This window comes from Chelonoidis abingdonii, chromosome 11 (assembly GCF_003597395.2).
Source record: "Chelonoidis abingdonii isolate Lonesome George chromosome 11, CheloAbing_2.0, whole genome shotgun sequence".
In the NCBI taxonomy this organism is placed as follows: Eukaryota; Metazoa; Chordata; order Testudines; family Testudinidae; genus Chelonoidis; species Chelonoidis abingdonii.
In genome coordinates, this window is record NC_133779.1 from 51271645 (window position 1) to 51411177 (window position 139533).

The 139533-nt window shown below is 55.1% G+C and overlaps 4 protein-coding genes across 7 annotated transcripts in view; all 4 read left to right on the forward strand.

Moving 5' to 3' along the window:
• Window positions 1-9643: 9643 nt before the first annotated feature.
• Window positions 9644-11133, forward strand: C2CD4D (C2 calcium dependent domain containing 4D). The gene has a single exon (XM_032767990.2). It carries the CDS (start codon window positions 9837-9839, stop codon window positions 10992-10994), a length of 1158 nt encoding a protein of 385 aa, XP_032623881.1. The 5' UTR covers window positions 9644-9836; the 3' UTR covers window positions 10995-11133.
• A 12402-nt stretch (window positions 11134-23535) lies between these two features.
• RORC (RAR related orphan receptor C) lies at window positions 23536-89870 on the forward strand. Of its 4 annotated transcripts, XM_032767995.2 has the most exons (11): window positions 23536-23593; window positions 45280-45309; window positions 77570-77655; window positions 78126-78267; window positions 80856-81389; window positions 82275-82396; window positions 84382-84514; window positions 85302-85409; window positions 86690-86800; window positions 88334-88443; window positions 89443-89870. In XM_032767995.2, the coding sequence occupies exons 1-11, from the start codon at window positions 23548-23550 to the stop codon at window positions 89602-89604; spliced, it is 1584 nt and encodes a 527-aa protein (XP_032623886.1). In that variant the 5' UTR covers window positions 23536-23547; the 3' UTR covers window positions 89605-89870. The 4 variants fall into 4 exon arrangements, with proteins under 4 accessions (XP_032623886.1, XP_074927210.1, XP_074927211.1 ...); XM_075071109.1 differs by lacking the exon at window positions 23536-23593 and having other exon boundaries at window positions 45222-45309; XM_075071110.1 differs by lacking the exons at window positions 23536-23593; window positions 45280-45309 and adding an exon at window positions 47896-47900.
• Window positions 89871-99086: 9216 nt separating this feature from the next.
• On the forward strand, window positions 99087-117840 carry LINGO4 (leucine rich repeat and Ig domain containing 4). Its single transcript, XM_075070480.1, has 3 exons — window positions 99087-99209; window positions 111232-111333; window positions 115214-117840. The coding sequence occupies exon 3, from the start codon at window positions 115222-115224 to the stop codon at window positions 117034-117036; it is 1815 nt and encodes a 604-aa protein (XP_074926581.1). The 5' UTR covers window positions 99087-99209; window positions 111232-111333; window positions 115214-115221; the 3' UTR covers window positions 117037-117840.
• Window positions 117841-128013: 10173 nt separating this feature from the next.
• The window catches only part of LOC116817663 (semaphorin-7A-like), a 21777-nt gene continuing 10257 nt past the window's right edge, over window positions 128014-139533 (forward strand). The window contains exons 1-9 of the mRNA XM_032768014.2: window positions 128014-128468; window positions 131117-131256; window positions 131994-132056; window positions 132662-132760; window positions 133209-133317; window positions 133936-134034; window positions 135271-135410; window positions 135782-135957; window positions 137819-137927. Coding sequence (XP_032623905.1) covers window positions 128390-128468; window positions 131117-131256; window positions 131994-132056; window positions 132662-132760; window positions 133209-133317; window positions 133936-134034; window positions 135271-135410; window positions 135782-135957; window positions 137819-137927 — 1014 coding nt within the window. The 5' untranslated portion in view covers window positions 128014-128389. The remainder of the gene's footprint in view (window positions 128469-131116; window positions 131257-131993; window positions 132057-132661; window positions 132761-133208; window positions 133318-133935; window positions 134035-135270; window positions 135411-135781; window positions 135958-137818; window positions 137928-139533) is intronic.

Sequence of the window (139533 nt, forward strand, 5' to 3'; positions counted from 1 at the left end):
ACCTGGAGGACCCAGTCAAGGATCAGCCCCCCTATTCCCCCCTGGTGCTAGGTGCTGCACAGACACACGTAAAGATGGTCCCCGCCCTTATGAACGGGCAGGAAGTATAAGATGAGAGAGCAGTAGCTACCTGGCTTTGTGTACCGCTAGCAGTGCCCTCCCTCCTGCCAAACGCCCCGGGATGTCTTCTCTAGGTAATGCATCAAAACCCTAGGGACTGCCAGGCTGGAGCAGACCCAAGGTCCATCTAGAACAATATCCTATTTTTGACAGTGGCAGCATGACATCTTCTGGGGAAGGCATCTGAACCCCCTAGTCACAGATGTGGGATAATCTGCCTCCCCTGTCAGCTCTCAGCCTGATCCCTAACAAATAGCTTCATGACCCCTGAAGCACAAGGCGTAACCTCCCTCCTATAAACTGGTAGCTTTGGCCAGTCCTGTGAGCCATATCAGTGTCCCTCTTGGAATCTACGCGATCTCTGGCCTGTGCGATGCAGACTAGACCTGACCTTACTGACACATGGGGTTGTCTGTGCTGTACCTGGAGCTCCCTCGCTGCCAATAACTGGAGGCACTTAACACAGTTGTAAAAAAACGGGAGTGAGCACACCCCCACCTTTGGTCTTCTTCCTCAGAGGCTGATCGTGAGGGGAAAGAACAAAATGTAGCCTTGATCAAACACGGGAGGGTCGGGTCTGCGCCTGCCTTTCCACGGCTGTTGAATTACTTTGAGTTAATTGGGTCTCTCTTAGGGTAAAAAGGAAGCAGAGTGAAGACAGGCCCGTGTCCAATTGTTTCCCCGCACACAGCACCACGAGCCAGGTAGTGCTGCCTAGGGGATAGAACATCCACGTGCGACAAGAGGCACTGGGGCTTATTATTACTTCATCGTTACTAGGTGCAATAAAGGCATCGTCTATACTTACCCGTTTTGCCGCATCAATTGTGCTGGTGGAATTAAAGCAGCAGCCCTGCCTGGTGTAGACACTAGGACATCTGTCTAAAAGTGCCTGTGCTGCTCTAGTTTAATCTGCTTTGGTGACGTGAGGTAAGCCACGCTGCTCTGAAATGCCCTACAACCGTGGTACTGGGTCCACGCTGAGGCGTTTATCAGTATAGCTGTGGGGGTACAATCGCAGAGCCCTTCCCAATGTAACCTAGAGCAGGCTTAAGCCTTCTGTATAAGCATGCATCCACGCGAGGAAAAAGGATGCTTCCTTTACCACGTTTACACACTAAACCCTAGCAAAGACGAGGCTGCTTGTAGTTTTCACCTGCGGTAGCAGGTCAGAGTAAGCACAGCCAGGGAGCCCTAGGGTTTATTCTCGACCAGCTCACGTGTGTCAGAATGCCAACTGCCCAGGCGGGGCTCGGATTTTGGGGAGAATGAATTCTATTATTTGCAGGTCTGTGGCGGGGAGCGGGGGGGAATAAGACAGGTCACTTGCTATGGCCTTAGATCAAAAGCAGCCGTTAGGGGAGCTGAGCAGGAAAGGTTAAACAATGGCCCTGAGAAGAGACCATCCCTATGGACACTGGAACACAATGGCCAGGATTAGAGCCATGAAGAGGTGACTCTGGCTGATGTAGATCCACCTCCAGAAGTCTCAGCGACACACCCGCGGGAGCATGGCGCCACTGAGAATACAGTCACCTAGGCAGGGCTTTGCCACATGGCTGCTGCCACCCAGGCTAGGCTAAGCCAGGTACCAATCACCAGTGATAACCCCACTGCGAAGACGTACTGTTGTTGCTGCTGGCAGTGTTGATGGTGCTGTTTAATTAAAGACACTTCCTGCATGAGAGCCAGAGAACAGAGGGTGCAAGGGGAAGCAGGAGGGAGGAAAACAGGATGCTGGGAGGATTTTATTTTAACGTATTGAGCCCCGACAGTGTGTTTTGTAGGCCAGAGCTGATGGGGAGAGGGTGGTGGCTGCTAAACGGGTCGGACGGTGCTCAGCGTGGAAATAATGTTCTCTCCTTGTCATGTGCTTTCTGGTACGGCTCCATGGTCTCCCAGGGGAGCGGTGGTCTTGTTTTGACCAAGCTGGCGATCAGGTTTGCCTTTAAACCTCTGGGACTCGAGTCAAGGGGCTGCTGGGAACAGCGGATCCCTTTCCGGAGCAGGCCAGCAGCTGGAAAGCTGCTTGGGCGTGAAGATCGCGGCGGAAGCCAGAGGCTATTGGCTGGAGATGGCGGGTTCAAAGCCGGCTCGGGTGCGTATGGACTCTCATTAAACTTCCTTCTACCATGCTGCCTATTTAAATAAACCCCTCACCTGTGGCTAGGCAGCTGCCGTGCAATGCGGCTTTCTATGCAGGCTAATATTGTCTAATTTCCAAGGGGAGTGGGGCACCTCTGAAAAATCTTCCAGTGCTCCCCCATCTGCCTGACTTTATTCACCTGCTGTCCTACACATCGAATGTAAGCCTTGTGGAGCAGGGGCTGGCTCTGTGCTGGGCTTGCACAGATCTGCCATTGGTTAGCAAGCAGTGCTTGTTGGGTTTTCACAGGGTGCCTAACTCCCATGGAATTCACAGCCCTAAGGGTTTGCACACACATGACCTATTTCACTGGGGCCCCTTTGCTGTGTACCTGGCAGCAGTCTAAGTGCGTGTGGGCCAATGGACGGGGCATGTGAAGCTGAAGCAGAGCAGGTTCGAGCTTATCCTGGGAGTGTTTCGGATGAGGACAGAGGTTTGGTGCTTTGAGAAATCCCATTATGTGGCTCTCTGTGTCTTTAGGCACATAAATACCTTTGTAACCTGGCCTTGCAATACAAATAGCCACTGAAGATTAGAAGCATAGCAGTGTTGGGCCGGAAGGGACCTCGAGGGGGCACCTAGTCCAGCCCCCTGCACTGAGCCAGGGCCAAGTAAACCTAGAGTATCCGTGACGGGGGTTTGTCCATCCTGATCTTAAAAACCTCTAGTGACGGGGATTCCACAACCTCCCTTGGACGCCGGTTCCAGAGCTGAACTAACCTCAGCACTAGAAACTTTCCTAATCTCAATCTAACCTAACTCTACCTTGCTGCAAATTAGACCCGTTACTTCTTGTCCTACTCCAGTCGACCTGGAGAACAGAGGATGGCTGTCTCTTCTTCACATATTTGAGGACTGTTATCAGGTTTCCCTCATCCGTTGTCTTTTCTTGGGACTAAACCTGCCCAGTTGTCTTTTTTTAACCTCCCTCACACGTCAGGGTTTCTAAACATTTGATCATTTTTGCTTCTCTCTTCTGGACTCTCTCCAGTTTGCCCACATCCTTCCTAAAGGGTGGCACACAGAACTGGACATGGGACTCTGGCTGAGGCCTCACCAGTGCTGTGTAGATGGGGACAAGAATCTCCCGTGTCTTGCGTGCAACACCCCTGTTAATACACCCCAGGATGATATTCGCCTTTTTTACACCTGCATCACATTGTTGACCCCGACAGTGGGCAGCTGTTCAGAGGTGAAATGTGCCTGGTCTTTTGAGCCAGAGCTCAGCAGATGGGTGTCACCCTCCCAAAAGTTCACCCAGTGACCGATCCCTTCATTGGTTGCTGCAGCAGAGATGCCTCGGATTGAATGAGTTAACCGCCCCCCCACCACTCAGTGTGCCACAGCGGTGGCTAGATTCGGGAAGCATGGGGGCAGCCTGCCCTGCACCCACTTGAGATGAACAGGGCAAGCTCAAAGGCTCTCACTCCAGCACTCCACATAAGCACTTTGGGAAATCGGTGTCGCTCCGTCGAGATCAGTGGTTGTGTGCCAGTGGAAGATCCGGCTCTATCCTCTGCTTCCCTTGTGCATTTGCCAAGGAGTTACCCAGGTTGTGCACAGTCTTCATGAGGCAAACCCCCCTTGCCGAGAGGCCTGTGCGTAATGATCACTGGAGCATTCAGCCCAGGAGGTGCCACAGAGATTCCTTGAAGATGTTTGTTTGGGTCTCCATTCTTCACCGGAGCTCAGAACCCCCACCCACCCATCTCCCTTGCTGCGTGTGCCGTTTGCCTCGTGCGCCTTTCCTGTTACATGTAGCAGAGACACGTCCCTTGGCAAAGGGATTAAGGGCTGTGTTAACAACAAAACCAGCTGCTGCTACTCTGAACAGTGCAGTTTAGAGAATAACTTCTGGGGTTGGGAGTTTCCGAGGGATATTAGCGCTCCAGTTCCCACTGATCTGTGCCTTTGTTTGCCTGCTGCACTATCTGTGCGATAGAAGGAGAGTTCAGTGGCGCAGCACTTCCAGGGTTTATTTAACCAGGCTGGCTCCGTTCCCTGCCACCAGCCTGTTCCCAACACACCCAGCATCAGCGAGGTTGGGAAGCATTTGACCTATATTCGCGAGGCGGGGACTTAAAAATGAGCCAAAGCCACAATCTAGGCAGTTTTCCTCCTCCTAAAGTCATAATTTTCTGAGCCCCTACCCATCGCATGGTGCTGCTGCAGGCTGTTTGCAATCCTTGCTTCGGGACTGAAAGGGGACACAGGGGTGGCTTATTTAGCCTCGTTCCCTGACCAGGTTGAAGTCTCCTACGAAACGTCACTTGTCTGGCCTCGTCTTAACCTCCCTCCTGTTTCAAAAGCATCTTCCCGCCCAGCCGGGGCTGGGGTGCAGGCTCCTGAATGGGGGGTACGAAGCAGAGTCACTGCACAGCTGTGCGGGAGACTGGAGCCTAATGACTCCCCTAATCATTTATGTTGACCTTTTCTGAACCTTTCTAGATCTTTTTTGAGATGGGGTGACCACCTCTGCGCGCTGTATTCAAGATGTGGGTGTATCAGGGATTTATAGAGAGGCAATATGATACTTTCTGTCTTATTATCTCAGTGATGTCTGCAGAACACTGGGGGCTCGGAGGGGAGGGAGATGCGAGATGAACTATTTTGTTTCTATTCTGTGGGGGTGCTTACACCGCACTCATCACCGCAGTATCTGAGAGAGCAGCGTGACTAATATCTGTCTCGTGTGGCTTGGTTGCTCATCCTGTCCCCTGGGGGAGACGTGTGCAGTGAAGTGTCTGGTTTTGGTAGCACACACGTGCCTCTGTGGTAGGGAAGGCAGGTCAGAGAAATGTCCCTTGTCCTTGGATGGGCCTGAGTTCCTGGTGCGGGTCGTTCCACAATCTGGGATTGGCCCCCAGAGAAAGTTCTTCTCCCGCTCAGACATCTGTACGGCAGCCCGTGTGTCAGGGGAGAGAAATTATCGCCCACCATCTTCATACTGCGAAGCCAGGCTCTGTCATCCTCCCCGGCCGTAGGCCCTGGAGCACCTTGTAGAGGAGGAGCGAGACCTTGCCTTGGATTTGGTAGCCAGTGGGAAGCCGGCGCAGCAAGCAGAGGACAGGTGCGATGAGCTTGTGACAGCCTACGTTGCTGAGGAGATGCGTGGCAATGCTACGAGCGAGGGGCAGTTTCTGGGGTGCTGATGTCTTCGTGCCCAGGTCTGCCACGTTGCTGCAGCAGAGCCAAGGGGTGACCAAGGGGGGACTAAGTGAGGCCAGGTCATTGTGCACTGGGGTGGGACGGTGTCTCCTAGTGGAGCAGAGATGGCAGAAAGTGTCATGTGCGTGATCCATCCTCATCCCCTCCCATGCTCACTCCCTTCCATCCTGGGCCAAGATTTTGACAAGGAGGCTGGAGGGCAGGCCTCCATTTCTGAGTCCAGATTCTGAGAAGGCGTCTGCAAAGGACGTTAGTCAGAGGCTAAAATCAGCAGGGACCACCTCAACATTGCATCTGACCTGCGCATTACGGGCCACCCAACCCCACCCTGTCACCCTCATATGGAGCCCAGCAGCCTGGATTAGATGCAACTCTCACAGTCCCCCAGAGACTAAGCACCTGTGGGCCACAGGAGGCAGAGGGTGATGAGGTGAGAGATGCCTGTGACCTGTGCCATATGCTGGCAGGGAAGGTGAATTTGCTGCCCCCCATGCCTGGTCCTTGCCAATCAGACCCCGGGGGAAGAGTCTGAAAGTGACAATCCATATGAGATGCCTAGCAAGTTCATCTAAAGACAGCCGGAGTGTCGTGATCAGCTGCTCTCCCCTCCTGCGTGGTCAAGATTCCTGCTCTAAACCCGGGACTTCTGGTCCAGAAACCGATCATTCCGAAGCCATCCCACCTTGCTCTCCCGGCTCCCAAAGACGGTGAATCCTCCCTGTCCACTGGTTAGTGCCCCTTCCTCTGTCAACGCTGGACTGCCTGAAAACCTCCTTCCTTTGTCACCCTCTTGCAACGCTGGGCCAATTTCAGGCCTGCCCTAAGCAGGCTGGTCTACGGTTTTTATACAGCCCTCATCACCTTCCTCTCGGAGCAGCTCCCAGTCTGTAATGGAATTATTTTCATAGAAAATAAAGCAGGGCAGTGCTCCTAGCCTCATGGGACACTTGGGGAAACTGAGGCACAGTGCAACACCAGGATTTGCCGTGGGTCATGCCAGGAGTCTGTGGCAGAGCTGGGAATTGAACCCAGGTTTCCCACAAGGCAGGTGAGCACCCTACGCCCTGTTAGCCTTCCCGTGCCGGCTGGCTCAGCCAAGAATCTCAGGGGAGGTGCTGCTAGGATCTACCAAAAGGCACAAAGATTCTGCACACGTCCCAAACGCAGCAGTGAAATCCAGCCACAAAAGCCGCTTTGTCCTGTGTTATTGGATGTGACCCAGCACATCCTGGGGCAGCACGAGGGGAACAAAGCCCGAAGAAGGAGCGGCATCACATCAGGCAAAGCCTGTCAAGCGTTCGATGAGAGGGAGGGAAGATGCAAAGTCCCAGGGATTTCTTGGTGCTGCAGGGGCTAGTGAGATGGGCCTGGGCCTGGGCCTGGGCCAGGGAAGGGCTAGCACGGGCAATAGAAGGGCAAGCTGCCTCTACGCTGATTAGTGGGGATGGCTCGTATGGGGAGGTCGGTTGTCATGGCCCATTCAGCTGCCAATGGACCCAATCGCAATGGAGGCTTTCTGATGTGGCCGCCTGCCCATGGCAGGGGGGCTGAGACCCAGCAACTTGTTTTCCTGAGCAGCCGCCGGCCAGCAGAGACTTCCCCTCGCTGCCAGCTGGGTCCGAATTCAAACCCAGCCGCCAACGGCTCGTTACTAAGCCAACAAGTTCGGTCAAGGAGCTGCACCAGCCTGTGGCGCGCTATTGTTTGGCCAGCGCCGCCCTTGGCAAGGCAGGACACGACTCCTGGTGCAGAGCCAGAAGGAGCAGGGGGGTCAGCCTCAGGTAAACAGAGAACCTGCTCTTTGCTCCTTCCCCAGAGGATTATCCTATTAGTGCAACTAACCACTGCCAGCTGAGATTCAACCCAGGACCTCCTCAGCCAAAATACTAGCTTCCCCCACTGAGCTATGTAGAGATTACAGGGATTTAGGCCCTTATGTTTGGCGGGGAGGGGGAGATATTCACCACTAACATCACAAGCTGAGACCAATTAAGTCTATCAACTTGTGGCTATAGTAGGCTCTTATCCTCTATGTGAGCGTGCCGTAACTGAGCCGTGCGCTCCATTCATAAGGGCTGTGGAGCGGATTCCTCTTGCCCTGCGGGGAGGCTCAGGAACGCCACGTTGTCCGGTGGCCTCCACCTTGCTGGAGAAGTGGCATTTCAGGGATTGGAGTCAGGAGATTTGAACCCAGGGCTGGGACAAGTGCAGCAAGCGACTCCAGCATGGGGAAGAAAACGCCCTTTGTACCGCTCCTCCCAGCCACGTTGCCCGAGGCACCCTTCCCCGCCCCCCGGTGACCTAGGCGAAACAAACTCGATAAAGTGCCCTGCCACGAACTGGAAACAAAGACATCTTGCCTGCCGTGAGTGGCGTCTGTGCGGAGCCAGGCTGCGGCCCAGGGGCTGCTTGCTTCCTTCCTTCCTCAATCCATGCGTGGTCATAAATATCCATCGCCGGGGTGGCGCTTGCTCTTTATGATGGAGCCCTCTGCTGCGAAGGGAATCTGTGAGCAGTGGGGTCCCTGTCTCCCTTCCCAGCAGCTGGCTGACACAGAGAATGACACTGGGAGCCGAGCGCTATAAACCCTGTGGCAAAGGCTGGCGGGTCCCAGCTGCTCTGGCAGAGCAGGGAGAGCGTGAAGCCGAGCTTCCTGCTGAGGAGAGCGCTAAAGGCAGGTAAGGACAAGGGCTGTTGTTCTGGGCCAAGCCTTGATCCCACTTTGAAGAGGGAGCTGTTTACACCAGAGAACTTTTCCAGCTTGGCTTCTACAGGGGCGGGAGGGAAAACCGGCCAGGATGCAGCGAGGGGCTTTGATGGCGGGTAGTTCAGGCCTGGGGTGGCAGGAGAGATGGGGGTGAGGGGTGCAGTTTCTAAGCATGGCAGTTGGTTTTTTGCCCTAGTGCCATGTTGGCTGATTACCCTTTGATGAGGCAGCGCTGGCAGCTCCCCCGGCCAAGGCGTCTGGAGGAGACACACAGCCTTTTGGAGCTCAGCAGTGCAGAGGATGGAGGACTCTCCTTGTGGGTTGGGGTTGGGGTTGGGAAATGCGACTTGGGGCCCACTGGCTCTGCAGATTGGGAGGGGCAGGATGGTGGGGTTTAAGGGCTTTTAAAAATCTCTCATTGCTACTGGCAAAAATGACTCCAGTATTTTAAAACATCAGTGCTGCTGATTAAAGCAGAGGGGGGCTGGGAGTTAGGACTCCTGGCTTCTAGTCCTAGCTGTAGGAGGAGAATGGGGCTAGCATATTAGAGTCGGTGGCACTGGGAGTCAGGACTTCTGGGTCCTATCCCCAGCTCTCAGACAAGGTGCAGTGGGGTGGAGAGGGAGCCAAGACTCCTGAGATACGGAGGCAGTGATGTTTAGTACCTACAGTCCTGCAAACCTAGGTTCTAGTCCCACTGAGTCACCTTGTGAGAATCCTTTCTCCTCTCTGCCTCAGTTACCCCATCTGTGAAATGGGCACAATGATACCTGCGTGGTTTGAGACCCTCCAACCCAAGGACTAGACAAGAGCAATGTCAGCTGGTCCTTCTTTGCCACTTGAGCGATGGGGCAGATTCTTCCATCCCACCTGAACTCTTAGCCTCTCTGGCTATTGAAACATGAGGCCGCATATCAGGGCCCTAGCGCTTCACTCCACTGCCCAGGCCCCTAGCACAGCTCTGCCCCACCCCGGGAGATTACTGCCAGCCCAGGGGCTCTGGAATTTAAGCAGCTGGATGGGTTCCTAGCCGAGGAAAACACTCGTTCGCGAGGGGCCATGGGAGATGTTTGCTGGGCCCAATGACTCCTCTGCTCTGCCATGAGATGGTGTCTGACTCCTTTCTCCAGCTGCGCTGCGTGAGTGCCACCCTTTTGGCCAGGGCATCATCTGCCCCCTTCCCCCCAGCTCCTGGCGCACAGGGCAGGAAGGCCCCGCTGCCCTTGGGTGTGAGCCATGCTCCGTTGGTAGTGGGTCCCAGGAGTCATGTGCCTCAAGGGGGCTGGGTTTGAGGGGGCTGTTGGGTGGGGGTAGCTCCCGGGAGGTGAGTCCGTAGGGGTGTGCACTGCATGAACACCAGTGCTAGCGTTTGCCTTGGCAAAGGCTCCGGGGCTGTAAGGTGCAAGAGAGGCCAGCCCCTGCCCCCGACTGCTCTGGGTCCCTCCCCCCACCCCACTTCAGAGCCAGCTCTCCAGGATGAAGAGAGGACGGGGGCCTCCAGGGCTGGCGATCCAGCCCCTTCCACCCTCCAAGGCTTTAACCTGCTGCTTCTGGTTCTTCCTAGGAGGCTTTTGACTTCAGGCCCCAGACTGGGTTTCCTCTGGAGGGGGAAGCTGCCCAGCGACCTGCTCCCTGGCAGCTGAATCTCTGCCCGGGTTGCAGCCCCCGGCTCCCTCAGCCCCCGACTCCACTGAGATGTTTCTCTCCAGACCAAGGGCCACGAACAGGAAGCCGGGCCCGCTGCCCACCTGCCCCAACGTCCTCACCCCCGACCGGATCCCCAAGTTTTTCATCCCCCCCAAACTCTCCACCCTGTATGGCAGAGCCCTGGGCGGGAGCCCAGGTTCCCAGCAGAGCCCCCAAGGGACCGGGAGCCTGGAGACACACAAGGCCCTGATCAGAGCTGCCGATCGGCATGTCACCCACGCGCAGAGCCTGCACCAGGACCCCATGGCCAGGGCAGAGGGTGAGGCTGGCCATCAGCTCCCCCCTGCCTGCTCCATGTCCCACCTTGTCAACCCAGGGGGCTTCCTCCTCTTGCCCGAGAGCCCCCACACGCGCCGAAGGGAGTCCCTCTTTCACAGCATGTGCCCACCCCACCACATCTCCCTTGACCTCTCCCCCGAGCCCGGCGCCAGGCTCCTGCCCCCAGAGCTGCGGCCCTGGCGGCCCGTCTCCCAGCCCGATGCCTTGGACAGCGACACGGCCTCCTCTGCAGGTTCCTCGCCCTTCAGCTTTCCAGTGCTGGGGCACCCGCTGGCCTGCCAGGCCCACTGGGGCCGGCCCCTATGCAGCCGCACCCTGGATGCCCAGGCGGGGGGCCGGGCCAGCTCGCTGTCTGCCGAGGAAGCCAGCTCTACGGACGACAGCCCCAGCTTCCCACGCCGACAGACCGAGCCAAGCTGGGGGGCAGTGGCCAGGTTGGCTCCCCCACCCTTCTCCCCCTTGGATTTCATCTGCCGCCCTGCACGGGTGGCCCAGGAGAACACGGTGGCGCTGAGCCGAGGCGGGTGCCTGCGCCTCTCCTCCAAGTACGTCCCGGCCAGCTGGTGCCTGCATGTCCGGCTGGTCAGCGCCGAGGGGCTCTACCCGCGGCCCTGCGACCCCCAGTGCGTTGGCTGCTGCGTGGCCCTGCAGCTGCAACCGGGCAAGGCGCAGAAGCAGCGCAGCGCCGTGGTCAAGAGGAGCCGGAGCCCCATCTTCAATGAGGACTTCTTCTTCGAGGGCCTGGCGCCCCACGAGCTGCCTGCCCGCCGCCTCCGGCTCAAGGCAGTCAACAAGGGCTGCGGCATGAGGCAGGATGCCGTGCTGGGCAAGGCCGAGGTCCCGCTGCCTGCCCTGCTGCCCCCCTAGGGCCCAGTGGCGCTTGCTCCTAGTAGGGGCCTGGGAGGAGGGAGAATCAGAGAGCCAAGTTTTGGGGTGCTGGAGGACCTATGGGTACGGCCGAGCAACTTTCCCACCCTGATCCCGAAATGACCGGGCTGCCCCAGCCCCGGATGGACAAGGGCTTAGCCCACCACCTGTGGGAGCGCTCAGCAGGGGTGAGCGCTGGCCCCCAGGCTCTCTGTGCAGGGGGCGCTGGCTGCCTGGTGCCCAGCGAACTGTTTATTTTTTGATAATAAAAAGGAGCCTGTGCTGCATGGGACCCCGGCTGTGACTGCATGTGGGGGCGCAGGCTGCAGCAGGGAGAGGGCCAGGCTTCATGGAGAGAGTGTGTAGCATGCGCCACCCTTTGCCCAGCCCCTTATCCCCTCCCATTGCCTCCCCTCCCTTGCTCTGACTCCAGCAGTTTCTCTCCACCTAGCAATGTGAGGAGGTGTCTCGCTCTGCCCGCAACATGTGCCACCTCTGGATCCGGTTCCTGCTGCAGGGACGGGGGAGGGAAGGGGAGAAGAGACTCGACAGCTGAGTTTGCAAATAGGAGAAGAGAAAGCTGACAGCCAGCCAGCCAGCCACCCCCTCCTGCCCCAGAGCTCTGAGCTGGGGGAGACCACGGCCGCTCCGGCAGGGGTCTGAACCTGTAGCCTCCAGTACTACAGTCGGGAGGCCCCTGCTGCTGGCACTAGAGGTGGAACTCTAGCAACAGCTCTCAGTAGTAGGTTCTTACCCTCTTCTGTGAATCAGCCACAAGAGGGCGACACAACCCACACTGCAGGTGCCACAAGGGTAGAAAGCAACAGCCTCCTCCCCCGTCGAGTGGCTGAGCGGGACAAGGGAAGAAAAGGGCCAACAGACTGCAGGGGGAGAGGCGGCTGCACAATGATGTCATGTCTATGACCCCCCCTCGCCCCTGCAGGATGTCAGTGTGTGCCCCACCCCCACTCGCTGGGCCCAAAGGGAATGCCATGCCGGGGATGCATGTGCACCCCAATAGGCCCGGCTGGCATGAAAGGGCCAGCCCCCCTCGCCCTCGCATGGGGCCTGAGCAAGGTAAATGGAAGGGCTTCAGCAGGCTTTGGCTCAGGCACCGAGGGGCCTGTGCCACAGCTGGGGCAGGCCAGGGACCCCCTGCTCCTCACTGGCTCAGGGCTCCCTGGGGTGCTGGCATGGGCACCATGGCATGGTTGGGAAGCCATCTAACTCTGTGGCAGGCACAGAACCTTGAGGACATGGACGGGAAACCCACTGGTGGCCATTCTGGGGGAGCCCCACTCCAGTCCCTGCCCCGTGGCCAATTCCTCACAGGGGAGGGGGGATGGCAGCATGGGTGGGCGTCGGGCCCTGAAGGCAGGGGGGCAGACCTGCAGAGGGAGACAGGAGGGCTTGCAATGGGGCGGCCGTAATGCCCCCCAGAGGTGGGGCGGATGGTAATGGGACATTCAACACTTCTGCCACCCCAGAGTGGGCACCGTCAGGGGCTTTGTGGCATTGTTCTTGAGAGAGAGCAAACACCTGGCACTGCAGCAACCAGAATGCGCCCGGCGCTGCACGAGCAGCTTCACCAGCCAGCCTGCGCCTCGGCCCCTCGGAACACAGGGAAGAGCGAATGTTTCTGGAGAAGTCACCCCCGTCGATCAGAATGAGGCCCTGGGGGAGCAGGCACAGAGCCCCCCACTGCCATTGGACCTGAGCATCTCACACCACTTTCATCCTGATGGCTCCCACCCCCGCCTCAAGAAGGCAGGAAACCCTGCAGCAAGCAGTGCACTGGGGTGTGGAAGGGGGCATTGGCACAGGGCAGGGGGCTCAGTGCCAGCAGAGAGCAGGCCCTGGCACATGCCGGGGGGGCGGGAGGCTTAGCTCATGGCAGGCACTCAGGCCTCATGGAGGGAGGGAGCCCAGCCAGCAAACCCCTCTGCGTCTCACCCCCCCCGGTCTCGCTGCTGCGCCCCATGGCTCTTCCCCACTCTGACCCAGCTCCCTCCCCCCAAGTCCCTTGTGCTCCCCACCTCCATGGATTCCCCTCCCAACCATTCAGCTCTGTTGGTCTTTGCAGCTGGCAGGGGAAGGTTTGTTTGCCAAGGCCCTGCTCTGCAAACAGCAGGATGTCACCACTGCCCCCCTAGCCACCCCCTCCTCTATTCCCATCAGCGGGTGTGTGGGGGATGGCGTGCAGGGCTGCTGGGCTGGGGGGATCAGAACCAGGGCGGGGGAGGCATGGCCGGTTTTGTCCCATCCTTTCTAGCGCGAGATCCTAGTGCTTCCCCCAAGCAGGGTGCGACTGTGACATTCGGGTGGGTCTATAGGGGCAAGCGACATCGACAAGGCCCCTAAATCCCCCTTCGGTGGGGCAGGGTGTTGAATGGGCAAGATGCTGACAGGCTGGGAAGGATGGAGAGGCTCAAACCCCCAGAGTACGTGCAGCGTGGGAGAAGCCAGCCCACGGGCCTGGTCTGGCCTGGCCGCAGGAGGGCTGCTGGCCTTGGGGAGGTGGCTGTCTGGTGTGCCAAGCCCCAGTGAAACAACAGCAAAAGCAGCCTTCAATGGGATGCCCAGCAGAGGGCACTGCTGGGCAAAGGATCAGCCCGGCTGCAGCCCCATTCTCTGCAGTTTGCCTCGGCCCAGCAGAGGGGAATCAGCTGTGGGGGCTCTTCCTTAATCTGGGGGACAAGCGTGTCTGGTGGTTAGAAGAGTGGGGCATGGGGAGTTAGGACTCCTGGCTTCCATTCCCAGCTCTGTCACTGGTTTGCTGTGTAGTACTGGCAGGGGAGAGGGGCGGATGACTCTCCGTGCCTCAGTTTCCCCTCATAGGCATTTAGGAGCCAGGACAGGTTTCTATTCCTTGTTCTGGGTGGGGAGAGGGGTCTAGTGGTTAGTGGAGGTGACATGGAATCAAGACTCCCATTCCCACTGACTCACTGTGACCTTGGACAAATTGCTTCCCTTCTCTGTGCCTCAGTTTCCCCATCTGTAGAAAGGCATCCTCCTATTGGGGTGATGAGGCTGAATTAATGAATGAAACCCTCCAGTGGAAGACACTAACAAAGACATTCTCTTTCGAAACCTGCTGAACTGGAAGGAACTGGGCCAAGGGGATTCTTGGAATAAACACAGGTAAAGCTTGGGGAATCTTCCTTAACAACGGAGCTAGATCTATTGTGCAAATACGGAAGACGAAATCCAGGGAAAGAATTTTTAATACCCACTTGTTGCCTCTTGTCTTAGCTTGTCTGTGACCTCTTTGGGGCAGGGACTCTCTCTGTCTGTGCAGCGCCCAGCACGACGGGCCCTGATGTCGGTTACTCTGTGTCTGGGCAGCATCCGGCACGACGGGGCCCTGATCTCAATTACTCTGTGTCTGGGCAGCACCTGGCACGAGGGGGCTCTGATCTCAGTTACTTTGTGTCTGGGCAAGGCCTGGCACAACCGGGCCCTGATCTCGCTTACTTTGTGTCTGGGCAGCACTTGGCATGATGAGGCCCTGATCTCACTTACTTTGTTTCTGGGCAGCGCCCGGCAGGGCAGGGCCCTGATCTCAGTTACTCTGTGTCTGGGCAGCATCCAGCACTACGGAGCCCTGATCTCAGTTACTCTGTGTCTGGGCAGCATCCAGCACTATGGAGCCCTGATCTCAATTACTCTGTGTCTGGGCAGCATCCGGCATGATAGGGCCCTGATCTCAGTTACTCTGTGTCTGGGCAGCACCTGGCACGAGGGGGCTCTGATCTCAGTTACTTTGTGTCTGGGCAAGGCCTGGCACGACAGGGCCCTGATCTCGCTTACTTTGTGTCTGGGCAGCACCCGGCAGGATGGGGCCCCAATCTCAGTTACTCTGTGTCTGGGCAGCACCTGGCACGATGGGGCCCCGATCTCAGTTACTCTGTGTCTGGTAAGCGCCTGTCAGAAGGGGGGCCCTGATCTCAGTTGGGGCGTCTCAGCACTCCCATAATACAAAGAAATAACAGTGGAGGGTTGGCAGAAAAGCACTTGCTTGCAATGGTGCCCGGGAGGCCTACACCTTGCCCCTACCGCTGGCTCAGAGGGGAGGGAAGGGGATATGGGTCCACCCAGCCCTGCAGCATGATCAGCGCCCGGCTCTGCCGCCTGTTCTGCTGGGTTAGGCTCCAGGCTCTTGGGAGTTCCCACGGGATATGGATGGGAAGACACCCAAGGGGGTGATGGGAAGGAAACGGGGCTGCCCTGACAGGTCAAATCCATCAACGCAGGGATTGGGAAGGCTCCTCCCTGCTGGATGGCCCCAGGGAGCCCTGCTATCTCCCCATCGCTATGGCAGAGCCTGAAGGACACAAGCACCGAAGGTTGCGCCAGGTCAGGAGCCGGTTTCCAAGAAACGCCGATCTCCAGCGCAGCACATTAACACAGGCCCTGCGCTCCGGGAAGGGAAGGCTGCAGCCTGCTGAGCCCAGGAGCAGACCAGCGAGATTGCTGTTACGTGCAGTGGGCAGCACCTGGCGGCTCTGGCTGAGAACAGGGCTCCGCATGGTGTCGGGCGCTACCTGGACCCTGGCCCAGATCAGGGTCGCCCACTGGTTTGTAAATCGGACCCACCCATTTCACCTTCTCTTGTTTAGTTGCCCCATGGCTGGTTGTCGTCCGACTACAACTGGCCTTTTAATATCTGGTACTAGGATGGCAGCTGTAGGGGCTCTGGGGCCAGGTAAGCTGCCTAGACGGGGGGAACCCACGCCAGCACCTGGTTAGCCACTGGCCCCTAAGATCATCTGGCAACAGGGCCGGCGCTTCCATTTAGGCGGCCTAGGCCATTGCCTAAGGTGCCAGGATTATTGGTGGGCAGCATTTTGCCGGAGGGGGCGGCAGGCGGCTCCGGTGGAGCTGCTGCAGTCGTGCCTGCGGAGGGTCCGCTGGTCCGCGGCTCCGGTGGAGCTGCTGCAGTTGTGCCTGCGGACAGTCGGCTGCTCGCGCGGCTCCAGTGGACCTCCCGCAGGCACAACTGTGGCAGCTCCACCGGAGCTGCGGACCAGCAGACCCTCCGCAGGCATTACTGCGGCAGCTCCACCGGAGCCGCGGGACCAGCGTGCGGGGTGGCGAAATTGCCGTGCGCCTAGGGTGCTAAAAGCCCTAGCGCCGGTCCTGTCTGGCAGTGAGGAGGCCCAGTGCAGGGCACGGAGGGGAGTGGGAGTTCTGGCAGGGCTGGAAGCCAGGTTGCTGGATTCAGTTGCCTTGAAACACAAATGGGAGCTGGTTTCTAAAGGAGGGTCTAGCCAGCCCACTGTGACCCAGCACCCATGCTCACAGAGGTAATGGAAGAGATCTGCTAAGCAAGTACAGCTGTGCACATCTGGCTCACACACGCCTCTCCATTTCTAGAATGCTGGCCACAGCTGGAACACACATGGTCACGCACTGCTGGCCTCTGGGCACAGCTGGGATGCCCGTGCCACATCTGGCACATGGGGTGGAGCCTGTAGCCTGGCCAGGGCTAATCTGGTGGGTGAGCAGGGAAGCCTGTTGCCACAGAGGAGGAGAGATGCCTTGAGACTGGCTGCAGGAGCTGCCCTGGGCTGGGCCAGGCAGGAGCTGGGACATTTGGTGATGCCCCTAGGGTCACATCAAGATCCTATGGCCACTATGGGAACAGAACCCAGAGTTCCTGGAGCCCAGCCCTGGGCCTGACTCACAACCCCACCCTTTCTCCCTGGGCAGGGGGAGTCAGCTCCCACCCACTCCAGTGCCACTGCATTAAGCTAGAGAGAGGGAGCAGGGGACCCAGCGCCCCAGGGAGTTGGGAAAGGGGCGTTTGGCTGCATCTGACTTCAAGTGGCGGCTGTGGTTTCCCGCAAGCCGGGCACATGAGCCAGACAGGAGTGGCCGGGCCGAGATGCCAGGGGCAGATAAGGGTCCAGAGCTGTTCCTGTAACCCTGTGCATACCTAGCAGCGTGTGGGCAGCACTTACCGCCAACCCTTATCGCAGCCCTCCCATGACGCGCGGAGTGTGGTGCAAAGCATGCACGTGAGATCGCTGCGTGGCTCTACTCTGGACCAGAGGGTATGGCGATGCCCCTCAATCCTCACCCACACTCCCCTGCTGTTCTGGCCCTTAAGGTGGGGAGCTGTGGGTCAGGATAAGGGGTGTCAGGGGATCTGTGAGAGTGTGGGGGGGAGAGGGGACCCAGGGCTGGGATGGCAGGGGGCTGTGGGTCGGGATTGAGGGACACATCCCTCTGTACATGCCCCCCCCCCAGAGCAGAGCTGGTTTGCGTGTTACTGCGTAGCAAAGGAGGGGACGGGGGTTAGCACGTCCCTGCCCCCGCGGGCTGGAATCTCTGATTCACGTCCGACCACAGGTTCTCAGCCCCTCTTGGAAGCGTAACCGTCAACACGTGACTTCTTCCACAGCCCCCACCACATCGATCAGCCCCAGACCTTTTTGTTTGCAAGCTGCCCTCAGCCTGCCCCCAAACTCAGCCCCGTGCCTGAGCCAGTCTGGCAGCTGCAATGCCCCGGGGAGGGCACTGGAGTAAATAGTAAATCAAGCACCCATTGCCCTACCGACACATCTCGTTCCCTGCCCCTTCTAGGCAAGGCTCTGGGGATCACGCTGCCCTTAGCCTCTTTGCAGGCAGCACCAGTCACGGACAGTCACTGCCAGTGTTAGCAGCCGCATAATGCTGCACAGGGACAGCTCCCCCTGTGCTGAATTGCAGCCACTTCTTGGGGGGAGCCTGGCAGCTGGTTCAAACCCACAGAGCACTGCAGCACAGGAGAGTAGGGGAGTGGCAGGGGCTGGGCCTAGCTGCCAGCTGCACAGGGCCAGGGGCTTGCAAGCTGCTAGGATCCCCGGCCACAGGCCCATCGCTGAACTCAGCCAGGTAACACCCCTGTGATACAGTGGCCAGGGCTCAGCAGCTGAGCCCCCAAGTTCCCTGCTGAGGGCAGGGCCACCGGCAAGGGGTAGAGACAGGGGCCCTGCAATAGCACCCCAGTAACAAGGAGTGGGGGCCAGGTGTGGGGTCCTGGGGGATTCTGGGTAACAGAGGATGGGGCACTGGAGCTATGCAGAGGCCCCAAGGCCCTGCAGGGGGTGATGTCTTTTCTCTACTATATCCCACTGCCCTCGCAGAGCCAGCCCCATCTGCTACCCTCTCTGTGGCACATGCAGCACCCAACCTCCTGGGGCTGCTCCATGCCAGCACCCAAACCAGTTCACCCACTGCTGACAGCACATTACCAGAGACATGAACCTCCACGCAGCACCCCACGAGGATATGCCACAAACCCACCCCAGCCACACCTACCCATCACAGCCCTCACACACACACCCCCCAGCCACACCTACCAATCACCCCCCCCCACTGCCACACCACCAATACAGCCCCCGCACAAACCCACCCAGCCCACACCTACCCATCGCTCACACCTCCCCCCAGCCAACCTACATCACCCCCCACACACACACCTGGCCAACACCACACCAATACAGCCCCACAACCCACCACCAGCAACCCCACCATCACAGCCCACACAAACTGCAATCCCTGACCACACCACCAATCACACTCCCACAACCAACACCCCACATACCTACCACAATTCCCCACACCACCCCAGCCAGCAACCTACCAATCAACATCCCTCAAAACTCATCACCCAACCACACCTGGCCTACCCGACCCCCCCACCCCATCCCTTCCCCCCCACAAACCCACCACAGCCACACCCACCAATTACAGCCCTCAGAAACGCACCCTCGGACACACCTGCCAATCACACCCCCACTCCATGCCACTCCCTGCCCCACAGCAGTACCCACCAATCACATCCTGCACAAACCCAGCCGGCCACGCACATCCACATAGTGATGCCTGGGGAACAGCTTGTAGCCAGAACTGGTACAGCTCCAAGGCCCAGAAGGGGACCTGTTTTGCACACTTCCCAGTGGGTGTGGGTGACATCCACACACCCCTGTGCAACACAGCTCACCACAAGGGGACACACACACACACACCCCCTAGCCACAGAAACAGCCCCTCTGCCACACCTCCATATCCCCTAGTCCCCACAACACAGCCAACCCATGTCCTGCAACCTGGTGCTTGCAGCCACCCCACAGACACCCCCTAGTTCCCAGTGAGAGACACCCCTCCACAGCCCACACCCTTTCCCTCCTGCTCTGTGCAGCCCTGCCCTGCCTTCTCTCCCTGGCTGGGTGGCTCAGGGCCAAGATCTCGCAGCACCACCCGGCTGGGTGCCAGCTGCGTCTCTTGGTGGGCGTAGCTCTGGTGAGCGACTCACCTGATGAGAACTGGAAGGTTTGCCCTGACGCCACCTGGCTGGCCTGTCCTGTCCCTGGCTGACTTGACCCCAGGGCAGGATGCATGGAGGGGTCCAATTCAGATCCTGCTTAGCCAAACCATGGGGGCATGCAAGGGTGTGGGGGACTGGGCAAGGAGCATCGACCATAGGAAGGTTCCTGGGAGACCCCCTTTTCCACTCCAGATGGAAACAGCAGTGCTTTGGGCGAGCCTGGGCTCAGACACCAGCAGCAGCAGGGTGCCAGAGAGAACGACAGGGTCCATCTGCATCCAGCAGCCTCACTCCAGAATCCTCCTTCGGATCCAGCCCTTCCCTGGCTGTTCAACAGTGTGAGGGATGTTTACATGCTGCAGACAGAGGCAAATTGGGATTGAGGAGCATCACAGAGCGGTAGAGAAGCCAACCACAAGAATAGTGGGGGAGCGAGTACTGCAGGTTGGGACTGAGGGATACTGGCAGAGCTGGGGGCTGTGGCTGGGTGGGAGAGAGTCCAGGGCTGGGATAGCAGGAGGCTGGCTAAGACAACAGGACGGGGTGGAGGGGTGGATTGAATCTCATGACCAGACAGGTGATCCTGATTATTCCAGGCAGCCTGGTAGAGTAGGGCCTGCCCCTGCCCCAGTACTCACCTGCTGCCCCATGTTACACTGGTTGCTCTTTGGGGCTGAGACAGGGCAAAGAGCCACGTGTGCTTTACTGGGACATCTAATTACCTGGGGCTGGGTGCTACCATGTCTGTGAAGGGGTGGGGCAGTGCAGGACTCCTAAGTTCTACTCCCAGCCCTGCCCAACCTGGGGCAAATGGCTCAAGTTACATGTCTGTCTGGGAGGGTGGGTCCAGGGGCCTTTCCCCTGCCGTTTCAACCCAAATTTTACCCCAAGGAAAAGACAATTAAAATCAAAACAGTAGCGCTAACATGGGTTAACGTCTGTGGCCTTTTGTGTCACTCCTAGGGTCCAAATCCTGTTCTCAGTTACCCTAAACAGAGTATAACTTGCTGGAAGTGAAGTGAAGGACATGGTGTAAATCAAGAGTAGCTCCCTGAAAATGAATGGGTAGCTCCATGAAAGTCAATGGAGGGATGTGGTGTAAATCTGGAGTAGCTCATGGCAGGCAATGGGGAGGCAGTGTAAATCCAGAGTAGCCCATAGAAGGCATAGGGGACATGGTGTAAATCTAGAGTTGCCCACGGCAAGCAATAGGGGATGTGGAGTAAATCCAGATTAGCCCATGGCAGTCAATGGGGAGGCAATGTACATGGGGGATGTGGTGCAAATCCGGAGTAGCCCATTGGTAGGCAGTGGGGAAGGAGGCAGCATAAATCCAGAGTAGCCCTTGGAAGGCAATGGGGAGGCAATGTAACTGGGGAATGTGGTGTAAATCCGGAGTAGCCCATGGAAGGCATTGGGGAGGTGGTGTAAATCTAGAGTTGCTCATGGCAAGCAATGGGGAGGCAATGTAAATGGGGATGTGGTGTAAATCCGGAGTAGCCCATTGGCAGGCAGTGGGGAAGGAGGCAGTATAAATCCGGAGTAGCCCCTGGAAAGCAATGGGGGAGGCAATGTAAATGGGGGATGTGGTGTAAATCCGGAGTAGCCCACGGCAAGCAATGCGGGAGGCAGTGTAAATCCGGAGTAGCCCTTGCCCACGCTGCCCGCACGTGCCGCCCGGGGGCGGGTCCCGGCTGGCCGAGGCCCGTCACGCGGCGGCGGCGTGGCGCGCGGGGGGAGGAGCAGGCAGCTCGCGGGCCGGTCCAGCCTCTTGCACCGGCGCTGGTTGTGTAACAGGGGCGCCCAGGCCCGGCTAATCGAGCACTGCTCCCGGGAGCCACGCGTGGAAAACACTCAAGGAGCCTGGTCCCTGGGGAGGATCCCGGGGTGCAGGGGCAGGGGCAGGGGCAGGGGAGGGCGTGGGTGCTCAGCCCCTCTGGAAATCAAGGGTGCTGCGGGCTGCTCCGGTCATGGGGGCTGGGAAGGAGAACGGGCAGGCAGAGACATTAGCGGCCCCAGGCCCTCCTCTAGCCAAGGATCTCAAAGCACTTTGTAAATACCCTCCCCGTGCAGGGTGATCCTGCCCCCCCCTTCACATCTGGGAAACTGAGGCATGGCCAAAAGCCGGGAAGGGAACCCAGCTGGCCTTCCAGAGCCCCTCTCTCCCAGTGGCATGGGGAGTTTGCGGTGGACAGGCCATGAGTGGGGGCCCTGCAGGGACGGGGAGTCCTCTGGGGATGACCTTTAGGCCTCTTCCCTTAGGTCTGCTCCCTGCTCGGTTGCACGGGGGGCGGGGGGGAGAGTCCCTAGGCCCTCTGTGCACTGGTGTCTATCAAGGCCCTGATGAACCTTGCCACCCCCTTCCCCTAGTTAGGGGGCTTCTGCTGTTTTGTCCCCCTTCTTTAAGGGGGCCTGGGCTCCCTCCCTGCCGTGTTCCGAGCTGGGTGCTGCCGTGCACAGCGTGGGGGTGACCTCTGAACCCCACCCTCCAACACCATGGGGAGGGGGGTGGGAGGGAATCCCTAGGGGAGAGCTATGGAGGGAAAGCAGCAGAGGGGAAGGAGGAAGTGGAGTCAGGGTGAAGCCTCTCAGGGCATTTACACATGGGTCTCTCCATGCCTTTGAGAGGTGATTGCAGAGGGCAGGGGCAGCCATATGGGAGACACTGAGTCGTAGCCCCCATTGCTGCCAGGCACTCAGAGGACTCCGGCAGTTTCCCTCCTGTCCCCTCTGCAGGGAGGGGCAGGTTGGGCTGGGGGCGGGTGAGGGCTTTCCACCGTTTTGTCCCACCTCTCAGGGCCATGAGTCAGGGCTCTGAAGCACAGGTGCCCAGGCCTGGAAGCTGGGGCAGGGGCTGACTGGCACGGGAAGATGGCGAAGTCTGTCAGTGCTTTGCCATTCCCTAGCCCCTCCACAAGAGGCTGTAAGCAGCAGGGGAGGGAAACTGAGGCACAGAGCCAGGATTTCCCCCAAGGTCACATGGAGAGGAAGAAATAGAAGTCCTGACTGCCCTCCTCGCTTTAACCACTAGACTTTATTCTCCTTCCAGAGCTTGGACTAAAACCCAGGAGTTCTGACCCCAACCCTCACCCCCTTCGGTGACCATGAAACCCCAGCTTCCCTAGGAAGCTCACGGAAACCACATTCCCAGCATGGGCAGCGCTTGCAGCTTTATATCCAGGGAGCAGAGAATTGGGGTGGGGGGAAGAAAGGGGCCTCCCATACAAAAAATCTGAGTTGGGGCAGCAGGAGGGCCATGCTCCCCCTCAGCCCCAGGTTCTGCGCTGGACCCACTGACGCAGCCCCAGGGTGCCTTGGTACCAACTATGGGGGATGCGATGGGAGGATGCAGGGCTGGGCTAGAAGGAAGCAGGCTGGGGGGTGCAAGGGGCAAGAGGAGGGATAGGAGGTTGCAAGGGTCATGCAGGGCTGGGGAGATGCTGGGGTGTATGCAGGGATGCAGTGAGAGGGATGCTGGGGTGGTGGGTGCAGGGCTGGGCTGGGGATGCTGGGATGGGGGGAAGGGATGCAGCGAGGAGATGCTGGGGTGGAGGATGCAGAGCTGGGGATAGTGCTGGAAGGGAAGGTCAGGGGACAGGGCAGGGCTGGAGACACGGGTGGGAGGATGCTGGGGTGGGAGGGAGCTGTGGGGGTGCCAGGGATGCAGTGGGGAGATGCAGGGGTGGGAGTGGTGTAGGGCAGTGCTGAGCTGGGGGGCTGGGCTATGGAGATGCTGAGCTTGGCGGGTGCTGGAGAGTACGGGGCGGGGGGGGGCAGGGTATGCAGCAGGGAAATGTTGGGACTGGGGTGCCAGCAGCGGCTGGCGAGAACAGGGCGGGGCTGGGTGCATGGGGGATGCTGGGGTGCAGGGCTGGGGTGCTGAAGAGTTGGGGCGGGAGCAGGGATGCAGTGGGGGAAGCTGGGGGAGTACGGGGTGGGGGGGCAGAGGACGGCAGGGAGGATGACTGGGCTGGGGGTGCACGGTGGAGGACAGGGCGGCGCTGGGGGAGACGCTGGAATGGGAGGTGTGCAGGGGCGTAGCATGGCGGCGCCGGGCTGGGCGCCCCTGCCGCCCGCCCCCGCTATTGCAGCCAGCGGTCCTGCGGGGAGCGACCTTCTCCCCTGCCCGGGCGCGGTCCCTTTCAGCTCCTCCCTGCCCAGCCGGCCGCTGACTGGCTGCTGCGCTCGGCTGCCCGGGCAGAGGCCGCCGAGGTCCGGCCCCAGCGCGCAGCGGAGCCCATGGAGCCCGGCGGCGGCAAGCGGCAGCGGGACGGAGCAGGCAGAGGTGGGGCTGGGGGGAGCTTGGCACAGCGGCCGGGAGCGCACGGGGAGAGCGGCGGGTATCGGGGCAGCTGGCGAGGGGGCGATGGGGGGTATCGGGGCAGCTGGCGAGGGGGCGATGGGGGGTATCGGGGCAGTTGGTGTTTGGTGAAGGGGAGTGGAGGGGTATTGGGGCAACTGACGAGGGCGAAGCGGGGGGGTATCGGGGCAGCTGTCAGAAAGGAGCGGGGGGTATCGGGGCAGTTGGTGTTTGAAGGGGAGTAGGGGAGTATTGGGGCAACTGGCAAGGGGGTAACGGGGGGTGTATTGGGGCAACTGGCGAGGGGGTGAAGGAGGGAGTATCGGAGGGTATCGGGGCAGCTGTCAGGGGGGAGTGGGAGGGGTATTGGTGCAGTTGGTGTTTGGTGAAGGGGAGTGGGGGTATCGGGGCAGCTGGCGAGTGGGTGACGCGGGGTATCGGGGCAGCTGTCAGGAGGAGGAGGGGGTATCAGGGCAGCTGGCGAGAAGATAACGGGGGGGTATCGGGGCAGCTGTCAGGAGGAGGCGGGTGTCAGGGCAGCTGTCAGGAGGAGCAGGGGGTGTCGGGGGGTATCAGGGCAGCTGGCGAGGAGATAACGGGGGGTATCGGGGCAGCTGTCAGGAGGAGGGGGGTGTTGGGGCAGCTGTCAGGAGGAAGCGACGTGGTGGTAGGGGGTATGACTGGGGGGGGCAGTCAGTGGTGAGGGGCAGTTAGCAAGGGGGAGCAGAGGGGGCCAGTGGGCATCATGATGGCTGGCAGGGCAGTAGGAGAAGCTGGAGAACAGCGGGCGTCCCTGGCAGGGTAGAGGCTTCTGGGCATCATGGCACCCAGCGGGTGTCAGCAGGACACCGTGGGCATCGGTGGCAGCTGCCAGGGGAGGTGGGCTGAGCAACGCTGCAGGCGTCATGCTGGTGGTTGCATGGGAGTAGGGGGGGGGGGGCGCTGGAAGGAGACTGAGACCAAATCTGGCCATGATGGATGGCTGAAAGGGATCGCCCTGCCTGCGCTTCCCAGCATGTCCAGGGTTCCGGGAACAGGCTGACCCCTCTGCCGAGGGCACCTAGATGGGTGGGGGAAGTTTTTACCTTCTTTCCCCACTTCCTCTTGTCCCATTTTGTTGACTTGGCAACCCGGTGTCTGCTTGCCGGGGCTTGGTTTTGCTTTGTAGACATGCCCCTCTGCTATCCTGCCTGGTGCATTGTCAGTGGAGCTGTGCCAGCCAGGAATGTTCCCTGGACGCTGCAGTGTACATGTTTGTATGCAACACTGCCCTCTGCCAACAGGGATCAGAACTGTGCAACTGTGTGTCATGCACCCTATACTGCTCAGCCAGAAGGGAGAGTCTCCTTTAGATGGGTGGTAGCGGGGCTCTGTGTCGTACCCGTTTGCTTAGGAAGGGAGGTTGGCCTAATGGCTAAGACACTCTCCTATAGCAGGAGAGCTTAGTTCCATTCCTTCCCTTCTCCGGGCCTCAGTTTCCCCATCTGCACAGTGGGGACTACGACTCTTCCTTTGTCTGGCCTGTTTACCTGTGATCTCTTTGGGACAGGGATGGTCTCTCAAAGAGGACCTGATCCCAGCTGGGACCCTCCTAGGTGCTGCCATAATCCATCTAATAAAGTTTCCCTTTGCCGTGAGGTGCCGAGAGGTGTAAAGTCCCTGCGGATTTTTTTTTTTAACAGTTCAGATCTCTCTAGTTTGTGAGGTTCCCCCCCCCTTCTTTTCGTCCTGAGTTGTAAACAAAATCAGCTGCTTCTGTCCAGAACCTTCAGTAAGTGATTTCCACAGTAGCTGCGTTAAATCAGGGAGCTTCTAACCATAGACTCTTTTCTGCGCAGTGAATACAGATCTCGTGGCAGCCTGTCCGGTTTCCGAGTTACTGTTCCTGGCTCCTCTGCCTCCCCTGGAGGGAAGCTTCTTAAACGCCTTCCGCATGACTAGCCCCACCACTTGGTGTCCTCAGGGGGCTTAGAATCCAGCAGGCTGCGGGGCCAGGGACGCCGGGTGGGGGGAACAGCTTGCAGAACTTTGCCTGATGCTTGCGAACTCCCTGCTGCCTGGCACCTGTGACAACAGATGCTTCCCCCGTGCAGAGGGCAGAGTGGGGCCTGGGATAGGCAAGGGCCCTGCGGGGCGTTTTCCTTGGTGGCCTGTGGCTTGACTCCGTGGTGCCTTTAGAAGGACCTGTGAGGAGGGACCACAGGCCCCAGGCAGGTTTTACAGGCAGCCCCCCCCCCCGCCCCCAATCCCAGAAACCTGCTCCTGAGCTGGGGACGGTCGGGGTGGAGGGATATTGCTGCAGTTGTTCATTGCCAGCTGGGAGGTAACCAGACTTTGGCTGGGCTCTGAGTGAAACCCTGGATAGGTAGGATGGTCTAGTGGTATGGCCATTGTCATTTGGGTGACCTGGGTTCACTTAGCCTCTGTATCTCAGTTTCCCCACTGAGTCAGTGCTCACAAGGCTAAAGTCAGTGCCTCTTCTCCCTCCTGCATCCACTTATGGACCTGCTTTAAGTGCTGGCAGCAGTGTTGTCTAGTGGTTAGATGCAGGAACACAGCCCTATAGCTGTGGGACCCCCTTCCCAGAGCTGAGATGGGGGAATGTGGTCGGGGCAGTGCGTTGGGACTCCTGGGCACTGGGCTCCTTTCCCAGCCTGGGATGGGAGTGCAGTCTAGCGGTTGGAGTAGTGGATTGGGTTTTAGGAATCCTCGGTTCTGTTCCGTGCACTGGGTTGGGGAGTGAGTTCTGGTGGTTGGATGTTAGGGCTTCTAGGTTCTGTGTTGCTTCTGGGCGGGAAGGAGGGGCTCCAGTGGATAGAAGGGGGCAGAGACTGGAAGTCAGGACTCCTGGGTTCTATCCCTGGCCCTGTGAGAAAGAGTGATCTTATGGATAGAGCAAAGGGGGAGCTGGGGGGTCAGGACTCCTGGGTTCTTTTCCCCCAACTCTTCCACTCTCTGTGGGGCTTGAGCAAGTTCTCTCTCTGTGCCTCAGTTTACTGCTTCCCTTTGTCACTGTCCGGGAGGGTAGAGGCGTATGTCATGAGGCTAAGTGAATGCTGGTGAAGTGCCCAGGGATCTCGGTACATGTGCTTGGCCCCAGGGCATTGGCTAATGCCGCCATGCAGGAGCAGCAGGTGGGTAGTGGTGGATGCGCTGGGAGGTGCCAGGGTTACTGGCAGTGGCTGGCGTTGCCTAATGCTGGCTGAGTTGCTGTCATGCAGATGAGGCTGTTGTTTTCACTTTGGGGGGGGCTGTCTCCTTGGAAAGGGCCAGCGCTGGCAGTGTAGGTGCCTGCACACTGGGGAGGACTGGGGTGGAGGGATATTGCCATAGTTGTTCGGTGCCCAGCTGGGGGACTGAGCCCCAACTGGGACATTAACATGTTACTGGAGGGGCAGGATGGTCCAGTGGTTAGCACACTAGGCTAGGACTTGGTTTGAGTCCAAAGACTTCCTGTGGGACCTGGGACTCCTCACTTAGTCGCTCTGTGCCTTGGTTTCCCCATCTGTACAATGAGGATAATACTCCAGCCAAATACTATGTAATGGGAGACAGGTACCTGACACCAGATAGCTTCCGGCCGATGGGAGATTCAAGTAACCGTGAAGTCTGAGCCTAACGCCTCCCTTGTCCTCTCCCTCTGCAGGGCCCGGACCTCTCCTGGGGGCAGTGGAAAAGCCTGCCTCGCATCCCGCTCTGGTGTCTGGTCTGCTAATGCATAATAGCCTACTGCTGCCAGGGGATGGAGTTCCTCCTGCAGCCCCAGTGACAGAGGGGCCTGGGTGGCTGTGTTGGAGACCCTGGGTTCAAGCCGGGGTGGGGTGAGGTGGGGTGATGGAGGGACGAAGCCCCTTTCCCATTGGGAGAACGGAGCGTCCAGGGCGTGCAGATCTCAGGGCAGAGGCTTTGGCATATGAATGCCCTGAGCCCTTGGGGGTTCCAGCAGACACCTGCGGAGTAAGGTTCTGGCTGCCCAGCAATACAAAACCAAACCTTGGCAAGAGGCTCCCTTAAGATAGGTCCCAAAGGATCCTAGTTACTTTTCTGGGGTAGTGTCTGCAGAGCGAGAGGAATTAGCGTTAGCTGCTCTTGGATCCTAGGCTGGTTGCATATACACAGAGAAGGCAAAGTGGTTAGAGCAGGGAGGATTTGGAGTCAGATCATATTCTCGGCTTGGGGAGAGGAGTGGGGTCTAGTGGTTAGAGCAGGGTGGGGTTTGGGAGTAAAGAGTCCTGGGTTCTGTTCCCAGCTCTACTGTTGGCTTGCTCTGAGACAGTGGGGCCATGCCTCAGTTTCCCCATCTGTAGGCAGAGCATAACACTGGCCAAGCATTCTTTACAAGCAGCATGACGCATCCTGGATGGGAGGCACTGTAGCAATGTATTAAGAACGCCGTGTTATATAAGAGCTAATTGATGTTGTGAGTAGCAGCGAGGACTGGTCAGCTGGCCGAGAGCATGGGCCAAGTGTGGTTGCTGGCGAGGGCGTCTGTAACCACCTCTGGGATGCACAGTGGCACATACCGCTAGGGAGGTGCCTGTGTTTTTCATCCCATGCAATGCTCAGGGTGGGGTTGTGACGAATTGGGACTGTTCTTAATGTTTGCTCTGAACACCGTGTTGGTGCCTCAGTGTCCCCTATGCAGTTCTTAAGTATCTAGGTGGTGGGATAAGGGTGTGTGATTGCTGCAGAGCAAAGGGCCAGTGCACCTAAATGCCTGGCACTCTGTCTCCTAGCAACTGATGGCCTGGCCTCTCTGCAAAGGTGCCAACTGAAAGTGTTGGCGAACAAGGATCAGGTGACCTCCTGGCCGGGAAAGTGCTAGAGCAGAGAGGAGGGCTGGAGGGGAGTATTCTGGAGCTTGCTGGGACGAGGAGTGAAGGGCAGACCTAGGGGTCTGGCTCACTGCCCCAGAATGGGACCCGGCCGAGGGTCTGGTCACTGTATCTACAAGCTCTGTTTTAGACTCTGTCCTGTCATCGAATAACTCTGTTTTGCTGGCTGAGAGTCACGTCTGACTGCAAAGTGGGGGTGCAGAACCCTGTGGCTTCCCCAGGCCCCACCGGGTGTGGCTCGCCTGTGGGAAGCACACGGAGGGGCAGAGGATGCTGAAGCTCCAAGGAGAGACCCCAGTGAGGTGAAGACGTGTGAGCTTCTTGCCCTGAACAAGTCTGCTCCAAGGGAGAGGAGGCTCCCCAAAGTCCTGACTGGCTTTGTGGGGAGCAGTTCCAGAGCATCGCCCGGGGACTCTGTGACAGGGGTCAGCCCAGCACAGAAGCCTGGGCATTGCCCTCCCCTGGGATCACCATTTTCCCATGGCTTCATTTCAGCTGGGATCCCCTGCGTTTCCTAAGCCCCAGTGACTGATCCGTGCCCCCATCCCTCATCTCTGTAGCTCAGCTCCCAGCGTCGCCCTTGGGAGGGACGGAGGACCCTGCTTTGGGCCGTGCTGCAAAATTTGCAGCCAAGAAAGAGCCAACGTGGCTGATGCCAGCACGACCGAGTGGCTGGGGCACTGATGTGGGGGACCTGGGTTCTGTTCCCCGCTTAGGCAAGTTACACCCCTCTGTTCCTCAGTTTCCCCTCTCTGTTTAGACTGTCAGCTCTTCGGGACTGTCGCTTGCTCTGTGTCTGTACAACGCCTGGTGCAGTGGGCCACGTGGGTGCTACCATAATGCACCTAATAATGCTCCGGTGGAAACCGAGGGGTACACCCAGCTCCGCTCAAGGCTGGTTTTATGGCTCGCTTCACAAACAGGGCCAGTGAGAGCGGCACCATCCCCTGCAAACTGCATGTGCTCCCCTCCCTCCCCCCCACTTTTATTTTTAACCAGAGAGATGTAAGCTAATTATGTTAATGCACTGGCTGTGGCGCGGGGGCAAAGCTGGCTCATGGCGCTCGACACTGCCTGCTGTGTAATCCCGTGGTAATCCCCACCCAGGGGTCACCCCCGTTTCAGCAGCTGGGGCCTGGCTGAGGTGGGAGACCCAGGCAGCACCAGGGACTCGATCCTGCCAAGTGCGGCGCTCCCCCAATTGATGGGGGGCATTTGGCAGGATTGGGCCCATCTGCACGGCTCCCCCTTTGCCAAGAGAGAGCCGCCCACAGGGCGAGATGGGCCAGGGCCGCCCAGAGGACTCAGGGGGCTGGAGCAAAGCAATTTCAGGGGCTCCTTCCATAAAAAAAAGTTGCAATATTGTAGAATACTATATTATTGTGGGGACCCCTGCGGGGCCTGGGGCCTGGGGCAGATGGGCCTCTGCTCCTCTCCAGCCATGCTGGTCCTACTTCAGCCTGCAGCTGCTGCGGGTCTGCACCCCTCTCTCCATCCCTTCTAGTTAATCCAGATTCGGGGAGTGTCGCTAGCGATGACCAGCCCCATCGGGGCTCCGCCAGCCTTGCTCAGACAGATGCCTTGTCCGAGGCGCCCCGGGCTAGCGAACGTGGGGTGAGCTGCTTCCCCAGCCTGCTGCTGCGGCACGGCCCGTGTCGCCTTTGCGACGCCTCTTCCACCTTTCTAGGCTTCGCGCCTTCTTTAATTGATGTGAAACTGCGCCTGAGTGGCCCACACCCACTGGGCAGCCTGTTCCAATCAGCATGTGGGCGCCTCTGGCAGATGGAGCTCTTCGTTTTCCTTCGTGCGAGGGGCACATCCTCCCCTGGCCTTACCAGCCCCCCAGCTGCGCTTCTTCATTAGCCCAGCACCAGACTCAGGACACCTGGAAAGGGCGGAGACCAGCTCCTTCCATCTTTCAGGCCCAAGAAGCCCGTGGTGCCTTCGGCTCACAGAGAAGGGAGCTGCAGATAACCTGGCACCGCTGGGGGCTGAGATGTAGAGAGGGCACCCCCTCGTGTGTGTGGGTGCAGGTCACAGTGGAGAACTCCAGGGGGCACTTGGGAGAGGCGGTAGTAGTGGGGTAGCGGCTCATAAATTATCAGAGCGAGTTAAAATAAAGAATCTGGTGCAATCAAAGAGGTTCTTCGCACGGGGAGGGGTTGCTAAAGGTGGCAGGGGACCACCCGGCCTGGGGGACCCGGCATGGAAGGAGGTCGAGCGCCTATTGGCGTCGTGCCCAGAGGTCTCGCTGCACTGGTACGACAGGCCGCGATCTGACCTTCTGTGCTTTGTCCGCTTCTAGTATGGGATGCCGATGCTTTGCTTCTCGCTCCCTTTAGCCTCATCTTGCTCAGTTATCTGGGACTCCACTCGTGCTAGGGGCTGTACAAGCCTGGGACAAAGGGCTGGTCCCTGCCACAAGGAATGAAGGGTCCCTCCATCAGATCTAGGCCCCCATGTGAGCCAGTGGAAGCCCTTCTATCCATTCCCATGGGAGTCACTCTTGTCGCAGCTGAATTAGATGGATTTGTGCCCCCTCCATTGCTGGGTAGTCTCTGTCCTGCCCCTACAGTCTCTTCCCCACACCTGCCCCCCGGCCCCTTGCCTGTAGGGCTAGTGAATAGCAGCCAAGGGGGAGAATTCACAAGTCACAGGCTGGCAAGGACAGAGGTGCCTTCAGCCAAGTCTCAGAGTGACATGGGGTTTTGGAGAGGGGAGTTGGTTGTGGAGAAGAAGGCTCTCACGCCCCACAGCGACGGGCTGGCAAAAGTGGCTGGCGTTGGGGTGGGGAGCAGGGAGGAGAGGCTGGCTGGGTGCTTGGGAGCTGGATCCCGCAATGATGGAGGGGCAGCGGGTGGGTGCGTGCTGTGCTTGGCACAGGAGTGTGGAGTTGTTGGCGGGTGCTATCCTTGGTGAGGGCTTCTGGGGACATGCTGGGCATGGCATGGGCTTGGCATAGAGGCATGGTGAATGCCACGTGGGGCAAAAGCCAGCAGGCGGGTGCTGAGGTTGCTGGGCGTGGGCTGATGGGCAGGTGCAGTGGGGGCACAGGCACTAGCAGGAAGGCAAGCTGGCAAGTGGGAGCCACCGGTGGGTGCTGTCCGTGGCACGGGTGCTGCATGGCGGCAGGGTGTGTAGTTGCTGCATGGGGTGTGGGTTGCTGCTGCGTGGGGTGCAGGCTGGCAGGCGGGTGCTGGGGGGAGGGGCTTGCAGACAGTTGCTATATGAGGTGCACGCTGTTGAACATGAGAACGGCCACAACATGAGAATAATGGTCCATCTAGCCCAGCGTCCTGTCTTCTGACCATGGCCAATGCCAGGTGCTTCAGAGGGAATAAACAGAGCGGGGCAATTATTGGGTGATCCACCCCTGTTGTCCAGTCCCAGCTTCTGGCATTCAGAGGTTTAGGGACAACCAGAGCTTACAGTTGCGTCCCTCACCATCTTGGCTAATAGCCATTGAAGGACCTCCCCTCCAGGAACTTGTCAAATTCCTTTTTGAACCTAGTTACACTTTTGGCCTTCACAACATCCCCTGACAGTGAGTTCCCCAGGCTGACTGTGCCTTCCATGAAAAAGTGCTTCCTTATGTTAGTTTAAAACCTGCTGCCTGTTAATTTCATTGTCTGACCCCTGGTTCTTGTGTTAGGGGAAGGGGGAAATAACACGTCCCTAGTCACTTTCTCTGCCCCAGTCGTGATTTTATAGACCTCTTGTATCCCCCCTTAATTGTCTCTTTCCTAAGTCAAAAAGCCCCAGTCGATTTAATCTCTCCTCCTATGGAAGCTGTTCCATCCCCCTAATCATTCTCGTTGCCATTCTCTGCACCTTTTCCAATTCTAATAAATCTTTTTTAGGGGAGTGGGGGTGACCAGAACTGCCCACATTATTGCAGGTGTGGGCAGACCAACACATGCTCTTCTGTGTTGGTGCTGTGTTGTGTGGGGGATCGGCTGGGGGATGGGCGCTGCATGGGTTCACTTGCTGCGCTGGCGCTGAGTGGAAGGCAAACGCTGCGTGGTGAGCGGTGCAGGCCGATGGGCAGGGACTGCTGATGGGCGTGGTTCTGGCAAGCAGAGGGGCTCGTGTGGTGCCAGGGAACCCGCAGAGATCCGCTGGGGTCAGGGTCTTCCTGCTGCCTGCTGGGATCCCGTCTCCATTGGTGCTGGCCCGCGGGAGGAGCCCGGTGCCCAAGCTGCCCCGGCCGGGCTGTGTCGCCAGGAGGCTGCTGGGGAGCGGGGCGGAATGCGGCTGCCAGCTGGGGATTAGCACTCCAGAGGCTGAGCTCTGTACCATCAGCATCAGCAGCTGGGTATGCTCTCCTCCCCTGCTGCACAGACACTGCTTGCCCCTCAGCTCTACCCCGCTTCCCCCATCCCACCCTCGCCTGATCCCACAATGTCCTTTGCTACCCCTGAGCCACCTTCCTTGGGTCCCCTCCCCTGGGGGCTTGTCCACTCCCCACCCTAAAATCCAGCTGTGCTGGGCCAAACGTCTCCCTGGAGATTTCAATTGCAGTGCCTCAGAGTCGGGTTTGGCATGGCATCCAAGCAGGGGAGTGGAGTCTAGTGGTTTGACAGGGGTGAGGGTCCTGGGAGTCAGGACTCCTGGGTCCTATTCTCAGCACTAGGGGGGGATTAGGGTCTAATGGGTTAAAGGAGGGAGAGTGAGGGGTTTGAACTCCTGGGTCCCATTCTCACCTCTCGGAGAATATATGGTCTAGGGGTTAGAGCAGAGGGAATGGGAGCCAGGACTCCTGCATCCTAGTCCCAGCTCTGCCACTGATTTGCAGTGTAATTCAGGGGAAATCATGTCTCTCTGTGCCTCAGTTTCCCCTTCTGTAGAACAGAACAGCGCTTAGTTTAGATTCATAAATTTCAAGGCCAGGAGGGACCTGGAGCTGTGACCATCTCATCTGACTTCCTGAATGATAACCGGCCCGAGGCCTGCCCTGAATTAATTCCTCTTTGAACTAGAGCAGAGCTTTTAGAAAAGCAGCCAGTTTCGATCTAAAGCCAGAGGACCCTGGCAGGCTAATTTCTCTTTGTAAAGGATTTGTTAAACTCTTGGCTGTGTAACTACTGGGCATTTCCACCTGGGGAGCAGATAAATGTGTGTATGAGCATGTGGGGAGAGAGGCCCTTGTTTGCCAGCTCATAACCCGCCGTGCGGGGCCATTCCAGCCCTGTTTGTGTTGCACTGAGAGGCTCTTTGTGCCAGGGGCCTGTCGCTTCATCCAGCTGAAATAACAGCCAGCTCTGGGGTGGGACCCGGTCGCTCCTTAACAGCCCACAGCAACAGGCCAGGGAAGCAAAGATCCAGTCAGACCAGCAGGGGCAGCTTGGGGAATGAGGGTGTGCTGGCTTTGGAGAGTCACCCGGCGCGGTGTCCTGGCGGGGCGCTGGCCGTTTGGAGAACAGGGAGGCTGGGCTGTTCCACATCGGGAGCCGCTGAGTCAGCACCATGGAACGCTGGGAAGGCTGCCTTGGAAATGTTGGCTGTCAAAGCGCCAGCAGGCCGTGGCAGCACCTAATAGCGCCTCTTTCCTCCTGAGAGAAGTGCAGGAGTTACTGGCAGGTGCCGTACGGGTGGCAAGCAAAGCAGGGGCTGTTTGGGGGAAGGGAAAGCCCCTGCATCTGTCCCACTCCACCCTCCCCGGGGCACCTCCCCTTAGGAATTTACAGCGCTGGGTAAGGTTAGGGATTGCGGCCTCATGGGTCCATACTTTAATGCCCATTGCACAGAAAAGGAAACTGAGAAATGGGGGGGGGGCAGGGGGAGGCTGAGAATAGAACCCGGGAGTCCTGTCTCCCAGTCCCCTGCTGTAACCACTAGACCTCACTCCCCTCCCCAATCTGAGAAGAGAAGCCAGGAGTCCTGATACGTAGTCCCTTCCATAGCTGGGATCTGGGAGTCCTGCCTCCCTCTGGGTCCTGTCTGCAGTCCAGGGATGGAGCATGCCCAGGTCACGGGCACAGGGGCCAGGAGTCAAGGCACAGGTGTTCTAGTTCTGCCTCTGCCACTAAAGTCACTCTATTATTCCGTGCCTCAGCTTCCCCATCGGTGACCAGACAGGGGCTGTTTTCCCATATTCCTGGGGGGGATTGTGAGATTCACAGAGTTCCTGTCTGTCAAACTCTGGTTCATTCTCCATCAAATGACGGGGTAGGAGGGCAGAATGCCGTTGTCAGACCTGTCCCATTGCGGGTGAGTTTGTGGGGGGGGGGGCGGGATGGGCTCCAAGAGGGAATGTTGTGGGTGCAAGATTTCACCCCAGGAAGGGATCGGTGCTGAGTGCAATCCCGTGCAGGGAGTTCAAGGCATCATGTGTTGCTTGAGCATTTCAAAGTGGGGGCTCCCCTGCGTGGGGGATCGGAACAGTGTGTCACCGCTGCAGAGCTGCTCTGCGTTGTTCCTGTCAGTTTCCCTGCGGAGACCAGCCCTTTGCCCTCAGCAGGGAGTGTCTCCTGCCCTGGCTGGGTGCGCTGGAAACCTGCACTTTCCTTGCATTGTAAATCAAACCAGAGGTCTCCCCCTGTCCCTTTTGCAACCAGGGCTCCAGGATCCGTTGCCTTTAGCCGCTTCCCTCTCACCAGCTTGGTGGCCCTGAGCCACCCGGCTTGGGGAGAAAGGGAGGCTGTTTGTAAAGGGATTTTTGCCACGAGCTGCTTTGTGACGCCTGACAAAAACCTTTCTGCTTTCGTCCCTCTTGCTTGGCAGCAGGGAATTAGCCCGGAGAAGGGAAAGGAGTTTACTGGGTGGATAAGTGTTCTCCGCTCCCCACCTCCCCTGACCCTCATCCGCTCCTGCAGGTGGGAGATTATTACATTGACATAACGAAGGCAGGTGGTTAGTGATGGCTAAGCAGTATCCTTTCCCAGGTTGCCTGCCTCTCTCCGGAGCCCCGATCGAAGAGCATCGGAGCCACGCTCACGTCCTCGGAGGCAGCAGAACTGGCTGCCGAAGGATCAGCCTTTACGCTAATGCCCAGAGCATCCGGTGGGGTCATTTCCCCTGGGGGAGCCCCGTCGCCTGAGACGTTGGCTGCTAGACGGGCTTGGGGAGGGGCCCCATGCTGTTCCCCAGGGGACATGGTCATGCCTAGATGGGAGGCCCTGCCTTGAAGAGCTCACCATCCAAGCAGAAGGGTCACGATCCCCCTGTTACAGATGGGGAAACTGAGGCTCGGGGGGATGAAGCGATTGGCCAAAGGGAGTGCAGAGCCAGGAATTGATGCTGAATCTACCCCTAGCTGTAACCCCAACACCCCACATCCCTTTCTGCCGGCAATATGCCTGGGTCCCTGGGGAGCCGGGCCTCCGTCCCAGCATCCCCTTCTCAAATCAGGCGGGACCTGGGGTGGGTCATTTATCCCTGGCTGTAATTTCACCATCTGCAGCCTAATCCTGCTCCTAATACCCCTGAGCTCCGGGGCGCTGAGCTGGTGACCGGGACCTTGTATTGACCAGTGTGGTTGCTTGGCCTTCCCAGAAGCCCTTAGCAACGCAGCTGCTGCACAGCTGGGCTGTGTCATTGCAAACATCTGGGCCGTGTGACCGCACCACCCCAGCCCCACCCTACTCTGAGCAGCCCAGACGCAGCAGCCAGCCCTAGGAAGCCAGAATCCAGCCTGTGGCAGTGGGGTGGGGAGTGGTGGGGGGGGCAGGGTGTTGTCATGCCGACTGGCACGAGTGTTAGCAGCTCCCCAGTAATTTCACTACAGGGCTGTTAGTTAGTTAGTTATTTTCCCCTCCTTAATGCTGGCATGAATTTGCAGCAGAGCCCGGGGAAGGGTTGGGCTGGAGGAGGCTGCATCTGGCCTGGCAGAGCCGTGCCGGGGGCTCAGTAGGGGGTCAGATTTACACCCCACTGCGCACGGTGAACAGCAGGCTTCAGCCTGGAGTCCCTCGGCCCGCTATCCTAGCTCAGGGTTCCCCACGCAGCTCAGCCGGTGTCCCTCAATCCTGCTCCCCAGTCCTGGGACCCCACTCCCCTGCTCTGCCGGTGCCCCTCAGTTATGACCCACAGCCCCCTGCTATTCCAGACCAGCCTGTGCACCCCAATCTGACCCACAATCTCCTCTGCTGTTCCTGCCCTAATCTCAGTTCAGGTCCTGATGTGCTATAGGAGAGAAGCAGCTGCTAGTGGGTAGAGCAGAGCGGGGTTGGAGGCAGGACTCCTGGGTTTCCACTCCACTACTGACTCCATACAAATATACGATACCGGGCAAGTCACTCCCTCTCTCTGCCCAGCTATGATGTGGGGTGAGGTTCACATTTGAAAAGTTCCCAGTTATTCTTCCCGGCAGGTTTCTCAGCTCACTGGCAATCACCCTGGTGCGAGTGACAACTGTTCAATGGATGGCGTCTGAATGCACTTCTCGGCTGTGTGAAATCTCCGCCATCCACCCCAATTTACCCTCCTGCGTTGCAGCTAACACTACATCTGGGCTTAGGTCTCCAGGGTTGAAAACTGTGATCTTCCTGTTGTCTATCTTATCAGTTTAGGCTGTGAGGCAGGGAATGTGTCTCGCTGTGCGTCTGTGCAGCGCCCAGCACAACAGGGCCCTGATCTCAGCTGGGGCAGGGCCTGTCTTTCTGTGTGTCTGTGCAGTTCTCTGCACAACGAGGTGCTGATCTCAGCTGGGGCAGGGACTCTCTCTTGCTGTGTATCTGTGCAGTTCCCGGCACAACGAGGTGCTGATCTCAGCTGGGGCAGGGACTCTCTCTCGCTGTGTATCTGTGCAGCGCCAGGCACAATGGAGCCCTGATCTCAGCTGGGGCAGGTCCTGTCTCTCGCTGTGTGTCTGGGCAGCGCCTGACAGAATGGGGCCCTGATCCCAGCTGGGGCAGGGCCTGCCTCTCGCTGTGCGTCTGTGCAGCACCCCTGTGTGTTGATGGGAGCTGTTTGGAAATTTTTTCAACAAAATGTTTTTTTTGTTGGCAAAAAATGCTAATTTGTTTAAAGTGAAGTTGGCTGAAACGTACCGGGTTCGATGAAACTTTTGCCAGGCAGGTTTCTCAGGTCTGGGGTGGAATTTCTGGAGGGGGTGACCCCAGAATAGCCATCCGGGGCGTACAAGACGCAGATTCAAATCCCTTCTCTGCCTGATTCAGAGCAGGGATTTGAACCTGGGCCTTCTGCACCCCATACCACTAGGGCACAGGGTATTCTGGGGTTCTGTAGAAGATTCTCTGTGCCCACCCCTCCCGATGTGGAATCAAATCGAATGCGATTCATTATGAGGTTTTGACGAAATGGAATTCTCGGTTTCCAGCCCACCCCCGGCCCTGATCTCGGCTGCGGTGTTTCTATGCCTCCATCGCACAACCAGGTGCAACCAATAATAGTTCAGATGCTGAAACAGCCCATCTGGATCTGAACTGAGGAGCGTCTTGGTCGCTGTCCAACAAGCTGCTCTCAGCTGAGGGACCAGCAAAGCAGCCTTGGGTCTGCATCCCATCCCCCTCTTCCAGCCGTCAGCTGCTGCAGCATCTTGCACAGCAACAATTGGCACATTCCCGACAGCCCCGCTCCTACGGGATCCTCCCCCTGCCTGGGAAGAGGTCTGATCCCTGTGCCAGTGAAGTCCTGGGAGCCAGCAGGGTGTGTGTGTGTTGGTCGTTATGTAATAGCTGCCTACCAAGGGTGTGTTGTTTGCCTAGGTGTGAGATTATACATGAGCTATGGGTTCTGGATACTCCCTGTGCAGATTGCAGGAGCCAGAGTCCTGAGTGCCGACCATTACGCCATGGGAGCAGCTCTCCTGGGCAGAGAGAGGGTAGCTGGCCGCTGGCCTGGGGTTCTAGAGAGATGGGTTTGAGTCCTGACTCTGACACTGACTTCTTGTACGAGCCCTGGCAAGTCCCTTCCTCTCACTGGCGTCGGTTCCCTGATCTGTAAAATGTGTAGTAGATTGTGAGCTCTGTGGAGCAGGGACTGTCTTGACTTGTGTCTGTGCAGCACCCAGTGCACCGGGGCCCTGATCCCAGCTGGGGCAGGTACCGTCTCTCACTGTGTATCTGTGCAGCGCCTGGCACAACGGGGCCCTGATCTCAGGTGGAACAAGGACTGTCTCTCGCTTTGTGTATCTGCAGTGCCTGGTATGACTCTTCCAAGCACTGCTGTAATATAAATTATAGTGACCTGGGATATGGTTCTCTGTGGGCTTTTGAAGGGGCCTCAGATCATGAATTTTGGCTATTTTTTCCCCTCTGCCATGTGGGCAGGGCTTTGAGCTCCCAGTGGTGAGCTACCGGCAGGGTATGAACCTGGAACCTTCTGTGCTACTAGCACCATCTTCTACCCCTGGAACTAAAGGAGCAACACCATTGGCTGGTAGCTATAGTAGACTCTTATCCTTTTAGACAAACCAGCTACTAGGAGGGGGACAGAACCCCACACTCCCCTAGCGAGGTGTTGTTATTACTGACTGCACTGAGCTCCAGGCATGGACCAGAACCCAGGGCACTAGGAGCTGACAGTCTGAATTGGGGCATCTGTGCTTTGTTGGTTCTTGGGACTGAGGATGCGGGGAGAGGGAAGACAGATCCTTTAATCCCTAGATTGCGATTTCACCCCTGGCCCACCTTGTAGGGACTAGGTGACTCAAGGACTGGAGCGGCTGTCAAGAGTGAGCACCCCAGGTGTGTGTGGGGGTCCCTCCAGGTTGGCAGGGGAGTGGCAGGAAGCTCGCCTGTTGTCTGCAGACCTGCCAGTCCAGCATGTAAAAGGCCAGGCCAGGGCTGGGGGGAGCGGGCAGCAGTTCTCAGTGGTGCCCGGCGGCTGGCAGAGCCCTCACTGCAGCATGTGGTAGGGGGGCTGCAGAGGGCTGTGGAGCAGGAATTGCACCCAGGCCAGTCCCCCATCAGCAGCCCTGGCACGGCTCCAGAGACCACAGGCAGCTCCAGCCCAGGCCCGCGAGCTCCCGGCAGCACTGCCGGCCGATGCGAGGCTGCTTGTGTCAGGAGCAAAAACCCTCTGGCGCTCCCTTGGAAGAGCTGGTGCGGCCAGTCAGCTCCCGGAGGACAGCAGGGCCACTCGGCGAGCAAACAGGGCACCAGCCCACGCATCAGCCCCAGCCAATAGCCGCGACTACCCGGAGGGGGCAGGCTGGGAGCTGGCGAGCCAAGGGGCACCGCAGGGGCTGTCTGGGCCCGGCAACCTCCAGAGCGTCACTCTCTGGGCTCCTGCAGCGCAGGCTGGGTTGGCGTCCCTGTCGCTCAGCTGGAGGGGAGCCCAGTACTGCCCCTTCCCCCGTCCCCTGAGCTTCTGTGCAGCGTTGCTGTGAGACTGCTGTAAAGCCCCTTTTCCTTACCCCCGAGGTGGCTGCATCTCAGCGCCAGACGAGGGATCCCTGTCTGAACAGCCCTGGCACCCCACCCCGAGGCAGCTGCATCTCAGCGCCAGGCGAGGGATCCCTGTCTGAACAGCCCCTGTTCCTCACCCCAGAGGTGGCTGCATCTCAGCATGTGGCTCCAGACTGGGATAAAAAGCTCTAGGGAGGCAGTGTGGCTGCTGGGTGTGCAGGCGATGGCTGCAAAGGGTCCCAGGCGCCATGTCTATTCAGGTGCCTCCCTCTGCTGTGACTCAGACACGTGTGGCTGGCAGGTGGCCAAGGCCCAGGAGCTGGGTTATGTAAGCAGGGAGTTCAGGTGAGGCCAGTGTGGGGGTTGGGCCATGCTCCCCCACCCTGCCCTGCTTCCCCTTATTGGAACCCTGCCCAGCAGGGGGCAGCAGGCAGCTGAGTGGGCACAGGATGGCACAGAGGGTCGGACACTGGGTGGGTCTGACATTACAGGCGTGCCTAGGGGCCCCGACCAGGATCAGGGTGCTGAGTGCTGCACCCTGACCTAGAGCGGGGTCCCTGTTATGTTAGGTGCTGCATAGATCTCCCCCCACTCTGAGATCGGGGTCCCCCTTGTGCCAGGCGCTGCCCAAACCCGGACCAAATCAGGCTCCCCACAGGGACCCAGAGGTTGTACGGGCTTAAGTTCCGAGATCAGGGGAGCCAGGGGCCATACAGGACCCAGGACTGGGCTGTACAGGCCCAAGGACTGAGATCAGGCCCCCCACGGTCCAGAGTGAGACAGCCGCTGTCCTGCAGAGCCCCCTGCCATGGGGGTACCAAGACTGGGGGGGGGGGGGAAATCTCATCTCTTTTGGCCTGAGATTTTTCTCCAGATCTTCACTATCTTGTGCCACTAACTCGCGGCCCCGCATGTGGCTGGTGCGTGAGCCCTTCTGATTGGAGGCGGGGGCCGCCTGCCACTGGCTGCGCTGCCTGATTGGACGAGAGCACCGTGATCCCTGCCACAAATTCAAAAACGCCTCCCCACACACACACATTGTGAAAGGCCCACGGGCACTGGCTTAAACTGGGCCAGCTCCGCTTCGGTCTGTGAGAGTGGGAGGGGGGCTTGGAAAAGGGAAATAAACTAAAATCTGCAGGAGTAGACTCTGGGATTCTCTGCCCATCAGATGTCCGGTGCCACGGCTCACCCGCCTCAAGGGGGATCAGTGCCCCTGTTACCCTCCCTCCCCCCCAAGGGGGATCAGACCCCTTGATAGTTCCGGCTGCTGTGAAATGTCTTTGCCCTTGAGTGGGGAGCACCTCCCGGATGGGGAGAGGTCTGTGAATAAGGGGGCGGATGTGAGGGATGTCCCCACTTCCAGCTTTGGCAAAGTGAGCCAGGACGGTCTCAGCTCCTAGTAAGTCAGCCCCCCCTTGCAGTCCCCCAAACTCCCATCTGTTTGGAGGAGAAAGGGCCAGGCCTGAGGCCCGACCCACTTCCCCTGCAGACAGGGCTGGACTCTCCTGGCCGCAGCGGAGGACACACAGGGCCCTGAGTGCACCTTGCAGCCCCAACTGCCCATCCTGGGTGGGTCCCTCTGTGGGGAGCTCTGCCCGCTCAGCCAGCCCCATGCTGGGGAACCAGCTCCAGCCTGGCGCAGAAATGGCCCGGAACCATGGGGGTTAAGACGAGGAGCGAAAATAGCAAAGCTGCTTAGGAGGGTGGCGTGGCGAACGTGCGGCTTTCTCCAGGCTGCAGTGCTCAGCAGGCTAATTAGATTGATTTTCCCTTTCGGGGATGGAGGTGGAGGCGCAATTAACCCTTTGTTATAGTCGGGTGGCCACTGACTAGAGCTGGAGGGGCAGGGCTGGGATAGGAGGGGGGCTGTGGTTTGGGGATGAAGGTGGCCCTGACAGAGGCTGGGGGGTGGCGGCTGGAATGGAGGGGCTGTGGGTTGGGATTGAGGGGCCCTGACAGAGCTGGGGGGCAGGTTGGGATAGGAGGGCGGCGGTGGGTTGGGATGAGGGGCAACTGACAGGAGCTGGGCTGAGATAGGAGGGGGCCTGTGGTTGTGGGATTGAGGGGACACAGGCAGAGCTGGGGGCAGGGCTGAGATAGGAGCGGCTGTGGTTTGGGATTTGAGGGGCACTGACAGGAAGCTGTGGTGGCGGAGTTGTGGTGGAGGGGCTGGTGGGTTGGGTAAAGAGGGGCACTGACAGGAGCTGGGGGGACTGAGATAGGAGGGCGTGTGGTTGAATGAGGCATGACAGAGCTGGGGTGGGGCTGTGAATAGGAGGGGGCTGTTGGGTTGGGAGTTGAGGGGCACTATGACCAAGGCCTGGTGAGGGGTTGGAGTTGGGATAGGAGGGGGCGTGCGGGTTGGGATTGAGGGGCATGGGCAGAGTGGGGGCGGGCTGGGATAAGGGGGGGCTGCTGGGTTGGGATTGAGGGGCATGGGCAAGTGGGCAGGGCTGGGTTAGCAGGGGGCTATGTGTCAGGATTGAGGGGCATGGACAGAGCTGGGGGGCAGGGCTGGGATAGGAAGGGGCTGCGGGTTGGGATTGAGGGGCACGGGCAGAGCCGGGGGGCAGGGGTGGGATAGGAGGGGGCTGTGGCCCAGGATTGAGATATTTCTCTCACTATCCCAGATGTGGGCTCCCTAGGTCTGCCGATGCCCCCTCAATCCCAGCCCCCACCTGCTATCCCAGTCCTACCCCCGTCCCCCAGCTCTGGGGTGTACCTTGGTTCCTGGAGGGGGAGGGGAAGGGGAAGTGGAAACTCTCTAAGTAAATTACAAAGTGCAGAGGAGGGGAAGGGGGTTGGTGCTGGGGGAGGCTGAGGGGGAGGATGCTGCGTCTCTGTGGCTCAGTCCGAGGGGGCACGAGGTTTCGTGCTGCCTGGGTCCAGGTGCTGTGGGGCACAGGCAGGCTGGGCTGGGCTGTGGTCTGCCCCACATGCTCCCTAGTAGAACTGACCCCGCAGGGTCCTAGAGCATAGCAGGCTTGGGCAAATTCTGCAGAGGGAGGGAGTGGAATCCAGTGGTTAGAGCAGTGGGACTGGGAGTCAGGACTCCTGGGTTCCATTCTCAGCTTTGCCACAGACTCGCGACCTTGGGCATGTCGGGGGGCTGATCCTGCCCCATGTTTTGTAGCGTGCTTGGAGCCCCTCCAGGGAGATGTGCAATTCCAGGGGGTATCGATGCTGATGCCTCTCTCACCATCTCTCAGGTGCCCCCAGAACCCATCCAGTCCCACGCAGGCAGGCAGCAGGATTTCTGCCCCGCACAGAGCCCTCAATGCCCTCTGCTGGCTGGGAGCACAAGGCCTTTCTGTGCGGTTTTAGCATCTCTCCAGTGTCCGCGGAAGCTGGACGACCAAGCAGGTTGTCCCTGCCTGGTTATGTCCTCCTCCGCCCTGCCCTAAAGAGAAAATGAGCCGTCCATCCCCATCCACCCCCTCTGTCCATCCTGATGCAGCTCGCTCTGTCTGACTGTCTACCCAAACAGGTTCATCTCTCCATCCCCATGCAGTCCCTCCATCTATACTCCTAGCCCCACCTGTCAGTCCATCCATCCCCACACACCCCATCTATATCTATAACCCTATCGATCTGTCTATCCATCTCCAGACACCACCATCTGTCTTTCCATCCGCTCCTGTGCACCCCCATCTATCTAAGGTACTTAGCTGGCCCCGCTTATCTTAGTAACCAAGTGCTTCATCCCCCCCCCCCCGCCACCCTTGGGAGGCAAGACAGTGTGATTAGTCTCATTGCCCAGGAGGAAATTGAGGCACAGAGAAGCTAAATGAGTTGCAGGAAGTCTGTGGAAGAGCAGGGACTTGAACCCGGGTCTCCCGATTCCCAAGCTTGCCCCCTAACGACTGTGTGAGTGCAGGGGGTTTCTGAGCTCCGCTACCATCCCATCTGGAACAGTGCGGCATAGCTTATTCCTGAGTTAATTATTAATCCGTCTGATAATGCCCACCCAGTCACTGAGTTATTAATCACGGTAGTGAGCATGGGCTTATTGGAAGAGATCAGTCAGTAAGTGATGGCTCCCACTGAATAATGAGAAGCTCTGGTCTTTCCTCTCAGCTCGCCCCGGCCCTCGGTGTCTTGCGGCACCACCCTGCCCCGCTCCTCTCCGGCCTCCGAGCCTGGGGCATTCCCATCTCACCCCCCTCTCCGCCTCCCTCTGGCTGCCCCATCCACCACAAACTGCTTAGTGCCCTTCCAGGCCCTTGGCAGCCTGTCCCCTCCCTCCCTGCCATCCTGCATTCACTCCCCACTCCGTTCAGCCCATGGTCCCAACCTCTAGCACCCACCTGGTCCGTTCTCACACCAGCCCCTTGGTGCTCTCTCCCTTGCTGCCCCGTGCGCCTGGGAGGAACTCACCACAAATGTCCGCGAAACGAGCTCATCTCCTCTCGCCTGGCCCTCCTTACACCTTCAGAACTCCTCCGCTGGCTCTGGCTTGTGGCCAGACTGCGAGCCCGGCCTCCCAGCCTGAGCAGGGGGGTGCCCACTGTGCTTCCCCAGCTGGCTGGGTCCGGCTGATCTTGCATTTAGATTGTCAACTTGTTGGAGTGGGGGCCGTCTTTTTGTTCTACGTTTGTACAGCGCCTGGCGCCGGGGGGCCTGGTTTGTGACTGGGGCTCCTGAGTGCTACCATAATACACCTAATCAATAATGTACAGCCCCTGGTACCCAGGAGGCCTGGTTTGTGACTGGGGCTCCTGGGTGCTACTGTAATACATCTAATCAATAATGTACAGCGCCTGGTGCCAGGGGGGCCTGATTTGTGACTGGGACTCCTGGGTGCTACCGTAATAGACCTAGTCAATAATGTACAGCGCCTGGCACCAGGGGGGTCTGGTTTGTGACTGGGGCTCCTGGGTGCTACCGTAATATACCTAGTCAATAATGTACAGCGCCTGGCACCAGGGGGGTCTGGTTTGTGACGGGCTCCTGGGTGCTACCGTAATACACCTAATCAATAATGTACAGCACCTAGCACCATGGGGACCTGGTTCACAAATGAGACACCTCGGCGCTACCCCAGTGCAAACAGCGATAATAATATTGTTTCGACACACTGAGCACTGTGTGTGGGTCGTTCCCCAAAGCTCTGGCTAGTCTCTGCTGTAAGGTCTGCAGTGAGGCCTGGCTCCTGGGGCATTTGCACTCAAAGCAGGAGGTGCTGGATAAATTAGGGTGGGGAATGAGTTGCAGAGCATTTCTCCTGGAGGGTCTAGTGGTTAGAGCAGGAGGGGCACTGAGACCCAGGACTCCTGGGTTCTATTCCCAGCTCTGGGACGGGAGTGGGGGCTAGCGGGTTAGTTGAGGGGAGATGGAGGCTGGGAGGACTGGTAATCAATCCCTTGGGTTCTATTCTAAGGAGCTGGTGGGCCCTCTTGGTGCCTCAATTTCCCCATGCAGCTTCAGTAACCATTTGGGAGAGGTGGCAGGCTTGTGGGGGGGATGCCTGCAGAGGTCCTGCTGCTGCTGCCGTCTCACTCCGTCTCTGTCTTGGTTGCAGGCTCGATCGCTGTGAGGAAGACGCACACATGTAAGTACAATTCCCGCCAATGAGCCTCTCCCCCTTTGCACTGTCCCAGGCATCCTGCCCCAATGGGGGTCTTGGGCCCTGCCCCTAACTGAGGCACAAAGAAGATCTGCAAAGCCCAGCACAGCCTAGACCCTCTTGGCTCATGTGGGGATGTGCTGTAGCAGAGGCAGCATGGCCTAGTGAGCTGAGCACAGGGGACTAGGACTCCTGATATTGTTGAAATCAAGCCAGGCATCCGCACCGTGCCTCAGTTTCCCTCTTGTACAGTGTGGGCAGTGATACCTGGCTGACTCTCGGGAGTTGGGAAGTTCCTTGCTCATGACTATGGTTCTGTTTATAAAGGGCTAATAAGCAAGGGAGAGGTTGATTAATTAATTATAGAGTCTTGTAATACCCAGGAGCTCAGTAGCTGGTTGATATTAGTCTGTGGCCCCTTCTCGCAATGTAGATGCAGCCAGCTCACGCCTGAAATGGGCTTATGTCATCTGGTCACCCTGTGTGACAGCAGGGTAAAGTTACCATTGAAACTCGCTTACCACTTAGCAGCCGGCTTTGTCTCAGGGCTGTAAAACCCACCTGCTGGGTCTCCCCGGGGTGGGATGGGGCTGGGGGACAGGGCTGCTGGTCCAAAATGGGAGTTATTTGAGCCAGGGGTTCCCGAGATACAGCCCCCCTGAACAGTCATGTGACAGCCAAATGTTAGGGAGCCTTAAGGGGAAGGGGGTGATGGGGGACAAAGATCCCTTGGCATGGGAGGGAAGAGGGCACTCAGAGCCCCTGGTATGAGCGAGTAGGGAAGGTTGGGGGTTGACATGGAGGGGAGAGTGGCACCTTGGGAGTGGGTGTTGAAAATGGAGGGGGTCCAATGAGCTCGGCCAACGCATGCTACTCAAAGCGGAAGTGGGACATTGGTCAAGAGTGCCCCAGGTTCCTCCCTACGCAGGGGGTGCCAGAGCTGAGCGTGTGTCTTTAGGAACTGCCCCACCCGGGAGGGGCAAGAACCCAGACACCGCCCCTCCTCGCTCCCAAGAGGAGCTGATAGATCTTGCATATATTACACCCAGCTCCTCCTGTACTTGCTGTTCCAACTTCTCTTTGGCTGGGCCGACGAAAACGGGGACAACGCTGAGGATATTTCCAAATAGGGCTGGGTAAATACTATCCTTGCAATATCGGCTTCGCAAGTCTCTTGCATGCCAGATTTCTCTGGTATCTGTGCCTGCCAAACCCCACAGCAGCAGCCAGCGCTTGGTGCCGCACAGAAAGGCCACGTGTCCAGCCCTGTGATGCCGCCCAGCAATTCCTTCCTGACCCTGAAGGCCTGAAGCATGGGAGTTGCCATCATTAGAGTATTGTCTGGTGCGTTCTGTCTCCTTCTGGTGGCTGGATTATGCAAAGAGGTTGAGTTGGCCGCTGCCTCTGGGCTAACAGACGAGCTGCAGCCTAGGCTTGGGCATTCGGAACAAGGGGGCTGTGAGTTCGGTGCCTGCTCAAGGGCATTGTGGTGTTAGGTGGCAGATGGAGGATCTCAACCCATCTGGGAAGGGAGATTAAGGGCGCAGCCAGCTGTGAGGTCTTAACGCACACCCAGCTACAGGGTCTTAGTGCCAATGGTTGTTTCACCCCCTAGTGGCAGAACCTGGTGACTGCAACAACCTGCCCCTGAAGATCAAAGCCTCCATCCTGCACCCACTCCTGGCCTTGCCACTGGCTTAGACTGGGCACTCGGGGCAAGCTGTGGCTACCCAGCCCTGAGATGCGAAGAGCCAGCCCTGCCTTGGCAAGCTCCAGGTCTGGGTGCCCGCCTGTCTGCAGCAGGGCGTCCCAGAGGTGCACTGCCCCTGCCTTTCCTTTTCTCGGCGGGCTGCCCTGTTTAACCCCCTGCTGCTGGAGCTGGCTGGGCTTCGCTGTTTCTGGCAGCAGGAGGGGAGAGGGGCCCATTTCTCCCTGACTCTGCCTGGGGGCTCCCTCAGCCAGAGCCCCTGCCGTGCGCGGTGGGGGAGGGGCCAAGGCAAAGGCAGGCGCTGCGGTGAGCGGCAGGTTTGGTTTTCACAGCGCTGCGGTTAACTTGTCCCGAGGTGTGAATGCTCCTGAGGCCGGGGGTGAGGGGGAAGGAAGTCTGGAGGGGGGTGCTCTCTCCCCAGCCCACCTGCTGCAGAGGCTGATCTCCTTCCCCCCACCTCGCCACAGGGAGGGAACCAAAGCACAGCTGCCCCGGGGCTGAGCTGGGTGCGGGGCCAGGGGGTGCAGGCCACTTCCTCAGGAGGGTCCCAGGGTAGGGGTGGGGATGTGGCTGGGGGGCTGGGGACCATACCAAGGCAGTGGACGTTGTATCAGCTGAGCCCTTCCCAGCGGGCTGCGCGTCTCCGTTGGTGTCTGCATTGTTCCTGGAAGGGGGTGGGTGAGGGCGGGCGTTAGCAGGGCCCTGGCTGGCGCAGGGGGTTGTTGTGGGGCTGGAGAACCTGCTGCCTCTTCGGTTCGAGCCCTGCTTTCATGAGCTGAGGGGGGCCAGGTCCCATCTGGCTCCTAGGGGACCCCTCCTTGCACCTCCCCCAGGACGAGGACCCTGAGCTGAGAAACCAAAGGACTTGGTGAGCCATGGGCACCCATCTCTCCCCCTGCAGGGCCTAGGCATTTCAGGAGGCCTGTATTGTTGTGGGGTGCCCTTCGGCCAGGGCCTGCTTTGCTGCTCTTCAGAGACAGCAGGCTTCTGTGCCCCCAGGAGCTGTGTGCCCTGCCGATGCATCGGGCCCCTGGTGCCGTGGTTGGGAACTGGCCGGAAATCTTTCTGTGCAGGTGCAGGGCAAACCACAAGGGTTTCCACGGCAGGTGTGCGAGTGCCCTCCTTCCGCTCAACCCTTCCCCTGCAGCCAGGCACATGGCGGGTGTCTACTGAGCTTCGCCATGCACACCATCAGGGAGACAGCGCTGCCTAGGGGTCAGCTGAAGGGGCTGGGCGGCAGGAATCCTGGGTTCTAGTCCTGGTTGTAGGAAGGGAGTGTGGTCTAGTGGTTATCGCAGAGGGTACTATGAGTCAGGACTCCTGGGTTCTAGTCCCTGTTGTAGGAAGGGTGTGCAATCTAGTGGTTGTCGCAGAGGGTACTGAGAAGCAGGACTCCTGGGTTCTGTTCCCAGCTCTGCCTGGGACTTGCTGTGTTACCTTGGCCAAATCCCTTTCCTGGACTCTGAAGCTCCATCTCCCCACCTGTAAAACAGGGTGACATGGGCCTCCCAGCAGCTGAATGCACTTATGCTTCTCCTTGGCCAGACCTGGTTAGAGCAGAGCAGAGACGGTTGCCATTGCTTAGTCTGTTGTCTGTCATCTCCCTGCCGCCCCCTGATGGCGACTCTGGTGCCTTGCAGAGTCTCTGCTCGCCCTGAGCTTGCCATGGAAGCGGCTGTGCCTGGGTCTGTTGATCTGGGTCTGCGGTGTTTCCCGTATCGCTGGCGCTCCAGGGTTAGACGTGCTGACTTGATTCCCGCACCGTGCCACGGCCCGGCCAGGATCAGTGTGCTGTGTTTGCCAGGCGGCGACCCTGGGGGAGCATGAGCAGCACAGGGAGGATCGGTATATAAAGAGCCGTGGCCCTGGAACTCAGTGGAATTCGCTAGGAGAGAACTGGAGGGATTTTAAAGGGCTGGGATTGTATTTAGTATTTTTTCAGCTACTCCATTTGGACCAATAGTGGTGTAGATTTGCCTTGCACCCAGTAAAACCCATGTTAACCTCTGACACCTCCCCCCCATCTATAAAACCCTAGTTCATTCCATTCGGCCTCGCTAATATTCCCTTGCATACAAAATTCTTCTGGGTTCCCTTGACCCACCCTGTTGTGTTGAACAGCTGCCACATTCCACACCAGAGGTGGCCGCACTGCAGCGCTGTCACACGCCCAGAGTTCTTGAAGTGTGCTGGGCTGCAGGGTGCTGTGGACAGGGTGGATGTGGTGCTGCCGTTCACGTTGGGGCGGGTGGTTTTCCCTGTGTCACTGAGGCTCCGGGATGCAGAGCTGTGGCCCTGTTGTGTCTCGCGCCTTGGGCTTGATCTGCACGTGGGTTACCTTTTCCTCTACTGGTGGAGGAAAGATGACACAAACTGCACGACTGCTCACCGTGGCCCCACCGGCCTCCACGTCCTCCCATCCTGCCAATCGGTGTAGCGGCTTCAAGCCTGACACCGCTAACAACTCACCACATGGCCAAGCCGGGGCCTGGGAGCGAAGTTGATGATTCTGCCCTCTGGGCTGTGGCTGGAGGGAAAGCAGGTCACAAAATGACACCAGAAGTTGCCGGGGGGGGGGGGGGAGGGGAAGATGTGTGTACCTATATAAACACACGATTTAGTTGGAGTTGGTCCTGCTTTGAGCAGGGGGTTGGACTGGAACCTCCTGAGGTCTCTTCCAACCCTGATATTCTATTATATAAAAGAAGACTTGGTTAAATTCACTGAGGGATTGAGGCGCCTGTGTTCTGCTGCTGACTCTGGGAGGGGAGTGCTTCCTAGTGGTTAGAGCAGCTGCCAGGAGCCAGAACTCCTGGCTTCTCTTCTCAGCCCTGGAAGGGAAATGATTAAAATAGGGCAGCTGGGAACCAGAACTCCTGGATTTGTCTCTTGCCAGCTCTGGGAGGAGAGTGGGGTCTAGTGGGTAGCGCCAGGGACATCGAGTCAGGACTCCTGCACTCTTTTCCCTGCTCTGTACAAACAATGGAGTCTAGAGAGGTTTGAGAGGGGAAAGCTGGAAGATGACCAGAGGCTAGGTATTCTGATCGTAGCTTGACCTCATATGTTACAGGGCAAGTCACCCCCCCACACACACACTTTGTGCAGTGCCTCAGTTTCCCTAGTTTTGAAATGAGGACCCTGGTGCCCAGTGCTTAATTTGTGCCAGAGTTTGCCAGGGCTGAGCCCTGGCTCCTCTGGGCCTGGCAGTTCAAAGCCCAGCACATCTGGGCTTGGCAGTTCAGTTATGAAGGTAAAATATTTGCTTGAGCCCTGTAGGGTGACCAGACGTCCTGATAAAATTGCGACCGTCCTGATATTCAGTCATTTGTCCCGCATCCCGATGGATGTATGGTCAGGACACCATTTGTCCCAATATTCTGGCTCAGGGCTTCCCCCCCCTCCCCCTCCGGCGGCGTTCTGGACCTGCCCCCCATGTGTCTTGATATTTTGCTCATGTCATTGGGTCACCCTAGAGCCCCGGCACCTCTTCCATTACAAATCAAGCATTGCTGGCGCCAACCCACCACCTGGGGGTCTGTGAGTGTGTTGGGAAGAGCCCTATGCTGGAGAAGGGGGCACAGGTTTTAAAGCAGGAGAGAGTCACGGGCTCTCCCTGGAGAAGCACAGGCTGGCCGGGCCCAGGGCTCGAACCCCCGGCCGTGCCACCCCCCTCTCCCTTAGCCCTTCACACTCAGCAATGGAAACTCGGCCTCTTGTGGCTTGTGGCTTTGGAACTTTCCAGTCAGCTGCCATTGGTTAGCCCTAGTGCATGGCGGGGGCCCTGATTGGCCGGGGGGGACGCCTGTCAACCAGTCTTGCAAAGCCACCTGTGCTGGCGAGGCTGCTTTCTAATGCAAGCAGCCCTGGGCAGAGCATGGCATCCCAGGCCCCGCGCTGAGCTCCCCAGCTGGCAGCCAGAGGCAGGTGCTGCCGGTGCCCTCCGAAGCCGCCCCGCAGAGCCGCTCGCGCCGCTGGCACCATGAGAGGTGAGTGGTTTTGGGGGGAGATGGGAGATAAAGGGCCACCTGGAGCAGTGAGCTGGCGGGCTCTGAGCTGAACAGCCCTGGTGTGTGGCATGGACGCAACTCTGTCTGCCTGCCTGTGGCGGCGAGGGGGGGTTATGGCCCAGGGCTGGCAGGCGAGACGCCTGGCCTCTTGTGCCCTGCTCTAGCGGAGAGCGGGGTCTAGTGGTTAGAGCAGGGGAGATTGGTGGTCAGGGAGCAGGGTCTAGCACTGAGAGCTGGAGTGTGAGAATCAAGGCTCCAGGTTTCTCTTGCCCCTCTCTAGGAAGGTGTGGGATTTGGTATGTAGCAGACAGGTGACAGTCAAGTATCCTGCCAAGATTGTCAAAGGGGGCTAGTGATTGTGGGAGCCTGACCTGACACACTGTGACGGAGCTGGACTCAGACCATTCAGGAAAGCTGCCCCATGTAGATCAGGCTCCTTTAAGGGGCTCCCCGAATCAGTAATTCCTTCTGGAAATCTTGGCCCCTTGTTCCTTGCTCTGGGAGGGCAATAGGATCTAGCAGGTAGTGAGTTAGACAGTGGAGGCTGGGAGTTAGGACACCTGGGTTCTGTCCTTGGTTCTGGGAGGGGAGTAGGGGTTAGTGGTTGGAGCAGAGTGGAGCCAGGGAGTCAGGACACCTGGGTTCTGTCCCTGGTTCTGCCACTCATTCACTGTGGGACCGTGAACAAAGCACAACCCCTCTCCGCACCTCAGTTTTCCCATCTGTAAAATGGTGATAAAAGTCCAACCGGCTCGCTGCAGGGTTATTGTGAGGCTGAGTTGATTTGCATTGGCAGGCTGTTTCCTGCCTCTCAGACGGAAGGTGCTATGTACGATTCCCATCCAAAATCTTCCTTCAGGTGGCGAAGACCTGGCTCAGTGGTGAAGTGAGGGCTTCTACCAGCCACAACCCATCTGAATGCAGCTTTTCAGAGCAGCTCAGGGTGTCGGGTGCGTGTGGGTGCCGAGTCTGTTTGCCGACATGTATGCTAGGGAATGGTGCTCTAACTGGGTGGCAGGGCTCTGGCCAGATGTCCAGGGGCTTCTGGGTCATTAGCATCCCGGAGGGGTCATGGTCCAAATGGACCATGAAGATAGAGCTCTCCCATCTCACTAGGGCTGAGGCATGAACGGCAGGCTTGGCGTCTACAGATTCTGTGCCTTTCCGCACCACCCAGCTGGCTGTTTGTCAAGCCCCTGGTCTGACACTGCAACCACGTCCCTCATGGCAGTTTCCCCCTGCAAACCGGATCCAGATCTCAGTCACCCCCGCTGTGTAAATGTTCTGGCCATCAGTGGGGTGACTCCGCATTGATGCAGAGAACAGAATCCGGCCTGTTGGGTTCTGAAGCTGGCGTTTGGAAGGCGGAATGTAAATGGTTTCCCTAACCAGGACGTCCTCGCCTCTCGGTTCTGAAAGAGCCACCCCAGCATTGTAGCCCACGCGGGTTCCCGAGGAATTCCCATAGCAGGGAACTATGGACCGTCCCTGAGGTCTGCAGGGTTGGAACAGCTGATCTGTGAGGTTGGAGCTGCACATTATCTGTGTGAGATAATGTGTCTTGTGTGTGTGTGTCTGTCTTTTTGTCTTTTTTATGTGTGTGTTTGTGTTTTATGTGTGTGTCTTAGTGTGTGTGTGTGTGTCTAGATTAACAATGTGTGTACTTGTGTGTGTGTGTCTGGATTAATTGTGTGTGTATTTGTGTGTGTGTGTGTGTCTTTGCTTTTGTGCGTACGTGTCTGTGTTTTGATATATAACATGCCTGTGTGGGTCTGTCTGCCTGTCTGTGCCTTTTTTAATGTGTGTGGGGACCTTGTCTATATGTGTGTGTGTGTGTGTGTGTGTTGTATATATGTGTGTGTCTAGGTTTCAATAGATAATGTCTTTGGTTTCGTGTGTGTGTGTCTCTGGATTTATTGTGTGTGTATTTTGGGGAGTAGGGGGGTCAGGGCGCATCGCAGCAGCTGGACCCATCTAAAGCTGCCCCATACAGCGGAGCTCCTATTGCATCGATACACCTTTTTCTTTTCAACGTGGATTGGCTTCCGGTCCTGTCCCCCTGCAGCCCCCGTTCAGAAGGGATACGTGTCAGTTACATGCATGTCACCCCCAGCTGTGGAACAGTGGAGTGCCAGGGTGTAGATCAGCCTGCAGAAGTATTGAGGGCGAGGCGGGGAGCCCAGCTGTAAACTGGCTTCTGCAGGCCTCACAGCTTTAGCCTGGCTCCGAGCAGTGACAAACAAGTCCCCGGACACCCTCAGCCCCATGCGCTGTGGCACAGCTACTTGTTGGCTAACGAACAGGCCGAAAGGCCCGGAGAAAGTAGACAGAACTAGTGCGATTGCTGCCCTGGCAGGAGTGCAGCACCATAGGCTAGAGCCGCTGTGCTTGTGCCCCTAGCCGATGCCCGGTGCTGAGCAGAGCTGAGCCGGCATCCCACAGCTGGGAGCAGGGCTAGATTTTAGAGAGACTGGGGTGGGTGAGGGGGCACAAGCAGCTGGGGGGAGCCGTGAGGGGAGCTGTGGGGGGGAGCAGGCATGAGGACCCAGTGTCCAATGGGTGCGAGGGCACATGGGAAGCCGCGGGGTGGTACAGGCACTGGGAACTGGTGTCAGGGGGAGGATCTGAGGGGGGCGTGAGGAAATGGGCTTGTGAGAAGCAGAGGGGGCACAGGCATGAGGACCTGGAAAGAGGGGTGGGTAGCCTGGGGGGGCCACAAAGGTGTGAGGACCCAGTGTCGGGGGATCGGAAGCTGGGGAGTGAGGAGCTGGGTCTGGAAGAATGCTGTGGGAAGCTGAGGGGGTGGGTGCAGGCACCTGGGGAGGTGAGAAACCTGAGGGAGGGGTGTGAGGACCTAGTGTCGGAGGAGGGGAGTTGGAAAGCGTGGGGCGGGGGCAGGTGCGAGGAACCAGTGTCTCAGTGGGGCATGTGGGAAGCTGGGTGGGGGGCACAGACATGGGGACCTGGTGTGTGTGTGGGGAATGTATAGGAAGCCGGGGGTGTGTGTGTGCAAATGTGAGGACCTGGCAGGGACAGGCTGTGTGGGAAACTGGGGGGTGCATAGACACGAGGACCTGGTGTGGGGGGGGCGTGTGGAAAGCCTGGGGGGGCACAGACATGAGGACTTGGTGTGGGGGGGCCGTGTGGAAAGCCTGGGGGGGCACAGACATGAGGACCTGGTGTGGGGGGGCCATATGGGAAGCTGGGGGGGTGCGCAGATGTGAGGACCTGGTGGGGGGAGCAGTGTGGGAAGCTGTGGGGGGCTCAGACGCGAGGACCTGGTGTGGTGAGGACGTGTGGGAAGCTGGGGAGATGCAGATGTGAGGACCTGGCCACGGGGAGGGTGTGTGGGAAGCTGGAGGGGGGTTGCAGATGCGAGGAGCTGGTGTGGGGTGGGCTGTGTGGGAAGCGGCGGGGGGCACAGACGCGAGGACCTGGCCGGCGGGGGACTGCACAGATGCAAGGACGTGGTGTGGGAGGTGGAAAGCCTGGGGGGTGGGGGCGAGACCGAGGCCAAAGTTTTCAGCATTTGGGTACCTGACTTTGCAGGCCTCAAAGGGCGCTGATTTCCAGGGGGGCGGGAGCTCAGCACTCTCTGAAAATCAGCCCCCTTTAGAGTGTCTCAAGTGGGGCCCAGAAAACGAGGAACCGCCTTTGAAAACCTCGACGTAGCGACCTGACCACACGGTCGCCCAGGGAGACTCTGGGAGAGCCAGGAATTGAGCCCAGCTCCCTCAAGTCCCAGAGCAGCACCCTAGCCGCTGGGCTGTCCTGCCTCTCCGTTGAATTTCCCAAGGATTTAGGCAGCTGATTTTGGCAGCTGATTTTGCAAATCCGAGCTTAGGATCCTCGAGCCAGATAATTCCCTCTCACTCTGGTAACTCCAGTGACCTCATCCCGGAAGGAAGTAACCGACAGATAACAGAGACATGGCGAGGCCCTATCAGGGCACTGATTCCATTTCCCTGCTGTGCATGCTAGCCTCCAGCTACCGGGGATCCTGCTTCTCCTCCCTTCGTTCTGTGGTTCGGCATGCCACCCTGTGTGAACCGGGACCCCCCCATAGTTCAGAGGGGCACTTCCAGCTTCATGCCCTGATGCTGAGTCTAGGCCCAGGACTGGAGATCTCACCCTCCGACCACCCGCCCTGAAAGGATCGGGCCTTTGGCCCCAGGGGAACAAATATCTCCTCACCCACAGAACCTTTGAATTCCCACTCAGGCTCCCAGCCTGTTCTTCTGTCACTGACTCTTCAGGGACATTTTAGACTCACTAGGCCAGATGCTGGGCTGATGTGAACCGGCGTCACTCCGTCTCAGTCACATTAGCTGGGAGGGATCTGCCCCATTCGTGTCAATGGGGCGATGCGGATTGACGCCAGTTAGGCGGCTGGCCCATTGACGTCAATGGAGCGGGGCTGTTTTACTCAGGTTGAGGATCTGTTCCATTGACTCAGTGGAACTAGCCGAGGATGTGGCCCATTGACATCAAAGGAACTACGTACATTTACGCCAGCTGGGGTTCTGGCCCAGCACGTTCCATTTTCACCCCTGTGCGAGTGGAACAAATGGTCTAATTTAAGACCCCAGTGAAACTGTATTAAGTGTCCGATGTCACGCCCCTCTCACAGGCTTTTAGCAGACCCTAAAATCGGGTAAAATTAAAATATCCAAAAAGAAATTAACAAAGCTAAAATAGATAAAGGAATGGCCCACACAGAGCAAGTGTAGATTATTGAGAATGCAATCCTGTTCCTTCAGCCCTCGTCTGAGCTCAAAAACGCTCCGACACGACAGTCCCTTGGCAGCGACCTTAAGCCGGAGTTCAGCCCATAGGTACTTGAAGTTCCAGTCCTACAGCAAGATCTGTGCAGGGAGACCCTGTACCCAGGCGGGTCTGGCCAATGTTTGTGATCTTGCTAGTTTGGCAATTTGTCACATCCATCCCCTGGCCCTGAAAACTCTTTCTTGCGCATGACAGAGGGAAATCTGATGGTTTGTGTTTCTAAATGTTGGGGTTTTTTTGTTTTTTTTTAAGACGATTTAGGGGTTTGAAACAATTTAACTGCTCTGGGGAGGGTGGATATCTTTGTTCCTCTTTGCCCCACGTACACAGGGCTGACCACTCCTCGGGGTGCAAATACTCTGTAGAGCACGTTGGTCCTGAGAAACCTGTAACCTCGTCCCACTTCGCCACCTATGATTATGATGCATCTGACCAAATGGGTATTCACCCACGAAAGCTCATACTCCAAAATGTCTGTTAGTCTGTAGGGTGCCACAGGATGCTCTGCTCGTTTTACAGATCCAGACTAACACAGCTACCCCTCTGCTACTATGATTTATTTATATTTCAATAGCATCTCACGGCCCCAGTGAAGATCTGGGCCAAATTGTGGTAGGTGCTCCACGAACACACAGAGAGAGAGACAGACCTTGCTCGAAGAGCTCAAGGTCTTTAAATAGACAAAATAGTCAAAAGGTGGAAGGGGAAACTGAGGCACTGATCGGGGAAGTGACTTGCCCAAGGTTTCATAGGAAGTCGGGGGCAAAGTAGGGAGTAGAACCCAGGAGTCCTGGCTTCCAGTCTGGCTCTAAGAACAAAGACCAGGCAGCCTCTCAGAGCCTGGAATAAACCCCACGAGTCCCTTTCTAGCTCCTGTTGCTCAGAGACAGGAATGGACCCCAGGAATCCTTTCAAAAGAGCCCACCCCAGCCAGCCACCAGCAGCTTCCCGGCCCCTTGCAGAAGTCAAGGTGGGGCTGGGTTTTCTCTCAGCTCTGAGTTCAGCCAGATGCCCCAGTTCTGACTCGGCTCAGCCCACCTGAGCTAGAGACCCTTTGTCCTTCACCCTCTTGCAGCCACTGCCCGTGGAGGGCCCTGGCAGCAGGCGAAACGGAACCTTGGGGCGGGAGGGGAAGGTTGTGGGTTTTCTGTATTTGATGCCACACGTACAGGTTAATGCTGAAGAGGTGGAGGGAAAGTTGCTGATTAAGGTTTTTTTTGATCTGCGGAGGGACTCTGTGGTCTGGCTCTGTGTTCACCTCCTCTTTGCTCAGTTCATGCGCTGCTCCCAGGCTGGGGCGGTCACATGTGTCAGCGCCTTTAACTGCACTGGCCAGAAAAGGCAAAGCAAGAGCTGCAGAAATCTCTGATTATCAGCCCAATGGGCTCCTTCCTTCCTTGGTTTGTGGCTAGCGATGCTCAGCAGTCAGTAGCCAGATTCTCCTTTGCAGGAAGGGGCATTGTCTTTTGAGGCAGTGGAGCTCTGTGGATTTGAACCTCCTCCCCCTGCAAACAGCGGCAAAACTACGGCCAGATTCCCCCATCTCCATTGCTTGCTTAAATTCGTTTGAACTGCCCCTGTTTACGCCAGATGAGGATCGGGCCTGGGCTGGTTTCGCTAGCGTGGGATCAGAGCCCTATTCACCAACGCAGTCTTTCTCCCCACCCGTCTGCCTGCCCGGCTGTTGTGGGAATCTCTTGCTTCCCTCTGCCACTTGCCGTCAAAACCGATTCCAGGTCCACCCTCGCCTGTTGCCGTTCCTTTGATGACATAACTCGCCTCACTCCACCGTGTGTGTCTGTGGGTGGCAGGAGATGGTTTCCTGAAGCTGTCTGAGGGCGTGGGAGCAGCAACCCCGAGCAGAGAGGGCCCTAATAACAACTCTGGGCTGCTTTTCAGATCCTGCTCTCCCGGGACCAGGACACCTGGGTTCTATTCCTGGGCCCTGGGGGAGGTTGCCCCTGCATGCGTCCATGTCTCCACAAAGATGACACCCAGCTTCCCAGGGAAAAGCTGTGGAGAATCACCCAGTATTGTTCGTTGTCCTTGCCTCCAAATTCAGTCTGGATTCCGGTCCCCGTGGGGCAGTGAGTGATGGAAAGGGTCAGATACCCCCAGCTTAGCCCATACCCTTCCATCTATTTGGGCACTTAAACAGCTGCTGCCTCACCTGATTCTCTCACGCCTCTCCCCTGAGCAGCCACCTGTCGAGTGGGCTCCAAGGGCAATAAGCAGCCCGAAGCTAGAGATTCCTAGACGCCAAAGGCAGGGAGACCCCACTGAACCTCCAGCAGTCCACCCTCTCCAGGGCTTTGGCCACTGCTTCCGTCAGGCTCCTGGACTGTTAGATGTTCCCAGCAATTTCCAACTGCTCAGCCCCCAGCAGCATCCCAGGAGAATAACACTGTACTGCGGAGAGGGAGACCCTTACAAAACACTAAACCAGATTTTCTTCTTGTTTTCTTCCTCCTAATCTTCTGGTGTGTGTTGTAAACACCTGGGCAGAGCGAATGCGCTACTGTCGGAACCACAGAGCTGAAATCAACCCACCAAGCAAAGGGATTAAAATGTTTATTCTGTGTCTGTGGCTGGGACTGCTAGTGCTACCGTAATACACCTAATAAATAATAATGTACAGCACCCAGCACAACTGGGTCCTGGTCTATAACTGGGGCTCCTGAGTATAGATAGAGTATGAGAAAAACTAGCTTATCAGTTTCTGCTCCCTTACATTTACTCACCCGATATCTCTGCTGGGCTCTCGCCCACTTCATGCCTCTCTTAAAAACCGTTCCAATTAATAATTGTCTGCTCCAGTAATTTGTGTGTTTAGAGTTGACGAATTTAAAAATAAAAGACCTCAAATCCCACTCCCCCAGATACAGACCTGACCTTGGCTTTCCCTAGAGGCAGTGACTTACAGGATCTCTGTAAATTTCAGACCCCTTTTTCCTTTCCAAGAGCCTTTTGAGAAACAACGAGCCAGGTCCTTAGCTGGTGTGGATCAGTGTTGTTCCGCTGAAATCAAGGTAACAACCTGCTTTATACACTCTGAGGATCTGACCCAAATCCTTTGCTTCAAGATGTGTTGGGAGTTTTTTCAATTCATATTTTGTGTTACCAGAAAGAAAAATATTGCAACTCATAATAATGTTTCTAAGTGTGTCCCAGGTACTCATATAGTTTCAATAGAATCACTTTAAGATGTTGCTTGTTGCGTGTGTAGAAAATGGGGAGACATCAGGGTAGATTGATTTAAATAGAACTGATTTAAATCACCACTTTTAATCATAGGTTTCAGAGTCGCAGCCATGTTAGTCTGTATCGGCAAAAAGAACAGGAGGACTTGTGGCACCTTAGCAACTAACAAATTTATTTGAGCATGGTTTAAATCAGCAAAGAGGAAACCTTAATTTAAATAATCAAGTTTAATTGTGCTTTGTGTTTGTCCCTTTCAGTTATCTTCCTAAAGATTCTCTTTGGTTAGTAACCATTAAAGCATGTTGCTTTGCAACTGAATATGAATTTTACACTAAATTTGGTGCTGTTTTAGCTAACCAGGAGGCTACACTATATCTACACATATTTATTTAAGCAATTTATTTATAGCACTTAACCTAGTTTTATACAAATTTTTAATTTTTTATGATAGAAAATGGTGACTGATGCCTTTCTCATTTACTATATGTGTTGAATTTCTTATTCATTATTTGAATCAAGCTGGATGGAAATTGCAATTCAAACAAAACTGCATAAAAGCAGCGTTTTCCATTTTTTAAGTTAGTTAAATAAAAATACCTCTAATGTGCTGGATTCATAAGAAACAAAATAAGTGAATCAAAACATGTTTTGTATTTCAAACTAACTGATTTTCCTGGAAGATTTTAGAACTAATAGAGTTTGTCCTCTCACATCTTAGCTTTTATTCATAGACTGGAAAAGGGAAAAACAAGCTTTCTTGCTTTGTCAGGTCTCAGTTGGTTTCTTAACTTTGAATGAACTAGCCATTGAATTAGCTGAATAAACTGAAATGATGGAAGTGTTCTCTCTGCCTGTGCTCAAGAGGTTTCTGCTATCAAAAGCTGATTTAAAAGTACTTCAAACTCTGGTTGCAGACGCTTAGCCGGTAACTTAACACGAGTTCAGTGATTTGACTTTCTTTAAAATTTGGCATCTGTTTACTGCTTAATATTATTTTCTGCATTTCACTGAAATGATTTTAATCGATTATAATGAGCGTAGATCTTAACATAGGCGCAAATTTATTTTTAAATAGTTCACTTAAAAAATGTACCTGTCTTTACTTTAAATTTAAAAATATGATTTTTAAAGGGTTTTTTAAAGTCATTGATTTTTGTCCAGCCTGGGAGGCAGGTAGAACTGAAACTCTGATGTTAGGGCCCAGTTCTGCATAGCGCTGAGTGCCTTCAACTTCCATTGAAGATTTTTGCAATCTTTATAATTATGTGTATTGTGGTTGCACCCAGGAGCCCCAGTCATCATGGTACTAGGTGCGGTGCTGAGACAGAACACAAAGATGATCTGAGTTTTGAGGAACCCATCATGATGAGGCCACGCCACACGTTTTCTGCCTGGGGATTGTAGTGTTTGTGGTGTGGTTTAGCGCGTGTGTAACCCAAGAAGTAGATACTGCTGAATTCTGCCTTAGCTTTGGTAGAATTTCCACTGATCTAAGAATTCAAAGCTCTTAGGATAACTGGTTCCCAGACTACATCTTCTTTGTTGTGTGGTTTTCTCTTAATGTTGTGAATCCCAATAACCATTGTAGTTTCCTAAAGGCAATATATAGAAGTGACTAAACTAGCTAGCCGTGCCCCGAATCAGGGTATTTGAAATGTTGTTCTGTAGTGAAAGCAATTGTAATAACGTAGTTTGAACTGATTTGCGAAAGTGATTTCATCTCCTGTGATCAGTTAACACAAATATATTTAACTCTTGGGCAAAATGTAGTTTCCTTGTCAGTGATATTCAAGCCTCTTATCTGAGGCACTGAGAATATAATGAAAGTGTATTCATCGGCAGAGAGTTTTGCTTTGAAGGGAGGTGATAAACAGATACAGACAGAGAGAAGAATAAAGGACGGTAGCAAGAGCTGAGGTTTCAGAGACTATATTGATGCGTTGGGTTCTTCAACCTGAAACTGCTTTTTAAAATACATCTCTCTTCCTTTCCCACATTTCAATTAGTGATGCCATATTCAAATAAAAACTCAATGTTTTTTTTTTCCAAAGCCTGTCAGTTGTCAGGGTGGGACAGAGAGGAGTGGGGTTCGTAGGAGTAAGTGAAATTTCATGGTTGTCTCTTTAATGGAAGCGCATATTTTGTCAAATTTCATCTCCAACTACATATATATTTCCAGCTACAGCTCTTACAGTAGAAGCCATGTTCAAATCAGACACGGTATGATTTGGATGAATATGGGCTGCAAAAGATTTGCAAGGAATAGTTCTGCAAGCCGTTCGTTCGTTCTTTCTTAGAAATGGTAGCGATTTGGGGCCTGATTCTACCTCCTGGCTAGACCTGTAGCCCCACCAGAATCCAAATGTGCTGGCAGACACATTTATTTCTGATGGACGATTTTACCTCTGCAAACAGGAAATAATTATATTCTCCCCTCCAATATAAAATGCATTGAGGTCTATGGATGAAAATTGCTAGGTAAGAGCTAGGGGTGGTTGTTATTATTTCTTTATATTACACACAGAGGACGTGATGATGTGACTTCTAGAATCAGAGTCCCCTGGGATCTAGTGAAATTATTTAAGGTCTGGTGACCAAATGACTTAGTGGATTGATTCGATCTGGTGATTGAGAAGGGGGAAATGAAATAGCAGAGTTATAGTGTAAGAGTAAGGAGTAGATCTACAAGAATGGGTTGAACTCTGGAAAACGTGCCTGAGAGAGAAAGATAGACTGAAGAAGCTCAATCTACAGGTATTTCATTTATCCAAGAGAAGATTAAGAGGTATCTTGATTATGGACAACCTGGGGAAGAGATTTTTGATCATAGGTGATTGGTTAATCTAGCAGAAAAAAGCAGAATTAAATCCAGTGTCTGGAAACTGAAGCTAGATGAATTCAGACTAGAAATAAGTGCACATTTTTAGCAGGGAGGGTAACTAACCACTGGATCAGTTTACCCAGGACTGTGGTGCATTCTCTGTCTCATGGAAATTCTCGGATCAAGACTGGGTGCCTTTCTAAAAGATAAGATTGAGTCTTTAAGATGCCACCGGACTCCTCGTTGTTTCTAAAAGGTAAGGTCCTACTCAATCAGAAGTTACGCAAAAGGTCAAACTAGAATAGAGGATCATAATGGTCCTTTCTGACCTGTAAAAGCAGCAAAGAGTCCTGTGGCACCTTATAGACTTACAGACTTATTGGAGCATGAGCTTTCGTGGGTGAATACCCACTTCATTGGATGCATGTAGTGGCCTGAACTCTATGCAAACTTTAGCTACCACAGCCCGATCCTGTGACTGGGGGAGTCAGCCTGGCTAGGATCTGTGGCACAGTTATAGTTTTCCGTGAGTGTGGAGCTGGGAGGGCGGGGGGGAAATGCGTTTGCAGTAAGGAGTTTGAGCATAGAGTGATTGTTGATGCTTTGGCATGGTTCTGAATTCTTTTCAGCAAATTGGGGACCTGATCCTATGGAGGGCTGAGCTTCCTGATCTCAGAATGATAGGCGCTCAGATACTTTTGTGATTGATCACTCCAAGTCACTAGAGAAAGAAAGCGAAGCAAGTCAGTCAGTAATAAAAGAAACAAATTAACTAACTTTTTTGGAGACGGGTCCTAGAGATTGCTGCATTCTCAACCTGAATTCTCTCTCTAGGGGACCTAGCGTGTGTGTCTTGCCGGACCATTGGTAACTTACCTATTTTGAAATTGACTAAGGTCAGGATTTTCCAAAAGACCCCAGCACCCATTTAACTATTATCATTTATTTCAATTGAAACCACAATTTAAAAAAATGCCCGTGCAAAATGGCTCTAAAATTAATTAGAGTCACAGCCACAAATGGTTACTACCCAGAGGCAAAATAAAACAAACTTCGGGCACCAAAAATATTTAGACAGCAAACTAAGTGGCTATATATCTTCAATCAAGGTCACAGTGTCGGGAGCTGAGCCCATGAAAATCTGGTTTTGTATGTCATAACTTTTTGGGTTTCTTTTTTTAGCGTCTGATTCAATCTGTTACTGAAATAAACCTCTGATCTCGGTCAATTCATCTCTCGCCTTAACTGACTGAAGATGTTTATACATGTTCAAAATCCCAAAATTAATAAGATGGAACAAATAAGACTTAAAATCTTTTCGCTTCTTTCCAAGAAGTATTTCAAATCGGCATCAGTCGGAAACATTGGGACAACACAATTAGGTTTTGGACAGTACAAGAATATCCTGAATGTATATCTCAGCCTGTTGCTATTTAATAACACAGCAGAATGCAAAAAGCTGACTTTGTTAACTTTCTATGTTGTGAATAAATTTCATTTTCACAGAATATTTGAGGATCTGTTAGTGGGGAGAACTATCCCAATGGTCCTTTTCATTCAATTATAAAGACTAATTAAGTCCTACTCAAATCCAGCAGGTATCAATGCTAAACATCTTTCTAATTAGTGTAGTGCTTAATGTAAATTTTAAAAAAATGTTTGAGATGCAAAATAAAAAGAAATACTCAGAGGGAAGATGAGATTCCTAAATATGCAGTCAATTTCACAGTAGTGAAGCAGTGTTGTATTAATTAGAATATGCTGATTATTAAAACACTTTATTTAAGAATTAAGCAGATCCATATCTTGTGCACAGTTATACAGTTGCTTTTGTTTTAGCATAAATGAGTTTGACTTTATAGAATAATTATCATGTGTTAATTAAACACCACATTACGGTGGTTTAGCAAGATATACATCTGTCAGCTCTTCAATCCTCCATTGTGTTCAAACATCGGTTTGCTTAACATCAGTTCCTTTTTGATGATAAGAGATTGTGAACTGTTTGATAGTGAAGTTTCACAGTCAAACCGAAGCGACTCTTAGACCCTCTGAGCAACGGCTGTGGAAAAAGAACACGATCTAGCAATTATTATGAGCTATGTACATCTTTCTTGTGTATAGTGGGTGTTTAAAAATTCTTTGGGCCTGATCCTCAGCTGATGTGATGTCAGCCTCGCTTTATGGGCTCTGGGATCTGGCTCTTAATTTCTAATTTGTGTGGAATTTAAAGCCAGATTTTCAATACAGTTGAGCTCCTATAGGTGCTGAATTCTGGAAAATTGAGTCTTTATTTTGGTGCCTAAATAAAAGCTGAGGTCTTTTGGGGAAATCTCTCCCCTATTGTGGGTGCAGACCACTTGAAAATCTGCCCCAAAATAAATGCATGATCCTGCAGCGTTGAAACTTGAATTTAGTAAGAGAAACAGCATCATTCTACAATGTTTTTATTTTAAAACAGTAAAACATCTTCAGCTGCAAAGGCACAACCAAGACTTTTGTCAAAGGGTAATAACTGTGCCGCTCCCTTTGCATGGAAAAGGAACGGAAAGCAAGGGTTGAACTTTAGAGCAAGATTCTGGATTAATCAGACACACGTCCTAGATAAATGAAAATATCTCTATGTCAAATACACAATGGAAAGTAGACACCGCTGAGCGCAGTATCTCTCTGCCTATGTTAACAGCAGAAGCTTAAGAAATGTGCAATCTAATTAGCATGCTGCTGCTCTCTTAACCCAGATCTACGCTTCAAAATTGTCCCAGTATCATTTACATTGGTTTGGAATGTGATTGACTGATTTGCTTGCTTGCAGATATAATTACATCCGTACAACCCCTAGTGTGGATGCAGTTATACTGGTATAAGGGTACCTTTGGGATAGCTTCTTCCCCCAAATGGTACAACTTTCTAGTGCGGCCAAGTCTCATCATTTTTTATGTGCAAAATTTTCTTGGAAGTTTGTTCACTGTCAGCTTATTTCAGCTGTTTCCTGTTGTGAATTTTAAAAAAGTTTTCGATTGGTTTGTTAATTTTATGTATATTAAATCTTGCATTGCCTAAGCAGGGACAAAACTGAAACAGGCGACAAAAGTCCTGTAGATAGTATTTAGTTGATGAATGAGGATTATTTTGGGTAACAAATGACCTGATTTTTTTTCAACACCAGCCCAGTGTATAGAGCCAGGTAATCGACTCCTTAGTGAATATTAATGTTGTGTCATTTTTCAACTGTAATATGATGCCCAAGCTCCCCTTTATTTGTAATTTATCTGGATTCAACATACCTCTAAGTTTTATTTTAAACTCTGTCTAATCTAGTTTTATTTTAAACTCAGTCGATCTGCCCACCTGCCTGTCTAGCCTGTTTTATCTTCGTATCCCCCTTTGCCATGGTATCCGGGTGCCTTTCACATAACACCAATAGCGTATAGCTGGGTCTCAGTAGACTTTCCCCATTTTTCGTCGTCAACATCCTGCTTGTGGCTCGGTTTTGGGGGCTGATTTTTTTTTTAATTTAATTTCAACTTTTGGCTTTGCTGCAATTTTATTTCATAACTGTCAGTAACAAAGACTTGCGAGAAATAATTATGGTGTTGAGTGACCCACCTGGGGGCCAGATATTTAAAACCAGCTTGGCACCCACTTAGAGACCAAAATAACAGGCCGGATTTTCAGATGTGCTCAGTAGATTGGATTTGGAAAATCAGCTGCTCGGAAAACCTGGCTGTAAGCAGGTCAGTGGGAACTGGGGACTTCAGAGTCTGAGTATGACAGTGAAGGAGGTTGCGTACAGCCAGGGCTATCAATAAACACGGGCCCTAAACTTGTGGTTTTTTGCACAGCCGACCCGTGGGAGGTTCCTTACCCTGTAAAGTGGAGAGGGGAGGTGGCTATTTGACTTTTTTCTGCAGCCCGTCTTGTCTGCCCTGACTGGTTTGGCACCCCCAGAACAACACCTGTCTGAGGCACTGTCTCAATCTCCAAACCTAAACTAAAAAAAACCCCAATCTTTTTAAGTTGAGGGGACTAGGGGGGGAAACCCAGCCCGAGATACCGCCTCCACGTCTAGACCCTGTGGGCTTGTTTTCGAAGCTGTGGGTCTCACGGGGCCCCCAGATCTCGGGATCTGCTTTGTTCTGCAGACACCCAGAAAGCTGAGTAACTAGTTGGGGGTGTGGAATGTGCCTTGACATCGTCATGAGTTCGTAATCGGGTGTTTTCAGTTTGATTAATGTGGGGAAAGTGTTAACGAGTCACCCCGCCTTTGTGGATGCTCAAACCCATTCCAATAAGTCACTTTTACTCAAACAGCCCGTCCCAGGCCCCGCACCGAGTTATTGTGTGCCGAGCAAGAGAAGTAAAAAAAACCACCTCGTGAGACTTCCTCGCAGGTGTCCCGATCGAAGTGTGCAAGGGAGAGCATTTTGCCTGTCTCTCCAGCTTGGTGACACTGAGAGCACATGGGTGTCAGCGGGGCGGCTACACCACTGGAGAGATCTGCCGGAAGGTATCGCAGGCTGCTTTCTAAGGCCAGTCCAGGTGGCAGAGTTGCAAACGGTGCCTCGTTAGGTCACAGCCTGTCGTCTTTGCTGATTTCAGGGAGAAAACAGTAAAGACTCCTCCCCATGCTCTTATCTAGATAACAAAGCTCTTCACTAGTACATCTCAAAGCCCTTTCCAAAGGAGGTCAGGATCATTAGCTCCATTTTGGGGAAACCGAGGCACGGGGAGGGGAAATTGCTTGCCCGAGGTCACCCAGCAGTAGTGCTGTGAATAGACCCCAGATCTCTTGAGTCTGAGAGTCTGTCCATGCTGCAGTCCGAGGCATGACTGCAGCACGTGTAGGCATATCCCTGCTAGCTTTGATCTAGCCGGCTCCATTGCCAACAGCAGGGAAGCAGCACAGGCTGTATGAGGGTGCTGGGAATCCTGGGTACGTCCTCGAGCGGTGAGCCCATGCATCCAGGGCTTCGTCGCTGCTGGTATTCGAACTGCTGAGATCAAAGCGAACCCAGGGGTTTTCTCTGCATGCTGCGGTCAGAGCTGTGTATGCAGGGTAGGGGGATCCCCGCTCCAGGACTCTATCCATTAGGCCATGCTGCCTTCCTGCTACAGCCTCTGTGCCCACACTGCAGAATGGACTCAAGTCACCTCACATTAGCCTCGGCCTCTGAGAGTTAAATTCCCCTGAGGAGTCTGTCGGGAGGCCAGGAAGGCGGCGCGTGTCAGGCTGTGAGTTCCCTGTGGCAGTAGGGAGTCCCAGGCCTGACCCTCCCTGTGTCGCCTGGCTCCAGGTAGGCCATCTCCTCCAGCCTCACAGCCAGCCGGCATGAGCACCACAGCTAAGCTCCAGCCGCAGCCTCCCTTTGCAGGTCTGACTTGGGCCCCTCCGTGGCGAGCAGACGGGATGGCAGAAGGTGCACCGACGTGGGCAGTGGGAGATGGGGCTATCAGCCTGCCCTGGTTCCATGCCACGCGGGCAGCAAGCAGGGAGCTGGCCACAACAGCAGGCGGGCACCTGCCCTCTCTGAACTGGTCTGGGCTCTGCATTCGAGGAGGCAGCCAACCCCGCCAGAGTCACTCAGCCCTCAGATTGTCAGCTCTTTAGCGCTGGATGGGGAACGGGGGACACAGATTGGACAGGCCTGTTGGGGCTAACTGGGAAAGAGGAGAGTGTACGGGGTGGGGCTGAGAGAGCCAAGAGTTCTGGGTTCGGTTCCAGGCTCTGGAAGGAAGTTTGGTCCAGGCTGGTGATGAGAGCCAAGGGTCAGGACTCCTGGGTTCTATTCCTGACTCTGCCAGTGGCTGCTTTCTATCAACAAACCAGCAGGGATGCCCCAGCCTGTGAAGAGCCTGCAACTCAGCTTGGCAAGGAAGCCAGCCCCTGTTGGTGCCAGGTGAGGGGAGGGGCACCTGCTTGCACAGGGGATAACCCTCCTCCACCCTGCCCTGCCCCTGGCTTTCCTCCAGGGCTGCTGAGTTGCTCAGTTCTGTTTTACGAGTCTGCCTTGGCCCCGGTGCTGTAACGTTTTGTTAGGACACATCAGTCAGCTGGTATTAACCAAGCCTCATGTAACACACACACACACACCCCGCACCCACGCATCCCTGGCAGCCAGGCACCCTCCCTGCAACGACGAGATTCCGCTCCCAGACCTGTGGAAGGAACCCAGGAGTCCTGGCCCTGCCCCCTTCTGACAGATTCTGCTCGGGTGCTGAGGTTGACATTTCCATCCCTCACGTTAGGCTCCCGCATTTCATAACGAGCCATCTCTGTGCAAGGGACCCAGTTTGCAAAGGCGCTGAGCTGTGCGGTTTGTGGCTCCTCAGCAAAGCAGGTCACATTGGACACCAAAATCTGAGGTCTAGGGGTTTAATTTTGGCCTTTGAGTGTGAAGGTAAATCTTAATTTTCCGCAACTAAAGCAATCAACACCATCAAGTAAACATTAAACAGGAGGGTTTACTAGAGCAGCTGTCTGGAAGTCAGGACTCCTGGGTTCTCTTCCCTGCTCGGGGTGGGGGGTGGGGTCTAGTGACTAGAGGAGGGGCAGGGGGCTGGGAGTCAGGACTCCTGGGTTCTCTTCCCAGCTGTGGGAAGGGAGTTGTGCCTAGTGGTTGGAGCAGGAGGGGGCAGGGCGTCTGGACTCGGGTTCTATATCCAATATGCGTGACCTTGGGCAAGACTCTTCCATGCTCCGTGCCTCAGTTTCCCCATCTGAGGCATTCCCTCCTTATGCAGAGTGCAGTGAGATCTAAGGGCCAGGGAGCTAGGATTATTTTGCTGGCTATGGCTTTGCTGGTAGGTCACGAATGCCCCATAGGTTCTGCCCATGGTCCGGAGGAGTGGGGAAGGGAAACACACTGAACTTCAAAGCAACCTGTGATCTGATCAGCCCCTCCCCATGGTGGCTGCTGCACGGACGTTTTTCTGTTTTCTATTAATATGTAAATATGCTGATCTTTCCTGGAACTCAGGGCAGGGGTCACCGCTAAACAGCCCTGGGCGCCCCACGGCCAGAACCACAACCTCCACAGCCTCATGCTTTTGAAAAGTGGGGCGGGGGGAGGTGTTAAACCACCAGTTAAAGTATGGATCCACCAGGTTCTTGTGCAGCTCATCTAAAAGGCTCAACTTCTGACTGGGAGGAGGGCAAGGAAACCAGTGACTGCTCAGCATTGTAGAGGCCAGGAGTGACCTTCAGCTGAGGCTCTCAAAGTACCCTGTAACCCGTACGAGCTCCATTTTACAGGCGGGGAAGCTGAGGCACAGGGAAGTGGGGAGCGGCTTGCCCAGTAATTTAGCGGGCAATGCAGCCAAGGTGTCCTGATTCCCTCTCACCCCTACTCTAGCTACTCAACCCACTACCTCCCAGAGCTGAGAAAAGAACCCAGATGTCCTGATTACCAGTCTTCTGATCTAACCACTAGATCCCACTGCCCCTGACAGCTGGGAGACGAACCCTGGAGTCCCCTGCTCTCACCACTAGTCCCCCCACTCTCCAATTAGTGTGAACACCTGCGTAAGCTTTGAGAGTTTTGCAAGGGATCCTCAGAGTTTAGGCTGTGTACTGAAATAGCACCAAGGGGCTCCAGCGTGAGACCAGGGCCCCTTGGGGGCCGGGGCTGCCCTCATGCGTCCCGTCGCTCTCCAAGCCGTGGAGCAGAGGTGACTGGGTGCTGAAAGGGTCGTGACCAACTGAGTAGCTTATAAGAGAGGAGGAAGAATAGAGAGAAATCCCTCTACCTGGGCCCATCCCCATAGCATCTGGGCTTGGGCTCTAGGGTGACCAGACGTCCCGATTTTTGGTTCTTTTTCTTATATAGGCTCCTTTTACCTCCCCAACCCGCATCCCTATTTTTCACACTTGCTGTCAGGTCACCCTGTTGGGCTCCCTCCCCTCTTGAGTGTAAACACGGCACATTGCACAACACCGCTGGGCAGCAGGCTATTGCCTCGCACAGACAGGGAACCGAGCCACAGAGAAGGTCGCCCAGGGAGCCTGTGGTCAAGCTAGGCCCACGGCTGGCCTACTTGCCTAACCACTGGGCCATCCTTCTTCTCCTGCGGGCTGGGGCAGCAGCGGTTGAGCCATTTCTGGCCCTGCTACCTCTGTGCCTCTCCAGTGCACCCACTCTGCAGGGCATATGCCCCTCAGCTCCATAGCAGCACTGAGCATGTCCGGCTTTCCCTTCTCCCAGGCCAGGTCCTGGCCGGCCCCAGCTTGGCGTATGCCCCTTGGGCGAACGAAGCCAGCATAAGGCGCAGCATGCACAGGTTTAAGTAGGCCGTGCCATCCCCGATGGGCCAGCAAAGCCTGAGGGGGCAGGAGCGGGTTAAATAGCAACATGGCAGATGGGGAGGATGTGGACCTGGATTCTCAATGGTCTGTGGGCTCCTCACTTTCACTGGCAAGGAGCCTGCGTCCCTTTGAGGACGTGGGGCTTGGAGACTCAGCTAACCAGCCATGCTAAAGCTGGGAGCCCCAGCTGGCACCGAGCTTTGTCCACATGGGAGCCGCTGGCCTGTGCATGGTCCATGGCCCCCTTAGGATGTGTATCTGGCTCTTTAGCTGGAGCTGCCTTTGGTTTTGGAGGTCCCTGGAGGTGACGGGAGCAGCCGTTAATTAACACGCTGATTTCGGCCGATGGGTGGCTTGAATCTGCTCCTAATTGATGCAACGTAGGCCGGTTTAAACGAGACTGAGAGCAGCCCCTCCCGGGCTGTTGCGCTGGTTTAGTTTGAGCGGGTTGAACGCCACACTCTGCATTAAACTGCAGTCGCCCGTGTGTCTGGACAAGGCCGCAGAGGGGAGAATTGGCCTCCCGGAGCCCTGCTTTCCTGTCCCACGCTGCATCCACTTCCCCACTCCGTTACTCGCATCTCATGACTTAGCATGTTTTCCCACGTGACCCCCATATCAGTAAGTTCCATTTGCCCTACCCCACCCCCACCGCGGGCGCGTGGAACTTCCCATGACGCCACGGGAAGCGTGACACGGACCCGCCCGCTGATGCCCCTCGGTGGTTAAAATCAGGAACATTGGCCGGGGCTGGTTCCCGGCCAGGTTACGCTGCACTTTTTTGGTATCAAAGGATTTTTTTTTTTTTTTTTGGTGGAGGGGCCCGTTGTTGCTTCCTTCCCTCCGAAGTCTTGGCTTCATCATCTTACTCAGACACCCGCGGGCATCACACGTCAATTATGGGGTTGCTGTGGGGGATTTCGCCTGAGACCTCGCTGACCTTTCTCAGGTCGAATTTACTGGCATCAGCCATCACCTGAAAATGTGAGTTACTGGCAGCTTGCTCTCTGGCTTTTGAGTTTTTTGACTAAGTCAGGCACTGGGTTCCTGTTTCTGAGTCAAACCCGGAGCCCATTCCCACCGATTTAATTTGCTATAGATAGATTGAAAAGACCAAAAAAAGAAAAAAATTACAATCATTCTGTTGTGAGGTTAGAGGCGAATCAATTGAAGCTTGTGGTTTTTTCTTCTCGTTGGGTCTGAGCAGTGGGTGGTTGCAGAGAGGAAATGGAATGCGTAGGATAGAGGATGATTGTTATCAGACAAACTTACTAGCCCCCGTGTTGTTTAAGGAAATACAGGAATGTATCAGCATGCAAAAGCTGGCCCCGGCTGCGTTAGGGCAACCTGAAAGAATTCCCTTCCTGATCCCAGGCTTAGCTGTTGCCCTGATGCAGGAGAGTCGACATCCCTTCCCTCGCTTGCTATTGTAACTCTGGCTATTCTCGTTAGCCCCATAAGAGTCCAGCCCCTTCTACTGTGCTGCGAAGCTCTTGGCTTCGGGGAGATCTTGTCTCGGCGAGTTCCGCAGGCTAATTCTGTGCTGGGGGAAGAAGTGGGTCGAGGGGAGTTGAGAGTGTGCAGGTGTGTGCGCACCAATTGTACACACGCAGTGTGTGATGTAAGCACAGAGCAGCGGTACTGAGCCCAAAGGAACCCCTGGTGTAACGGCACAGAAGTCCCTGCATTTGGGCTAATTCTCTGCTCCTTTTTAATGGTCTGCAGAGCCCTGTTTTCTCCGGGGTGCCTGGATCGTCTGAGTGTACTTGGTCCTGGTGAATGACACCCGCAGCTTGTCCACAGCTCCCACAGGCAGCATCAGGGTGAGGGCCAGACACATGGTACCCTCTACCCACCTGGAGAGGGGAAGTCAGTCTCCATTATGACTCCACCAATGGGAGTTAGGCCCCTAAATCCCTTCAAGGATCAGGGCCTTAGTATCTCAGGTCAGGGCCAACTGCAGATGTTCTCACACATGCTCCTTTTTGCATCAGTCTCCTTGCAGCCGCAGTCTGGGTCGCTCCTTGCTAATTTAGTTAATAAATCCATCCTGGATGGGGTAACCTATGAATACTGCTGTTTCTCTAACGAGCCACGGCCCAGCGGGGGATGTGGCTTATAGAACGGCAACAGGGGTGGGGAGGGCCTTCAGGGTGAAAAAGGCTTCTGGGTGCCTCCGTGGTTGCAGCGGGCTAGGAGCTCTGGTGTTGCTGCGTGTGTCAAGCCAAGGGGAAGGGCCTGGGTCAAGCGAGATTCAGCCCATCTCGCCGCAGCCACGCCAGGGCATCTCAGCGCTCCATCCCGCCTGCTCTCTCAGCTCCCCACGGCAGCAGATCAGACCATGGACCCACCTTGCCCTGACCCCCTTGTGACGTTGCACACTGTATGATTTTCTGGAAGTATGCTGATGAGTGTGAATATAATGTAACTAAAATATGCTTCATACAAAAGATCTCTTGTGAGGTATCATTACAAAGCTAACATTCTACTGAGTTGGTCATCCTATTTGTATAAATGTATCTGAAACTAGAAATATGAAATATAGCTCTGAGCGCCTATTGTAATTATCCAAAGTGTGGACCATTGATGGTGCTCTGGAATCTTGATGGCTCCCATCAACCAGGACAATTGACTGTGGATGGCTCTGTTTGCAGGCAGGCCTTCCTGTGAGCCAGGCTGGGGGGAATGAAGGCTTGGGGGTCTTACAGTGACATGTGAACATCTTTAACATGGTGTTTTTCCACTGAGAAAGAGGGGTGGGAACCCAGAGGGACAAAGGATTCCCGCCTTATGCAAAAGATATGTAAGTGGGTTGGACAGAATAAAGGGGGCAGCCACCATGAGAAATCGTTCCAGCTCAGGTGGTAGCTAGGCAAGGGCTGTACTAGGGGAAAGGATTGTGCCCAGACTAGAAGGCGTCCAGTCTGTGAAAGAATCATAGACTATCTGGGTGGGAAGGGACCTTAGAAGGTCATCAAGTCCAACCCCCTGCTCAAAGCAGAAACATTGAGCATTGGCCTGCTAAACCCAGGGTTGAGAGTTCAATCCTTGAGGGGACCACCTAGGGCAGGAGTTCTCAAACTAGGGGTCGGGGGGTCACGAGGTTATTACATGCGAGGTCGCGAGCTGTCAACCTCCACCCCAAAACCCCGCTTTGCCTCCAGCATTTCTGATGGTGTTAAATATATAAAAAGTGTTTTTAATTTATAAGGGAGGGTCGCACTCAGAGGCTTGCTACGTGAAAGGGGTCACTAGTAAAAAAGTTTGAGAGCCACTGACCTAGGGATCTGGGGCAAAATCAGTACTTGGTCCTGCTAGTGAAGGCAGGGGGCTGGACTCGAGGACCTTTTGGGGTCCCTTCCAGTTCTATGAGATAGGTAGATCTCCAGATATTACTATATCTCTGAGGGTGAGATTGTATCTGTATTCAGTTTTATTACTCTACTAGGCTTAGACTTGAGTGTTTTGTTTTATTTTGCTCAGTAGTTTCACTTTGCTCTGTCTGTCACCACTTGGAACCACTTAAATCCTACTTTTTGTATTTAATAAAATCACTTTTTACTTATTAACTAACCCAGAGTACGTATTAATACCTGGAGGTGAGGGGGCAAACAGCTGTGCATATCTCTCTATCAGTGTGATAGAGGGCGAACAGTTTGAGTTTACCCTGCATAAGCTTTATTTGGGTTTAGACCCCATTGGGAGTTGGGCATCTGAGCGTTAAAGACAGGAACACTTCATAAGCTGCTTTCAGTTAAGTCTGCAGCTTTGGGGCACGTGGTTCAGACCCTGGGTCTGTGTTGGAGCAGAGGGGCATGTCTGGCTCAACAAGACAGGGTGCTCGAGTCCCAAGCTGGCAGGGAAAGCAGTGGCAGAAGTAGTCTTGGCACATGAGTTGGCAGCCCCCAGTGGGGTTCTGTGATCCAACCCATCAAACCCCTCCCCCCGGCTGAATCACACCTCAAAAGGCCGAAGGGAGTGGACTAGACAGGGCAGATCAAACATTTGTGATTCATCGAAGCCAGGATCTGGCCCCACTTGCAACCCTGCCGATTCCATCTAGTCCCATGTCCTGCTTTGGCTGGAGGCTAGGAGAGAAGCAACTCCCTTCCTGACCCCTGCCCATGCAATAGCCCTGGAGCCTGTGATTTACTAGCCTCTCTCCCTTAGCTTCATGGGGCCTGTAAAGCCCTGTATCAGCGTGTTTGTGCCGATGGAAAGTTATGGTGCTTCCCCCGCCCCGTGGCCCCATTAGCTCGCTCCTGCCGGGGGGTGATGGGGAGTTGTTTACTGGTACCTGCCTGCAAGCAGCAGGTAGGGGTTTTCACCTGTTGTTGTGTGGTGAGCAGTGGAGGGGAGGCTGTGAGATTTCTCTGCCCTGGAGAAGTTTCTGCCTTCCTGCGTGGTAGGAGGTGCGTCCCAGTTGTGGGTTAGCGTCAGGCAATCTGCTGCCTGCTGAGGTTTCGAAGACGATAGGGGGACGAGTTCTCGGTCCTTATTTAGGGCGCCGATCGCCTGGTTCATTACACAGTGGGGGGGGGGGGGAGGGAGACATCGATAAGGGAAGCTCTAGAGAGGAAGAACAAACCAAATGGGCGCCTGGCGTATCGCAGAGCAAACTAGCGCAGGAGCTGGGCCTGTGCCAGGCGGCTGCCTGCGGGGGGCGGGGAGGAGACGCTCGGGAAAGCAGCCGTTGGGCCTGGAAGGTGTGAGCTGTGGTTATACATGGCCCTTTGCAAGGGGCTTTCATCTGAAGGACTCAGAGCTCTTTGATACTCACAGCTCCCCATGACCAGAGGCCCAGGGGGGTTAGGAAGACGCAGAAGCTGCTGTCCTGCTTCTCATCCCTGTTGGATCAGCCCCTCCCATAGCTCGGCATGGATCCCAGGAGTCCTGATGCCCCATCACCCCGCTCTAACCACTAGACCCCACTCCCCACCCAGAGCTGATGATAGAACCCAGAAGTCCTGGCTCTCAGCCCCCCTTCTCTAACCACTAGACCCCACTCCCTTCTCAGAGCTGGGGATAGAACCCAGGACCCAGATTCCCAGTCATCTGCCTCACATACCATCTCTCTCCCCCTTTCCAGCTTAATTTTTGGCATCACGTTCTTGCCACAAAGCAGCAGGGAACTCAGTGCATCAGTCCCCACAAACACTTTTCTGTCAGCAGAGCTCCCAACCCATGGGCCTCGACCCTCGGATACTCGGAGCCAAAGACTCTAAGCCCCAGTGACACTGGTCGGACCCTGGGTGTGTACGCACGAGCCGGGCGCGATTCCTTGGTTTGCTCCAGGCTGTTTATTCAAAGTCCCGACCCTCCTTTAAAATTGTGCGCCAACCCCCACTCCCTAGCAGTGACAGGCCTGGGGGATTTGCAGGAGTTATTTCGGTGGTAGATTTTCTTGCCCTTCTGGGAAAAGTTTACCCCGCACCGGATTCCCTGAACGGCAGTCTAGGGCCTGACACATGCACAGCCATAGCCCCACCCCAAACGGCAGCCCCGCCCCTCTTCGGGCCAGCAGCAGGTTTGACTCCCCCGGAAATGAGGCTGTTCACACCTCTCCGAGCTGTTGGTGTAGGCTGTCTGCAGATTCGGGCAGGCATTGGTTGTACTCGGGGCCCGTTTTCAAGCTTTTCTGTACGTCCTTGAGGAGTAACTTTTCTTTTTTAAATGAAAGCTGAATTTCAGCGCTCATCCCCTAATTCCAGCAGCTGGGGCCTTAGGACAGACTACGGGGTCTATGCCTTTATCCAGCCTTTATCCCCACAATACACCCCTGCTTATTACCGCAAGATCCTAGGCGTCTCAGTATCTTCTGAGAGGATTTGTGTCTGTCTCAGGTATTTCTCACCAGTGGTTACAGCAGGGTGTGCCGGGGAGGCTGGGAGCCAGGACTCCTGGGTTCTGTTCCTAGCACTCAAAGGGGAGTGCCAGGGCTGCCTATCCAGCTCCCTAAGGAAAACCCCCTGGCGAGCAGAATGCCCAGGCAGCAGTTGCCTGCGAAGGGGTTAAGGGCAGGCCTGGCTGGCCGATTATGAGATGATCTCCAGGTTATGTAACCGGCCATCATGTGACGATAATCTCCGGGGGGAGGGGGCAGGATGCTTAGGGCTATTGCCAGTCTGCGACTTGCCGGTTTTTCCCAGCACCCAAGACGATCTGCTGCCCTCCCGGATGGGCCCTCAGCCCCATGGCCCTCCCTGCCCTCCAGGAAACTTGTGCCCTGGCCCATCCAGAGCTCCAGCTGCGTGTTGTTCTCTCCACAGTCCCGCCGAAGGGTGGAGATGGGGACCCTAGTTAGGTGGCTCTTGGGTGATTGTCTGGGGTCGCCTTCCTGCCCTGGCTCCCTCTTGTGGCCTCCCTTTCTCCCTGGCTTTCCCCACCCTGCGCCCTTGGCTAGATCAGCCAGCACCAGCCCTACACCACGGCCTGGCTCGGAGAAAGCTTCGTCATGCAGAGGGATGTGCTACGGAGCCACGCTGCCTAGTGGTTAGAACAGTGGGCTGGGTGTCAGGACTCCTGGGTTCTGTGCTCTGCCTTCAGAGGGAGAGTGGGATGGGGTGTATGAGGTGTTAGGATATCAGGATCCTGGCAGGTTTCTGTTGCTGATTCTCAGCGGGCTGGGAGCCAGGACTCCTGGGTTCCATTCCCAGCTCTGCCCCTGCCTTGCTCTGTGCTTGAGCAAGTCCTTGCTGCTCCCTGTGCCTCAGTTTCCCAATCAGTGAAATCGACCCCTCTCCCTCCCTCCCGAGGCCACTGGGAGTGTGGCTGGGCTCTGCCCCTCTCTCCCTGCTGAGTTTGGCAGCTGGCTGGAAGGCAGGGGTGGGATTAGCAGAGGTATGCTGTCTGAGTGACAGCCCCAGCAGCCAGTTGCTGGTCGGGTTACCCCAGCGCACTGCAATCCCTACAAATTGGTATCCAGCCGGGCAAGCGCCCCTGCGCCCTGGCCAGTCCGTGGAATCCGGGCATGGGAGGAAATGTGAGACGAGGGTGCCCCAGTGTGGGCAAACTCTGCGTAACACGCAGCACTTTCCTGGGGAGTTGGCAAGGTAAATCCTTCCTCTCTGTGGGCACCAGCTTCCAGCCAAGCTAGTTTATTCACATAAAGGCTCCACCCGCAATCCTGGTGGCTGATTTAGCCATTTAAGGACCCCAGCTCTGCTCTCTCTTAAATGGGGTCACCCCTCGGGGTTCATTGAGAGGGTATGTTTAACAGAACCCAGGAGTCCTGGCTCCCAGCCTCCCTCCCCAGCTCTAAGCCACTAGGCCCCGCTCCCCTCCCAAAGCTGGGAATGGAACCCAGGAGTCCTGACTCTCAGCACCCCCACCCCACTGCTCTAAGGAGCATTAGACGACAGTGCCAAAGAGCCAAGCAAGGACAGCACTCATGATCCCTCTCTCTCTCTCAATCCTAGCGCAAATAGAAGTGATCCCGTGTAAGATCTGCGGGGACAAATCGTCAGGGATTCACTACGGGGTCATCACCTGTGAAGGCTGCAAGGTGAACAACACCCCAAATCCCCACTCCCACTGCGCCATCCTGCCCCCGCTTGCCTGATCTCTGCCACCAGGGGGCGCCCCGGGTGTGGGATTCCTTTCCAATTCCCTTAGTGGTGCCAAATACACAGAGCCCTGGAACAGCGCCAGCCCCTGCAAGGGGCCGTGGGCCAGCTGTGGAGCAGATGCTGCCCAGGGTCTGCGGGACCACTGGAGTTCTGGCTCTGCTTTGCACCCGCCCAGCAGCTAAGCAAGCATGCCCTGGCCCCTGGGCCCATTACCGCCACACCCGGGCAGAGATCGGTCCATCATGGCTTGTTCAGCCCTGAGACCAGTCAGCACGAGCCACTGTGTTGATTTTATGCCGCAGATGCTCCTCCCCGGGCGTTGGCATCCCCAGTTGGCTTCACACGCAAGCCGCTGAGCCGCCGTGGTCAGTTTGTGTGTCTCTCTCTCCCCAACCTGTTGTTTCAGGGGTTTTTCCGCAGAAGCCAGCAGGGCAACGTGACGTACTCCTGCACACGCCAGCAGAACTGCCAGATCGACCGGACCAGCCGCAACCGCTGCCAGCACTGCCGGCTGCAGAAATGCCTCAGCTTGGGGATGTCCCGAGATGGTAAGATGTTTGAAACAGCTGCCACGCTCCAACCCAGAGGTGGCTGCATTTCAGTGCTGAGTGAAGGATCCCTGTTTAAACAGCTGCCAGGCCCCACCCCAGAAGTGGATGCATTTCAGTGCTGAGTGAAGGATCTCTTAAAACAGCTGCTGCCTCCCTCCCCACAGGTCCCTGCATTTGACTCATTTCTTGTGCCCTGAAGTTAAAAATACCTGGCTCTGACTGTAAAAATATGGAGATTTCTTTTGCTTCTGCCGTTTAGTCCATCTAACCCAGTCTCTCATCTCTGACAGTGGCTGGTATCAGCTGCATTTGGAGTTTTTCAACAAAAAACTAAAAACGGTTTTTGGGTGGGGTGTGTTAAATGTGGTTTTCAGTAAAAAAAACAAACAAAAAAACAAAAAAACCCCAATTTTTTGTTGAAAGTAAAACATTTTAACCAAAAATGTTCAGTTCTTGACCAAAAATTGATCAGTTTTTGGTTTAAAAAACTGAAAAATGTCATAGAGAAAGAGATTTTTTTTCTGTAGAAATGTTTCTCTTTGACCACAAGTCATTTATCACCATGCTGCTAGACAAACAGCAGCCGGCTTCTGTCACAATCCCAAATTCTCCAGTTTAAGAGGCTCCATGGGTGAGAGTTTAAGCTGCACCCCCTGCAGGTGCTGGTGAGAACCTGCCGCCCAGGTGCCCACCCTCTTCCTTCTACACTGTTCTTAGGGTTGAAAGCACCTCCCAGTGTAACCTGGAGCAGCCTAGCTGGCCTCTATGTCTGTGCTATTATCCCTATTGTGCAGATGGGGAAACTGAGGCACAGAGAGACCAAGCACCTGAACCAGTGGGCCAAACTCTCTCTAAGTTATGGCAGCTTCTGCAGAGTTACCTGTGGCTTGTGGCACAGGGCAACTTAGCCATTAGCTGCATGTGCTCTGGCCCTGCCCCCAGCATGCCCCCTACACCAAGGCTTGACGTGGGAGCGGGGTCTGCGGAAGGCAGCGCCAGAGCCAGCAGAATCCCCCCTCAGCCCTTTTGCGGACTGCAAAGGCCTCTGAACGCCAGCAGAGCGGCACACAGGAGCTGGAACAAGAGCATGGGATCCATCTTCCTTTCCAGCCCAGAGAGGGGTCAAACATTCATTCTCTTCCGCCCCCTGGGCATAAAAAGGTTCGACACCAGACTTCTTAGCAGAGGAGGAGTCCTCGGGCTGGGGATTATTAAAGGTGCTAAAAAAGCTGACAAGCGGAGGCCGAAGGAAGTGAAAGAGAAGTGTAGATAGCGAGAGTTCGGGCTGGTTAGGTAGCACTGTCAGCGCACAGCCCGGAGCCAGGCAGCGGGGGAGGCAGGGGGGTTAAACCAACCAGGAGGAGAGTGAAAGTCACACAAACACACACACCCCACCAACCCAATCCAAGGAGGATGGAAAAAGTAGCTCAAGCCTTTAGCTGAGTGTCTCTCGGTGGTGAGTATGTAGGTCGCTCGAGAGAGCCAAAGAGCCCTACCACGTGGCACATGCGATCAGCCTCTCGCTGCGACCACGGTTCCTCTCTGCAGCTGGGTAGATGAGGCTTCTGCTCAGGCATGCGACCACATACAGACCCACGCGACCACACGCAGAGCACGCACCGTTGTCCCCGCTCCCAAGTGAGTGCCCCAAGATCCTGAGATAGCCGTCCCCCGCCCTAGATCCTGGGCGCTTCCCTAGTGCGAAGGATCTCAGGCTGGGAGTCGCTCCCCTGGCTTTTCCCAGATTGCTGGAGAGGAGGGAGCAGCTGCCAAGCTGGGAGCTTCTGGGGGCAGAAAGTCTGCGAATTGCCGCTCTGGGGCCTTTCATCCCCAAGGATCCCAAAGCATTTTATATCCCTGGTGATCAGCCACCTCTGAAATGCAGCCACCTCTGGGGTGGGTCGTGGTTGAGGTGGCTGCATTTCAGAGGTGGCTGATCACCGGGGATATAAAATGCTTTGGGATCCTTGGGGATGAAAGGCCCCAGAGCGGCGATTGGTGGTTCAAGCAGCCACAGAGCAATGTTGTCCTGGGGCGAGAAGTGAAAGGGATTGGAACCGTGGGGCAGAATGTAAATGACCTGAATTGCAGCCCTGCTCCAGGGAAAACGCCCAGGGCTCGCTAGTGATCCAGCTTGCATCCTGTCCGCTTGGTGTGGTTTGCTGCTGGAGGGGAGCGATGGGGGTTCAATACTGACTTGGGGGGAAAGCACCCCTGCTAGGTAGTCACCCCCCTGCTGCACCACCATTGGTGTCCCCCCATCCCATCCAAGTGCTGCCTGGGCCCCTCGCTTAACAGGACAAACTTGGTGGGTCTTGATAGACACAAGGAGCCAGACTCTGCCATTGTCAATGAGAGAGGCTCCTCTGCCCTTTCCGTCCCTGGCAGCTCTCTGCAGGCTCCTTATGGGACCCGCTGCCCTGTTATGGCTCCTGGATTTCCCAGGAGATGGAGGCCGCTGCTCAGGATCTCTGGGGAAGCGGCTGGGAGGGAGGGAGCCCAGGGCCCCTCCCAACGGCTCCGGCCGTGAACACAGGGTCGGTCTGAGCCCCGACTCGACTCGTCCCTGCCCTTTCGTTCTCCAGCCGTCAAGTTCGGCCGCATGTCCAAGAAGCAGCGCGACAGCCTCCACGCCGAGGTGCAGAAGCAGCTGCAGCAGCAGCAACAGCAGCAGCAGCAAGGCAGCGAAGCGGTGGCCCCGGCCTACTCCCTGGGCCTGGCTAACGGGCAACTCAAGCTGGCCTCCTCCCCAGACCTGCTGGAGTCCTCAGGTTGCTCCACGGCCCTCCTGAACGGACAGGCGCGGCTGAGCCAGTCTCCGGACGAGACGGTGGCTCTGGCCTACCCCAACGGACTGGCCAAGGGCCACAGCCGGCTGAGCGACAATCTGCGCGGCCCCTTTGCCAGGGACTACAGCCCCGAGCGGATCAAGATGGAGAGCAGGGCCAGCGTCTTCTACGCCCTGGAGATGCAGGCATCACCGGACCTCTCCCGGCTGGACATCGGCGGGGGCAAGCGGGGCCAGGCCGGGGGCGACGTCGGGGAGACCGTTGACTTCTACACGAGTCCCAACTTCACCAGCATTCTGGAGTCGCCCGATTCCTCGGTGACTGAGATCGGTGAGTCTCCTGGGGCGGGAACGCCCAGTGCGGCAGCCTCGGCCTTCTAGGGATACCCACTCAGGCTGTATTACTGGGGGACGGGGGTGGGGTTCACCATCCACACGGGGATTACGGGTCTTCTCCAGCTGTAAGCAGCAAACTCAGTCTCTTAGCTTCAGCTGCTCTTTGTTCTCTTGGCCTTGGATTCGATCCCCGGTGAAAACTCAGATGATGGTTCTTACACTCATCTCCCATTGTTCCATAGAATCAGAGAATCAGAGAATATCAGGGTTGGAAGGGACCTCAGGAGGTATCTAGTCCAATCCCCTGCTCAAAGCAGGACCAATTCCCAACTAAATCATCCCAGCCAGGGCTTTGTCAAGCCGGGCCTTAAAAACCCTTAAGGAAGGAGATTCCACCACTTCCCTAGGGAACCCATTCCAGTGCTTCACCGCCCTCCTAGTGAAAAAGTTTTTCCTAATATCCAACCTAAAGCTCCCCCACTGCAACTTAAGACCATTACTCCTTGTTCTATCATCTGGTACCACTGAGAACAGTCTAGATCCATCCTCTTTGGAACCCCCTTTCAGTCCATGGGAACATCCTGCTCCATATCAGAGGATAACAGCCTACTGCAGCAACCAGCTAGTGGAGTTACTCCCTCACTGACAAAGGAGAGGCCCATGTTTTTAACATTGCAGATTCAAACCCTGCTAAGTGCCGGGCTAGGGGGAGCGGGCAGATCGTTACACACAGGGGCCTGCGTGCCAAGGCTGGCAGTGCAGAGCGATAGACTCAGGAAACCACAGAAAAAACTGAAGGGAGAATCAGGGCTGTGGCCCAGGGACAGGCCCAGCCGTTCCCCGCGCTCCCCCTCTGAGCCTCGCCGCCTGCTGTCCACAGAGCACCTGACCCAGAATGTCCTCAAGTCCTACCGGGAGACCTGCCAGCTGCGCCTGGAAGATCTGCAACTCCTGAGGCTGGAGACATTCTCATGGGAGGAAGTCAGGAGCTACCAGAAGAAGGTGAGATGGGGGGTTGGGGATGGGGCTGGGAGCTGGTGGAGACTCCTGCCAGGGGTAAGTGCAGTGACTTCTATGCTCAACTGACGCTCAGCATGGGATAAGCTGGTGGCCAGATAACCTGGGAACCCAGCCTGCCGGGGTATGAAGCTAGGATAAATACCTCTCTTCCAGCTCGCTAAGGGATCAGTGGGGAATGTAGGCAGCGCAGCAGGAAGGCTTCCCAACCACAAGATCCATTACGTGGCCCGGTTAAGGCTGGGCCGGTGACTGGACAGGAGGCAGCGTATCTAAGGGTTTTGCTGAGAGAAGCGACTGATATTCTGCTCTTGGCTCTGATTGAGTCTCTGGCCTTTGGGCAAGTCCCTTATGGCCCAACTTGTTCCAAACTGAATCAGTTTTCCCAGGAGCAGAATCAGACTGTCCACCTGGAAATAGCCCAGGGGGATTTAAACAGAGAAGGGAGGGATGCTTCTTTTACAGACATTCTAGACCAGCCTGCAGGATTTTCTAGCAAGGATATTAAATTCTATAAGGTTGGCTTAAAAATTCTCTCCAGAGGGTGATCTCCTCTGTTCAGGTCTATGGAACCTTACTAAATTTTTGGAGGACTTTTCCATAGGGGCTGCCTGAAAATTGTCTTCCTAAATTATACCAGTTCCTCTGCTGGTGTTTCCTCTTGTACTGCGGTGGAAGAGCCTATAGCAAAGAGTTCTTAGCTGGCACGAAGCCCGAGCAAGTTTGTGGTCAGGGCCTGCTCAGCACTGGCTGCAAGAGGGGACTCGGCTGAGTGACCCGGCGTGCGGTGTCTCTGACCTTCGTGGCACTTTGGGATTTAACATCTGCCACGTAGGGCTGATGTTCCCCTTTATTGTTTATCGAGACTTCATTCAGCGTGCAGGGTTTTGTGTGAGTCACTGCTCGCTCAGCTGGGTTCAGCTGAGGACTTCACAATAAAATCAAGGGATGAGACAGAGGGAAGAAAATGAGTTTGTTTGATTCAGCAGCTAATTAAGATCCATTAACTAAATAGGAACTTCTGTCTGGTTCGCGAAATGCTTCATCAGCTTTCCAGACTTGGCCAAGTCGTTTCAGAGCAATTCATAATGGCCCTGGCACAGGAACATTGGGATCAGTACAGACTCCAGCTTTGGGCCCGGTGGGGAGAGGAAAGGAAAATGGCTAATGAATGAGCAGCCACTGGGCTTCTGTCTCTGTGGAGGAGACTAAAGGGTTAACTGCCCCGGCAGGACTCCTGAGGTCACAGGTGCAAAGTGCAGTAAAGAGGCTGGTTGAAAATATTCCGTTGTAAATGGTTTGGGGCAGAAACTTGCGGTTTTGACTCAGTGACATTTTGCGTGGAAAATGCCCCCTTCTCACGGGAAATTTCAGTTTTTCATCAAAAAAACGAATGCCCCCAAAATGGAAAATTTCGGTTGAGAAATGCCCCCGTGGCGACTCATGCCTCTGTTCTCCTCTCTGGTCTGGGCTCTCCGGCCAGACTTCATCCCCCACATTCCACCAGGGCCAGGGACACCCATGATGCACCGCCTCCCCTCGCCAAGAGGGGAGACCACAGTGCGTCATGGGAGATGTAGTCTAACCAGGGAGCCCGGCCTCTCGAGGGGAACAGGTGTCTGAGGCACCCAGACTACAACTCCCATGAGGCACAGCGGCTTTATTACCAAATTGAAATATTTCATTTATTTGATTGTTCGCCAACAAGTGGGCTTACGGGGCGCTTGCTCCACATGGGGTGGGGCACATGGGATGGATGCACCGGGCATGGCACACGGTTATGGGGCAGCCATGCCATGTGGCATGGGACATTTGGGGTTTTGGGGCAGCCACACCAGGCATGGTGGGTGGGGTAAGGAGCAGCTGTGCTCTACAGGGCGTGGAGGAGCCAAGTGTCATGGGACTTGGCCCACAGGCCGAGGGGTTGCCAGCCGTACAATGTGGTGCAGCTGTGGCCTTCTCTCTTCCAGTCCATGGAGGAAATGTGGGAACGCTGTGCCTGCCGCATCACGGAAGCAATCCAGTACGTGGTGGAGTTTGCCAAGCGGATGGGCGGCTTCATGGAGCTGTGCCAAAACGACCAGATCGTGCTTCTGAAAGCAGGTACGCATCCGGAACTGCAGCAGCCAGGCCCCCGGCATGGATGCCCCCTTTCCCTGGCTGGGTCAATAAAGAGGCCATCCCTTGAGCTCTCCGTGAGAACAGCTTCCCTGGGAAGCAGACCCCACAGGCTTTGTATTCGGAGGCACAGCGCCCGGCCCGCAGGGGCTGTTTGCACCTGGATTTGTGCTCTGACTTTCAGCCCCATCTCCTGCTGCAAGACCCCGTCATGCAACCAGTGCTGCCGTGCTGGGCTCCGAACCAGAAGCATCCTTGGGTGGGAGCCACAGGCTCGGCCCACATCCTGCACGGATGCCGTCTCCAATTGCACCTCCAGGGTGGACCATACCCTGAAAATTTCCCTGCTGCTCTGAACGGGACAGCATGACTCAGGCCACGTCTGCGCTGAAGTCTGCAGGGAGATGGGGTGACTGCGTCCCTGCACCAGCTTTAATCTAGCTAGCAGGGCTAAACATCAGCAAAGCCGCAGCAGCATGCGGGGGGTCCCTGGATATGTGTTTGCATTGCCAGCCCAGGCCCATGCTGCCACATCATGTCACTGCTATTTTCAGCCATGCCCATCCGGGCAGCGGGCACCAATTTGATAGCAGTGTAGATGTAACCTCAGCCTCTACCCCCTAAACGGGCGGGAGATACCATGCCTGGGGCTAGCTTACTTCCCTGGACCTCCCTGCTTTCATGCATAAAGGCAGAGGTGTTGGGACCTCCGCTAAGTCTGTTTAGTTTTGCAACTTCTTCACTGCCCCCCGCCCCGGCTCTGTTTTTGCAGGCGCCATGGAAGTGGTTCTGGTGCGAATGTGCCGTGCCTTTAATTCGGAGAACAGGACAGTCTTCTTCGAGGGCAAATATGCAGGCCCAGAGCTCTTCAAATCGCTTGGTATGATTTCTGCGGTATTACGCTAAAGCCCAGAGGCCCCACTTTGTCCAGACACAGAGCAAGAGATGGTCTCTGCCCTGGAGAGCTCCCAGACTAACACGACACAGTCATCTTCCTTTTACAGATGGGGAAACTGAGGCCCAGAGAGGCAGACCAAGATGGCACTTTTTCCCATTTCGGTAGTGAAATGAAGCAGCCAGGTTTTCAGCACTGCCCGGCTCCTCCCTTTGTTCCCAAGCTGGGTTGCTGAGCGTATTTGAAAACGCCTTGCCCAGGGTGTCAGCAGCCAAGCCAGGACTCGAACCCACATCCCCTGAGTTCCCGTCCGGTGCCTTAACCACAAGGCCGCCTTCGATCTCTCGCTCTTGGGACCCCCTCCCCACTTTATTACCCCAGCTGTTGGGAAGCCTCCTCTCCATTGTAAAGGGATTTTCACTGTTCTGCTTCTCTTCGAACCCTGGGTGAGAAATTTCTCTCAAGGAAAAGAGGCTCCACTAAGGAGTAACCACAATTCAAATGCGGCAGGCCGTGCCCAGCACCCCACCAGTACATGAGTCTGCTTGGCAACACAGGTGTCTCTCTGCCAGCTGCCAATATTAATATCTCTGCAGAGATAATCTTGGGGTGGGGGGGTGATGGGCCCTTCCCAGCCAGAGCAGCCAGTGCTGCCTGCTGAGGCCCCAAAGAAGATGCCTGCATTGGGTCACATCCAGTATGATGCTCTGCTGTGTTCAATCCGGAGCGGTGGCTTTGATTTTTGCCCGGCTGATATCTGAGGGGCTGGTTGGCAACAAGCTGTGGAGGTGTTTGCTTTCTAGGTCCCTGGTTCAAATCTAGCTCGTGGCGCTATGGCCCAACCAATGGCTGCTTAGGCTCCTTGGGTCAGTGGGCATCAGTTACTGTGTGTCTGGGCAGCGTCTAGTGAAATGGGGTCTGACTGGGCTGAAGCCTCTGGGAATATTAATATCTTCGGTAGCCTCTGACCAGTTCCCGGTGCCCAGGCGTTCACAGCGCAGCAAACCCCCGTTGTTGCCAATCTCAGAAGAGAAGCAGAGGATTATATGAGCCCTAGAGATTGGACTTCCATCCCAGCCCCAGCAGGTGGAGGAGGCTTGTCCTGTGATCCCAGGAGGGACAATGCGTCCTCAGCAATGCCTGTAGACCCTGTGGGAGGCTGGTTAGAAAGGAAGGCTAATCCCACCTCTGGGTGGTGCTGGAGAGGGGGCAGGGCTGCCCAAGAGGAAGCTGCAGGCGACTGACTGCTCTGCTCCGTTTCCCAGGGTGCAACGAGCTGATCAGCTCCATCTTCGACTTCGCTCACAGCCTGTGCTTGCTGCACTTCTCCGAGAACGAGATTGCCCTCTTCACCGCCTTGGTGCTCATCAACTCAAGTGAGCATCTGCTGCTGGCCTTCAGTTCTAGGGCCGCAGCCCCCATCGTGGGTGGGGGATACCTGATGTTAATTGCCAAACAGCCACATAAGTAGAGCTGGTCAGAAAATGGTGGGGGGTGGGTGTCCCTGGGAAATGTTGACTTTTTGACCCCTCCCCCATTTCACTCCCCCGGAAATATTTCACTTCATAATGGCACCGAGTAGGGATGTAAAGAGTGGTTTAAAAAGTTCACCAGTTAAACGATTAAAATTATATCATTTAACCAGTTAACCATTAACCGAGGTAGCTCCGATGGGCCTGGCACAGTGGGGGCTGGAGCTGGGGCTCACTCTGGCTCTGGGGTCCCACCAGCCCCGCTAGTACGATGTGAACAGGGCTGGGGTCCTGCTGGCGCAACCAGGGCTTGGGTCTCTCCTGCCAGTGCAGGGCTGCTTGGCTTAACAGCTAAGGTTGGTTAACCTTTTACATCCCTAGCACTGAGGTGCCCCCTGGGATTTGTAGCTCAAGTGCCTTATGCTCCCATTCTCCTCTATAGGCCTTATTCTCTGGCTGGACTACAGCTCCCATGATGCACCATGCTCTCATTTGCTGAAGGGAAGCATCATGGGAAATGTAGTCTTCCCAGAGAACCCGGTCCAGAGAGGAGACCAGGCAGATGAGGCACCGAAACCACTGCTCCCATGAGGAACCGTGGCACCCCTATAAATTGAATTATTTCAGTTTTTGGCCAAAAAATGTTTGCTTTTTGAGCAGTCAGTTTGACTGATGAAATATCACAATTTCAATGACAAAATTCCTGCAATCAAAACCCCCATTCTCCATCAAAAAATGATGGAACATTTTCAATCAGCCCCTCCCCCCAAAACTTTTCCTTTCTGAATCCAGTGTCCTCTGCTCTCCTGTCAGCACAGGTGGCCAAGCGTTTGGGTTTCACCCTGAGGTGCCCATTTCCAAGTCAGCGCCGAGAGTGCCACCCCTCTCCTTCCCCATCTGGTCATGCGAATGGAACCAGAGAGAGACTGATGGGGCTTTAGAGTCACCACTTCGCAGCCTACTGCATCCTGCAGGCCATGCAACCTCGAGCCACCGTCCTCAGGGACCAGGGCTCAGATCCTGAAAGGGAGCTAGACAGGGTTATTGTGGAGGGTGAGATGTCACTCCAGTCCCATTAGGAGGCCACTGACTAGCATTTGGCCAGGACCCCAGGGCTGAAACTGCAGAAAAGTTCGGCGGGAATCTCTGTTGCCACTATGAGGTGTTTGTGGCTGGCCAGACGCTGTTGCAGTCCTCAGCGCATAGATAACCCCAAGCGCTCAGCCAGCCTGGTCTGGCCACAGGGGACTGAGATCCATCCATCCTGCCCTTAAACTGTCATGCAGCAGAACTCCGGGCTCTAGGGAGGCAGTGCTCTCCCTCCGTCGTTCAGGTAGCATTGGCCCATGAAGAGAGGAGGGCGTGGGCCGAGAGAGACCCCGGCCGCCGGGCGGGCATGGGAAATACTCATCGGTGCCTTCTCCTGTCTCGGTGCAGATCGGCCATGGCTGCAGGAGAAGGGCAAGGTGGAGAGGCTACAGAATAACCTGGAACTGGCCTTTAAACACATGTTACGGAAAACCCACCGGGAAGGCATCCTGGCCAAGGTAGGGGCATGGTCCCACGGTCTTACCTGCCTCCTCTGTCACAAGCCACATGCCCTGCAGCGTAGGGCACTTCTCGAATGCTGCTGGTGGTATGAAGCCTGCTTCTGAGTCCCTTTACTGTGCTAGTGGGCCTCCAGCACTCCCATGCTGGAAGGAGCCAGAAGGGGAGGGAAGCTTGGGCTGCTGGACCTGTACCTGGTTACACGTGTCCAATGTGGATCGGGGACTGGGTGGCTGAGGGGAGAGATCTGCGCTGAGCAGACGATACACTCAGATTGGACATTAGGGACTCTCACTAGAGGATTCTGGGTATTATGCAAATATTCAGTAGAGGCGGAGGGTTCCAAAAATGGGCTTATGCTCACAGACCGGCAGCAGGCAGCAGAGCACAAACACGCACATGCACACACACACACTCACACACTCTGTCACACACATGGGAGCACATGCATACACTTGCACGTGCCTGCACACACACCCATGCGCGCACACACACTGTCACACGCACATACTCACATGCATATGTGTACCATGCATGCATACACACACGCATTTCCACATGCACACACACACAGTCTTGCACATACACACATGTGCTCTCACTCTGTCACACTCGCACACTCAAATGCACACATGCACCATGCACACATTCACACGCACACACTTTCACATGCATGCACACTGATGCACACATGCACATGCGCTCACACTGCCATACATATACTCTTGCACACTCACATGCACACATGCACACACATGTTCACATGTATGCACGCACATGGCGCACACACACTTGCATGCATGCACATGAGCTCACAGTGCCACACGCATACACTGCACACTCACATGCAATGTGCACCATGCACGCACACACACTTTCACAGATGCATGCACAGAGGCCCCATTGCCAACGGACTGCCATGTTGGTCTGTGAGTGCTCAGCAGAGGGGCGGAGGCCTGGAGATCCATGTTTATGCCGCATGCCTCTCTCCCCTGTAGCTGCCACCCAAAGGGAAGCTGCGCAGTCTGTGTTACCAGCATGTGGAGAAGCTGCGGTCCTTCCGGCAGATGTACCCCATCATCGTCCACGCCGTGTTCCCCCCACTCTACAAAGAGCTGTTCAGCTCCGAGTGCGAGCTTCAGGGAGCGGCGGCAGAATGATCCCCGTGGGAGGCCGGTGCCCAGAGACCAACTCCCATCTCGCACCGGTCTGTTGCCCCCCACCACCCCGGAATGGGAGGTAGCGGGGAGTGGGGAGGGTTGGACCAACTTAGAACCTGCTCCCTCCCATCCCCTCCCAAACAGCACAGCAGAGGGGTGCGGTGCAGGAGAGGGTGTGGCCAAGTGATCAGAGTAGACAGCTGGGAGCCAGGACTCCTGGGTTCCATGCCCGCCTCTGCCACCAACCTGAGCAAGTCACTGCCCCTTTCTCTTTAATGCAGGGGGTAGGGAGACCCCCTCCCACACACTCCATGGAGGTGGTGGAGCGACGCTTAAACAACCTCGTGAAGCTCTTTGAGGGTCTCAGCTGGCAGGTGCTACTGAGGCACAAAGTATTACTGGGAAGACGCCCTGAGCCGAGACCCCAGAGGGGCTGAGATCAAGGCGCTCGCTAGCTTTTCAGGGCCAAGGAAAATACACTGCCCACCATATTACTCCAGTGACTAGAATCTAGAGACCGGCCCGGGTAGTTCAAATACCTCATTTTTTATTTTTTATTTTTATTTGTTTTGATCTCCTTACAGATTTGTGGCAGGAGAATTTTTAACCAAGCTGTTTTAAGATGATAATTGTACATAACATAGAGATCTATTTTTAAACGTTTGCAGCACCAGGGGACCAGCCCCCACCCGCCCAAGCTCTTGTATTTCTGATAGCTTGGTAGAAAGTTTGCTGCATATTCTGCTGCCCCCTGCTGGAAAGAATCCCCATCCTCATGAAATTCTCAGGGTTTCAAACCCAACGATATGTTTTTACTCATAGTAAAAAAAAATATATATATATATATATAGATACTGTATAAAGTTAATATAATGAAAGGCTGGTTTTTAATGTTAAGGCTATTTTTGGAAAGCAACAGATTCTAATTTTCTTAAGTACGGGGCTTTACTGAGCGGGAGCTGATGGTTGTTTACAAGGAGAGTGATTTTCAAAATCGCCTTTTTCTAAAACAGCTTTTGCAATCCAGTAAAACGATTCCGACTGAAAATTGCTGGGGGGTTGTACCGCTGGGATTTGGAAGTACAGCCACTGCGACGGGAGGCCGTCCATGGACCTCAACCGACTCTGGATCAAGCCAGTAGATCATTCAGGCACACGCCTAACCTCAAGGCCGCAGTTGGTCCTACTGATTTCACAGGCCATTGTCCCATAGATGCGTGACATGGCTGTGAGGGGACGGCACTGCTGAGGGTTTGCAGAATCAAGCTCCACATTCCTTGTCTAGGCTCTTCCATTGCGCACGAGCACCGTGGAGCAAACCCCAAGGAAGGGGTGTTTGGCCCCCGCCCATTAATGCTCACCCCGCTCGCACATGCCTCTGACGACAGGACACGACCCCCGGGGGCTGCAACGTAGAATCCAGCAGCCAACGCGTTTCACTGAGAGGGCTGCAGTGAGGTCAGGGCCAGTCTGCGCTGCAAGGATGGGGGGGTGATTGCAGATTTAACCTTGCTAGCTTGGGTACCTATAGCACCCAAGGCAGAGCAGCATAAGCAGTGACCCACAGTTCTGGACGGGCTTGTACAGCCTGCACTGCCGTGGCGTCACTGCCCCGGTACGCCAGCCAGCTAGAGCCGTCACACCCTGGGATTGCAGGGCAGACCCACCCAAAGGGTCTGAGTTCCAGATGCCTAGCTGTGGCTAGGGGGGTAAAGGGCATCCCTGGGGAGAGGCATCAGCACAGACCAGTGTACTGCCCTCCATTTAGTCTCTGCATACTTGCCTCTACCTTCGTGTCCTGTTTGCTGCCTCAACCTCTGTCCTGCCCATGCTAATCCTTCGTCCTGGTTAAGCACTTTGCCCATGTAGCAGGAAAGCTAAATACAGGGAAAGATTTGCTGGGTCCCATCTTTATCTGCTGCAGAGCCGTGCCCTTAAATCTCTGTACGACCAGCGTTAATGCCAGGCCTATCTCTGTCCCTCCCGAGAGCTAGATATTTGTGAGTCTGCGGGAGCCTGGCAGCTCAGCAGCCTGTGTTCTGTAGCTCAGACAATGCAGGGACTGGCTTTTAGATCCAGAGATGCTACGTTCACCCCCCCAGCCTCCACTAATCCATCTGTGTGTCTCATGTAACAAGTCCCAAATCTTTGTTCAACCGAGATCTGAGCAGCCCAAGCAATATTTCTCCTCCCACAGCCCAACAGTTCTGCCTTGGCTTTTTCTCCACCTTTTCTCCTTCCTTTCATCTCATCTCCTGACTCCTGGACATCATCTGGCTCTTTCCATTTACCTGCCCAGTGTTTGCTGCTGTTTGAGCTGATGCGGTCCCATCTTGCATGGAAATCCAGGGGCGAGGACACGAGATAGCTGGCAAGGGAGCAGAATTCTTTGCCGGTCTCCAGTCCCAAATGAGCCATCTCCTCTCAACTTGCACTTTTAAGATTATTCAGCAGGAGCTTTACAAAAAGGAAGGTTGCACTTCGTTTGTCACCAGAGTCTAAGAAAGGCCTAACTAACGATGAGAAACATGCCTGGACTCCGGGCTGGTTGTCTTGCTGGGTGGGTGCTGGACTCGGAATTCATGGAGGAGCTGCTGATGCTCGCTAGCATTTCTTGGGTCCACTGGGCCAAGCTAACGATTCGGTAATGGGAAAACTAGAGCCACCTGGAAAATGCCCGTTATTTATTGTAGGAAATTTGTGGCTGTGGCGAGGAATCATTCCCCCCCGCCCCACATCCTGAAGTTTCTGATCAAAATGTTTCAGTTTTCTATAGAAAAACCAGCCCCCGCCCCAACTTAGAACCAAACTCACAGAGATATTCTTGTTAAAAATGGTCAGCAACATGAAAAGGGGAAATTTTGACTTTTTAGACAAAAACACTTGAATTTTTTGACCAAAATCGTGGTCAAAAGCAGAGGTGGGTTTGCCGGTTCCCTGTTGCTGCTGGCAGGTTCTTTGTTGCTGGATTGGACCCAAGGTGTAGCCATGCTGCAGAAGTCAATGGAAGGGGAAAGGGCTCCAATGTCCCTGGAAATCAGGCTGGGACACAGGTCTACGCGCATGGACACACACAGGGAATATTTACAAGTGCCCAAGGGCCTGATTTTTAAAGGTGTGTGGGTGCCTAACTCCCTTTGAAACCAACAGGTGTTAGGTGCCTAAATACCTTTAAAAATCAGGTTCTCAGTGACTTGGAAGCTAAGTCCCATTTTCAAAAGGGACTTGGGTACTTAGGCCCAGCACTTCAAAGAGAGCTGGGTGCCTAAACACCATTGGGGTACTGGGCAAACATCCTCCTGCCCACTGGTGTGAATCAGGAGTAAGTTCTGTTGAAATCCCTGGAGGAACCCCTATGCAAAACTGGGGCAAGGGAGATCAGAATCTTGGTCATTAATGGCAGTTCACCCCAGATTTGTAACAAACACCCAACTTCCTAAGCACCTTTGAACCTTGCACTGTCTGAATTCCAGAGGAATTAAATTGATCGACCCTCGAAACCATCTGCCTCCTTAAGAGCGTCACTCAGGACAGTCCTGTTTCCAGCACAGTAATAGACAATCAGACCCTCTCTGGCCTTAGGTCCTTTCTGAACATCTTCTAGCTTGATCCATAGCCATCTCTTAACCTAGCAACCCAGGGTATGTGCTTCACCGAGCCGCTAACCACTTTGCATTCATGTCTCGTTTATCATTGCTTTTTGGTTGCATTCTTTTAGTGTAAAATACCCAGTAATAATCCAATACATCTAACCCGCAATACTGTCATTCTGTAAAATTGTTTTAAATATTTAAATATGTCGTCATACCAGGTTTGTAAATATTTGAAAGTTGTAATTTTTTTTTAATAGAGCGATCATTCTTTAAAAAAAAGAAGAGGTTTTAGATTTTGTTTAATTTAATTCAACTGATGGTGCATTTTATTTTGTCTGTTTATTTGTCGCCCAGGGTTATATATTTACTTGCAACGGTTTAAAAAAATATATTATTCAGAATGCACATTGTAATGAAAACATTATTGAAAAGTGTCCAGTTTTCTCTGCTATTTTCAATAAACTAGGTTGCCAAGACATGGAGTCTGGCTGCTTATTTATGGCTCTGCGGATATTCATAGGGTTGCAAACTCTTGTGGTTTTATCGCGAGTCTAGGGCTGTTTTCTTATTTACTAATTTTCACCGTCCTCTGGGGCATGGAGCTTGGTTTGCCTGCTGGGCGTATCTCACCAAGCCAGTTCCCTGCCACCGCCAGGGCCTTGGGCATGGTCCGGATGGCACTTTGCTCCCTTCCTGGTCTCTGCCTGTGCTGCACGAGGACCAAAATGCTTTAGTGTAACTAGAATTTTGGGGCTTATATGAGGCTGTTTGAAGGGACATTTATTGGCCTGTGATACACAAAGAGCCAGGCTAATGGTCCTGTCTGGCCTTAAACTCTTATGAAATCTCCAAGAACCTAGGAGTCCCGGTCACAGATCAGAGCCCCACTGTGCTAGGCACTGTACAGACATGGCCATGATCATCAAAGTGTTTTATTAAAGCCCCAGCTTCTAGAGTCATGGGATGACAGGAGAGTTCATTTTTTAACAAAGCTGCTTGCCCTTGTGTGTGCGCAGAGGAAGGCTTGAAAGGCTCAGGAACAGCCCCCCAAATGGTTACTTTTAAAATTCTCAGGATTATTAAGCCGCACCCGGGATTTTCCAAATGCTTGGAGCTGGTGACAGTGGGGGCTCCCCAGACGGGCTCGGGGCCCCTTTGCACCAGGTACCTGCCCCAGAGAGCTCCCAATCAAGGTTTATGACAAGGCGGAACAGCTGGACAGAAAGAGAGCGGTGGGGCGGAGGGGAAGACAGTGGTTTGCCCCTTAGGCTGGGGGGCCTGGGCTAAGCCAGCCTCATCTCAGAATGAGCCGCACCTGAGGGGAACCAGGGACTTGCCCATAAAGAGCCCAGGCTAAAGCCCTGATGCAGGGCAGCTGGGGACAGAGCTGGACGGCAAGTTAGGGCAGGAAAGGCATCTGAGAGCAGCGACAGGGGGCTTGGGACTGGAGAGACCCTGACTAAACGGGAGAGACGGGGAGACCCAGAGGGGCAGCAGGAAGCCCCATAGCCCGGGTCAAACTGTAGCTGTCCAGGGCAGGGCCACAGAGCCCAGCAGTGAGGGGAGAGCTGGGTTTCCCTACCGGCCCCAGCAAAGGAGGCTGCAGGCTGAATCTTGAAGACGACAGCCCCAGAGGGGGCAGACGGGTCTGGTTTGCGTTCAGACATTTCTAGTTGGTGACCCCCAAAGAAACAGACTTAGGATGGTGGGAAACCAGCACAGCGCCTCAGCGGCCATCTGCAGGGGGCGCCCCACGGCGACAGGACTCAGTGACCGGGGCAAAAGGGGATGGGCTTTTGCGTGACGTTTGTGGTGCTGTAGCATGTGGCGGCCCAGAGTGGGGCCCCGCTGCGCCAGGCGCTGCACATGCAGACGACGCCCAGACACCGAGGAACTAACAACTAATAGTCTGGCAAGTTACAGTCTGCTCACGCATCGGCAGGGCAGGGGCTGGGGAGCACTGGCCCATCAGACCCAGCTGTCAGCCTGGTCCCACTGCCCTGGCTGCAGGCTGCACTCTATGGAGCTGTCTAGTCATGTTGCGGAAGCCAGAGTCTTTGCTACAGTAGGGGAACCCCCCCCACACCTTTGTGTCAGGCTGTTCCACCATCAAGTTGGCCACAGGCTTCCCCCCGACCCAACCTGCCCTCCCACAAGTTCCTCGCTACAGATCTTCCTCGGTTGCCACCATAGGGGGTTCAAACAGGCCCAGGGCAGGGATCCCACCAGGGCAAGAGGCAGCCAGTGATCTGTGAGCAACACCCAGGTGGGGAGGCAGATGGCATAGGCAGGAGAGTCCCTCGCTGGAATCCAGTGGAGGAACTAAGAGCTCATGCAGTGTCACCGAGCAGTGAGGCCTCTTGACTAATGGTGAGTCTGTCTTAGCCCTGCCAGGCCTGGACTCTGCCCCTGCAGTGTGGGTGAGAGCAGCCCGAGGGTTCCTCGCAGCACTGCCTAGGGGCATGATATTGCTAGATCCCACCAGCAAAGGTTTGGCCAGTTCAAAGTGTTGGCATCCTACTGAAGAAGGGGGCATCTTTCCTCCCAAATCTGCCTTAAATCAAGCCAGAGTGTGCTGGGGTGGTAGGAGGTGTTGCATTTCTGATAAGGAAGGATGGTCCAGTGGTTAGAGGACTTGCCTTGTGCTTAGGGGAGCTGGGGTCACGTGCTAGATGTGGAGAAGATGTTTACCAGGGAGGCTGGCCTGCTTCCTGCCCCATGTGGTGACCCCGGAGAAGGTCATGCTGCAGCTCCCAGGAGTTCTCAGTACCGCGTGAGCCTGGCTTGATAATGTTCAGTTACTTTGCTAGGCTGCCAACTTTTCCCTGGCCTGAGGGCATTCACCCTGCTGAGTAGCAAAGGTGTATTGCAAACAGTGGAGATATATCAGCTTCTCAAAGAAAACATAGCAAGAAACCATTATAATGGAAAACGTTAGACAATGTAACTAAAGAGTGCACTCCTAACTCCCCCTATGGGTATGTATGGAACACAGGTGAATGCAATAGAACCAACTTAATGCACCATCCTGGTTGAGAATTTAAACACCTGCCATTTGGAAAATTCAAATCCCAAGACTAAAACCTTGCTTGCGCGCCAAGAACAATGAACTTGGAAACCATCCATCACAGCGCCACCTGGTGGCGCCTGCCACAGCACCATCATCCCAGCAGCCTTAGACCCACATGTCCAGCCCTCCAGCTACATACTCAGTTCTGCACTTTGGTACACTGCAGACTTCTTGGTAGGAAACGTAGCCCAAGGGTTTCAAATCAGCTTTGTGAGCTCTGCACTGAGCATCTTCGGCTCTGTCCAAGGCCCTTGTCCTCTTTAAGGAATGAAGGGCTGGGATATATTCTACGAGGAAAATGCATCCCTGAGATATCAAAGATTAAGGAGGAAAACAACAGTCCCAAAGTGTCCTATGGGGAGAAAAGCACCATTTTACTCCTATATTTGTATTGCTATTCCCCGCGGGTTCTTATACTGTGCCTATCATGAGGTATCCAAGCAGCTTCTGGTGTCATTTAGTCTCCACTGAGATCAGGGCGCTTTACATACACATATGGTAGGAGACCGTTTCCAAAGCTTGCAATCAACAGTGCACGAAACGTACATGATCCCCATTTTACAGATGGGGAATTGCGGCGCACTGAGATGCAGCGGCTTCCCCAGCATCATCCGGTGAGTCGACGGCAGAGCAAAGGGCTGAAGCCAGGTCTTCTGCGCCCTACTCCCCTGGCTTAACCCCGAGACCGTCTTTTCCCTCGCCGCGTGCAGGAACTCAAATGGAAATCAGTATTTGCCACACACACCCACTTTGGAGTGAGAACAGCCTAGAGGGTGTTTTTAATTATAATGTTTTAAAGGTTTACAGTTGGGAGTCCCTTCTCGTTCATAGCGTCAGTCCCTAGCATGAAGCTGCTATGCACCGAGGCACTTGTCTTGCTCTGTCCTGAAGTTTGGCACAGCATTGTTTTGCGCTGCTAACTGCTGCGTTCCACCCCGAGGTGGCTGCAGCCCGGTGGAAGTGATTCCTGACCGGAAAGGCCCTACAGAATCATGATCCCATTAGTCACATCTTTTTAACGCCACTCTTTCTATTGGGCACCAACTCCCAGTCTGGTAGATTTTGACCCTTCCAATCCCTCCCTTCATACCCTGGCAGATGCAATGAGTCAATGCAATGTTCATAGGCTTTTGCTGCTCTGATATTCAGTGCTTAATTGGTGATGAAAGAGGTGCCTGGGCTCAAGCAATTTTTTTACATTCATCACTGATGCAGCCAACCCAGAGGTGCCAGGGCTATGAACTGCCGAGCCTAGAAGTGCTGGGGCTCGGGCCTGGCACTGCTGACATTTCATGCCAGGCCAGCAACACCAGAGCTTCAGCGGGAACAAGGAAAATGGGACAGTCCCATTCTCTTTTGTTACAAGGGAATCTCCCTGGCTGACGATCGGGCGGCTTAGGGTTTAAAAAAAAAATTGCTGGCTCACTGGGGCCCGATCCTGTGAGATGCTGAGGACCACAGATCTCAGGGAAGACTTGGTAAAGGGACCACTAAGGAGGGTTGCCAGGTGGCCGTTTTTTGACCAGAATGCCCAGTCGAAAAGGGACTCTGATGGCTCTGCTCAGTATTGCTGACCGAACTGTTAAAAGTCTGGTTGGTGCAGGGATGGCAGGCTCCCTACCCAGCTCCATGTGGCTCCTGGAAGCCACTGGCATAAACGCCGGCATGTCTCTCCGGCTCCTAGGTCGAGGTGCAGCCGGGGGCTCCGTGCATGCTGCCCCCACCCCGAGTGCCGCTTCCGCATCTCCCATTGGCCAGGAACCACAGCCAATGGGAGTTGTAGGGGCGGCGCCTGTGGATGGGGGCAGGGCTCTCAGAGCTGCCTGGCAGCGCTTTCACAAGTCGAAGGGACACATTGCTGCTTCCGGGAGCTGCCTGGAGCCCACACCCCCTCCCACACTCCAACCCCCCACCGCAGCCCTGAGCTCCCTCCTGCACCCAAACTTCCTCCTGGAGCCCACACCCTGCACCCCAATTTCCTGCCCCAGCCCTGAGCCCCCTCTCGCACCCAAACTCCTTCCCACGCCCTAACCCCCTGCCTCAGCTCAGAATCCCCTCCCGTGCTCCAAACCCCTTGGCTCCAGCCCGGAGCATCCTCCTGCATCCCAAAATCCTCGTCCCCAGCCCCACCCCATAGCCCGCACCTCCAGCCAGAGCCCCCACCTCCCCCTGGCACCCCAACCCTCTGCCCCAGCCCCCTGAAAATGAGCAAGTGAGAGTGGGGGAGAGAGAACAACCAAGGGAGGGGGGAATGGAGTGAGCAGGGGTGGGGGTTTGGGGAAGGGGCGGGACAGGGGGCAGGGCAAGGGTGTTGGGTTTTGTGCGAGTAGAAAGTTGGCAGCCCTACCACTAAGTGCAAAAAAAGGAAAAAAATAAGTCTACTCCCAGGACTGCAGGCAGGGAACTTGCTGCTTTATTTAACTGCATCACAGCAGAGAGTTGGCGGCGGGGGGTGGGGGGAGAATCTTTAACCAAACAGGAACTAAGGGTGGGGGAGGGGTGTGGAGCATGCCTCCAACCCATAATACTCTGCAAAACCCAGTGAACCCTTGATGACCCCCTTAGCTGCAGAAGTCAAGGAGAGTGGCCCTTTCAAGGTGATTAACTGTACGCATGCTGCAGCCAAGCCCCAGAGCAGCAGGCAAGGTGCAACCTACCTCCCTGTCCCTCCTCCTATATTTTGGCAACCTTTCCATTTATATAGGGAATGGGCGCGGGGGGGGGGGGGGGGCCTGATTTCTGAGTGAGATTCAGTATGAAGAAATCTTTCCTGCAGGAAAACAGGAGACAAGCGAGCTCGCCTGGGGTGGCACATTGCCTGGGAAAAGTGAGAGCCACGTGGTTGAAAGACAGCAGCAGAGCAAAGCAGGGATAAAAGAGAGACACACTGTCATCATGCAACCCAGAAGCATCCTCGCTCCCACAGGCACCAGATGCTCCAGGTAAGAGGCTGCCGGGCGCCCGCTGCTACCTGTTAGCAATGGACAGAGGCTCAAAGGCACTGCGTTCTGAGCCACATACAGCTGCAGCCTTGACCCTGCTAGCAGTGGGAAGTAGGCAACTGCTTTGTAAAATGGTTCTTTTGCCTCCTGGTCGGGTTTTGGCTTGGGAATAGGGGCAGGAGCATGTCGCTGTGAAGGCTGTTGTGACGGGCCGTAGGGGTGGGTTTGGGGGTGTCCTCCTCTCTAGAAAAGCCCAGGCTTTGGGGAGATTGGTGCTTGGAGCTGATGGGTCAGGGGAAGTGCGGGGGGTACTTGCATTGCAAGAGCCTTTGCAGAGCTCCATTGAGAACCAAAAAAGACTCTGGTATCAGTCAGAGCATCACTGAAAATTATGGAGAGGGTTAGTAAACACAGAACCCAACTTGTTCCATGACCCAGGACCCAGCTGTCACCGGCATGTCAGGCTCAGTAATCACAGCTATCCCTTCTGGAAAAAAAATCAGTGAGTGGAACTCCAGTGGCTTAGGAGAGGCATGCCGGCCGGGTCAATATTTTGTAGCAATGGAGATCCGGAAATGGGGCAGATTGCCATGAGGAAAAGCTATGCAACCTTGTTCCCTAAATGCAGCTGGTTCATTGCACTCGTGCAGCCCGACTTTTTCTGCCCTTTCCAACACAAAAAGGCTTACCTTAAAACAGAGGGGAGATGTTGGGTCCAGTTGCCTGTCGCCAAACTGCGGGCTGGCTAAATTCTCCTGGGAGGTTGGTCGATGTTTTTGTCTGGCTGTTGGCAGACTGATCACTTTTTCAATATGTTTTTAATATCCAGGGCAAGGCTGTGATCGAGTTCAACCTGGGTTAAAATGCTTAGCAGCAGCTCTGCAAATAAGGGGTTGGTTTGTATGCTACAGTATAGCACAGAGACTTCACAAACACACCCGTGGGCTGCCGCTTTTAGTCAAATGCCATCCAGAATGAGAAGCGGTGTGATTTTGATTTAGCCTCTTGTTAACCAATCTTCTTCTTTTTTTGTCATGGCACACGCCTGAGACCGTGTGTGAATATCCTAATTTCCAATGCACGATTCTTAGCTTGGCATTGCTGGCAGGAGGAATATATAAGTCTTTAGTGTTAATTCAGAGGATGATAAACCTAACACGTTGGGCGAGAGCCTCAATGTTTGCAAACCGGCAGGGCTCCCCTCGCTTCGGAGTTTGACTTGCCAGTGTACATCAGCTGAGGGTCTGGCTCGGCGGGTTTTAAAAATAACTGGCATTTACATTTTGATCAGCCACGAATTCAGCTGTGCAGAAGGAAAGGCGGGTGCACTGAGTTAAGATATTCAGCTCTGATGCGTTAAATAAACCCAATTATCTCCTACAGCCTCATCCAGTTGTTTCGAACCAGACTATTTGTGGAGTAACGTGTGAGTATGGATGGGTAGGGCCATCTAGTCCAGGGCCCTGTCTCTGACACTGGCCAGCACAGCTGCTATCAGACGTGCCTTAGAGATTGGCTTAAGCCCTGAGGCACCTGGGGTAATATCTCTGCCAAAGAGATTGTTAGCAATAACTACGCTAACTCTGGATCTTCTACTTATCCGTATCAATGTCCAGTCTCTCTTTGAATCTTGCTAAGTTCTTGGTTTCAGCCATATCCTGTGGCGGTGAGTTCCACAGGCTTGTCGTACATTGGGTGAAAAGGTCTTTCCTTTTCATTTCATTGAGTATCCCATTGTCCTGGCATTGGGACACCGGGAGACACAAACCTGGGCAGCTGGAGGGTAACTACTGTCCGGAAATCTTCAACAGGGCGGAGATCTGCTGGAGGCTGCAAGTCTTCGGCCACGGGGCCCTTTAAAGGAGTTCAGCCAGTTCCTCCGGGCACTGCTGCAGCTTCCTGAGGGCTGAGTGCAAATACCAAGGTGTTCGCTGGTTTCCAGGCAAAGCCAGGAACTGTCATATGGAGAGCGGCATCATGAAAAAGCAGCAAACTTGCTTCGCTTGGGCTATAATTAGCACTGATCAAACTTCATGATGTAAATGCAGCATCGTGCCAAGGGTGGCTATTTAAAGCAGTCGGTAATGTGCAATCCCGTCTCGGTCAATGATCCTTGGTGGCTCTGTGCTGCCCCTGGATTTCTGGGAGAAACACGTCTCTCTTGTGCACTGCCCTAGACTGCAGGTCGCCACTTCCAGGGAGTCATTTTCTGGCTGGCTCCTTCTGCTGGGATCTGGGCCCCTCACCCCGCTCCCAGAGATGAAAAGGATGGTTTAGTGGTTAGGGCGCTAACTAAGGGCTTTGGAGAACCAGGTACAATTCCTAGCTCTGCCACAGGCTTCCAGGGTAACCTTGAGCAAGTCACTTTGGGCGAGATTCACACAGGGGACTTCCGTCTCCGTGCATTGCATGGGGAGAGGTAGGCGCCTAGAAAAGGCAGCCCCAGGTGCTGCAGAACTGCATAAGCTAGGAAGCAGAGCAGAGGTACCGGTGGGGGAGGGTGCAAGCATACCCAACAGCCCCATGGGTAGGGGTTCACCTTTAGCATGTAAGAGATTCTGGGCCCAAGCCCCTGCTCCGAATCAGACTGCGCGGAGATTTGAAGCTGAGTTCCTCCGTTGGCTCGGGGGAGACACACGTATCATTGTCTGATTGCCCCTTGGTGGCTTGTGTCCGGGTGAGGGGTGCGCAGCACTCGCCTACTGGATCACGCCCCGTAGGGGAGACAAGTGGGGAATTGCCTCATTTGAAAATCACTCTGGGGGCTGAGCAGCTCAATAGCTGTGGGGGCGAGGTCAGGACTTGGCTTTGCACAGGCTTGACCGCAGAAATCTTGAGTGTGGGGGGACAGGGGGACCCTCGCTCTGGCAATGAATGGGTTAATGGGGGCCTGGGAGGCCGGCTCTGCTCCCTGGCTGCACCCGGAGGCGGGGGAAGGGGCTGAGTGGGGAAGAAGCTGCAGGGAAGGAATTCTGCAATCTCTCTCTCCGCCTTGGAGGGCACAGAGACTGGCAGGGGAGCTGGCCGGGCCCTCCAGGATCTGGGCTTCCAGGGGGCTTGATGGAGGGTCAGATCGAAGATAGGGCGGCCAGACAGCATGTGTGAAAAATTGAGACAGGGTGGGGGGTAATAGGAGCCTATATAAGAAAAAGATCCAAAAATCGGGACATCTGGTCACCCTAGTTGAAGGTGAAGCCCCAGGAGGGCAGTAGCTGGATTAAGTTTTGTACTTTGGGGGGTTCCCAGGGGGAGCCCTGTGGGTTCTGACCCAGAGAGAAGGGTGAACCTAGAGAGACTGTCGGAGAAGCCCAGCTGACGGAGGCTACAGGACAGACCTCAGCTGCCGGTTACAGGGTCCCTAGCTTGGAACCCAGCATAGAGGCTGGTCCGGGCTTCCCACACCAGCTGCTGGGGAAGGTGGTGTGAGGCCCATGAGAAGCGGAGAAGGATGGTGGAAAACCCAGAGAGAAGGGCTGTGAGGCCAGTGGGACCCAGGCGCAGACTTCAGGTTGTTTCATCTTTCTCTTGGGCGTCCTGGTCCCCCAGAAGGGGTGGCACCAAACTGCGACCTGGCCGGCGGGCTGAGTCATGAGATGGGGCCTCTGCAGTGCTGGAGCAACCATTGCCAGGGAGTGCTAGAGAGGAAGGAGATGTTATGCTATTCCCAGCCACGAGGGCGCGCACCAGTCAAATCTTCTACAGGCACGTATTGCGTTAGGACCATACCAATGACACCTAAATGTTGAACTTAGGTTCCTAAATCCCTTTGTGTATCTAGCCCTTCTGTGCCTCAGTTTCCCCATCTGTACAGTGGGGATAATAGTACTGCCCGACCGCACAGGGGTGCGTGAGGATAAATACAGTAAAGACGGCGAGACGCTCAGATACTACAGTGATGGGGGGCCAGATCATGGCCTTTGACTAGCCTCCACGGGAATTAATGGATCAAGTAATTCTCGCTCCTGCTTAATGAGTGAACATCTTGGAACTGTAGTGCCAGGGTCGGTCAGAGGAGGCACCAGACCAGGCGTCTACTTGGTTGGGACAAGGCGGTGGCTGCTAAGGGCTGGCTCGGGTGGTGGTAAAGGGGAGGTGACGGTGCAGAGGGTTAGGCTAGGGGAGACTGGGGTGTGTCCGGAGCACAGAACTGTTCCGCAGCCTGCACCTGCTGAAATCAAGTGGGAGAAACTCTGGGTGACGTCGATGGAGCAGCACTGGGCCCTGAACCCCTCGGACGGCAGTAGCTGTAAGTCGGAGTGGAACAGAATTCCTTGCAAAGGGGGCGGACGACAGACATTGGGCCCATCCCCTGCCAGTGGAGATCAGCTCGTACAGGTTACCCTGGTGTAACTGAGTGGAGGAATTGGCCCTTTGGAAAACAGCCCCCAGGTGAATTTTAGACAGGCGGGTGCCCTGAACGAAAAGCAGGCTGCAGCCCGCCCTGAGTTACCTGCCTCTCAGCCTTTCAAACCCTGGAGTTAGGCACTTGTTTCATCTGATCTACCAAGTCAACTGCTACCCCTCTAGAGCCTATGCCCAGGCGGACAATTTGGGGACCTGTTAGCAAGTGCGAATGCAGCAACCCTCACGTTAAACCAATGTCCCAGCCAGGATCGCGAGACCCTTACTGGGGCAGGTATCATCTGGTTTGGTTCTGTTTGTACAGCCCCGAGCGCGGGGCGGTCCTGGACCATGACTGCTGCAATACTGATGCTAAATTAGAAAACCCTATTCACAGTGCATGGGCCACCCCCGAGCAGCCGATTGGCCAGATTCGGAAGCCCAGCCAGCCCGGGGCAGCTTTCCAACCCTGCAGCTGGACCGACCATTCAGAAAACGTTACGTTATGGCAGGAGGATTATAGAGCCCGGGGGAGCTGCTGGCGTGGATGCAGTGCGTCAGATCCTCTCATGTGAGACACAGGTGGGTATCTGAGGGGTGGCCAAAGTTTTGGGAAATGGAAGAACGTTAATAACCTTCCCAAACTTGTGAAGTCACTATTGGCCACTTAGTGACTGGCAGAGAGGTGCTAATTATAAGACACAGGTGCTCACACGTACAGCCGAGCTGTCCTCCAGTGATGTCATGTAGCTTATGGTATTTTAACAAGGCCAGCAAGGTTGAAGGGTCAGGATTCCTGGGTTCTTTTCCCCAGCTTTGCTCTTCAGTCGAGGTCAAGTTGCTCTTACTGGATAAGTGGGGCAGATGAGACCCACTGTTCAGGGGGGATCCATGAGGGCCTGAGGATCTCCAGTTGTAAGGTTAGACCCTTGGACGTTAACGAGGTGATTGGGTGAGGGGTAGGAGAGTCTGGGATATGGAGTTTAGATCCTCACTCTAGCCTCGTTCCGTCACTAATTCTAATCAATTCAAGCTTATCTAATTAATTGACCAGTTCCGTCATTAAACAGTCACCCCTGTTTCCGAGTGAACGTGTTGCAGGGGACTGTCGGTGGAGAGGGGGTAAAGCTGTAAGAACGCTACTGGCTTGATGGGAATCACCCTGAATTGACATCTGAGCAGGACTGACCCTTCCCTGGCTTCTTGCTTATTTTCCCATTCAAATACCCCTAGTGACAAAAAACTAGTTCACTGGGGAAGGCCGTACCTTCTGGCTCCTCCGGAAAACACCCCCCGCGTCAAGGAGTGTATTAGCCACGCCTTTAAGATACAGGCTGCAGCTTGGAGCCAAAACAGGTTGGACTGGGCTACACCAACAAGCAGCTGAACAAGAGAGAGGATTGTAGGACCTGTGCTGACGTCAGTGGCTGGGCTGTGTCTCAGACCACACACACAGAGACTTGGAGGACTTCAGCTTGGGAGCTCTGCACCAGAATCCTGAGTGAAGGGCCTTCTGAGCCGCCCCTTCCCCAAGATCCTAAAGAGGATGGACTCATCTTGTTAGTTCGTTCTGGCTTCTCCTTGCCTGGATCCTTACTGAGGACGCAGGTGGCAGGAATAATGTGCAGTACCTCACCTGGCCACAAGGGGGGTGGGGGTGGAGGGTGTAGTTAGCACATGGCTTTTTAACTCCTGTGAGTTGCACAATGTTCTGATGTTTCGTAGCCCCAGTTCCTGAAGCTGTGATTTTTGGGAGCTTTTATTTAAACCTTTTTTAAAAAGCAAGTGTCCAGCCCCATGACTAGGGAGAAAAACTTGAACACCTGCCCCCAAAAGGCTCACGAAGCAGACAGCAGATCAAAAGCATTCGACATCCCTTCTGACCTTAAAGCTTTTGAGTCTATGAGACATTTCTTTAAAAAAAAACCCTCCCAACAACTCATGCTTTTTAAGCCACTCTTCTGATTTTGTTCAAGGGCCTGATTCAGGCTTTCTGAACACTGGGGGTGGCAATGGTGGGGTTTTCAGTGGGACCCCAACGTCTCCATCCATCAGCTTCTCTGGTATTGTAGTATCGTGATTCTCATGGGGCTGACTGGGTTATTCAGAGAATTATGGGTTGGTGCCACATTCACAAATCCCCAACACTTCTAAGGAATACATGGGATCAGACTAGGGTCACCAGATAGCAAGTGGGAAAAATCAGGACCGGGGAGAAGGCTATAATGCAGGGGGTGGGGGTTAATAGTGTCCTATATAAGACAAAGCCCCTAATAATCGGGACAGTTTTGATGACATCGGGACATCTGCTCAGCCTAGATCAGACAGGGAGTAGTTATTTGATAGAGGAGGGGTATGTTTCTACTAGGCGATGATCAGGAGTTGAATTAGATGACTGGAGCTTCTGTGGAAAATCAGGTGGGTGGGGGCGGTACTCTTTCCAGGCTTCACCCACTTAATAGGCTCCACCCACACGAGTCACCAAAATGAGACCCCGCTCATAACAGAGTCTATGCAGATATTCAAAATATGCTTGTGTTGCTGCTGGCCATGCTTGGTGGGGCTTGATAGTGTCTCACTAAGCTCCTTGGGCTCAGCTTCTCCCAAGTTGTGGAGAAAAGTAAGTGGTGGCCCCTCCTGCACATTACCCACTTGGGGCACAAAACGAGACGCCACTCACACTAGATGGTCCTGATCTGTGTCCCTCCCTCTGCTCTCACACCAGGAACGGAAGGGCTAACTGGGCTGATGTTTAAATTCTCGTCCTTGGGCATCACAGTTCACTCCTCACCAAGGTGACCGGGGCAGTTCACACCTCCCCGAGGGATTGTCCCAAGTTCTCCTCTGACCATCGGTGAACCTCCAAAAAAGCGAACAAAGTGTTTCTTCCCAGCCGTGCCTGACCTCTTAAAAAAGGAAAGCGGAGACTCTGGAGAGCAAGGCTGTGGGCTCAGAGCAGTGGTGGGAGGGTGAATGGGTGCATGCCAGCAGTTCCTGAGCACTGGCTAAGGTGCCTGAAAACTAAAGGTTATCTTGATTGAGCGCAGGAGGTCTTTACACAGCTCTCGTTACTCAAGATGACATCCAAGGTGTAGCACCACTCTGGACATGCTGCTGCCCACAAATAGGACCACAGCATTGCAGGGCCTTCGTCACAGAGATGAATTCCACCCTTCTCTCGAAGAAGGCTCCTTGCCTGGGTAAGGCAAACGGAGTTTCACCATAGATCCCTGCAGTGTTATCCTGGGTCTGAGCACTTGGGATAGCCTAGCCCGGGCATGAGCAGCCTCACAGCAAAGGCCTGCCCAAGTTAAGGTGTCCCCACTGGTGCTGAGTTTCTCAGTGGACTTCTGGGGGTGCATCCCATGGTGCTTTGTGGTGTCCTGAGTGGAGCCGCTCTGTGATTTTTACCTGGTTCGTTGGGGGAGAACTTGTCTGGCCTTCTAGGCACACGGAGGGGAATTGTTGGAAGGTTTTGGAGATCTGTCAGCACTTGAGGGGTTTAACCTGCGTCCTCACTGCCAAGTGAGCAGGGTCCCAGCCCAAGTGAAAGGGGGACCCGAACTCTAATTTATAGCCCCAGCCAGGCCAGCTAGCACCAGACTTGAGGGAGAGGGTTTTGTGTGTGGACAGGAGAGGGGGGAAGGGCAACGCCCAACTTAGCCCTCCAGTGAAGATGTATCATGAATGTCTCCCGCACCCCTCCCCAGCCAGACTCTCACCCTGCAGGCGTTCCTCTGCTGAGCCAATAGAGAGGGAGCAGCTCTCTAGCCTTTATTTATGGTTTTAAACACTAGCGGCGAACGGGCTTCACCTGGCAGGTAATTGATACTTAGGGTGCCGCTTAAACCCACTACTGGGCAAACTCTCTCTGTTCCCAACTCAGCTCAGTGACATGGGTGCAAATCCTAATGGAGGTCAGAATCGGGCCCGTCGCAGAATCCCAGGGCAGGATCGGGCCGCTGGGTCTAAGCCAGTACCAAGTTCTCATTTCTTCCTGTGCACTGCAGTCGCTGTCCCCATCCGCCCCCACCCCCTTTTCTCTTTGGCCAACACACCTGCATTAGCCTGATTAAATCTTCCCTCTGCTCAGATCTCTGAATCTAATCAACATTCATCTGCCTCCTGGGGCTACTTAGGAGTTGGCAGCTCTAAGCCTGGACACTCGGGCTGTGTTTTTACTGAAAAGGGCCTTTTAAAAAAATAATCATTAAAACTGTGTTGCCAGCACACAATGGTCCCGGGGCCAGATTGGTTGTTCTCAACCCGTCAGCATTGGCCTTCCTTGGCAAAACGAGTAGGCGAGAAATTGACGGTTTCTCTTGGGGGGTTTTGATTGGAAAATGCCGCAACATAACTGTGTCGGGCAGGGATATGAAAAAATCAGCCCCGCCCAGCGACACAGCTATGGTGACACCCCGTCCTGGTGTAGACACAACCATACCCACAGAAAACTGCTTCGGTCGGCCTAGTTAATGTCGTTCAGGGAGGTCATGTTCCTACACTGGCGGAAAAATTCCCTCTGTCGGTGCACACTGCATTTATACACTGGGAGGCTATGTCGGCATGCGCTGTGTAGGACAGATGTAGCTTTAGCTTCATTCCTCCAGGGTGAGGTGGGTTTGTCGTACCCTGGGAATTAATTGCTAAGAAAAGATGCAGGATCTCTCTCACTTAGCCTTCATCCCCTCCTGTTTCTCAATCGCCCGTTTCCTCTGCGCCACCACAGTTAGCTGCCATAGGGATAATGATTCCCCGTGGTTTCTTTCACCCTGAAGGATCCTAAAGAGCTTTGCAAACGATGACCAAATCCTGCAGTCCTTACTCAGGCAACTTTACAATTCAAGTCAGCGGGAGTTTTGTCCAAGAATAAAAATGCACTTTGCCTGGCACCAAAATGCAGTCTGTTCTGGGGTGGAACACGGCAGCGCACAACAATGCTACATACTTTGTCATGTATATATATATATATTTCTTTATCCTAAAAGCAAGGGGAGAGACAGTCCAGTTCCTGCCATATGTACAGTCTAAACACGACTTGACACCGCAACAAGTGAGGCCTGGAAAGATTCTATCGGAATAAAGCCCCAGCAAGCATTCTCAGTAGACAGAATGGGTGAGAACTGGGCCACGGCATCAGGAGAGAGACCCTTTCTCTTCCAGCAGCTGCAGTTCGAGGGCGTTGTCATTGCTCCTTGGCTGGAAGACTTCACCCACATTGAGTGGAACTTGGATCCCGTTGCAAAGTGGATTCTGTATGGCGACATTGTATTGGGGGAGTATTATTGAGCCCTGGGAATCTGAATGTACAATGTTTTTTAAAGGGAGGCTGCCTCTGCTCTCTGAGAACAGATTGCAGAGGGACGCTAAACTCCAGCCAAGCTGCACTGGGGATTTACTGTCCTTGCTCCTCTGTGAAAACAGGACAAAACTGACACCTTTCAATTATTCCTACAGCCCAGTCTTGCTCCTCCGGTGTGCCAGGATCTACCCGGAGTAGCCCTGCCAGAGTGACGCTGAATTTACGCCAGTGCTGTGGAGATCAGGGTCTGTCCCTGTCCTCTAGCCGGTAAAGAAACACAACATTTGGAAGCACCAGGCGTGCCAGGCCTTATTTCACCAATGACATCCTAGTCGAGTAGGGAAAGCCGACGGCTCCCATTCCAATGAATTCTTGTCTTCCCACCCCTCCCAACCCCCCCACACCTCGATGAATGTTCTCCCCCTTTTCAATCATCCCTCGCTTTGATGTCTGCGTTTTAATGCATGTTCTGGCGAGATGCCACAGGGGCACTCAAAGGAGATTGCGTTCCTTGGCCTGACTTGCGAGCCACAGCGTCCTGGCCTCTGCAAACAGAGAACTGCCAGCCGGCTGGCTAGGAGGAAGCCAGGCCTCTGGGTTGGAGATGCGACCATCTCTGTGTTTGCACAAGTGCGGGCACATAACAACCATCTCCACATTGCCCTGGCCACAGTCACCGGTGTTAGACAAGGAGCACTACAAGCCAGCATCCAGCGTGACTAATAGTGCCCTGCGTACAGAGCAGAGGTTCTCAAACTGTGGGGCGCGCTACCCTAGGGTGGCATGGAGGAATGTTCGGGGGGGCATGGCAGGACCTGGGCCAGCCCCATGGGAGGTGGGGAGGGAGCGCCAGCCAGCCCTGTTCTGCTCCCAGCTCTTCTCACAAGCCACGGCTCCCAGCCCCGTGCCCGTATCCACCCTCTGCCCCTGACTGTGGCCCAGCTGCAGCTTCGCTCTTGGCCCCACCCCTGCTCCCAGCCTCAGCCCCATTACCCCTGTCCACATTCCCCCCCTTCCTTCTGGAGCTGAGGCCCCACTCCCAGCCCTGGCTTCAGGGGATGGGGGGCTGACAGAGGTAAGGGGGGCAACCCTGAAAAGTTTGGGGACCACTGCAATAGGCGGTCTCCATCTCTTGCCTGCCAGACTGTTACTGCGTGCTGTTAAAGGCTGCCGTACCCCACCCCAGAAGAGGCTGCTTGTCAGCAGCTCTAGGTACACTTCTAATGTGCTTTGGGGTGGAAGGCGCTAGTGGAGGGCAAAGTGGCTGAGAAGTATCGGCGGAGGGGGAGGCGGTTGGTTGGAACGGCCCAGGGGGAGGAAGGAGGAAGAGTAATGGGATGAAGTTAGGGAGAGGTAAATCTAAGCTGAATAGCCAGGAAGATGAAGATACGGGTTGGGGGGGCAATCATCTCCTGGGGGCCAGTGGTAGATACAGCTGGTGAATATACCATGGGGCAGAGAATGGGCACGAGGCACCATGACCTGGCATTAGAGCAAACTCCGGGTCTTGTCTCTGACCAGCCAAGAGATTTGAGTTCAGTTCCCAGCTCCGCTACAGATTCCAGGTGTGACCTTGGCCAAGTCACTTAGTCTCTGTGGGGGCTCAACTTTTCGTTTTCTTACAGTCACCCCCATTTCCTTTGCCCTTGGCCTGTCTTGTCTGTTCAGACAGCGAGTGCCAGGGGCAGGGACTGTCCCTCCCGGTGGCAGTGCAGCACCTGGCACAATGGGGTCTAGATCTCTGTTGGATTCTCTGATCACAGGAGAAGACAGGGTGTTTCTGGGGATAGGGCACTGGAATGGGACTCAGGAGACTTGCGTTTGAGTCTCAGTTCTGCCACTTGGGGACCGTAGGCAAGTCCCTTACCATCTCTGTGCCTCAGTTTCCCTATCTGTACAATGGGGATAATGATCCTGACCTCCTTTGTAACACGCTTGGAGATCTAGGGGGAAAGAGCTAGGCTGTACAGTTATTCCCATGTACAGAGGGGCTCACAGAGGCTAAGTGACTTGTGCAAGGTCACACAGGAAGTCTGTGACAGAGCAGAGAGATGAACCCATGTCTCCACAGTCCTAGGCTTGGCCCCTAACCACTGGGCCATGCTGCCGCTCTAGTAGCTGTGGTTCTGCAATGCACCCTCCTGCTTGCGGCTATGGTAGCAGCCCTTAAAGCCTGGGGGGGTTTAAGGCTGCAGCGTCAGATCCCTCCCCTCTTTGTTTCCAGGAGCTCAGTCTCATAGGGCACAAGTGACAAGCACTCACAGGGACCCGAGCGTATCAGTGCCCCCGTCCTACAGAACCAGCCTGTTCCCTTGCAGCTGGTTCTTACTGCCGGGCATCTCCAACGAGTCACAAACTATTTTTGTTCTCTCTCTGCAGCGGGAGCCCTGGGGAAATGGGGGAGTCGAACTGGAATCTCTTTGCTGCCATCTGAGCTGGCCGTGCACACAGACACCCCGCCAGGGTCATGATTACAGGCAAGTATGTCTTCCTGGAGCGCACCAGATGGTGGGTGGAAAGGCGGGTTGGAATGAAACGACGAAAGCCGCCTATCTCTGGGAAATCACATGCAACGTGGCAGGGGCGTGTCTGACATGCCGGGCTGGCGCGGGAGAGGCCAGGGTTTGATGCTGTGCTCTCGCACAGGTTCCCGGTGGCACCTAACCCTGCAGCTGGGATCATGCCAGCTACCGGCTGGAGAAGCCCCTTTGTGCGCTCCGAACCAAACCCCCTGCCATGGAAGTGGGGCGTGTGCACTGGGATAGAGCATCCCTCTCAATGCTGAGGATAGAAACCCCTTGTTCAGGGCTTAATGCCAACCCTTTGTTGGGGAAGGGGCGGGGGCAGGCTACCCTGGTACTACAGGGTTTCTTGCACCTCCATGTGGCAGACACTAGATGGGGCACTGGTCCGCTTGAGGGGCTATTTCTGCATTCCCGCACGAGCAGCAGTGCCCTGGGTCAAGGGCCACACGACCGCTGCCGCCTGGGTGCAGCCACGTCCGAGCGCGGAAAGCACGTTTCATTCCCACCAGATCCAGGGCTCCAGGCACAGACTAGCGACGACTTTAACCCTGGGGGCCTCTCCGTGGCAGCAGCAGGGGTAACTTCCAGCTTGGGCAAACTTTTTTTTCATAGACTCATAGACTTAAGGTCAGAAGGGACCATTATGATCATCTAGTCTGACCTCCTGCACAACGCCACAGAATCTCACCCACCCACTCCTGTAACAAACCCCTAACCTATGTCTGAGTTACTGAAGTCCTCAAATCGTGGTTTAAAGACCTCAAGGTGCAGAGAATCCTCCAGCAAGTGACCCATGCCCCATGCTGCAGAGGAAGGCGAAAAACCTCCAGGGCCTCTGCCAATCTGCCCTGGAGGAAAATTCCTTCCCGACCCCAAATATGGCGATCAGCCAGGGCCGGCGCAACCATTTAGGCAAACTAGGCGGTTGCCTAGGGCGCCAAGATTTGGGGGCGCCAAAAAGCGGCGCCCCCCCCAAATTTTTTAAATGGTTGCAGCGGCCGCTGTGTAGTCTGAGCTGCCTGCAGCCCAGCAGCTTAGGGCGCTCCCGGGGTCAGCGCGCAGCCGCAGCAGCCCAGGGCGCCCCGGGTCAGGGAGCCGCGGAGGCGGTCCGGCAGCCCGGGGCGCCGCGTCCCGGGTCCAGGGAGCGCGCGTGCGTCCGGCACCCGGGGCCCCCCCCCCCCGGGTCAGGACGCGCGACCCGCACGGGGGGGGGGGGCGGAGCGAAATGTCCTCGGGCCGTAGGGCGTCAGAAATCCTAGCGCCGGCCCTGCGATCAGCTAAACCCTGGCAGTGGGCAAGACCACAGCCAGCACCCAGGAAAGAAATTCCCTGTAGTAACTCAGATCCTTCACCCCATCTAACATCCCATCACATGACATGGACTTATTTACCTTGCTGTGATGGCGGCAAAGGCCAGACGCTTACAGTAAAGTATGAGAAACAGGTCATGTTAGACCCAGGCTAACAAACCTGGCACCATGGCAACCAAATGGCAGTTGCTCCAGGTTAATCAGGCACTGGAGCCACTTACAGACCTTTCTAGTAGGAGTGGAATAGCTACTTAATTAGAACACCTGCAGCCAATCGGCAGGCTAATCAGGGCACCTGGTTTAAAAAGGAGCTCACACCGTCAAGGCGAGGGAGGACTGTGTGAGGGAGCTGGGAGCAAGAAGGCAAGGACGAGAGTGAGATGCTGTCGGCTGGAGAATTGGGGAGGACAACGCGTATCAGAACCAGGAGGAAGGTCCTGTGGTGAGGATAAAGAAGGTGTTTGGAGGAGGCCATGGGGAAGTAGCCCAGGGAGTTGTAGCTGTCATGCAGCTGTTACAGGAGGCACTATAGACAGCTGCGATCCACAGGGCCCTGGGCTGGAACCCGGAGTAGAGAGTGGGCCCGGGTTCCCCCCAAACCTCCCAACTCCTGATCAGACACAGAAGGAACTGACCCAAACTGTGGGTTCCGCAAGAGGGGAAGATCACTGAGGTGAAAAAAATCCACCAATAAGCTCAGGACCTACCAAGGTAGAGGAGGAACTTTGTCACACTGTTAATAATCAAAGATTAAATAATTGCCAAAAGTAGGCTATCCCATCATACCATCCCCTCCATAAACTTATCAAGCTTAGTCTTGAAGCCAGATATGTCTTTTGCCCCCACTACTCCCCATGGAAGGCTGTTCCAGAACTTCTTGCCTTTAATGGTTAGAAACCTTCGTCTAATTTCAAGTCTAAACTTCCTAGTGTCCAGTTTATATCCATTTGTTCTTGTGTCCACATTCCCCGGCCCTCCCCACTGAGATTCAGTCTCAGGTCACTCACTTGCCCGACAAGATCCCATGTAGCCTTGGCCAAAAATGAAAGAAGCTGCATCACCGCTCCCTCTCTGGGATCAAACTGATACAGCTCCGTACCATCAAAAGGCATCTTGCAGCAAGTGCCGAGGATGGATGACGATGACCTCTTTACCAACGCCGGGTCCCGTTAGTGTCACTTTCCAGATGCATGGTGCCACACGACAGTGGATAAAACCCCTCGGTAAGGCTAAGATTTTGTCATGGATATTTTTAGTAAAAGTCACGGACGGGTCACAGGCAAGAAAGAAAAATTCACGGAAGCCTGTGACCTGCCCTGTGACTTTTACTAAAAATATGCATGACAAAATGGGGAACTGCTGGATCCCCACGCTGTTCCCGGTGGCTGGACAGCTGCGGGGGCCCTGGCTCGGAGCTCCAGGATCCTCCACCGCCTGGACTCAGAGTTGCAGGCCCGCCCCCCCTGTAGAAGCTGGGAGCTGCAGGGTACCCCCACCGCCCGCTGTGGCTCGGAGCTCCGGTGGGTCCCCACCACCAGGGGCAGTGAGGACCCTGCAACTCCTGATTGTCATGGGCTGAAGTCACAGAAGTCTCTGGAAGTCACGGATTCTGTGACTTCCGCGACCTCTGCGACGAAATCATAGCCTCACCCATCAGTGCTGCAGGAATTTATGCCTGAAGCCTTCCAAACTTGTCAAACGGCCGCTGCGGAGAACATGGTTTTCTACTCCTTGAGCGTTCGTTAGAGGAGGGCTTGCATTTTAATGAATCAATCGATGCTGGAAAAGTTCCTGGCATCGTCCTCTGCTTTCAAAATAATGCATCATATCCCAGGGCCACTGAATTTCAGTGCTGAGCGAGATCCATTGTCCTTCACCTGAAATGCCAACATGAAGAGGGTGAAAATAAAATACAGCCTTGGGCGTGCGTGTCAGTCACAGAGAGACATTTAAATCCCATGGGTAGTGCCAGCTCTGCTGCTGGTTAGCTGACGTTCTCCAGAAGGCAAAGGTTTGATCAGCCGTGGTGTGGTCCAGCAGGTGGAAGACTGGACAGCGACTCAGGAACCCGGGTTCTAGTCCTGGCTCTGCTACTGATGTGCTGCGTGACCTCAGACAAGTTCCTTTCTCGTCCGGGGCCCACGGGGGACTGTCGTCCTTAAATGTTCTGAGGTCAACGGATTGCAACCATATCAGGTGCTGTGGAGGAATTGTGACTTTAGGAGCACCCCTGCAGGGAGAGAGAGTCAAACGCTGACCCTCTCCCAGATGGGGAGGCAAATTGGGGCACAGATTTGGTCCTTGGGAAATAGCACAGTGACTTGCCCTGGCCAGACGCTATGGTGGTGGGTACCAAAGGAAAGAACAAAGAGCCAGCCCCCCACTGGTATTAGGTTTGTGAAGCTGTGCTGTCTGGCCCTTAGGGTCTGCTGCATGGTTCTCCCGAGGCACCCGTGGGCCAGGTGCTGTCTAGGGGCAGATCTGCTTTGGTTCTCTAACTGAGGGAAGTTCTTGTTTTGCAGGAAGCAGGTAAGATGGTGGCTGGGCCTTTCCTAGACTCCCCCTTCTCTTGGGCTTGTTGGCATCCCCTGTTCTTCCTCACCCTGGAGGCCCTCCTGACGGGATCCAGCTGGAGCTGCCCTTCCAGCTGCCACTGCTCCTCCCAGGACAGGTCTGTCTTTTGCAACCGCCGGCGCCTGACCACCGTGCCGGGCGGGATCCCCCCGGAGTCTGAGCTCCTGGACCTGAGCAAGAACCGCATCAGGACCTTGCACCAGGGCATGTTCTCCCGCCTGCAGCCCTTGAAGGAGCTGGACCTGAGCGAAAACATCATCTCCAACATTGAGCCCGGAGCCTTTAACAGCCTGCAGAAGCTGATGACCCTGAGGCTGAAGAGTAACCAGCTGAAAATTGTCCCACCTGGAATCTTCACTGGCCTCCCTAACCTCACCATCCTTGACATCAGCAAGAACAAGATCGTCATCTTCCTGGACCACTCCTTCAAAGACTTGTTCAACCTTAGGAAGCTGGAGGCCGGGGACAACCACCTGGTCTTCATCTCGCCGCAAGCCTTCAGCGGGCTCCTCCGCCTGCAGCAGCTCACCCTGGAGAAGTGCAACTTGACAGGCGTGCCCCAGCTTGCCCTCTCTCAGCTTCACCACCTGGTCGAGCTCCGGTTTAAGGTGCTCAACATCAGTGTCCTCCACAACTACTCCTTCCGGAGGCTGCACCGCTTGAACGTGCTGGAGATCGACCGCTGGCCTTTCCTGATGATGCTGGAGCCCCGCAGCCTCTTGGGACTGAACTTGACCTCCTTATCCATCACCAAGTGCAACCTCAGCACTGTCCCTTACGAGGCGTTCAGGCATTTGGTTTATCTCCAGTACCTGGATCTCTCCCACAATCCCATCTCGGTGATCCATGGCAAGAGGCTGAGCGACCTTTCACGCCTTCAGGAATTCCACCTCTCTGGAGGCAGGCTGGCCACCATCGCCACCAGTGCCTTCCAAGGACTCAACTACTTCCGGCTGCTCAATGTCTCGGGTAATGCCTTGAGGACCTTGGAAGAAGGGGTCTTCCACTCGGTGGGGAACCTGGAGATCCTACGGTTAGACAGGAACCCCCTGGCCTGTGACTGCCGGCTCTTATGGATTATCCGAAGGCGACGCAGGCTTAACTTTGGAGGGCAGCAGCCCGCCTGCGCGAGCCCCATGACAGTCAAAGGGAAAGTCTTCAAGGACTTCTCCGATGTCCTCCTACCCAATCACTTCACCTGCAGGAAGTCTAAGATCCTGGACAAGACGCCTCAGCAGGTGAGTGTGGAAGAGGGGGGCAAGGCAACCCTGAGCTGCAAGAGCGAAGGGGATCCACACCCAACTGTCTACTGGGTGTCACCTCATAACATCCGCCTGGACTCCAACCACAAGGGGCGGATAAGGGTCTTCGCAGATGGCACGTTGGAGATTGAGTACGCCCTAACCCAGGACAGTGGCACCTACCACTGCGTTGCCAGCAACGTAGCAGGGAACGACACTTTGCTGGCACACCTTCGTGTGAGCAAGCCCTCTTCCCAGTTGGGCAACGACTCCTTCCTGTTCTCCAACAGCTCGGAGGCCTTCCAACCGTCCCTCATTGATGTGGGCACACTGGTGGGAGTCTTGGCCATGGGCATCCTGCCGTTCCTCAGCTCGGTCGCCATCTGCTTCATCTTCATCTTCTTCTGGAGCAAGAGCAAAGGGAAGGTCAAGCATCACGCCACCTTCGAGTTCATCCCTCACTATCCCCACGCGGCCTGGAACAAGCCACGCAGCGGCGGTGGCGGCAGCAAGTTTGCCATGAAACTCATGTGATGGGGAGGCCATTTTCTCGCCTCAGGCCCCCATAGCTTTGTAAACCTGGAAATGAAAAATGCAGCGACTTACAAAAGTGGTTCATCTTTGTGAGCTGCCGATGCCAGTACCACGCTCCACCTGTGTAGCAGCGTGGGGGGCCAGGGAGACTTGTGGTCAGCATGAAGCAGAGGTCGTCTATAGTGAACCTTTTTGGCCGACTCTCAGGGACCTGGGGATGATACCGATGCAGGTTTGGTGCAAAGATAACACACTAAGGCAGAAGCTAGAGGCTTGGTGGTGTGGGGAGTTGGGCCTGGATGAAGCCTTTCATCTCTAAGTCACTGGTTCTAACCTCACCTAGGTTGGCAGAGGCTGGAGAATTGGGGACCTCTGGGGAATGAGGTTAGTGGTCAGGTTTGAGGTGTGTTGGCTGGGCAATATGGAGGAAACATTTATGTGGAGAGAGGATGTGTTCTGAAGTAGAGAAGAAAGTACCTTGTGGGATGTCATAAGATCATGACTCCTTCCCCTGGAGCAGAACAGCTCTCACACCATGGCAGAAAATAATAAGACTGTCTGAGCGGGTAATTTATCAGGGGTTTTGGCCACTCTGCTATAAAATGATGATGGTAAACTGGGGAAGGGGGAGAGTTAAAAATTGGAAGTGTCTTTGCCAGGCCTGGAGTCATCTTTGTCCCTGAAATCACCCAGATCCTTAATGGGCTCCCAGAGGGGGGACAAAATGCTCATCTTTTCCCTCCCCCCAGTCCCTTCTACAGCCTCTCAATCTGCAGTGAATTATTCATGTCAGGCAAAAACTAAGCGTGCTGCTAAATGCAATCTATTAAAACCACTGTGGCTGAAAGTCTTGTCTAACGCTTAACCGGATCATTGAGAGCAATAAATAACACTCCATACTTCCATAGCAACCGCGAACCAAAGAGCTCAAAGCCTGTCAGTCACACCCTGTGACGCAGGTAAATAGCACAATCCCCGTGCTACAGATGGGGAAACTGAGGCACAAAGCGGGGCGTCAGCGTGGCCTTTGCTCTTCATGCTGCAACGCTACGACCAAGCCACCCAGGCAGAGCTGGGACCTAAATAACCGCGTACAGGAATGTGCCAGGCCTATTACACACAGCGTGTGGCTCTGGCTGGTTTCTGACGGCTTCTCAGAACGTAGACCCCTGTGAGTGCCACTAGTATTAACCCTTAATTGGGGAAACTGAGGCATAGAGCAGGGACATGATGTGCCTTGAGCTCACACAGCAGAGCTGGGAATAGTCTAAACCATGCAGCCTCCAGGAATCCTGATGTGCATCTCTGCTCTAACCACCAGCGTCTGTTTCTCAAATGCAGCCACCGTGGCTGCTTGAGGCCACCAGGGGCTTTTCTTGCAGCCACGGTCTCCTGGGCTGTGACTGGAGGGAGGAATATAGCAGCCCCTCCGACTCCCTCTTGCTCCTGGCTGCACCGCTTTGCTGTGGATTGCTGGGGCTGCCAGCAGGGGTTGGACCTTGCCCCCTTTAGAGACACCTGGGCTACAATGCTGGAGGAGAAGGCAGCCAGTGAATTCCCTATCTTCCCAGGGGCAGTGGGACTCAGGCTTTGGGCTTCAGGGCTGGGGTGGCAGACTCTGCCCGGGGGCTTCAGGCTCCAGCCCGGGCTCTGGCTGTGCAGCAGCAGTGCCCAGGCTCCAGCTGCAGGGGCTTCGGGCTTCAGTTCCCAGCTGCCTCCTCTGACCTTCCCATCCACGCCTGAGTGAGACTTATTTTCCCCACTAACTTTGCCAGGTGGCTTCCCTGCAACTCCAGACCTGGCCTCCCAGCCTAGGGAACCAGGGATGACTCGGAGACACAGAAATTGAACTTTCGTTCCTTTGCCTTGCGTTTTGTTGGAATCATTTCCAAAGATATTGGCTCGTAGGAGCTAAAGCCGGGCTGGGAGCGCTGTCACCATCCAGCCGCTGGGTCGAGAGCATCCCTCCTTGGGCAAGCAGTGCCCAAGTCCGAGCCCAGGGACGTTTATGGTGTGTCTGTCCCAAATCGCTTTCCTTCCTTGGTGTGGTAAACAGAAACCGCTCCGGGAATCCAGGGGGCAAAGGAATTTCGGATGTGGACGATATTTTTGTGGCAAGTTACCAGGCGTGATGCTGGAAGCCACACTCACTCAGGGGTGGCAGTCGGGCTCTCTCGAGGGGTGGCATTGGCCACATAGCGAGGTTGATGGGTCAGCTCCTGGACTTGTGCTAATGGGATCTATTTTAGCAGAGAGCCCAGGTTTGATCCCTCCTGCTTCCGACTAGCCAGGTGCTTTGCGTTAGCAATGTGCGTCCTGAAGAAGGAGCCCTGTAGCCCCCCAGCCCCCGCGCTAGGTGCTGAATGCACACAGTCCCTTTCTCCTACTTTTGTAGCCCAGCTCTCGAGCCAAAAGCCATGGGCTTGGTCCATCACACTGCTCCTGGCTTGTGAAACGTATGAAGCTCCCCAGTCATTTTTCTCAACTGCATTTTTTTGCTCTCTCCTTGGAGAAGTTGAAGCATGGCTGGGGTCCCCTGGGGGATTTTGTCCCCTGCATTTTATATTGGCTTGACCGAGGTATGAATTTAGCCCTGTACATTCCTAATTGCATCCCAAGAGAATTCTGTCACTTGTGTGGTTGGGTGGGAGGCTAATTGTCTAAGGGGGAAATGGACTCCTAGGCCTGGGTACCAGCACACAGCAGGAGCTCTCAGACCATGATTCTCAGTTGCTCTGTTCCCACACCAGGGACAGGGATGAAAGGCCGGGAGTGGGGCGAGGAGGCACAATGGTAGCTGTGAGCTTTAAGCTATCTTTTTGCTCTCTGTATCCTGAAGCTGTGCCTTGTCCGATCCCTGGGGTCAGTTAGAGCAGCCTTAGGGCTGCTCTAACATACACTGCTTCCCTGCGGGGGCATACAACGTGGAGAATAGCCGCAGCCCAGAGCACTCCAGCTCCCCCTCTGACATGCTCCCCACACCAGGGATGAAGGCAGTTTAGCTCACTGGACATGTCTGCAAACAGCCCTCATCCTCCAGCTTTAAACTTCTCAGCTGGATTCTCTCTCTTTACCAGGCCCAAATCCATGAGCCCTTGGACTGGAGGCAGAGTGCACCATTGTGACAACTGTTCTGGACCCTCTCTCAGAAGCTCAAGGCTAGTCAGAGGTGTTAACCCTCCTCACACTCCCCCTGTGAGGGGGGGAAACTGAGGCACAGAGCTTCCCTCCCAGAGCTGGGAATTGTACCCAGGAGTCCTGACTTTCCTTCCTCCTCCCTGCCCCACAATATGCTGTAGCAGCCATTCCCAGCACAGAAGCAGCCCAGGAACAACTGGGCTGATTCCCATGGGGCCTGCATTGTTCCCAGCATTTCCCTGGAGCAGGCCTGTCGGAGAAGGCTTTGGCTCTCGCAGCAAGGAGTTCAGGATACACAGACCCAGGAGTCACTGCATGAAGCAGGGTGTGACCTCCCCTGCTCCTTTGGATCTTACTGCAGCCCTGCTCCCATGCTGGTCCGTGGCATGGCTGCGTGGAGCGAGTCTCACCCCGGTCCTCCTGGCAGCAGGGACCTTTTCCAGCTTTCTCCACCTGCATCCATTCATGCCTTTGCCCGGGTCGGGCCCTGAGCCAAAGTCCACTGAAAACCAGGCCCCAAAGTCACCAGGGGAGGCTCACGTAAACAGCAGTTGCTCCGCACACACTGGGACCAGCAGCGGCTGGTGCAGGTGGCTGGCTGTTTCCCAGCAGAACATGGCACATCAGGCTGGGTTTTCGAGGGCCTCCCTGGTGATGGGGGTAACCGATCTTCCCCGACCAGCCTTGGCCGTTTCCATTTTCATTGCAGCATGCGCCGTCTTGCCGTACTCGCTCTGGGAACGGAGCTGCTGGTGGTGCCGATAGCTCTCCCGAGGAGGGGGTGGGGGCTTGCTGGCTGGGATTGTCTGAGGCGTCGGGCGGACTGCCAAAGCCCATTGGGCTCCATTGAAACTCCAGCCTTCAGCCAGGACTCTCAACGCAATTTCCAAGGACGGCTCATTATCCACCAGGTATACATGGGGAAACTGAGGCACGGAGGGGCTGGGCATGCTTGAGCTCATAGAGCAGGTCAGAGATGGAGCTAAACCACTGGACTAGACTCCAGGTCTCCACAGACTCCCCCCTCCAGCATCCTCCCCATTCGGCTGCCGAAAGCAGCTCCTCTTTGATTGTTGTGTATAACCCACACTCTCAGCAATATTACTCTGCTATAGCATCCATGTCAGCCCCTGGGGCCTGGATCCTCTGCTCCTCCAGTGGAGCTCATCAGGGGGGCTTTTGTTGGTTTTCCAAGGGTCTTTCACACGCCCCAAGTGGAAGCAACAAAATCCCCAGAGCTGGGGAATTCTACAATCGCTGCAGGTGGAAGATATAGCTGACCAATCACAGGGTGCCCTTATAAGGTATCGTATAGCTGAGGATCCCAGGGTGCTTATAAGTCTTAGTTCTCGCACTACAACCTGGAGGGTAGGTCACATTTCACAGCTGGGGAAACTGAGGCACGGAGCAGGGACGCGAGTTACCCACATTTACACAGCAAGAGCTGGGAAGAGAAGCCAGGAATCCTGCACCCTCGTCCTGCACTGGTCCCCTGTTCCCACCACTGTCCCCCACAGCCAGGAATAGAACCCAGCTGGCCCAGCTCCCATTCGTCCCCTCCACCCGCAAACCACTAGTCCACCCTCCTCCCAGAGCTCGGACTGGACCCCGGGAAATCTGGCTCCCAGGGCTCTGCTCCAACCACTAGACAATATTCTCTTTGAGAAGAGCTAAGAGAAGAGAGAACATCTCCCACTGCTGGGAAGCAAGCGCTGGATCCCTGCATGGAAATCTCACCTAGAGCACAAGAGACCTGCCAGGTACCGGAGCAGGAGATGCACAGGAACCAGGGTGCACACAGAGGTAGCGGATAAGCATGACAGACTTTGCTTGCAGGGATTAGATTTTAACCTTTCAGCTCTCACTGCCTAGCTCAGTGGCAGTTCTGCAGCCAGGATGCTGGCACAGTGAGGGAATCGCTGTTTCTAAAGCCCTTCTGTGGGCGAAAGAGAGATTGGACCTGAAATCTAGCACACAGTTGAGAGAGGAGAAATAGAAACCGGGGTAATAATTTCCTGTGGCGCCAAAGACCTTATTCGAATCCCTAGTTTAAAAAAGAACAAACTCCAGAAATGTTAACGATTATACCCAGTGCTTTTCATCGGGAGAGCGCAGAGTGCTTTATGAAGAGGTCAGTGCCGTTATTTTCATTTTAAAGCTGGGGAAACTGAGGCACGGGGCAGGGTCACGAAATGCCCAAGGAATAGCACCCCCGTCTCCCAAGTCCCACTTCAGTGCTCTAGGAGTGCAAACACAGCCCAAAAAAGGCGATGCCCCGGCCCCAAAAAGCTTCCAGTCGATGTAAATGGCAAAAGACAAGAGTTGGGTACAGCCAGACAAGGAAACAAATGCAGTCTACTGTGCCAGACATTAGCTGCTGTAAAGCAGCAAACCTCACCAGCGTCTCTCCACACCAGCCGATGTGTTGGGTCTCTTGAGCAACGTCCAGTCACACCAGCTGGGATTCTCAAACTCCTCTGAAGACTTGGCGTCCTCCTAATGCAGGGCTGGGCAAACCTTTTGGCCCAAGGGCCACATCTGGGTGGGGAAATTGCATGCAGGGCCATGACTGTAGGGCTGGGGCAGGGGGTTGTGGTGTGGAAGGGAGTGCGGGGTGTGAGAGGAGGTGTGGGGTGCAGGAAGGAGTTCAGGGGAAGGGGTTGGAGTTGGAGTGCAGGAAGCGGTGTTGAGTGCAGGAGGGGTGTGGGGTGTAGGGTGCAGGAGGGAGCTCAGGGCCGGGGGTTGGGTTGGAAGAGGCAGTGCAGAGTGTGGGAAGAGAATCGGGGCAGGAGGCTCAGGGCAGGGGGTGCAGGGTGCAGGAGGGAGCTCAGGGCAGGGGGTTGGGGTGGAGGAGGCAGTGCAGAGTGTGAGAAGAGAATCGGGGCAGGGGGTGCAGGGTGCAGGAGGGGCTCAGGACAGGGAGTTGGGGTGCAGAAGGGTTGTGGGGTGCAGAAGGGGGCTCTGGGCAGGGGGTTGGGGTGTAGGAGGGGTGCAGGGTGCAGTGGGGGCTCACAGTAGGGGGTTGGGGTGCAGGGAGGGGTGTGGGGTGTGGTAGGGGGCTCCCGGCAGGGGGTTGGGGTGCAGGAGGGATGTGGGGTGCAGCGGGGGCTCAGGGCAGGGGGTTGGTGCACAGGGAGGGGTGCGGGTGCAGGAGGGGGCTTTGGACGGGGTTGGGGTGCAGGAAGGGGTATGGAGTGTGTCAGAGGGCTCAGGGCAGGGGGTTGGGGTGCAGGAGGGGTGCAGGGTGCAGCGGGGGCTGAGGGCAGGGGGGTAGGGGCAGGAAGGGTCCGGGGTGTGGCAGGGGGCTCAGGGCAGGGGGTGCAGGGTTCAGGAGGAGGCTCAAGGCAGGGGGTTGGGGTGCAGGAGGGTGTGCAGTGCAGGAGGGGACTCAGGGCAGGGGGTACAGGGTGCAGAAGGGGGCTCAGGGTAGGGGGTTAGGGTGCAGGAGGGGGTCAGGGCATGGGGTTAGGGGGCAAGAGAGCTCAGGGTCCCCCCTTCCAGGGACGTGGTGCCAGCCACTTCTGGGAGCAGCGCAGGGCCAGGGCAGGCAGGGAGTCTGTATTAGCCTCGCTGCACTACGGGGCTGACAATCCCACAGGCCGGATCCAGCCCACAGGCCGTAGTTTGCCCACTCCTGTTCTAATGGGAAAAGAGCGTCCGGCTGCCCCAGACAGCTGGACCAGGAGCTGGGCCATCACCTATTTCCACTACAGCCAAAGACTCGGAAAGGCAGTTTAACAGATACGTTAATTAGCTCGCTGAAAATGCGTTGATGATGCCATAGAGTCCGTGTGTTCTTCTCTCCACCATGCGATGGGAAAGAGCTTTACATGCATCTCAGCAAAGCACAATTCGCACCCTCAAGCAAAGGATCAATCATTTCTTCTCTCTGCTTCCCCCCCTACCCCCCATCCCATGGGCTTCCTGACAAACTTTGCTGCTCAGTCCCAGGCCAGGACACTGGGGTTCTCTTTCCAACGCTGCCCTGTGATTTGTGACCTTGGACCACACAGTGGGCCTCAGTTTCCCTGTCTGTACAACAGGAGGAAGGTGGGTCTCATTCCTCCAGGCCTCATTGTGAGCAAAATGTTTGGAAGCTCTGGGCTGACAAGGGGCTGGAGGGATTTTAGGGTTTGTTATTCTTGATTCTTCCCGGTCATTTTCTGGCCCCGCGTTACAGCCAGGCAGGATAAATCGGTGCAAATGAAAAGAGGAAACTGCTTCTTGAGCCTAAATCCAAGACACAGGCAGTGATTTGGAAGAGAGGTTCCAGGACACCCGGTTAATTGCCTGACTGCAAACCACAGATCTCTCAGAACTGCAGGGTGCGCAGGCGGTCAGACGAGGGAGCCCACCTTCACACAAGGCCCAGGCTGCTGGGAATAAGAAGTGAATAGCTGAGGGAGACTGGGCTGGGCTTAGAGATGGAATCAGGACTGAGGGGAGAGTCAGCCCTGTGGGAAAGGTGCAGACTGAGCAGAAGAGATGCTGCTGCCCAGGGTTTAAACACTGAACAATTCCCGAGCCAGGTGCCGGCTGCCCAGAAATTAAAGCAGGGTGAGGAATGGACTAGCTACGGGGTGCACTGTGAGGCAGTGCTGGGGCTAGGAATCCCAGCTCCCATTCTCCCCCTGCCTTCCTCTAACCCCACGCCCCTCCCAGAGCTGGGAATAGCACCCAGGAATCCTTGGTCCCAGCCCCCCTGCTCTAACCCCTAGCCCACACTCCCCTCTCAGAGCTGGGAATAGCGCTCAGAAATCCTTGGTCCCAGCCCCCCTGCTCTAACCCCCTAGTCCCCACTTCCCTCCCAGAGCTGGGAAGAGAACCCAGGAGTCCTGACTCCTCATCCCCATGTTTTAACCACTCCCCTCCCAGAGCTGAGAATAAAACCCACGGCTCCTAGCTCCCAACCACTAAGAAGACCTCTTCCCCTCCCTGAGCTGGGATTAGAGCTCAGGAGTCCTGGTGCCCCTTCCCCAGGCGCTAACCACTAGCCAGGGGTGCGGACGCTCAGCCTGAGTCACTGCCCTGCCTTGCCTTCCAGAATGCAGCAAAAAAATAAAAAGTCCAGGGAGTCCCTGTAGATTTACAATAGGTAAAGCCCTGAACAGCTCCATTTCCCACACCCAGCAGCACAGACTGAGCTCCACCAGGAGTTGGGGGGGCAGGCAGATGCCCTGAGCAGCAGGGCTGGACTCTGGCAGGAACCATGCCCACCCTTTCCTCATGGAGGGGCTGGAAGGATATAACCCATTACAGGCCCATTCCTGGGGCAGTCACCCAGCTCCCTAAATGCCCCCTTTGCTCTAGTTCAATAACACATTTAAAATGGCTGCTGTGCTCCACCCCAGAGGCAGCTGCATGTCAGCACCGGAGATGTCTGTCTAATATATGGACTCAAGCACTTTCAGCCCTCCAGTGGCTAAGGGAAGAGGTACAGGCACTGACATCAGACATAGGGGTTGTGGGGTCAGGGGTGGAACTTATTCAGTCTAATGCTGCTGAAAATGCAGAAGGCAGGCTGGGAAAGCATTCGAATCCAGAGTCACTTCCAACAGAACCGACCCTGATCGGGGAGCATCACCAAGGGGTTGGAGAAGCTGAAATGCTGTCTGAGAAGGTACAAAGAAAGGCAATGAAAATGATTAGAGTATGGAACAGCGTCCGTGCGAAGGGAGATTGAAAAGGTGAGGACTGTTCAGCTTGGAATAGAGGCAACGAAGGGGGGGAGGATAGAGGTCCATAAAATCATGACAGGTGGGGAGAAAGTGAATAGGGCTGTGTTAGTTACCCTTCCACAGAACACAAGAACCAGGGGTCACCCCCTGAAATGAATAGGCAACAGATTTAAAACAAGCGTACGGTATTCTTCACAGAACACAAGTCTTCACCGTAACCTGTGGAACTCACCGCCAGGGGATGTTGTGAAGGCCAGAAGTATAACTAGGTTCAAAAAAGAAAAGTTCCTGAAGGAGATGACCATGAATGGCTATTAGCCAAGATGGTCAGAGACGCCATCCCATGCGCTGGGTGTCCCTAGCCTCTGACTGACAGAAATTGGGACTGGACAACAGGGGATGGATCACTCAAAATTGCCCTGGTCTGTTCATTCCCCCTGAAGCATCTGGCACCTGGCCACTGTCGAAAGACAGGATACTGGCTAGATGGACCATTGCTCTGACTCAGTATGTTCTTATCCTCATCTTGAGTGTCTAAGGCTCACTCGGGCATTCAGAATGCAACACCTTCCTGGCTTCGCTTAATGCTCCGTGGTCATGGCCAAGGCCCAGCAGGAATAACCCTTTGGGAAAGTGCAAAGATAACGAGCGCCATGCTGGGGGCAGCGTCGCTTGCTCTAACCCAAAATGAGACTCCGAGCAGTGACGAGTAAGCGCTCCCTTCTGTGGAGAGGCTGGCGGGTGAGTCTCAGATGTTGGCAGTTCTAGTCCTCAACCCGGACACCGACTCCCACAGCTGACGGCTTCAACCCACTCTGAGACATCTAGAGCCTGATCTTCAGGGATGCGGTGACCCACAAATCCAGCTGACGGCCAGGAGGCCCACATCTCTGAAAAGCAGGCCCTGGGCATCCAAAAAATGGAGGTGTCCGAACCTGAGTGGCCATTTGGAGGCTTGGCATTTGGCCTCCTTGTGCCACCAGTGGAGCAGATAAACGGGCCATGAGCAAAGGTTCCGGGTCTGGTTTTAGAGTCGGGTTTGGGGGCACAGTTGGACTCGCATAGACCCCTGCCCAATTTTGCTCGCCAACCAGGTGGTCAGTCTAAGTCCCAGCAGCTGGGTCCACGTTTGGTTCTGGCCCCAGGGCAGGAGGCTGGGTTGCGGCACCTGGGGAAGGCAGTGGTCACACAGTGGGAGGAGTGCTTGTAACCCGCCACTGTGTGTATGCCCAGATTTTAAATGGCTTTAATGCCATGGGGCTGCCTCTGTTCCTGCACTCAGGGGAGGGACAAATCCAGTATTACCCCCACACCCCTGGGTGGGTCAACAGCAGCCCTGACTGTACCTGGGATTTCTGGATCTATACACAGGCACCTTCACTGCCAGAGCTAAGCAACTTGGGTCTGTCAGGCATAGCAGCTGATCAACCCTAATATGTGGCCCAGCCATGGCTTGAGGGGGACAGAGCGTTGCATACAGTAGGTGTGGTTAACGCTGGCTTTGCCTTGAAGCCACATTTCTGCTCCCAGTGTTCTGGGGCTGTGCAAGGCCCTGCCTCAGTCTCAGTGCCAGTTAGAGCAGCCTCAAGGCTGCTCTATTTTACGCTCTACTCCCCATGAAAGCAGAGGCTGGGTGCAAGGCAAGTGCAGAGGCTAATCTCAGCTCCAGAAAGGTCCTCTGCACAGAACAGAGTCTTGGGGGGGGCAATTTCAGCCCCTTGTATGACCCACCAGAGCCCCTGGTATAGCCAAGAATCAGGCCCCTTCTGTCTAGCACTATGCCCATCACCATGGCAACCTGTTCCTTTGGCAGATGCCTTTTAACTAGGGGAACTAAAGTCCCTCCTTGGCTTTATGAGTCACCCACTGTCTGGGTTAGCACCAGCTCCTGCCAGCTTCAGCTCTCCCATGTTCCAGACCGCATCATTTACTGGGCAGCCCTCCTGGAGTCCTCGTGGAAGATATATGCTGGGGACCGACCTTCCAGCCTAAAGTGTTCATGCTAAGGCAGCTCCAGTGGTGGGAGAAGGGGGGCACTGCTTGCGCTCAAGGGTAGGTGGCCTTTCTGCACTAAACGAGGTTTCATGCTGAAAGCCTGAAACCAGGACAAAATGCAGAGCCTGGCATCTGCGTCTCCGTGGTTGGGCTGATGCTTGGGCTAGGAAATCCCAGGGGCTGGGCAGGCCCACTGACCGATGAGCAACCCCTGAACGGGTGGCCTCTAAAACCACTTTGCTAGATCGCTGCAGCTCACTCCTGCACCCTGTGATTTTACCATCCTCCCCCACAAGAGCAATTTCTTGCTGAAGCTGTTTTGTGGAGCTCCATTTTGTGGAGCTCGGAGGGGGTTATTCCCTCCCCCTGAAGGAAGTTATGCTGACGTTACATCTCCTGGCTCAGGACAGCAGGCATAAAATGCGAAACTGCTCCCATCAGGAGCAGAACTAGACAGACAGCACCGAGCCAGCTCTGATTGCTCCTGCACACTTAACATCAGAAAGCAAATTCGCTCCGGAGACGCTTGCACAGGCACAGATATGAGATCGCTATATTTATTCCTCCTGTCGGCGTTCTGTTCAGCCCAAAAGATACCAAGACTGAAGCTGACCCTTAAAGGTGAGATAAGATCTGATGCTTCTGCTGATGCCCTATTCCTGAGCCACTCGGTATGTTTCATTTCATATTGTTTTCGCTGTTTGCTTGATTTGGCTTGTGTGACGCAGGGGATAATTTCCTAGTGGTCTCCTGTGGATTTGACCATGGGAAATGAAAGGTGGGATTGTTTAATGTGGGGGGAAGGGGGAACAGTATAGTGGGTTTAGAGAGCAGCTTTTGAGGTGGGGAGGGGAGTTTTGTTGGGGGAATATTCTGCGTGAAGACTGGCCCACACATTGATTTGATTAAAGAGATGACAAGAAGGAAACTTTTATTTATTTTCTGGCTGCCAGTTGCAGACAACCCGCAATCTGGGCTGTGGGTCTGACAGGTGTTACAGCTGCAGCCTGATCAGTGATTTCATTTGGAGTCACTTCCCATCCGATTCAAAAACTGACAGGCTCAGGGTTAACTCCTGGCTGTTTAAAGAGCCAGCTGGTGCCTCCCTTACTGAAAGGTGGCCTAGGGATGTTATAGACTAGACCCTGCACCCTCTGCAATGCAGATAAGGGCCCTCAGCTGCGGCATGATCCATGCCTTACTCTTCAAAATAGCCTCTACCAGGAGACCAATTCCTCAGCACAATCCAGCCTGACCCTCCCTAATGAAAAAGCTCCTGCCTCTTGACCCGCATTCATTGTGATGTGCTGGTGGCTTGCCAGGGGAAGAAAAACAACATCTGTGTAATGCAGCCGCTGCAGTTTTCTGATGGCTCTGCAGTTTCCTGGACCGGAGGAGTGTCTTTTATTCCCCTTGCCGCTCGATGCACAGAGAATAAAAAAGCCACATTGCACAAATCCTGGCCTGTTCCAGCTCTGCCCATTGCTCCGGTGGGAAATCAGAGCCTGTCTTTGCTTGGCAGCCAAAAAACACACAAGGGATGCCTGGTGCAGGGTGTGGCTGAAAATGTTTGCCCTGAAAGAGGCACTGGGAGAGAAGGAAGATCCATTGCTTTGGTAGTGACATGTAAGTGGTAGGGCCGAGGAGGCTATGGAGGTAACAGGGGGTTCATTACTGTACCTCTTGGGCTACCCTGAGGAGCAATCCCATAGTAGGAAGGCATTTTAGAGTAGTTGCCAGTGATGGGATCTAAGAATCAATTCCTCCCTCAGTTTCCCCCAAATCCTCCCATATAAGAGGAGGTGGGAGGCTGTCTGTCGGAATCAGAGGTAGGGCCCACTCCCATGAGTTCAACCGGGGGGGGGGGGCAGGATCGGGCCCCCAGGTCTGCGCTCTCTCAATGCCTGCAGCCCCCACCCACTGAGGGTGGAGGAGAATTTTTGCTGCTGGTGGAGGTGCTCTCCTTGCCAGAGCCAGAGATGATTTAACCCTCCGTAGCCTGATGCCCAGCCAACAGCCACTTCCTATCCCTGGTGTGGGTGCATCATGATGGCCCCCCTCTCCCTGATCCTTAGTACCAGGATCAGAAACTCCTAAATGCCTGCCAGTACTGCACGCCCATCCTGTGATCACTACTCTAGTGAAAACACAATGGGGCTCCCTGCTGCATGATAAGCTTGTGCCAAGGGCAGGCCAAGAGGGCGGGTCACTGCACAGGCAAGAGAGCCAGAATCCCAGGCTGGGGGCACGTACCAGCTCCAAGAACCAGCTGCATCTGGTCTGGCTTCTTGGCTGGCAGCAAGATGACCGCAGCAAGGAGCACCCCATGGCTGCGTGCTGTCCTCGCGAGACAGGGACCAGCTTTCTGCATTGGCTTGTACAGCACCTGGCGCCATCCTGGCTACAGAGCAGGGCGTGTAGGTGCCTGGATCAGCTACCGTGGGCACACAGCACTAGAGCTGTGTGCTTGTCTGCCAGTGCCCCCTACTGGAGCCCTGTGGACCTGTTTGTGCATGGTGCCTGGTTGCAGAGCAGCCTTTCTTGACCTTTTTGGTACCAGGGGCCGGCTTGCTGCCTTCCTGAACTGTGACAGGGAAATCTCAGGGACCAACACCAGGTTTTTGAGAAATCTTGCTATAGGCTATTGCCCTTCTGGGGCAGATTTGGCCTGCATAAGGCGGAGGTTTCCATGCTACCCATGGACAAGCTGAGGTCCAGGAGCAATATGCACTGGGGTGCGTTCATATGTGGATTAGGCCAGCCAGAGTTAGCTTTTCCCTCTGCTCCTGTAGCAGGGACCAAGGGTGTCTCTTTAAGCCTTCATTAGGCAAGGGATGCATTTGGCAGGTCTCAGTCCAGTCTCTTCTGTCCACACTACAAAGAAGTTGCCATCCAGTTTGGCACTGAGTGTCCTGAAAGAGAGCCCGAGCATCAGAATGGGCCCTGAAGAGTTGCCTCAGTGATAGTCTGGTGACCATAAGAGAAGCTGTGCTGTCTAGCGAACTGTGTTGTGAGCCGGGTTCTCTTCCCAGCACTGCAGCTTGCCCACTGTGGGTGCCAAACTATGGCCCTGCTGTGTGCCTCGGTTTCCCCATCTGTAAGCAGGGTGGGAGGGGGCGCTGATCGCAACATATTTGCCTTCTTTAGAAAGGAAAGAAACCAGCTGGTTTGGCAGTGGGAAGGACGGGCAAGGGGTAGAGTCTGGATTTCAGCCTTCAGCAAACTTCATCCCCCTCCTTTGCCGTTCTGCCCGCCACTTCCTCCCCCAGACTCTCCTGTGCTAAACTTCGAGAATGGGGAGAAGTCCACAGTCCTCTTCCATGATGCTGGATCTGAGCAGCTGTACGTTGGGGGCAGAGGAGCGCTGTGCATCTTGACATATAAGGAGTCGGAGGTCAACCAGACCCAGGTAAGAGGTGGGGTGTGTAGGGGTCTCTAGCTCCTCTCATTGGGTTTATCCTGGCCCCTGCCAACCCCACCCCACCACCAGCTTGCAATGATGGTGTATAGTCAGCCAGCCTCAGCTGGAGGCCCCAGAGCTGACAAGCCAGCGAAGAGATCCGGCAGCTTCCAGAGAAGACCGGCTCAGGCACAAAGAAGAGACTCCCAAGCAAAGACAGGCTCCATCAGATCCTATGGGCGAGTTTCCTCTCCTTGGGCCATCAGCCTCCCCCAGCTCAGCCTGGGGAAGGCAGCTCCCAGCCGAGACCAGGCTGGGCTTTGAAAGGAGAGCCCCTTTGATCTCACTTGCTGGGCTCAGGGGACACCTGCCGGCTGGCCAGGTACCCACGGGACGGCCACCTGCCATCCCACAGCAGGGCTTTCCTCTCTCGAGGCCGCAGGGCAAGAGAGATCTAGGCCCATCTTCATTTGCAGCGGGTCCCCCTGGGAGCACAAGGGGCCCCAATAAGCACGGGGTTAATTCCACATCCCCCCGCCCCTTGCATAGTTGCTCGGGGAGGGGCTGGGCCGCGAGGTCTGTGGGAAGATAGGGTACAGCCAGGGTCAGAGGCCTGCGGGACCCTTCCTGTGGCTGATCAGAAGCACCATCTTCTTGAGGGCTACCCCGCTGGGCCTTTCCATCTGTGGCCAGGGATCGGGTGCAGATCAGGGTCTGATCAGCTTTGCTCCCCGTCTGCCTCCCAGGTTCCCCTGTGGGCCGACGAGAAGGCAGAAAAGAACTGCAGAAGCAAGCCTGGGGCAGTGCAGGTGAGAGGGGGCCCTGGCGAGCGACGGGCCTGAGCCATGAGCGACCGACACCCCCAGCCATATGTTGAGCCCCCCAGAGATGGCTAACGGGGCTTAGAGATGGCCCCCACGGTGCTGAGCATGGAGGGACCCATTGCCTCTGCTCTGGGCAAGGCTGGTGGTCCCTTCACCGCACCAGGGCTCGGCTCCAAGGAGCTGGGCAGTTGCTTTGAGCTTCCTTCACCCCCACAGTTTCTCCATTTCCTGAGAGTGTCCTGCTACCACAGCACAGACAGCATTGCAGCTGCTGCATGGCGGTGGTGGGGTCTAGTGGGTAGAGCAGGGGGGGGGCTGGGAGGCAGGACTCCTGGGTTCTGTTCCCAGCTGTGGGAGGGGAGTGGGGTCTAGTGGTGGGAGCAGAGGACAGGGAATCAGAACTCGTGGGTTCTATCCCAGCTGTGCTCCTGGCTCCGTCACCCATCGCCGATTTATCGTGGGTATATGATCACACACAGCGGATGTCTCAGATCTACCTGCTCAGTGAAAGGCTGTGGGCTGGGTCTGTTCCTGCCATTAATGCCAGGTACGTGTAATGAGCACTAACGGCTGTGCTGGTTCACCCACAGGCCGAGTGTGACAACTACATCCGGGTGATCCAGAGGCTAAACAGCAGCTCCATCATCGTCTGCGGCACCAACGCGGGTTCCCCCAAATGCTGGTTCCTGGTGAGCATGGGAGGCTGGGGCGAGGAAATGCATAGAGAATGGCCGACGGGCATAGGGGGGCTAGGCACCTCACTTGTAACTGGACTGGGACATTTCCATCCCCAGGTCTATAATATTGCCCTGTGACCCATCAAATCTGGGCTCATTCTCCTATGGCGTCTTTTAAGGAAGTGGTTCCATTCCCAGCTCTGGCAGTGGAGTGGGGCATAGGGGTTGAATCAGGGGGGGTTGGATGCCAGGACTCCTGGGTTCTGGACTCCCGCGTCCCCTGCCCTGTCTCCATGGGCGTGTCCCCCTGTGTGTAAGATGGGCACTGCCTCATGGGGAAACTAGACTCAGAGAAGTGTCAGACTGCAAGGGGCCAGCTGGGCTGAGGTCTGTGAAGCGTCTTGGGTAAGATCTATAGAAACAATTAAACCTGTTGGCTTGGGTTTAACCCTCCCCCCAGAGCAATGACACAAGGCTGCAGCAGGACAAATGGGGCCAAGCCCTTGCCATCAGCGGGGAGAGCCTCGCCCCAGCATCACCATCTCAGCCGGCTGCAGCCATCGCCGTGGGTAAGGAGATCTGCCTCTCTCCATCCCCTGATAGAATGTGAGGGGAGGGGAGCCACCTAGGGTCCCCCTGGGCCTCGCCTCGGGTGTGTTCTCTGCTTGGATCCCAAGTCCCAGAGCAGTGGTGTTGGAGAGGGAGGTGGCATTGGACCTGTGCAGTGGGCTTCCCCACTGCAGACTGTGATAGCCCAAGACGAGCCAGCCCCATGGGAAGGTCCAGTGCAGGTCCCAACAGGGGAGGTTGGGAGCAGGACTGGTGCCAATAAAGGAGTTTGCTTCTTTGGAGGAGATCCCACCTCAGCCCTGATAGGCTTTGGAACTCTGCTGAGAGATGATGGGGAGCTTGGACTCCTGGGTTCTGTTCCCAGTGCTGGGAGGGAATGTGGGCTAGTGGTTAGAGCAGGCAATTGGGAGCCCTCCTCTACCCCTGTCTCCCAATGTGACCTGGGACTGGGCATGAAGAACGAGTTTTGTTCTTTGTTGCCCTTAGAGCAGGGTCATCTGTTGTCTTGAAAGTGGATAGTGGCATACTCCACAGGAGGCTGGTGGGGAGGGGGCTGGGGCTCCTCCCCTGCCCCATGGAGAATACCCATCCTGTTTTGTCTTGGGTTAATACTGCAGAGGGCAGCCTGTACTCAGCATTGTCTCAGGACAGAAGCACCATCCAGAGGAGCTATGGCCCAAGGAAGCTGCTGAGAACAGAAGACAAATGGCTCGTCAGTAAGAGGCTTTTCCTATTGACCAGTCCCAGGGAGGGTCAGAGCAGCCAGGCTGGGCCCGACGCTTTCCCCAAAGATCCATCACCTCCAGCAGCGGCCAGTCCTTGATGCTGCAGAGGAAGGCAGATTTCACCCCAGGCAATGCACTAGGTCAAACCTTGCATGGGTCGAGGGTTGTGTGCTCCTCCATCCCTCTGGAGTGATCATCTGACTCCCTTTAGCATCAAACTCCGTTACCCCAGTCTCAGCTGAAACAGCTATGTGTTATATTGACCATAGAACTGTCCAGCCCTGACAGCGTTTACCTCGCTGAAGCCCTGCAGCAAGGTGTTCCACAGGTTGGCATTTCAGACCCTTCAGCTCTAGCAATCTAGGCTGGAAAGATAATAGGAAGACATTTCAAAGACACATTTGCAAGCATGGCAGATGGCATCCATAAAAAGCTGGCACGTCAGGGATGGGCACACTGGCCCTCACTGCAGAGATGATGAGGATTTTAAGGTCAGGATGGGATGATTTAGTTGGGGATTGGTCCTGCTTTGAGCAGGGGGTTGGACTAGTTGACCTCCTGAGGTCTCTTCTAACCCTGATATTCTATGATTCTATGATACAGATTCTCTGCCAGTAGAAGCTCTGATTCCCAAACCAAAACGTGGCCTAGGGGATAGAGCACTGGAGTGGGGAACAGGACACCTAGATTCTGTTCCTGGTTCTGCTGCTGTTCCCTTTCTGTAACTCAGTTTCCCTATCTGTGAAATGGGGATAATGATACTGACTTCCTTTGGGGAGAACTAGGGATGATCACTATCATTCTATGAAACAGATGCAATCCAGTAGAGCCAACTCACACAACCGTCTTGCAAGCTTCACAGTAGTTAAAGTCCTTCTTAAAGCCCCAGTTCATTGAGTTCTGTCATTGCAAGAGAATCTCAGCTTGCTTTAAAATATAAATTATTTAGCTCTCCTGGTTGCAGAGAAAAGCTGGACAATGAGATTCCTAAAGCCTCAGAATAACCAGAACCCCACATTTTTTTTTTCAACCTCATGATTTTAAAGCCAGTCTCGTTGTTTTGAGGGGCCTGGGGTTGGCGACACGCATGACCCCCTCCATGCCCATATCTTGACTTGGCCAATCAACCAAGGAATTAGTGGTGGTGCTGGCACACACGTGGCTCCAGCCAGGTTTCTTTATACACTTTGATCTCTTTTCTCATCCCATCCCCATTTCCTCCCGCAGAGGCAGAGTTCATCACTGCCGCCTTGGTGCCGGGAAAGGAGTCCCACCTGGATGAAATCTACTTCTTCTACAACGAAGTCAACAAGACAGCGGGGCTGGATGAAGAGCCGGTCAAAGCCCGGTTGGGCCGTGTGTGTAAGGTACGGAGACCCCGCGGGCCGAGAGCTGGCAGTGAAAGGCAAATGTCTCATCTTGACCTCCATTCTCATGCCTGGCCTGGGTGCGAGGGTGATGTCACGGTGTCGGCAGCAGGCCCTGGCAGCATGAGCTGGTGTAGCTGGAGCTAAAAGGACCAGTTTTGTGAGCCATGCGTGTGAGCCACATGTGTGTAGTTATAACAACTTTAGCTGCTGTTATAACGGGCCAGGGCTGCGCGCTTTGGCCAATGTGGTTCAAGCCACGTGTGGATCTGGTGGTGGGGGGTGAGGGGCGGGGGGGCAAGGGTTGTGGTGGAACATCCGTGCTTTAGGCCTGAAGAGCTCTGGGATTTTTCCTCCCCGACCCTGCTCAGGTGGATGAAGGCGGGAAGAGCCTCCTGCTCGATTTCTGGACCACGTTCCTCCAGGCCAGGCTGGTGTGCGGCAGCCCCACCCATCCCCAGCGCTTCAACCAGCTGCACGATGCCGTGGTTCTGGGCGAGGGGAGGAGGGGCCAAGGCATGCTGTACGGGATCTTCGCCAGTGCCTGGTGAGCGGGGGCCGCGGCCAGAGCCAGGCAGGGCTGGGGCCACGCTGCAGGCTGGAGTCACACAGACTCCTTGCCCCATGGCTGGTGATGGGGGCAGAATGTTGCCTATGGGTGCAGGGAGGAGGCAAGGCCATGGGGGAAGAGGTTCTCGCCCACCCTGTTGTTCCTCTCCCATGGAGTAAGTCTCATGAGACAGATAGGAATCACAGTGCCCCTTCGCCAGACTGGGAGAATAGCATAGGAGTAGTTTGATATCTATATATGCGGGCTGGGTGCAGCTCCAGTCAGGCCAGTGGGGCCAGCCGTAGTGGGGGAAATTCCGTGCCTGCCCCAGACTTGTAGTTTGGGGGAACAATACCCCCCCTTCCCCAGCCCATTCCCAGACTATGCCTGTGAAGAATAGGCCAGGAAGCCGCCCAACCTGGAGCTGCTTCAGGGTGACCAGATGTCCCAATTTTATAGGGACAGTCCTGATTTTGGGGTCTTTTTCTTATACAGTAACTCCTCATTTAGCGTTGTAGTTATGTTCCTGAAAAATGCAACTTTAAGTGAAACAATGTTAAATGAATCCAATTTCCCCATAAGAATTAATGTAAATGAGGGGGTTAGGTTCCATGGAATTTTTTTTCACCAAAGACTATATTTTTTATCTATCTGTCTAATCATCTATCTATCTATCTACACACACACACACACACACACACAGAGTATAAATTTTAAACAAACAATTTAATTCTGGTACACAGTGAAGATGATTGTGAAGCTTGGTTGAGGTGGAGGAGTCAGAGGGTGGGATATTTCCCAGGGAATGCCTTACTGCTAAATGATGAACTAGCAATTGGCTGAGCCTTCAAGGGTTAACTCTCATGGTATACAAGGCAGCAGGAATGGAGTGAGGGGAGAGAGCATGGCAGACGGAGACAGAGACACACACTGTGTGTGTGAGACAGAGATGTGCATTTCCCCTTTAAGTACACTGCCTTGTTAATTAGATCAGCTTGCTGAGACCACAGCTGCTGCTGCCAGCAAACTCCCTCTGTCCTGAGCCCTGTCGTGTGCCCCACCCCCGCTCTATGGAAGATGAGGTAAGCAGGGTGCAGGAGCAGGGGGGAGGTGGACACCCTGACATTAGCCCCCTCTCTTCCTCCCCTCCCCTCCATACAGCAACCAGGCGTCTCAGGGAGCAGATCTAAGGCAGAGAGCAGGAGCAGCACATGGCAGTGGGGGGAAGAACAGCTGCAATTGGTAGCCCGCTGGGCAGCTGCTGCACAGGGAACTTAGGGGAGCGAGGAGCTGATAGGGGGGCTGCCGGTACACCCTGGTTCCAAGCCCCCACCAGCTAGCTCCAACCGGCTGCTCTTCCTGCAAGCAGTGGACAAAGCAGGCGACTGCCAAACGATGGTAGAAGGGAGCATTGCACAACTTTAAACGAGCATGTTCCCTAATTGATCAGCAACGTAACAGCGAAACCATGTTAAGCAGGATGACTTTAAGTGAGGAGTTACTGTACAGGCTCCTATTACCCACCACCTCCTGTCCCGATTTTTCACAGTTGCTGTCTGGTCACCCTAAGCTGCTTAGAAAGGCAGGACATCCATTGGGAAAAGAGGTGGAAGACAATGACAAGGCGTCCGAGCTCCCTGGCCAGTCTCCTTCTCCACCCCCCACCCCGAGCAGGGAAAATAACTCGGCTCTGCCCCCTGCCCCCATTCGACACCAGATCAGATCTGCCGCACCTGCCAGTCATTTCCGTGGGGTGGACCTCAGAGCTGAGGTCCCAGCACAAAGCGCCCAGCGCCAGCGGTAGCTGGCTCTGCCTTGCCAGCCGCCAAGGCCTGAATGGAGCGTTTTCCCCCTGCAGGGGCACGACCGCCGTGTGCGCCTACTCCATGGACAAGGTGACCCATGCCTTCAAAACCTCCAAGCTTAAGGGCTACGCCAACGTCCTGCCAGCGCACCGACCTGGCACGGTGAGGCCCGCGCAGGGCGCGGTTCGCGTCCCAAAACGGCTCCCCGGGAGTAACGAAGGGACCCCCGTTTCTGACAGCGAACGGAGGTGCGGTGGGGACTCTGAGCTTCTGTGGCTTGCAGGGAATTACCAGAGAACTGCCTGGGCCAGTCAGTAGCCGCAAAGGACCCAATCTCAGTCACAAGGGTCTGCCGCGGGGTCATTTCAAAAGCTCAGCTTTGCCCTTCTGCTTTCTGGGAGCTGCATGAAGTTTGCCAAGGTGGGAGGGGTCCACTGAGCACCCCTTTAAACGCTTGCAAATGAAATGTGTCCACAACCCAGAGCTCTTCCTCCTTTCCATGGGAATTTGTAAACAACAAATTATCTCCACAGGGCAAGCTTCCTGTCCAACCCCACTCATCCCTCTGTCCACAGCCCCCCATCCCTCCAATCGAAACCAGCCATCTCTTCCCCTCACCTCCTGCTGCCCTCAGCACCTCACAGCCACTGTCTCCTCCATTCTGCCAGCTCCTTCTCCACTGGACCCCCAAACACCAGACGCCTGGGCCCTGTCACATCTTTGGATCAAATTGAACCTGTGGCAGGGAGAGGGTTAGTAGCTGCAATGCAGTGCTCTGGAGGGAGGACTGAGAAGGGGATGGGACTGGCCCAAGGTCACTCGCAGATCAGTGGCAAAGTTACGGATGGAACCTGGTCCCCCTGAGTCCCACGTGGGTGCCTGAAGGGGGCAGGGGCACATGAACAGGGAAGCATTTATGAAGGACGGACGGGTTAGCACAGAGACCTTTGCAATCTCATGGACACAAGAGCTGGGCGAATAACATTTTTTGGTTCACTGGCAAGTCTGGAAAATTGGGGGAAGAATCATTTGAGGCAACCCAAAATTGAAATTAAAAAAAAAAATTGGCAAATCAAAAAGTCAAAAATTTTCATTTTGGGGCGAACAAAGTTTCATGTCAATTTGGGGTTTTTGCTTCCTTTTTTAAAAGTGAAATTAAAGGGTATTTCAAAACAAAAAGTCGGTTTGAATCGAAACATTTTTTGAAAAAATTGTTAGGGTTTTTTTCAGCCCAGAACAATTTGCCAAAACCAACACGAGTTCACAAAATGTTTCAATTGAGCCCATCCTGCTTTTTTTTTTTTTTGTTAGAAAAAAGTATTGTCCGAAAAATTTCACTCAGTCCCATAGCAGCACTTAGGTCCAGATCCTCAAAGGTATTTTGGTGCCTAACTCCCTGTGACAGGGTCCCAGGGGAGCCACTGTGGTTACTTAATTAGGGCAAACAGCAAAGAATGGGACAGACAGTCCCCAAAGCTGGTGGTCATTCCAGTACCTAGATCCACCAAGCTAGCCTCAAAACAGCTTCTACAATACCTTCCTGGTTACCCAGAAGCCAAAACTCAGTTCCCTTAAAGCAACCCAGCCTTAGGCCTCCACTCAGGCACCCAAATCAAATATGATGAGGATACTGAACATCTCATCCACCATAGAAGAAAGTTCTACCAATCCCAAAGGATCGGACACACTACCTCCCAGGTTAATGAATATTTCAGATCTTACCCAAATACACGCTTACAGCCAATTCTTATTAACTAAATTAAAATGT

Bases quoted from the DNA above. Each gene is read 5' to 3' on its own strand.
- C2CD4D (XM_032767990.2), top strand. From the start codon at position 9,837: ATGTTTCTCTCCAGACCAAGGGCCACGAACAGGAAGCCGGGCCCGCTG.
- RORC (XM_075071109.1), top strand. From the start codon at position 45,222: ATGCCTGCAGAGGTCCTGCTGCTGCTGCCGTCTCACTCCGTCTCTGTC. The intron at 77,656-78,125 runs GTGAACAACACC...CTGTTGTTTCAG, and splicing joins TCACCTGTGAAGGCTGCAAG to GGGTTTTTCCGCAGAAGCCA. The intron at 78,268-80,855 runs GTAAGATGTTTG...TTCGTTCTCCAG, and splicing joins CTTGGGGATGTCCCGAGATG to CCGTCAAGTTCGGCCGCATG.
- LINGO4 (XM_075070480.1), top strand. From the start codon at position 115,222: ATGGTGGCTGGGCCTTTCCTAGACTCCCCCTTCTCTTGGGCTTGTTGG.